The sequence below is a fragment of the Apium graveolens genome, chromosome 10 (genome assembly GCF_009905375.1).
Source record: "Apium graveolens cultivar Ventura chromosome 10, ASM990537v1, whole genome shotgun sequence".
Classification (NCBI taxonomy): domain Eukaryota; kingdom Viridiplantae; phylum Streptophyta; class Magnoliopsida; order Apiales; family Apiaceae; genus Apium; species Apium graveolens.
Genome location: NC_133656.1, coordinates 165,974,895 through 166,119,073, shown reverse-complemented (window position 1 = coordinate 166,119,073; position 144,179 = coordinate 165,974,895).

Here is a 144,179-nt window from a genome sequence, read left to right as displayed (position 1 = left end):
ATATCTCAAAGAAATTGTGATGCGACATGGAGTTCCAGTATCTATCGTGTCTGATCGAGATCCTCGTTTCAACTCAAGATTTTGGAGACAATTTCAAGAATGTCTTGGAAATAAATTGAACATGAGTACCGCTTATCATCCGCAAACCGACGGGCAAAGTGAAAGAACTATCCAAACGATTGAAGACATGCTACAAGTTTGTGCGATCGATTTTGAAGGCAGTTGGGATGAACATCTACCCCTAGTGGAATTTTCTTATAATAACAGTTATCACGCCAGCATTGGAATGCCACCGTATGAAGCATTGTACGGGAGAAAATGCAGATCACCAGTATATTGGGATGAAGTTGGAGAACGTAAAATTTTGGGTCCAGAACTAATTCAACAGATGAAAGAAAAGATTGAACTCATTCGAAAACGACTCGATGCAGCGCAAAACAGGCAACGCAAATATGCAGATCAAGCCAGGAAAGATATGGACTATCAGGAAGGAGAAAACGTACTACTCAAAATATCGCCATGGAAAGGATTAACCAGATTTAGCAATAAGGGTAAATTGAAACCACGATACGTTGGACCGTTTGAAATTTTGAAGAAAGTGGGAAAAGTTGCATACGAATTAGCTTTACCGCCTCATATGCAGCATATTCACAATGTGTTTCACGTGTCCATGCTTAAGCGATATAATCCTGATTCTAGGCATGTAATCGAGTATGAGCCGATAGAAATCCAACCTGATTTGTCTTTTATAGAACAGCTGGTAAGAATTTTAGATCGGCGAGAGAAAGTGTTGAGAAATAAGTCTGTATATTTAGTGCGAGTGTTGTGGAGAAATCCTATGGTTGAAGAATCAACCTGGGAACTCGAAAGTGAATTATTAGAGAAATACCCTCATTTGTTTTCATAGAATATTCTGAGGACATAATCCTTTTAAGGGGGGAAGGATGTAACGACGGGGAACTTTACGTTTATATTATATCATGATTATAATAAAATATGTGAATTAATGTGTCATTTATGTGTGATTATCAGATAAACCCTAACTGTTACGTGATACGTGTATCTCATGTCATTTCTGTATTTTTAAGGTATTTATCAGATATTTTATTATATATTTATAGGTTTTATTTCAAACATTTTACAACCCAAATGATGATTTTAAAGCCAGTATTTCAAATAAAATAATGGGCCTTATTTTTCATCAAATGGCTTTTACAATCGCCTTGTTCTGAACATCTAGATAATTTATAAATTTTCTCGTTTTGTGAAAAATGATTTTTCCGGGCCCCATTGGGTGTCAAAAACCCCACAAAAATCACATTTTTATTTTTATAAAACTATAGGACTTTCATTTATATTATTTCTTTGCATTTTTGCATTATTCACAATTTTTGGGAATTTTTGGCATATATATTGCATATATAAAATATTTATAAATTAAATTTTAATACTCAAAAATTATAAAAATTAGGGCCCAATATTTTTATTTAAAGTATAATTAGCCCCTTAATTTTAATTAGGAGTATTATTTTTACTACTATAAATAGCCTAATTTTTATTTAATTAATTATAATTAATCATTAAAATCTGCAAAATTACCAAAAAAATTCTCTGAAATCGGGTCCGGAAGAACAGGTTCGGGTCGAAGAATCAAGTCGTGATTTCTCACTGATTACAACATCAAATCGTGTGATTCAAGTACTCCAATCGAAGGTTTCGATCCGTTCTTTCTGTTTCTTGCATCAATTTCACATTTTATTGCATCGTTTTTTATTTTTGATTTCTAGGGTTTATGTTCGAATTAGGGCTTTTTGATTCTGGGGTTATTTTGATGTTTTGATGATTGATATAGCTTTGTTAGATGATTTACAGTCGATTCATGGTGTTTAATTGAACAAACGATGCTTGGATAATGATTCACGATTTCTAAGGTTTAGGTCGAATTTTCAAAACACAACTCGATGATTTCTGTGAATATTTGGTTCTTGTAATGTTAGGGCTTTGATTGTATATGTTCTTAGCCTCATTTTGCACTATATAACGTTTGATATTATGTATAAATGAGTGATTTGGATTTTTGGCCGGAGTTCTTGATGATTTTGATCGGAGAATGATATCCAGGGATGTTTTTGGTCGATTTTGGCCTGAAACAGATTGGGGAAGTAGTTTGGGATGTTTTGGGATCAAAAACGGAACCAAACGGTGTCCGTTTGGCCAGGAATTGGACTCGTCGGAGTCCGGTGAAGTCGCCGGATTCTGGGTTTAAACCCAGATTCCGGTGGTGTTCTTCACAGACCCGGAATCCAACCCGGTTGACCCGTTTCCAGAACCCAGTTTTGATCCACCTTGTCAGATGTCTGTTTTCTGACATATGTTTCTGGAAATTATTTTTACTTTTTATTTTTATTAATTTTAAAAATCAGTTTTATTTATTTTGTAAATTGATTACTTAATTATTTAATTAATTAATTTATATTATAAATAATTCTGAATTATTTTATAAAAATCAGATTGAATTATTTTCTTAATTATTTATAATGATTAATAAATGGAATTATCAGTATTTAATTAATAATAATTCAACCGTTAGTCCGTTTTACGTGAAACGAAAGCCTGTTAACTCAGAAAAATGAATCCTTTTCATTAAAAATAATATCAAAGCTTAATTTCTTTTAGAAGTTATGATTTTGTAACTTGTTTGATTATCAATCAAGTTACGTGCCGAGACGAGTCCGAAAAATTCCGGAAAAATGGGAAACGAGTCAGATAACGATCAGTTGAGCGATCAGCGAGTCGATTTTGGTTTTAAAATTTTATTTTAACCATAAAAATGATTATGTGCTTATGTGCTTATGTGTATTACGTGGTTAATCGAGTCTTACTTGCTTATATGTAATACATGAGTCAGTCATAAGCGCATGGGTAGATGTTAGGATCGGTTTGAAGTCGATTCAAGATGCAAATGAAGTACGACGTGACTTAACCAGTCTGTTTTGCCAAAAGAAGCTAAGCCAGCCAGGCCAGTTGAGTCGGTAATAGTCCAAGGTGATAGACATAAGTGATTCAATTGTAGTAAGTCGCGCAGAAGGCAAGTTTTTCCTCTATTCTACTTTCAGAATAGTGATATTGATTCAAATATTTATCACATTTATATTCTCTTGATTATTGTTCTTGATCACTAATATACAATCCCTATTCCTTTGTTCATATTTCATTTCAATTCTTGATTTCTCCGTTTCTTTGGATTCTTGATTCATATTCTGTTGGTAACACATGGAGATTGATATATTCTAGTGTTTGGAATATATCAAAGCATACCGATTGTCCTGGTTGCTAAGCGATGGACTGGATAATGATATTTTGGGATTGAGTGTGTCTTAATCCTGAGGACCGGGATGACTGGTGCCTCGACGTGGGCCGTAGTGCCTGGGTACCCGACTGGATCTATATATTGAGATATGGATCTGCATTATATTCTGACTGATCAGCAGAATATAGATGCGAACTTGTGTCCAGTTTAGTTTATTTGTACTCGCCAGTAATGGCCTTCTTTCTATTCTCGTGAGGTTATATCTTGGCAGATATACCTGGGATGGCGGATTCATTTAAAATGCTTTAACACTATTTACATGTTTGTGGACTTGTTGAGTAACTTTTGGCTCACCCCTTTTGTTGTTATTCACCTTATTGTTTTCAGTTAAGAAGGAATATGAAACCAATCAGGACTCGAGTGGTAAAGAAGCGAGTCAAGCCTCGGGATCCTCTTATACCCAAGGTGTTGATCCCAATCCAGGAAGAAAGCTTTGAGTTGCACGAGCAGGTGGAGTGTTGATAGATAGTATGTGTGTGTGTTTGAATAAAAGTTGAACTTAGTTTAAAATGAATTAGACAATGGTTTGTAATAAAGAGAGTTTGCGAGACTTTGAATGTTGGTTTGTAATAAAAGTTGTTAGTGGTTCTTGTTTTCATACTTCAACCTAAAAAGATCCTGGTTAGTGTTAAAGGGGTTTAATTTCCTTTCTTTATTAATTGTTAATCAGATTGTACAGGTTTGGTGATTAGCTAGTAACCCCCAGACTTATACCCCGGGTCTGGAGGGCGTTACAACCCTGCTCACAGAGTTCAAGGAGAGAGCTGACCCTAGCATAACCTTTGGAGATAACAGCAAAGGGTTCACTATGGGATATGGCTTGATTTCAAAAGAAAATGTCATCATTGATGAAGTTGCATTAGTTGATGGTCTCAAACACAATCTATTGAGCATCAGTCAACTATGTGACAGAGGGAATACTGTTTCCTTCAACTCTGAAGCCTGTGTTGTCACAAGTAAGAAGGATAACAAAGTGGTTCTAACTGGAGTTAGAAAAGGGAATGTGTACTTGGCTGACTTCAACTCTACAGATGTAGAATCAATTACTTGTCTTCTCAGCAAAGCAAGTCCAGATGAAAGTTGGCTATGGCACAAGAAGCTGTCTCATTTGAATTTCAAGATAATGAATGATCTAGTCAAAAAACACTTAGTTAGAGGAATGCCTCTAGTGGAATTCTCAAGGGATGGACTGTGTGATGCCTGTCAAAAAGGAAAGCAAAAGAGAGCATCATTCAGCAAGAAGCTTGAATCAGCAATTGATGAACCATTACAACTGCTACACATGGATCTTTTTGGACCAGTCAATGTTTTGTCAATTTCAAGAAAAAGATATTTCCTAGTGATTGTAGATGATTTCTCAAAGTTTTCATGGACCTACTTTCTTGGATCAAAGGACGAAGCTAGTGAAATCATCATCAATCATATCAAGCAAGTCAACAATCATCAAGATTTCAAAGTAAGGAATATCAGGAGTGACAATGGAACTGAGTTCAGGAATTCTACCATGAGGTTGTTCTGTGAAGAAAATGGGATCATGCATGAGTTCTCAGCTCCAAGGACTCCACAACAGAATGGTGTGGTGGAAAGGAAGAACATATCACTAATTGAAGCTGCAAGAACTATGCTTGAAGAGTCAAAACTCCCAACATACTTTTGGGCTAAGGCTGTTAACTGTGCATGTTACACTCAAAATATTTCTCTAATCAATTAGGCAAAAGGCATGACTCCCTATCAATTGTTCAAGAGAAGAAAACCAACTTTAAACTTTCTTCATGTCTTTGGTTGCAAATGCTACATTTTAAGGAATCAACCTGATCACAAAGGGAAGTTTGATGCAAAGGCTGATGAAGGAATATTTGTTGGTTGTTCTGCTGGAAAATCATATAGGGTCTACAATCTAAGAACCAACATTGTCATGGAATCTGTGCATGTTGTATTTGATGATAAAAAGATTGATGGACTAACAGATGAGGGACATCATGAAGGACTCAAATTTGATAACATTGAGATATATTGTGATGATAGTGAAGATGAGAATGATGGAGAAGACACCTCGAAAAGAATTCAAAATTTGCCTTTGGATAATGCACAAAATGCTGCATCAGTTGAAAGTCATAATTCAGCATCCGTTGAAAGACAAAGTGCATCATCCGTTGAAGTACATAATGAAGCATCCGTTGATCACAGTCTATTAACGGATAATCAATTTACCTCATCAGTTGATAGGACTCCCAGTTCCTTTCAAAGGATCAGTAACTCAGGGGGATTTTCAACCAATCAACACTCTATCTCACATCATGACAATACTGAGGCAACCTCATCTAGAGCTAATCTACCACCTCAAATGAAATGGACCAAGAATCACCCTTTTGAATTGATCATTGGTGATGCTACATCTAAAGTACAAACTAGAAAGGCTACTCAAGATGAATGTCTATATAATAGTTTTCTATCACAGGAGGAACCTAAGAGAGTGAAAGAAGCTCTATTGGATCCAGATTGGATTTTAGCAATGCAAGAGGAGCTAAACCAATTTGAGAGGAATAAGGTATGGAAGCTGGTATCCAAGCTAAAGAACAAGAGCTCTATTGATACAAAATGGGTATTCAGAAACAAGATAGATGAAAATGGCATTGTCATAAGGAATAAAGCTGTAACACCCTCCAAACCCGGGGTATAAGTCTGGGGGTTACGAGCTAATTACTAAACCTGTACAAGCTTATAAATAAATAATAAAGAAATGAAACTAAACCCCTTTAACACTAACCAGGACCTTTTTAGGTTGAAGTATGAAAACAAGAACCACTAACTACTTTTATTACAACTAAAATTTAAAAATCTCACAAACTCTCTTTATTACAAACCATTGTCTAATTTATTTTAAACTAAGTTCAGCTTTTATTCAAACACGCACACTATCTATCAACACTCCACCTGCTCGGGCAACTCAAAGCTTTCTTCCTGGATTGGGATCAACACCTTGGATATGAGAGGATCCTGAGGCTTGACCCGCTTCTTTACCACTCGTGTCCTAATGGGTTTCATATTCCTTCTTAACTGAAAACAATAAGGTGAATAACAACAAAAGGGGTGAGCCAAAAATTGCTCAACAAGTCTACAAAATATAAACAGTGTTAAAGCAATATAAGTGAATCCGTAACCCAGGTATATCTGCAAAGATATAACCTCTTGAGAATAGAAAGAAGGCCATTACTGGCGAATACAAACGAACTAAACTGGACTCAATGTAATAACCCCAATTTTTGGAAAATTTTTGAAACCCTTATGAATAGTGTTTTTGCTGAATGAGAAAACTTTTCATGCCACACTATGTAGGGGTTCTGATATGGATATTCTGAGATTTTATTAGTACTTTATATGGGATATAAGTGTATGTAAAGATCGTCAGAATCCAAATCCGAACACTTTGATTTTTCCCGAAAATCCACTAGATACGGAGAGAATTGAGTATAAGGTAACAGGATAAAAAGGATTTAAATTAAAGGATTATAGGAGAGGATCATAAAAGGAATATAATATATTGAGAAAGGTTAAGGGAACCTAAGTAATAAGATCCCGGGTATGATCCCTCAAACGATAAACGAAAACGAAAGTTAAGCGAACCGTATAACAGATCAGCGGTCATTAGGCAAACAATTAGGAAGTTAAGCAAAGGGATTAGAGGAAGTGATGTCACCCAACCAATGAGAAGAGGACAAGGAAGGGAGGATGACATAGCAATGTGATGTAAGCATGACATAGGGAAGGAGGAGGTGTGGTTGGTTTATAACCACACAAATATAAGGTTATTAAGGTAATTAACCAAAAACAAAACAAAAAACAACCAAGCTAAGCCAAACAAATCAAAAAACACAAAATCATTTCATTCTCATCATCTTGCTCTCGGCTTTTCATCTTTTTCAAGGGCAAGAATTTCAAAAATCAAGTTCCAAGCATTGTTAAATCACAAGGTAATTATCTAAGCTTCCTTGTACATAGATATGGATATGCTATAAGTTTAAGCTCCTAATTCCTTCACAATCTCTTCCAATAAATCAAGGAAGAAGATGGTGAATAGTAACCTTCAAGAAATAACTTTAGTTTTCTTGAATTTTTATGAAAGATTAAGGTTATACAAGCAAGGATCAAGGTTCTTTTAGGCATTCAAAGCTCTTGGGTTGTGTTAGGAAGCTTCAAGGAGGTATAAACAACTTTCACCTTTAACTTATAGTTTGAACTTTGAGTTTTGATGAGTTCATGGATGGATTAATGTATATATAGAAATATCCATGTATGTATAGCAAGATCCATGTATGTTAGATAGTTTGGTTGGATTTGTGGTGATTTTGGATATGAATCTTGGTTAATGGTTAATGAATCTTAAGTTATGGTTAGTAGATCATGTTTGCGGTTGAATAAGTTGGAAAACCTTGAGATTATGGACTGACTTTGCCTTGATATAAGTTGTGTTTGATGTATTGATGATGGTTGGGTGGTTTGTAGTGAATTGGTAAAGAATTGGAGTGGTATAAATATTGGTAATCGCGTAAATATAGCCGTCGTAACGTCCGATTTTCTTTAGACTGTTTTGTGCATAACATTAGGACCCGAGGACCCCCTGCTAGATTATGACCACTGCCATGTTTAGATAGCTCATGTTACGAGCTTCGTTTTGATATGTAGTTCGTTCGATTCCGATGCACGGTTTAGGAGAAACGACCGTTTCAAGTAACGGCATTTCACGAACGAAACTTTTTCGCTCGCCTTACTTTGAAACATAGGTTAAAGACCAAAAAGGGTTAATTAATGTATGAAACATTTATGGTAAGTGTGTTAGGCAGTTGGTAAGACACTCGCGAAGGAATCGCTTTAAAACTCGTAAAGGTTAAATTATTAAAAATGGTGGAGCCGAGGGTACCCGAGTGACTTAAGCGAATCAGTGAGCGCAAAACGAGCGTTAGAGTCTAAGTTAGTTAAAGTATAGATTTACAAGTGACTTTGGTTTAATTCCAACTTACTTGTTGCTTATAGGTTACCAGACTCGTCCCGAGCCATTCGTAACCCCCAGTCGCTCAGGCAAGTTTTCTACCTGTTATACTGTTGCTGTGATGTAAATATATGTATATGCATTATCTTGTGATATTGCATGATTGTTATTAGCAAATTTTGCGATATATTGGAGCATGCTAATATGGTATATATGCATGTCTGTTTCGTAATCTGGTTATCTATCTGTTGATTTCAATGCTTATAGTTGCATAATACCTATGCTAGAAATAAGCAAGTAGTTGCGTATACCCTTAGTATAGGGGATAAAAGGTGAACATATTTCTAAACCGGGAGTCGATGTTCCCGAGTATATTATATATATATATATATTTATTTATATATATATATATGGATATAGTTTTTAAAACTATTAATCGAATAAGGTTTATTCGATAACTTTAACTTTATTTTATTATTGAATATTATTTTGAATATTCATTCGAGGACTTATTACTCCTTTTACTTTATTAATGAATATTATTTTGAATATTATTCGAAGGCGTATGACTCCTTTTATTTATTTATCTGAATATTATTTGAATATTCATTCGAAGGCTTATGACTCAGTTTATATTATTTAATGAATATTATTTGAATATTCATTTGAGGATCTATGACTCCGATTATTTGCTGAAATATATTCTTTATTTTATTAAAGAATAAGGTGTTAATAATCAAACATATTTTCGATTATTCAAATAAAGATAATACTTTCATATAAGTATATCTTTGGTTATTTAATACTCGTTTCAAGTATAAGTTTTAAAACTTCTACTTCAATTATTTTTATAAAAGATTATTCTTTATGGGAATATTATTTAAATAATAATATTCAGTCATTTTCTAAATATTCTGGGGACTGATTTACTTCATTAAATCAGCTTTACTCCAAACACTCTTTAAAGTGTTTTCGAGTCTTCAAAATGATTTTTAAAAGTTAGAGCGGATCCCAAAACTCATTTTTATATTTAAGATCTTCCTTTTAAAGGGGATTTAAATACTCGTTCAAAACCTGGGGAATCCGGCTCTGTGGTGTATTTTATATTCGCAACAAGGTTGCAGTTTTGGTAAATGAATTGATTACTTACCCAACGTTCGGGAAGTAAGTCCATCTATTGAGTCGGCATAAGCAACATGGGCTCAGTGGGCGTCCATGATAGTGTAAGTGGCTCAGTGGGAGTCCATCAAATGCATAAGTGGCTGAGTGGCAGTCCAGCATAGGTCCTAATGCGGCCAGGGTGATGACCAGTGGGGAATTCGTCCATCTACTAGTAGAAAAGGTTACTTATGGGTATCCTTGCCTGATCAGCAAGATATCTGGTTTATGCCAAAATTCTTTTCCTTTCCAAAATTCATTGGATGTTTCAAACTCTGTTCATACTTTACATAACAGAGGTTCCAGGAAATGTTTAAGAGATATATATATGTGGATATATATATATCGGGACTAAATAAAGTATCTCGTAACTTTATTTCATTCAATAATATTTCAAAGATTGAATCTATTCAAATCTTGTCTTGTAGTCTCATCTATGTGATGAACTTTTGAAACTGATTATAACTTGAACGGTGGTAGTTCAAGTAGTATTGGGAAAGATATAAGTATATTGGGGTATTTGGTAACCTCATCTTTTAAACTTATATCTAATTAATAATTGTCTTAGGAATGACAAAGATTTTCAGAAAAACGTTGAAACAAGGTTAGATATATGAGATCACCTTGCAACGATATTTTTTTTTATACAGTTATACACTGGGACTTTGTGTATATTATGCATGGAAGAGGACTTCCAATATTTTGAAAAGTATATATGTATATATATATATACTGAATATTTTGCGACTTCATCGCATTAAGATATCAAACTTGGTTCATTTCTTTTGACCAAGACTTTCATGAGTATTATGAGTAGGCTCATATATTGTAAATCATTATACATATTATTTTGGTGGGCTTGCTGCTCACCCTTGCTTTATTTCTTCATCACACAACAACAGTTAGGAATATTCGATAACTTTATTTTTATTAATGAATATTATTTTGAATATTCATTCAAGGGCTTATGACTCCGTTTATTCATATTAATGGATATTATTTTGAATATTCATTCGAGGACATATGACTCCGTTTATTTTATTTAATGAATATTATTATTGAATATTCATTCGAGGACTTATGACTCCGCTTATTTACTAAATACTATTCTTTATTTTATTAAAGAATAATGTTTCGATAATCAAACTTATTTTCGATTATTCAAATAAAGATCATACTTTCGTATAAGTATAGTTTTGGTTATTTATTATTCATTTCAAGTATGAGTTTTAAAACTCCTACCTCGATTATTTTTATAAGGATCACCCTTATGGGAATATTATTTAAATAATAATATTCAGATATTTTCAAATATATCGGGACTGATTTATTTTATTAAATCAGCATTACTCCAAACATTCTTAAAAATGTTTTCGAGTCTTCAAAATGATTTTTAAAAGTTAGGGCGGATCCCAAAACCCATTTTTATATTTAAGATCTTCCTTTCGAAGGGGATTTAAATACTTGTTCAAAACCTGAGGGATCCGACTCTGTGGTGTATTTTATATTTGCAACAAGGTTGCTATTTTGATAAAAGAGTTTTTGATTACTTACCCAACACTCGGGAAGTAAAATTCTTGGAACAAGTTAATCCATTAACAGGCACCGCCTGGGAAATATCGGTGAGTTTTCCTTTCCAACTAGATACGACTTCTTGGTGGAGCCGTATCAACAAGTTTCTACTTGGGGAAAGTGGGGACGAGCTTTACGTTTCAGAGTCATGGATTTCATCTGAACTAGGAGTGGCTTAAGTGGTCGAGTGGCGCCGGCCCAACCTTATTATATTGGCCCAAATGGCCTGGAAGTTCCGCTAAGACGGTCCATTCCTCAGGAGTCCAGTGTTCGGTTGACAAGTAAATCCGACAGGTTCTCCTCTACATGTAGAAAATGGTGGGGTTGCACTACTACGACTGATCATCGTAAGTGGTCTTTCTGGCGCGGCAAACTCCCGTAATAAGTTCATCATCCAGTTGGATATTTCTGCAACACTACCCGGAGCATTTCGGTCGAAAGGCTATGAATGGGTGTTTGCCGAAGCATTGACAGGGTTAAGCAATTATAATGGTGTTTCCATCAAATGAAGTATCTCGTAACTTCATTTCATTCAATAATATTTCAAAGATTGGATCTATTCGAGTCTTAACTTGTGGTCTCATCTATGGGATGAACTTTCGAAACTGTTTATACCTTGAACGGTGGTGGTTCAAGTAGTATTCGGAAAATATATAAGTATATTGGAGTATCTTGTAACTTCATCTTTTCAACTTATATCAAGTTAATGATTATCTTATGAATGACAAAGATTTTCAAAAAAAAATGTTGAGACAAGGTTTGATATATGAGATCACCTTGCAACGATATTTTTATACAGTTATAAACTGGAACTCTGTGTATATTTGTAATAACCCCAATTTTTGAAATTTTGAAACCCTGATGAATAGTAACTTTTGCTGATGATGCTGATTAAGGAAAATTATCAGACCACACTATATAGGAGTACTATTATGGAAATTCTAAGATCGTATTAGTATTCCATAAAGTAAATAAGTGTATGTAAAGATCGTAAGGATCCAAATTCGAACACTTTGATTTGTCCCGAAAATCTACCAAACACCGAAAGAATTGAGTATAAGGTAACATGATAAAAAGAATTTAAATTCAAGGATTTTTAGAGAGGATCATAAAAGGAATATAAAATATTGAGAAAGGTTTAAGGGAACCTAAGTAATGAGATCCCGGGTATGATCCCTCAAATGATAAAAGAGAACGAAAGTTAAGTGAACCGTATAACAGATAAGCGGTTATTAGCCAAGTAATTAGGGGTTAATCAAAGAGGTTAGTGGGTGATGATGTCATCATACCAATAAGAAGAAAACAAGTGTAAGAAGATGACATAAGAAAGATGATATATGCATGGTGACATAAGCATGACAAATAGAAAGGTTAGTTGGTTGATTGTGAGCCATGTAATTTTTACCATGGTAAATTTAATTAGAAAACAAGAGAAGCAACCAAGCCAAAAGAAATCATAACACAAAAATTGAGAAGTTGACTTTGTTTTTCCACAAGAAGCTATCGGCCAAAACCAGAGCACCAACTTCAAACTACCATATCTCCTTCAATACTCACTCAAATAGTATGTTCTATAGCTCTTAGGAAAGGTATTGAGATGGCCTACAACTCTTGTTCACAAGTCTCCTCCAAATAATCAAGGTAAGACCCTCGTTTTTACAGTTTTTTCAATCTGACATTTAGAAACTTCAAAACCTAACTTTGTGTTCTTGATTTCTTTGGAAAGATCAAGCTTGTAGGAGGCTCCCTAAGACTTCCTAGCTACTCTAATCACTCCATGGAAGGTATAACACCTCCAAACCCTAACTTTACTTTGAGTATTAAGATGGTTTTGATGGTTATAGTAAATGAGAAGCATGATGCTTGTGTGTTTAGAGTTTGGATTGGATTTGTAGTGATTTGGATGTTGAAATCTTGTTTATAGTTAATGAAACTTAAGTATAGCTAGTAGTTCATGTGTGGGGTTGTATAAATTGGAAAATCTTGAGGTTTGGGGACTGATGTAGTAAGGTTTGGATGAGGGTTGGTTGTATTGTTGGTTGTGAGTTGAATGGTGGTTGTTTGGAGTGGTTTAAAGCTTGGTAATCGCGTAAACATAGTCGTCGTAATGCCCAAATTCATACAACTGATTGTTCTTAGTGTTCGGGACAGAGAGCTAACTATTGAATCTGTGACTTTTCCATGTTTAGTTAGATTATGTCGTAAGCTTCGTTTTGATATGTGGTTTGCTTGAATCCGATGTACGGTTTAGGAGAAACGACCGTTTTAAGTAACGGCGTTTCGCGAACGAACCATTACCCCTCGCCTTACTTTGAGACCTTGGTTAAGGCCCTTAAATGACTAACTGGAGTATGAATCAATTATGTAAAGTGGATTAGGCAGTTGGTAGGGTACTCACGAAAGAATTGCCTTAAAATTCTTAATGGTTAATTTATCAAAAATGGTGGAGCCGAGGGTACTCGAGCGACTTAAGTGAATCGCTAAGCGCAAAAGCGAACGTTAGGGTTTAATTGGTTAAAGTCTAGTTTCTTAAGCGACCGGGGTTTAATTCCGACTTATGTTATTGTTCATAGGTTATCGGACCCACTCTAAGCTTAAGTCTATCCGGGAGCACTCAGGCAAGTTTTCTACCCGTTATACTGTTGTTGTGATGTATATATGTATATGCATTATCTTTTGATAAGTGCATGATTATTATTAGCAAAGTCTTGCGATATATTGGAGCATCTGATATGATATTTATATGCATGCCTGTTTCATAATCTTGATATCTAATTGTTGATTCAAATGCTTATAAGTTGCATAATACCTATGCTAGAGATAAGCAGTAGTTGCGTATACCCTTAATATAGGGGACCCAAAGGTGAACATTTTCTAAACCGGGAGTCGATGTTCCCGAGTATAATATATATATATATTTATATTTATATATATATATAGATATAGTTTTCAAAATTATTAATCGCATAAGGTTTATTCGATGACTTTATTTTATTTAATGAATATTATTTTGAATATTCATTCGAGGACTTATGACTCCGCTTATTTTATTTAATGAATATTATTTTGAATATTCATTCGATGACTTATGACTCTGCTTATTTACTAAATAATATTCTTTATTTTATTAAAGAATAATGTGTCGATAATCAAACTTATTTTCGATTATTCAAATAAAGATCATACTTTCGTATAAGTATATATTTGGTTATTTATTATTCATTTCAAGTATGAGTTTTAAAAACTCCTACCTCGATTATTTTTATAAGGATCGTCCCTATGGGAGTATTATTTAAATAATAATATTCAGATACTTTCTAACATATCAAGACTGATTTATTTTATTAAATCAGCGTTCCTCTAAACATTCTTTAAAATATTTTCGAGTCTTCAAAATGATTTTAAAAGTTAGGGCGGATCCCAAAACTCATTTTTATATTTAAGATCCTCCTTTGGAAGGGGATTTAAATACTCGCTCAAAACCTGAGGGATCCGGCTCTGTGGTGTGTTTTATATTCGCAACAAGGTTGTTATTTTGATAAAAGAGTTTTTGATTACTTACCCAACACTCGGGAAGTAAAATTCTTATAACAAGTTAATCCATTAACAGGCACCGCCTGGGGAATATCGGTGAGTTTTCCTTTCCAACTAGATACGACTTCTTGGTGGAGCCGTATCAACAAGTTTCTACTTGGGGAAAGGGGGGACAAGCTTTACGTTTCAGAGTCATGGATTTCATCTGAACTATGAGTGGCGTAAGTGGTCGAGTGGCGCCGGCCCAGCCTTATTATATTGGCCCAAATGGCCTGGAAGTTCCGCTAAGACGGTCCATTCCTTAGGAGTCCAGTGTTCGGTTGACAAATAAATCCGACAGGTTCTCCTCTACATGTAGAAAATGGTGGGGTTGCACTACTGCGATTGATCATCGTAAGTGGTCTTCCTGGCGCGGAAAATTCCCGTAATAAGTTCATCATCTAGTTTGGATATTCCTGCAACACTACCCGGATCATTCGATCGAAAGGCTACGGATGGGTGATTGCTGAGGCATTGACAGGGTCAAACGGTTATAATGATGTTTCCCTCAAATGAAGTATCTCGTAACTTCATTTCTTTTAAACAACATTTCAAGGATTGAATCTATTCAAGTCTTATCTTGTAGTCTCATCTATGTGATGAACTTTCGAAACTGTTTATACCTTGAACGGTGGTGGTTCAAGTAGTATTCGGAAAAGATATAAGTATATTGGAGTATCTTGTAACTTCATCTTTTCAACTTATATCCAGTTAATGATTATCTTATTAATGACAAAGATTTTCAGAAAAACGTTGAGACAAGGTTAGATATATGAGATCACCTTGTAACGATATTTTTATACAGTTATAAACTGGAACTCTATGTATATTATACATGTCAGAGGATTTCAAAGATTGTGAAAAGTATATATGTATATATATACTGAATATTTTGCGACTTGGTCGCGTTAAGATATCAGCTTGGTTCATTTCTTCTTGACCAAGACTTTCATGAGTACTATGAGAATGCTCATATATTGTTAATTATTTTACATATTATTTCGGTGGGCTTGTTGCTCACCCTTGCTTTCTTCTTTCATCATACAACAACAAATAGAAAAGATGAACAAGACCAAGCTTCCAATTCGCAAGCGGTTAGGAAACGTTCCGCAGTATTCTGGAAGCGTTGATGCCGCCGTAGCTGAGGTAGGAACTACCAATAGGCTAGGCTTTCAACTATTGATGAACCAGACTTATGTATATTATGAATTGTAATAATGGAAAAGAATATGTAAATTATTCAGAAACCCTTTTGAGGTGAAATGGTTTATAATTGTGGAGTAAAATGACTTGTGTTATTTTTGGTATTCATCTCTGAGACTATAACTTGTGGTGTCTGTGTGTATATTATGGGGTCACAGTACGCAGCAGTTGGTTGATTGTTAAGGTTAAGTATTATTATTGGGAAATGGAACTCGTGACAACCCGAATCCCCGACCCCGGATTTGGGGGTGTTACAATATTATACATGTCAAAGGATTTCAAAGATTGTGAAAAGTATATATGTATATATATACTGAATATTTTGCGACTTGGTCGCGTTAAGATATCAACTTGGTTCATTTCTTCTTAACCAAGACTTTCATGAGTACTATGAGAATGCTCATATATTGTTAATTATTATGCATATTATTTCGGTGGGCTTGTTGCTCACCCTTGCTTTCTTCTTTCATCACACAACAACAAATAGAAAGGATGAACAGGACCAAGCTCCCAATTCGCAAGCGGTTAGGAAACGTTCCGTAGTTTTCTGGAAGCGTTGATGCCTCCGTAGCTGAGGTAAGAGCTACCAGTAGGCGAGGTTTTCAACTATTGATGAACCAGACTTATGTATAATATGAATTGTAATAATGGCAAGGAATATGTAAATTTATTCAAAACCCTTTTAAGGTGTAATGGCTTTCAATTGTGGAATAAAATGACTTGTGTTATTTTTGGTATTCATCTCTGGGACTATAACTTGTGGTGTGTGTGTGTGTATATTGTGGGGTCACAGTATGCAGCAGTTGGTTGATTGTTAAGATTAAGTATTATTAAGGGAAATGGAACTCGTGACAACCCGAATCCCCGACCCCGGATTTGGGGGTGTTACAGAAATGGTATCAGAGCTAAGCGTTATAAACCTCAGAGATGATGTGACGTTAAGATAATAAGTTCACTAAGATAATAAGAACTCTTGCCAAGTTTATAGTCGGGCTACCTAATGTAGTATTGACAGTTAAAACCCTTACGGGAACCCTTATAAATATTATGATAGTAACATAGTTCGTTCTCGTATAGGGCAGCGGGGCACCGAACCCTGAGGTTCAGGAGCATCAGCATGAGGATGTTTTATTACATGTTGGAGATCAAATTGTGAATCCGATATAGTACCCTAACGAGGGACCGGATGAGATTCATGTTGAGAATGTTACGGTTGAGGATGTTATCCCCTAAAGGATTGTTGCTGAGGAGGATCTCGTGGAGGATCATGACGAGAATGAAGAGAGGACCACTGATGAATTGATGACCGTAGTCAGGGCGACTACCAGAGCAAGAATGGCCGCGAGGGTGGCACTATAGGATGAAGAGTTACCAAAGGCACAAAGGTTAATGAGGGTAGAAGGAGTGGGGCCTTCCACGACACCAATTATACCAGTATCAGACCCTCTTCCAGAGGTTCCTGAAGACATCCATGAGGTTCCACCAATTCCTGTTCCCTCCCCTGTACAGAGCCCAGCACCTATTGAGAAAATGCCACATTTCTCTCCTGCACCATTATCACCTGATACCGTGCGTGGTTATCCATTTGGATCTCCTGGGTCTGCACCACCTGCACCCCATGGACTGCTAGATGCTACCACTCAGGCTTCTCTTATCACCAATTATCATATGACTTGGGGTGGCCTGTCTGAGGCCCGTAATGTTAGAAGTGATCTATTGGACCGACTTACTACACCAAGAATTGAGGGCGGGGTACTTCCGGCAGGATTAGCTTATAGCATGGAAAGGATTGAGGCTACCACCCGAATTACAGCTAGAGGCCATCTTGAGGGTCAGATTGATCCAGCTCTACTTGTAACTATCTTAGACCTCATCACTGCCTTAATGGAGCAGGTTAGGGATGTCGTGCGTGCCCGCATTTCTTGATCCATAATAGTGTGCAGGGTCTGGGCACTCAGACAAGGATTACATGCAGCACCACTTTTGGAGGATTAGCCTAAGTTATAAATGAATAGTTTTAATGACTAGATGATTATCTATGGTAGTACTTTTGGGATAGAAGCGATCAGATCAAATGATGTAATTCTCTTTAATGTGTTCAGTTGTTGTACCTCGAACAAATGGTTATGTATATATTCGTTAATTTCAGTTCAGATCAGTTTGTTTGTGATAAGTTCATATTGTTAATTGCACTATTAACACTTAAGAGAGTGTCATGAAGTTTATAGAACTTGAGAATTCATAAGTTGCAATCATGCAAAGATTGAACGAGGAAAAGACTTAAGCAAAGTAAGTAAGACAAATATCCAGAGATTCTCAAAAAATTTCTAAGCATTATGTAAGTCATATGTCATAGGCCTATTTGTATATTCGAGGATTTAACTCAACTCAAATAAGAATGTAATAAGTAAATAGTGGATCTACCGTCAGAGAGGTCTCACCAAGTAACATTTGTCAGAGGATTCAGAAACAAGGTTCATCTACAGACTTGAGGAGTTAATTCACTGGAAGAAGTTCAAGAAATTGATCAAGCCTCAGTGATGCAAATCAAAATTGTGGATTTAATCAGGTGACAGAGATCTCGTCAGGGTATCAGATAATTACAAGGATTTAATCTGAATTTAATCTGAAATCAATGTAAAGACATGAAGAAACGTCACGGAAGTTAGTCACTCATGAACCAGACAGTACATCGAGTGTCAACATTGAAGTGGTGGAATTGATTCATAATTTTTAGTGATTTTCAGAAGATATTCAGAAGAATGGTTGCTGCTCAAGGTTAGTATTAATTCTCTATTAATTAATTAAGTCATAGAATTTAATTAAGAAAATAAATTATATCTGCAAAGATTAATTTATTGATTAATTAAATTAATTGATTAATTAATTCAGAATTAATATTAAGGATTTTCAGAATTTAAATTGGATTAAAATTCATTTAAATTCAGCAAGACAAATCTGATTATACTAATATGACAATCGGTATGACAATCAATAGTCATACCGAAAGTCATGCTAGTACAAATAATTGTCTTGCCGAAAGTTACACTGGAAGAGGATTGTCTTGCTAGTTCAATCAGATTTTCTTGCTAGTACAAACAATAGTCATACCGAAAGTCTCTCCAGTTCAACATATTGTCTTGCTAGTACAATTGGATTATCTCACCGATTATCACTCCAGTTCATTCAAGTTTGTTGTTTGATTAAAAGAAGCAGAAGCAGAACACATTCATTATCCAGAACACAGAAGTCAAGAACAAAGCAGAAAAGAAAAACAAGCAGCAATATTTCATCTTTTCATCTGCATATTTCAAGATCATATTTCTAGTTTTTATTGTTAAATCCAAACCACTATAAATCTTTATCTTGCTCTTGTGTAACAATCTAGCCGATCAAAATCCCTAGAACTTAATCTCAAATCGCGTTTAACATTTGAATCTTTTTATTGCAAAAATAGAAAAAGTTCATGTTGAATTTATTCTAGATTTGTGATAATTAATTTGAGATTAATTCCTTGTAATCGATACAGTTGTTGTAACACCTTTCAATTTTAATAATATTCTTATTTAACTTGAATTTTGTTTCACATTTTTATTCCGTATTTAATTTGATTATTCGGTACTGTTTGTATTCAACCCCCCTTCTACAAACACATTGGGACCTAACAATTGGTATCAGAGCCTCCTGATTAACGAACAAATCAAGATCCTAGACTTTTGTGATTTTTCAACTCCTTGAATTTTTATTTATTCAAAAATTCATAATGACTTCACAAAAAGTTGGAACCGTTAAAATTCCACTATTTGATAAAGAAAATTACATCATGTGGAAGAAGAAGATGCTATTATTTTTACAAGTTGCAAATCCCAAATATCTGAACTTGTTAAAGAAGGGTCCAAAAACTCCGATGGTTATTGAACCAGAGGTGATAGAAGATGATGTTGTGATTACCAAAGCTAGAACCTATCCAAAAGAGCCTGAAGATTTTACTCCTGCTGAAAAGGAAGAAGCCTCCTTGGATGTCAGCCTTCAATTAATATTAATTGATTCCCTTGATCCCTTGATGAACAGACATGTGATGAACTGTAAAAATTCCAAACACATGTGGGAAACTATTGAGGTGATTAATGAAGGCACAGAGGAAGTTAGGGAGAACAAGTTAGAGATCCTAACCTCTGAGTATGAACATTTTAAATCAAATCCAGGAGAAGGAATTTCTGAAGTGTTTGAGAGGTATAATGCATTGATCAATAACCTGAACATAAATGGAAAATATTATTCAATCAGGGAGGTCAACAAAAAGTTCCTTTTAACACTGCCAACTCATCTTGAACATAGAATCACTGCCATTAGAGAAGCTAGAGATCTGAGTGAGATTTCTTTGGATAGACTCTATGGTGTGTTGAAAACCTATGAGTTGGAGCAGATTCAGCAGAAGGAAGTCTACGGGAAAGATAGAATGGTCAGCACATCTACTGCTCTTGTAGCTGAAGGTCAACAACAACAACAATCTCAACAGTCGGAGAAAATGGTACAGTTTTCCAAGGCTGAGGAAAATGTGATAGTAGCAGAATATGATCCTACTACTACAAATCAATCCAGTGATGATTTTTATTCCTTGGAAGAGCTGGAGCAATTGGAAGATGAGTCAATGGCCCAAATTGTCAAGAAATTCTCCAATGTCAGATTCAAGAGAAATCCCAAGTTCAAGTACAAGTCCAACTACAACAGATTCCAAACAGGTGGATCTTCATCCTCTAACACCAGTAGTGGTGGATACAAAACAGGGATGGTTGATCAGAGCACCATTAGATGCTATAACTGCAATGAGTTGGGACACTTTGCCACAGAATGCAGGAAGCCAAAGCAAGTAAAGAAGAACTCTTATGATTCAAATCAGAAGAGTAACTCTGAAAGGGCTTACATGGCAAAGGGAAGAAGCTGGGATGATATTGATAGTGAAGATGAAGAAGATGAGAATCTTGCTCTTATGGCTATTGATGGAAAAGCTTCATCGTCAAGAAAAGAGGTAAAATTTACTGATGCTGAATTAGTTTATCATCTAGGAGGTTCCTTAGATTGTGCTCGTCATGATAATGAACTGTTAAGTCAGCAGATCAAAGACCTTGAGAAAGAGGTCAATGAATTAAGACTTGTGCACATTAATCAAGACAAGTTAAAAGAACAAGTATCTTTTCTAGAGAATAGAGTTGATTGTTATAGACAACTCGAAACTGTTCTCAAAGACAAGATCACCGGTCTTGAGACTAAGGTTAGAGCCTACTTCAATTCTTGTTCGAAGGCTAAAGAGTTCTACATTAAGCAAGCTGTTAATCAAACATCTGGAATAGGTTATGATTACAATGCTGCTATTGGAGAATTAGGCATAAACTCCCCTCCTCATGTATGTGCTAAAGGTAGGGAAGTACCACATGTGCTTAAGGGTGTTGATGAACCCCTCTATAAAGCATCAATTGCTGAACCATTTGATGCGACCTCTTCTGTTATTCAAGAAGAAATACGTGCTGAAGATCATGCTAATGAGAAGGTTGTTTCCAAGTCAAGTGTGTCAAAAGTTCCAGTCAAAGTTGTGAAAGCAACTGAAACTAACTCAGACACACATGAGTTGGATAACAAAAATGCCATGTCTACCATGCATAAATTGTCTGCTGTTAATCACTCTCATAAAGCATGTGTTGTTTCTAATTGTATGTCTTGTACTTTTAATATGATGTATGCTTATTTTAATGGTAAGCATGTTTCTAATGATAAGACTACTCCTCGTCAGCATGTGAATAACAAGAAGCATGATAGGTCTAAGACTGCTAGTCCTTCTAAGGCTAGAAAGGAGACATTTGTGCCTAAGCTTAAACAGAAATTTGTTAAGGCTGTCTACAAGGTCAAATGTTCAGTCATTGAGAAAGTTGAGACCATTAAAGTTAAAAATGTTGTTTTGCCTGACAAAGGACAATTCTACAAGTATGTTGGGCCCAACCAAGTTTGGGTTCCGAAGAAGGTCTAATCCATTTGTAGTGCAGGGCATTAAACAGGTGTAACCGGTAGTGTGGATTCTTGACAGTGGATCGTCAAGACATATGACCGGAGATAGAGCTCTGCTATCAAATGTGGTTGAGAAAGCTGGCCCCCTGGTTACCTTTGGAGATAACAGCAAAGGTTTATCTGAGGGATATGGCTGTTTGCAATCTGGATATGTTATCAGTGAAATTTTGTATAGTGTGCTAGGTTATTATCAGGAAGCAGTATCTAACATATAGCACCAGTGACGAGACTTGAGAATATTACGACATATCAGGCACCTGATGCACATTACACTTGGAATTGGACTCTAGTAAGATGTGTACAAGTGTACTCCTGGTTGGTGAGTCAAAAGAGGAAGTCAATGCACCTCAGTTCATGGACTTTGCAGTTGCAGATCTATTGGACTATGCAATCTCTTCTTCACAATCTCACTTCAGGTTAGTATGACCTAGTGTACTGCTCAAGCAATCGTCATAATTATAACTATCTAATCACTAGGCACAATCATAGTATTTTATATGTGCAGTGAGTTTTAGGAGTAAATCAAACTTCTTTCTACATTAGTGATTTCTTATTTCATGTAAAATCTTTTGAAATCACTATAGTACATCATTACTCTCAAAAGATTAAATGTATAATTTTCATTCATTATAGATCTTAAGTACATTTTATCTCTCTATATTGCCCTATGTTCTGTGATACAGGTTCAGTCTCCAATAACTTTCTTTCATTGACAGTCATGAGGTTGAAAACCCACAACATCTATCCCAGACTGTAAAGACAAACACAGAAACAGAACCAACCAACACTCTCTTACCACTAAATATAGTATGAATGAGCGTGAGGGAGATAGTGCCTTAGTGCACCACATAAGGAAGGTTCTGAAGTCAACCCAGTAGCTCTGTCTCCTACATAGATGAGTAGTATTTAAAACGAGACAACTGCTAGCCCCCATACATCTTCTCAAAAAAGATGTAATGGCTGAAAAGGCACAAAAACAGTTACTAGAGTCATTCTCTCAACAGGGTGTGTCTATTGAATTTTGCCTGTCGGCCAAGGCATCCGATGTAGTGTCACCACTTCAAATATAAACAATTCTTGATGCACAAGGAAAGGTTACCACACACAAAGGATGAGTTGACGAAAACAAGAGTTTCAACCATTTTAAGGTCAGATTCGATTGTTTAAGGTTCGTTAATGGACCAATTGCCTTTACAGGTGTTAGGAGAGGATACTGATCCAAAAGCCATATGTCAGTGGTCAGTGTCTACCTTGTTAGGTCACACACACTGTAGAGGGGGTGAATACAGTGTATAATACAATCAAATCGAACTTTAATATCTTAAGTAACAGAAAACAAACTTTATTGAAACAATAAACTCTGTTACAGTATGGAACTGTTACCTCTCAGTGATGAACAAATATCACGAGAGCTGCTAGGGTTACAATGAATAATATTCTTGAATATTATAACACTTATAGTATAAACCCTATGTCTGTGTTTATATACTACACAGTTACAAGATAAACGCTAATTGATATGGAATATAATTCTGCTTCCTAAAATATATCAATCAGATATCTTTTCTTCCAAGTATTCCATTCTTCACGGAACTCCTTCTTCATGCATATCTCTTCTTATGTTTATCTCGATCTTCTTTCCTTTAATCAGCTACTGTCCTTATCTGAATGTCCTTCAGCACTTAAGTTCTGATATTTAACTTCTAATGATTATCTCCTGATAATATAAGTACTGATATCCTTAAGTCCTGACTTCCAGTATAAGTACTGATTAATAGTTAAGTACTGATTTGTCCTGTTAAGTAAGATCTGAAATCTAAACATAAATCATATTAGCCATGACATTATCAAATATATCTAACAATCTCCCCCAACTTGTAAATTAGCATAATATACAAGTTTAACAGATATTTGATGATGTCAAAAACATTAAGTACAAATGCATGAGAATTAGACTAGATAACTACAACTTACAGTCCTTAAAGCTTTACCAATATTTAACTTCTAATAACAACTTCAGTCTGTACATATATCAGAATTTAAGCAGTTGTAGATCTTTGACTTGGCTTCATTATCTGATCTCTCTGATGTCAGGATTTGTTCTGAGATAGTTCTTCAACAAACATCTCTCAGCATATTTAAGTTCATCAATCATTCTCCTTTTGGCATCTTTAAGCTCTGCAGTATCTTCACCAATTTGAAAGATTGCAGCTCTGAGATCATTGATCTTTGCTTTTTTTATATCCTGATCCAGTCTGATCAAATAAGCTTTATCAGACTCAAGATTGAATTCCACAGCCCTGTACCCTAGAAAGGTAGTTATAATTTGAGCAGAATTGGGCTTCATTTCAACTATATCACCCTTGTGATCTCTGTACTTTGGAACGTATGTGCTGTCAGACCTAACAGAATAAAACCTTTTCTGTCTCTGAATCTGATCCTTCAAATAGTTTGCAACAGTCCCTGTCAATCTGTCATCCACTTGAAGTAAGAATAGTACATGCTCCAATTCTTCAAAATACTTCAATGGAATGGCATTTTGTCTTATATGATAAACCCTACCATTTGTCATGAAATACAACAAGATGTATTCTTTCAAGTAGGTATGGTAAACCATTTGTACAGATTCTAGTTGATTCAATCTCTCAGGAGTTGCTCCAATACCTGGTTCACTCAAGGAAGTTGGATCATTAGTAGTGTTATGTATTCTTCTTTCATTAGCACTTCCCAATCCAGTTTTATCTCTTGCTTCCTTTCCAGTAACTACTCTAGCTTCAAAACCACTTGTAGTAGTCTTCAAAGGTTGAGTCTGTTTTGCTTTAGTGAATCCTGGTAGGAGTGTCTTTGGTCTATCTTCTGATATCAAGTTAACTTGAGCTATGTCAGAGGTTACTTGCTTCTTCTGAATATCAGAACTTACAATTTCTTGACTCTGAACAACTTGAGCCATGTCAGAGATTTTTTTAAGAACTTTTCTTGAAGTCAGAGCAAGATCATCCTTTTCATCAGTAATTTTTTCATTCTCAGGAGGCACATAAACCTTGATAGGTTCACCAACCTTTTCTTTACCCTTGGATCTTGGATCTATCTGCGGTTGTGATTTAGCCAATATTGCTTCAGTATGTGTCCTTTCTTTGATCACAATGCCTTTGAGTTTTGGAAGTGGCTTTTTACCAGAAGCTTCAGATTTAGACACAACTTTCTATGATTTAAGTCTGGCTTCTTCTTCCATTAAACTCTCCAAGTCCATTCCTGGATTTTCCTGAAGAAATAACTATCTTGACATTTCCTCATCAAGATCTAAAAGTTCATCAGAACTTATCCTTTTACCAGTAGCAGAACTTATTCTTTTCCCAGTATCAGAACTTGTCCTGTGACTTGCGATTTCAGCTTGTCTTGATGTGAATCTTCTACCTTGACTATGACCTCTACCCATTCCAGAGCTTCCTTGATCATCTTTTCCATCATCCTTCCCTTTCAGTGTCTTGTCAGTCTTGTATTTGGACTTAATTACTTTCTCCCCCTTTTTGGCATCAGCAGGTAATAGAAGAGAGACAAGCAATTCCACTGAAGATTGGATTTCATTAAGTTGTGAGTGCTGAGAAGCTTGATTTTTCAGAATATCACCAATCTGAGCTTGTTGATGATCTTGAGTCTTCTCAATAGAAGCAATCCTATCAAAGGTAGGTTGGAAGAACTTTTTCTTATCAATTTTCCAAACTTCTCTTTGCTTAATAAATTCTTCCTGAATCTTGTGTAGCTCTGCACGAGTAGTTGAATGAAGACCTTGTAGATGCTTAGTACTCAATGCAGTGACTCTAAGCTGGGTTTTGAAATCATCAGAATTTAACATTTCATCAGCTTTAGTCAAATGCTCAGCAAGATGAATATCATTTGGAACACATAAAACTGAGTTCCATTCCTTAGTCCACTCCCGTCCTGCAGGAGTTTCACTCCAAGGCACTAGTGCTTCTCGGGTAACAAACTTCTTAATAAGTTCAGACTTAAGAATAGTTTGTTGAGGAGCATGTCCTGAAGGACCTACTTCATCAGCATCTGCAGTTGGACCAGCATCACCAATATCTCCAGCATTTACAGCATCAGAACTTAAAGAATCAGTATCTTCTGATAAGACAACAGTGTGTGTAGCAATGGAGGCTTCAGCATCCTCTAATTGCTGATCTGGTTCTAAGTTCTGAAACAGTTCCATTAATCAAGGTGAAACAGTTTTAATTCAAAATTGAAACCGTTCCCACTTAGTTAATTAATTTTCACTGCAACATTAATATTCTGAAAAGAAATCAAGTGAAAATGACCAAGATAAATCATATGAGTAAGTACTGATAAAGGAAAATCAGAACTTAAATTAAAACAGAATTTATATGGTCATCAGAATATGAATATCTATCAGGATTTATCAATGCATTACAAAGTATCTCAGAGACAAAATCTTGAAACAAAAACAAATTTCATTAATATATCAATTGAATACATTCATGAAATTGAAATTACATCAGCACTTGTACAAGATTTTCCTAAGCTACTAAACCTAACGTCAACAGCCTTTGTCCTAGCTCAAGAAGCAGGGCAAGGCTGATGATGAAGAAAAACAGGAAGAAGAAAATAAATCATTTCTTCTTCCTACTCTCGACAAACAGAATGGCGAGTCGGATGATTCGCTCTTGCTGGCGGAGAGCTTTCAGCCTTTCCTCCTCCAATCGCTCCAGATGGCGATGGTAATCCATATAGAAGAACAGGAGGTGGGTCAGTACCTCCTATGGGACAGAGTCCCATATCTCCTCAGAAATGGCCGTGATGTGCCATTCCTGCTGCCATTCAGCACAGCTTAGCTCCATATTAAATATTTGGTAATTCAAAAACATGTTGTATCTGACCATTGTGTTTTTGAAATAAAAAGTATGAAGGTAAGTTTGTGAGAAAGAATTTGATGGGAAGGCTGATGTGAAGTGGTTGCTTATATAGGCAAGTGAATGCCAGGAGACGCAAAGGAATTTAATGCTGACCAGGTAGAATTAATTCTACCTCGTCTCCCCAGACTTGGAAAAAGAATAACATTCATTCGAAAGAGAAAACATGGTTTAATGCGCACAAGAAAAAAGTAAAAGTGGACTGTTCAAGTACGAATACCATTAACCCTAACCATAGTGACTATTAATCTTCCACTTCAACATATTCTAGTTTGAACCGAGACTGTTATCAAATTTTATCCACAGACAAGTCAAGTAAAGAATTTAGACTCTAGTATCAGAACTTAGACTTATATCAGAACTTAACAGTCATCAGAACATAATTTCTTAACTCGAAAAAGGAATGCCTATCTGAGTAAATCCTCATACAAGTTCTGAGTTATACTCTTCAGAACTTAATCTTCAGAATATGCAACCAGAACTTGTCCTCAGAATTAGTGCAAAATGACACAATGACTGTTTATCTAAAACAACATAGACCACCACAGTAATTTTCATCATTCAGATGGAGTGATTAGTGTGTACATCAAGCTAAATAGTAGACAAAGAGTAAAGTCTGATTCACTTTAGTACATCTTAGAAATAAGGCATAACTAAAATTTTGCTAAAGAGCTGTCATTATCCTGAAACCTACTGATGAATGAGTTCATGCTTGAGTCCACCTCAATTGTTTTGTGCTAATTTTATGCATCTTTTTAAATTCTATTTTACAGTGGCTTCTCAGTGTAAGTGAGTCACGACTGCTTATCAGAATTTATGCTATTATCAGAGTATTTCTCCAGTAACCATAGAGTGTGAAAAGTCACCAAGAAAATATTTTGCTTTTCTAATGCATATTTACTTAATACCAGCAATGCACTTGGGTCGTCCCTTCCACATTTTTACTCTAGATCTCAAAGGAGTACCTGATTTTATTCTTTGATCCTTTTGCTTTTTCTTTTGATAAGTGGGGTTTATCAGCACTTAGTACATTCAGCAGTTTTACTAGTATCAGAACTTAACAGATGAGTAGCATTATTCTAATTTGTGACTTAGTAATAAGATAAACAAAGTAAACTCAACTAAGCTCAATTATCAGAATTTGCTTGTGTCATAAGATTTCCATAGAAATAATTACTTCTTACATGGGATCATTTGTTTATTGAAGACTACTAGGTCAGTATCTAGCACAGTTATCCTCATAGGATTGAATAGTTACTTAAACAGACATATCACTTATCAGAGTTTAGAAACATATATCAGACAACAATCAGTACTTAAACGCATATTTCAATTAATCACAGAATACACAAAGAGATTACATTCTGTAAAAACTGATCATAAAGTCTGATGCATCAGAACAAAACTAGGCAGATTTAGAAAAAGAACCTGAAACCATTCCAAGTTCATTTACCAATCTTGTAAAAGTGGCTTCACACAATGGTTTTGTGAAGATATCTGCTAGTTGTTGATCTGTTGGAACAAAGTGCAATTCCACTGTACCTTCATCCACATGTTCCCTTATGAAGTGGTACCTGATGCTGATGTGCTTTGTCATAGAGTGTTGAACTGGATTACCTGTCATAGCAATAGCACTTTGATTATCACAGTAAATAGGGATTTTGAAATATGTTAACCCATAATCCAGTAACTGATTCTTCATCCAAAGAATCTGTGCACAACAGCTTCCTGCAGCAATATACTCTGCTTCTGCAGTTGATGTGGAAATTGACTTTTGTTTCTTGCTGAACCAAGAAACCAATCTGCCTCCAAGGAATTGGCAGCTTCCACTTGTGCTTTTCCTGTCAATTTTGCAACCTGCAAAATCTGTATCTGAGTAACCTATTAGTTTAAAATCTGATTCTCTAGGATACCACAATCCCAGATCAGCTGTTCCTTTAAGATACTTAAAAATTCTTTTCACAGCTGTTAAGTGAGGTTCTCTTGGATCCGCTTGAAATCTTGCACAAAGACAGGTAGCATACATGATATCAGGTCTACTAGCAGTTAGATAGAGTAGAGAGCCAATCATACCTTTGTAATCAGTAATATCTACTGATTTACCAGTATCCTTATCCAGTTTTGTTGCAGTGGCTATGGGAGTGGATGCACTTGAACAATCTTGCATTCCAAATTTCTTCAGCAAGTTTCTGGTGTACTTAGTTTGACAAATAAAAGTGCCTTCTTCATTCTGCTTGACTTGAAGGCCCAGAAAATAGCTAAGTTCCCCCATCATACTCATCTGATATCTTGACTGCATCAGTTTGGCAAACTTCTTGCAAAGTCTGTCATTTGTAGACCCAAAAATGATATCATCAACATAAATCTGGACCAGAAGTGAGTCATTTCCATGGTTGAGGTAGAACAGTGTTTTGTCTATTGTTCCTCTGTTGAATCCACTTTCCAGAAGAAACTGATCTAAAGTTTCATACCATGCTCTAGGAGCTTGCTTAAGTCCATAAAGTGCTTTATCAAGCCTGTAGACATAATCTGGATGTTTGGAATCTACAAAGCCTGGAGGTTGTTCAACATATACTTCCTCCTCCAATTCTCCATTGAGAAAAGAACTTTTCACATCCATTTGAAAGACAGTAAACTTTTTGTGAGCAGCATAAGCCAAAAATATCCTTATGGCTTCTAACCTAGCAACTGGTGCAAATGTTTCATCATAATCAATTCCCTCCTGTTGAGAATATCCTTTTGCAACCAGCCTTGCCTTATTCCTTGTAATTATGCCATCACTGTCAGTTTTGTTTCTGAATACCCACTTTGTACCAACAACAGATCTATTCTTTGGTCTTGGCACTAGGGTCCAGACATTGTTTCTTTCAAATTCATTTAACTCTTCCTGCATTGCTTGCACCCAATCAACATCTTGAAGAGCTTCTTCCACTTTCTTTGGCTCAGTCTGAGAGAGAAAAGAATTGTAAAGTCATTCATTTGAAGTACCTGTTCTAGTTCTGACACCTGCATCAGGATTTCCAATTATCAAATCAGGTGTATGTGATTTTGTCCACTTCCTTGCAGATGGAAGGTTTTCTCTAGAACTGGATGCTCCCCCATGATCCATGCTGTCTTTATTTTCATTTTCTGATGCTCCCCCTGAAACTATGCTCTCTGAGTTGGATTCTTCAGAATTTAGATTTTCAGCACTATCAGAACTTGGCTTATCAGAACTTCACGAATCAGAACTTGAAGAGCCAGATGTATGTTCTGATGTTTCTTGAGATGTGGTAAGATCTTGAGTATGCTCCCCCTGCATAGGTGCATCTTCCTTTGACGTAGTCACCACAGTTTCAATAACATCAGAGTTTAATCCATCAGAGTTTACAGTATCAGGACTTAGACTGTCAGGATTTTCAGTATCAGAATTTGAGTCTTCATTTTCAAATCTCAGCTGATCATGGTCAATGAAATCTTCAAGACCAGTAATCTTCTTGTCATCAAAAGAGACATTGATAGATTCCATGACCACTTTTGTTCTCAAATTATAGACTCTGAAGGCTTTTGTGGAAAGTGGATATCCAATAAAGATTCCTTCATCAGCTTTTAGATCAAACTTGGATAGTTGTTCAGGATGAGTCTTGAGAACAAAACACTTGCATCCAAATACATGAAAGTACTTCAGATTTGGCTTCTTTTTCTTCACCATCTCATATGGTGTTTTTCCATGCTTGTTAATGAGTGTTGTATTTTGAGTAAAACAAGTAGTCTGCACAGCTTCAGCCCAGAAATAGGTTGGAAGCTTTGCTTCTTCAAGCATAGTACGTGCAGCTTCAATGAGAGTTCTATTCTTCCTTTCAACAACTCCATTTTGCTGTGGAGTTCCTGGAGCAGAAAATTCCTGCTTTATTCCATGGTTTTTGCAGAACTCTTCCATTATCAAATTCTTGAACTCAGTGCCATTATCACTCCTTAAGATTTTCACAGAATCTTTGACCAATTTATACAGATATTTGACATGATCAATCAAGATAGATGCAGTTTCACTTTTTGTGTACAAGAAATACACCCATGTGTATCTGGTGAACTCATCCACTATGACTAACGCATATTTCTTCTTTACAATAGACATGACATTCACTGGACCAAATAGATCAACATGTAGTAGATGATAAGGCTCAAGAATTGATGATTCAGTCTTGCTCTTAAATGAAGATTTTCTTTGTTTGGCTTTCTGACAAGAATCACAAAGGCCATCAGGAGCAAATACTGACTTTGGCAGTCCTCTCACAAGATCTTTTCTTGACCAGTTCATTTATATTGTTGAAATTTAAATGAGAGAGTTTCTTGTGCCAATTCCAGCTTTCTTCAATTGATGCTCTACTCATCAGACAAATTGCAGAACCATCAGTACTTGTTGAAAGCTTAGCTTCATAAATGTTACCACGCCTGTATCCTTTCAAAACAACTTTGCCTTTAGATTTACTCACAATTTCACAGTGTTCTTCAAAGAAATCAACATGATAACCTCTGTCACAGATTTGACTTATACTCAGCCGATTGTGTTTAAGTCCTGAGACCAGAGCTACTTCTTTAATTATGACATTCCCAAGATTGATATTGCCATATCCCAATGTTTTTCCAATGTTTCCATCTCCATAAGAAATACTTGGGCCAGCTTTCTCCATTAAGTCTGATAGCAGGGCTTTATTTCCAGTCATATGTCCTGAACATCCACTGTCCAGAACTAGAATATTTTTCCTGTTGCCCTGCAATCACAAAGACCACTAATTATTAGTTTTAAGGACCCAGACTTGCTTGGATCCTTTGGCCTTATTAAGTTTGTTAACATTTGCAGCGGATTTAGCATCAGAGTTTATGTTAACATTTTTCTTATCAGAACTTACACTATCAGACTTTGAATCAGAATTTACACTAGAAGGAACAATGGAAACTTTCTTCAAAGAAGGTTTTATTTGATAATAATCATAGTACAAACTATGATATTCCTTACAAGTATAAATGGAATGCCATAAACTACCACAATAAAAACAAGGATTTTGTGGTTTGTATCTAACAGACTGACTCTTAACTCCTGATTTTGAAGGTAAGGAGTTAATATTCTTATTCTTCCTACAAAAAGAAGCCAGATGGTTAGAACTTCCACAGTTATGACATGTTTTCCTAGGAGCATCAGGAACAGGTTTATAATCATTGCTTTTATTCACACCTTCCTTTCCATTCCTATTTTTCCTAGGTGATTTTACCTTGTTTGCATTCTTAACATCTTTCAGCTTATGCTTAAGCTGCTTCTTTGTCATTAAGCCTATGTTTACTTCAGCTGTCTTTTCCTGTTTTAGTTTGTCAGAAGTTAATTCCTCTTTAACTTCTGATTTCTCATTTTTAGACTTTACAGTTACAAACTAAACAGGTTTTAACTTTGGCTTTTGCTTAACAACAAGCTTAATTTCTTCAGTTCCTTTATCATTCTTATCCTCTCCATAACCTAAGCCCTCTTTCCAGTTTCCACTACTTAGCAAATTTTGAGTTTTTTTGCCAGAGTTAGTCCAAGTCCTGATAATCTCTCTTTCCTTTTCTAACTCAGTTTTTAGAGATTCATTCATTTTTAGCACTTCATCCCTAACATAAAAAGCACCATCTCTATCCTTCTGAGTTTGATGGAACATGACTAACTCTTTTTCTAAGAAATCATTTCTTTTCTTAAAAGCAAGATTTTCAGAAGTTGATCTTTCACATGTTAAAGTTTGATCTCTATAACTAACAAACATGGTTTTAAGATATCTTCTCAACTCATTAATATCATCAGTATGAAAAGTATAAGTAGTCTGAGGTACCTTTGTTTCAGCAGCTTCAGAACTGCTCTCAGCACTTTCTTTATCAGCATTTGCCATCAATGCATAGTTCTCCTCACTTTCAGAGTCTGAGGTGTCTGTCCAGCTTTTCTGCTTTGTGACAAGAGCCTTGCCTTTGTCACCCTTTACCTTCTTGCAATCAGGAGATATGTGACCTTTCTCACCACAGTTATAGCATTTAACATTGGTATAATCTCCTCTGTCAGACTTTCCTCCTCTGCCTTCAGATCTTCTGAAATTCTTCTTATCAGAATTTATGCCTTTCCTGGAAAACTTCTTTCCCTTCCTGAACTTCCTGTATGCAATCTTTGTGATTCCTTTCACCATAAGAGCACACAGCTTCATCATCTCCTCATCAGCATCAGTCTCAGGCACAAAAACAGTTACTAGAGTCATTCTCTCAACAGGGTGTGTCTATTGAATTTTGCCTGTCGGCCAAGGCATCCGATGTAGTGTCACCACTTCAAATATAAACAATTCTTGATGCACAAGGAAAGGTTACACACACAAAGGATGAGTTGACGAAAACAAGAGTTTCAACCATTTTAAGGTCAGATTCGATTGTTTAAGGTTCGTTAATGGACCAATTGCCTTTACAGGTGTTAGGAGAGGATACTGATCCAAAAGCCATATGTCAGTGGTCAGTGTCTACCTTGTTAGGTCACACACACTATAGAGGGGGTGAATACAGTGTATAATACAATCAAATCGAACTTTAATATCTTAAGTAACAGAAAACAAACTTTATTGAAACAATAAACTCTGTTACAGTATGGAACTGTTACCTCTCAGTGATGAACAAATATCACGAGAGCTGCTAGGGTTACAATGAATAATCTTCTTGAATATTACAACACTTATAGTGTAAACCCTATGTCTGTGTTTATATACTACACAATTACAAGATAAACCCTAATTGATATGGAATATAATTCTGCTTCCTAAAATATATCAATCAGATATCTTTTCTTCCAAGTATTCCATTCTTCACAGAACTCCTTCTTCATGCATATATCTTCTTATGTTTATCTCGATCTTCTTTCCTTTAATCAGCTACTGTCCTTATCTGAACGTCCTTCAGCACTTAAGTTCTGATATCTAACTTCTGATGATTATCTCCTGATAATATAAGTACTGATATCCTTAAGTCCTGACTTCCAGTATAAGTACTGATTAATGGTTAAGTACTGACTTGTCCTGTTAAGTAAGATCTGAAATCTAAACATAAATCATATTAGCCATGACATTATCAAATATATCTAACATACCTCCCCAGGCTTAAATCCCCTGGATGCATCTGCGGATAGTGGATCTGACAAAGGTGCAGATCGGAAAATTGTTGACAATGATTCAGATATTACCTGATGAGTCAAAAGGAAATGTCTTCACAGACATTAGAAGGGAACTTTGATCTTTATGCTAAATTCGTTGGATCATTGTTTACCTTCCCAGAATTCAAATCTGGAACCCTAAAAGGGAAACTAGCAACTTGTAGATTATGACTCAGATTCATCTGACGAGTTTAACAAGGATGGGGATTTGTGAACTCCCATTGCACCACCTGTGACCTCCTTAAGGATGGCTAAGGTGATTTTCCTTGCAGGTACAGCTGGATTATGGAGCTATGAGAGAAGAGTGATACACTTGTGAGAATGAGTATAAACACGAGTGGAGAGAAGAGTGAAACACATGTGAGGTACACTAAACAGAATCACACACTCACAGTGAGGAAGAAAGAGAAACTACTTGTTATTTCTTTTCCAGCCAAGTGAAATATGAGAACTCCTTCAGACAACGGCATACATTCCTTCTTTAAGGGGGAGATAAAAGCTTAAGTAATGGTTTGGAGGATTCCTCAACTAAGGGGGAGAAATAGCAGGGAGGAAGAAAAAGATCCTACACATGTACACTACACCACACTATTGTTGTTTGTAACTACAGATCCTATTGTACGGGAGAGGTGGTAAACACAAGGTGATTTTCTAGTAAGGGAAGAAGCTGTTTTCAAAAGGGGAGTACCATTGGTTTTTATCTATGAATCCTATTGTACGGGAGAGGTGGTAAACGAAGGTGATCTTCTTTAATCAGTTGATTCTCATAGGGGGAGAAGCAAGAGAGATATGTACTTCTCAACAGGAAATGTGGTTGTACAGAAGAAAATGGAACTACTTGAAGATATGTTCAGTCTAGAGGAACATCTTATTTGGAATCTGGAAAATGTTATATTTATTCCAGAAACTTTTCTGCTATTTACTTTGCATTTCAGTTTATATCTTTTTCTTATTTGTTAGTTGAGTTATCCTCTAGGTATTTGTGTGTTATTGTCTAACAAACAAATAGGGGGAGATTGTAAGTCATATATCATAGGCCTATTTGTATATTCGAGGATTTAACTCAACTCAAATAAGAATGTAATAAGTAAATAGTGGATCTACCGTCAGAGAGGTCTCGCCAAGTAACGTCTGTCAGAGGATTCAAAAACAAGGTTCATCTACAGACTTGAGGAGTTAATTTACTGGAAGAAGTTCAAGAAATTGATCAAGCCTCAATGATGCAAATCAAGATTGTGGATTTAATCAAGTGACAGAGATCTCGTCAGGGTATCAGATAATTACAAGGATTTAATCTGAATTTAATCTGAAATCAAAGTCAAGACATGAAGAAACATCACGGAAGTTAGTCACTCATGAACCAGACAGTACATCGAGTGTCAACATTGAAGTGGTGGAATTGATTCATAATTTTCAATGATTTTCAGAAGATATTCAGAAGAATGGTTGCTGCTCAAGGTTAGTATTAATTCTCTATTAATTAATTAAGTCATAGAATTTAATTAAGAAAATAAATTATATCTGCAAAGATTAATTTATTGATTAATTAAATTAATTGATTAATTAATTCAGAATTAATATTAAGGATTTTCAGAATTTAAATTGGATTAAAATTCATTTAAATTCAGCAAGACAAATCTGATTGTACTAATATGACAATCAATAGTCATACCGAAAGTCATGCTAGTATAAATAATTGTCTTGCCGAAAGTTACACTGGAAGAGGATTGTCTTGCTAGTTCAATCAGATTGTCTTGCTAGTACAAACAATAGTCATACCGAAAGTCTCTCCAGTTCAACATATTGTCTTGCTATTATAATTGGATTGTCTCACCGATTATCACTCCAGTTCATTCAAGTCTGTTGTTTGATTAAAAGAAGCAGAAGCATAACACATTCATTATCTAGAACACAGAAGTCAAGAACAAAGCAGAAAAGAAAAACAAGCAGCAATATTTCATCTTTTCATCTGCATATTTCAAGATCATATTTCTAGTTTTTATTGTTAAATCCAAACCACTAGAAATCTTTATCTTGCTCTTGTGTAACAATCTAGCGGATCAAAATCCCTAGAACTTAATCTCAAATCGCGTTTAGCATTTGAATCTTTTTATTGCAAAAATAGAAAAAGTTCATGTCGAATTTATTCTAGATTTGTGATAATTAATTTGAGATTAATTCCTTGTAATCGATACAGTTGTTGTAACACCTTTCAAGTTTAATAATATTCTTATTTAACTTGAATTTTGTTTCATATTTTTATTCCGCATTTAATTCGATTATTCGGTACTGTTTGTATTCAACCCCCCTCTACAAACACATTGGGACCTAACACATTATGCCCCCACGTGGAATAAGATTAGGGGCAAACCTTGAATGTGATAATCAGGGAGGTCGCAATTAAGATATAAGGAACCCAGAATATAATAAAGTGGAAAACAAGGATTTTAACGTATAAGATAACTCCAACTATGGGAAGTAGGAAGAAATATTTAGACTGAGAAAACAGAAGTCGAGCAAGATAGGAAGAACCAGGATGGTACTCCTATTGGGCAATCCATGGACCTGCCTAAAACAAAACTTATACTTTTACCCCTAACCACCACCTTGAGGAAACAATGTGGTTTGAAATTCTTTCAGGACCTTTAAGTCGCTAAGCTCTCAGAGTTCCAAGAAAATAGCTGACCAAGTCGAGGCAAGAGCCTGGCTAAAGGAAATACATGAATCACTTGAGATTCTAAATGATTGACGAATCACAAAAGACTGTTTCTGTCACATACCCTCCTAAGAGAGAGACCACCCGCTGGTGAAAGACCAAGAAAGGCACGGAGCAAAAGGTTATGATAACCTGATTAAAGTTCAATAAATTGTTTTCGAGAAAGTAAATCCCAAGATTATGGAAATAGTGTAAAAGCTTTAAGAGCCAGAACAAAGGCAGATGAATATGATGAATTATGAATCTAAGATTGTAAAAGTTGTTAAGATTCGTCTAGAGGACAAGAATCCCAGAACGACGTGATGTTTGAAGTCAATGATTAGTGGGTTCGTGAAATGATTGTAAGAGAAAGGAAAAAAAAAAGAAACTGAAGTGGAAAGGAATATAAAGGCAATAGAGTTGGAGGAATGATAAGGGAGTTAGATACGAGGAAACCCTAAAGACTCGTAGCAATAGAAATAGAAAAGTATGTAATCATCAGGATGAGAATGATTCACCATGAGTTAAAGCTGATGGATGAAGGCATGAAAGATATATATATTTTATCCCCTTTAAGTTGGGAGGATTCGAGGAAACCTTGAGATAGTCCGAAGGATAAACAAGGAGACACGGATAGACTGAGGAGACAAGAAAGTAAGAAATCCGGAAAATTTGATGAAGGAAGTGACCTTCAAAAATGTGAAGTGAAAGACCGGTGGCTTGATACCCATAAAGGGAGACGCCAGGTATGAAAGATATCCCAACATTGAGATGACTGTTGAGATAAACAACAAAAGAAAATGAGGATTTATTAAGAAGATGTTCATGTTGAACACGACCAATATCTTCCAGAACATCCATGTTATCATTACCAAATCAGGAAAGAAAAGCGGATAACCATTGTTATCTTTTGGAGGCCACATGGATTGACCTCAATTTGAATAAGGATGCTATTATGAAATTAGGTATAGACTATCGAGGTGGGAATGATGAATAAGATAATCTATCAAGGATATATTGTGGCGCCCTCCAAACCCGGGTCAGAAGTTTGGGGGTCCACAACATATACACAAAATATAAACCTGTATATAAAATATTATTTGCAAGGACCCTGCTTTACTTAACCACGGATCGCAACAGGTTAAAGTATGAAAACAAGCCACAATCTTAACTTTTATTACAACGTACCAAATCCCAACTAATTTAATTTATAACTGATATGAAATTATTCTTATAACCTTACTATCTCACTACTGGATTAAGCTCCAGCTAGCTCGATCAATCATAATCTGGAATCCTAGCTCGAATATTGAACTGGGAAACCTCACTATCAACCATATCCTTCTTAACTGTAGAATACATAAAAAGATTCGCAAGAGTGAGCTAACTTGCTCAGCAAGTCATATTATCAATAACTGAGGTTAAACAATAATAAACGAGGTGATTCAAAGGAAACAAATTTCCTGTTAAACAGTCAATAGAATTGGATATTCATTTTAAGTTTTTAAAACCAAGGTTAGGCTGCTGATCAGTCACGCACTAACCCCGAGCAAAGCACACAGCACTGCTCTAACTACTGGATCCAAGGCACACATTGGCCTAACTTGACCATCGATATGGTCTAACCACGAATTTGGTCCACACAAAGAAAACTATCTAATTCTAAAGCATTTTAATATGATAAACAATAGAGTTCAATAAAACCAGATCATAATCAATAACCATAAAACATTTGTAAAATAGCATGGTAAAAATTCATAGTTACCAAAAAGGGTATGTCAAAATACATAAAAGAAGTGGCCTCTAGCCGGTAGGATAATCGGATATTAGATGAATAGTGTTTTTACAAGGTTTTAGTACTTTGATATCACAAGGTATGGTTGAGTATAAAAGTTTCTGTATGTGTAAACAATTCTGTTCCAGTGTTTGGTATATATGATGGATATATATTTGTGGAGTAGTATCTTATTTGTGTGGTTTAGTATCTGGTAAATCCACAAGAAATGGTTTACAAAGAATAAGGCTTACGGCTCAAAGATCAAATGTTGTGGCTCAGGTTCAAGGCTGAAGGATTCAAAATATGTACAGTATAAAACAGAACTATTTTGGGTATTAACAATATATCACAAGAGAATTTAGAAATATTTGCACTGTATCTTGAGAAAGGTTTAGAAATACTTGCCTTATCATAATCGATTTCAACTTCACTTGTACTTGTCTAATGACCCCATTCAACAATTACTCGTCTGCTTCCTCTATGCCTCGCTTCTATCCTCTAATCACTTGCTGTATTTTCTACATGTAAATTCTATTTTCTGATCACCTACTTTTCTTTATTACGCCTTTCTTACTCTGCTAGGCATCATAAGTATCTATTAATATTTAACTCATACCATTCTATTCGACATACACTTCTATCTACCCTTCGTTTTACCCAAATCCGATTAATGGATTGAAAGTTACGCTATAAACAAGTAATCACTGAACATATAGACCGATAGTCAACCAACAAGTCACATATAACACATAACACGTCAAATAATCAATGACATCTCATTTATAAAGAAGTCTCGGGTCATAAACACGCTTTCGGGTATTTAAAATGATTTTTAAAACATTTTTCGGAATTAAAACGGGTCGTTGGATCAATTTCAGAGTAATAAACAAGGTTCGGTTGGCCAATTCTGGCTTTGTAACAATTTTATAATAATTATCGAGCCTTGGAAATAATTTAAAATAATATTTTAAAGCTTGAAACTATTTTTCGGAATTTTTAAATCATTTTTAAATAATTAACTCTAATTAAATAATTAATTAAAATCAATTAATAATTAATTAAATCAATTAATCAATTAATTTTCGAATTAATTGACTAATTAATCAATTAAAATTTAACTGAAATTAAATAAATAATTAATTCAGATTTATTTTTGAATTAAAAATAATTTTTGGAATTAAAATAATGATTTTTGAAATTAAAATAATCATTTTCGGATTTTTCTGAAATTAAAAATAATTTTAAAAATAATTTATAAAAAGAAATCCGAAATTTGAAGGAATTCAAAACAGGAATTCAGAATTTTTAAAGTTCTGGAAACTTCAGGTACTAACTTGCAAAAATGCTAAAAACACTTCTGATTTAGGGAACTTTTGGATCAAAACCGGGTCAAACCGGGCCGGAATTCCGGGTCACCAAGAACAGAAACGGGTTCTTCATGAACCCAGATTCCGGTGACCGGAATACGGCTCCGGTGAGCCCCGATTCAGGCGAAAACAGGATGGTTTAACACGATTCAAGTGGGGTTTTCATTCTAAATCACTTCAGGAGTTCAAATCAATTAACAAATGGACCAAACGACATCTGGAAATAAAAATCCGGCCCAAAATTTCAAGAACACCGGCGAAAACTTCAAATCATAACTCACTCCTCTATAGGCCTCGTCGATTCACAAAACTTATATGGATCGATTGCAAATTGCATAAGGAACACAACCCACCCCTTTATAACATCTAATAATTCCGAAATAAGAAACCCCCAAATCGAATTGAAAACATTCTAAGTAATATAAACCCTAATTTCTAAATTCCGAGAATCAAACCCAAAATTAAACATGTTATTGAACTCCAAATTTGAAGTATAATATACCAAAATGATTAGGAAAACAAGCTCTACAACATACAATCATCAAATCATTCAAACAATCATCCGTACAAAAATTCATAATTTAAATACCAAGAAATTCGAATATAAATAATTAAATAGGAAATCACCTGATGTTTCTGGGTTGAAATTGATGGAAGATTTGGATTCTAGATTTCAGTAGCTTTGTTTTGAATATATGTACGCCAAAATCGGACATCAATAACGCCTTCGAATTTGTGTTTAATTACGAAGAACAAAATATAATTATAGTATTTTCTCTGTAAAAACTCTGTAAATACTGTTTGCAATTGATTTCCGGTACAAAATAAAATACGGTAGAGGCTATTTATAATTACGGAAAATTAGTATCCCGTTGGATCATTCCAGATATAAAACGGTACGTTTATTTATAAAAACTGATCCAAACGGTATCGGTTTTCGTGATAATTATTCAAATCAGTACAATTTGTACCGCGGTCTTGGTCTCAGCGCCTGGTTACACGTACTACGAGGTGATAATTGTGATAGTTTAATAAAAAGCTCCCGTTTATCGAAAATACGAGTTTTATTGATTTACCGAAACGAATATTGTATCGAAAATGTTGCACTGGGACCCGCGCAGGACACACCGTACGCCGGATCGAAAAAGTCAAAACACGGAATATGCTCGGAATATTACAATTAGGTTAGGAAGGAGTTCTCGGAAGAGTTTGGGTTCTAAAAACGTAAGATCGGATGACGTCGGTTGGTTCCCGTTTTTATAAAATAGATTTTAAATACCCGGAAAAAGATTTTATAAAATTCATATGATTCCTATATATTCATAAATCAACATAAAAATAATTAGGAAGATATGACAATTATCTATATTTTATTTGGAACATATAAAAATTGAAATACTTAATTAATAACATTTTTAAACATTTAAACACATTTAACACTTAAATAATTCATAGAATAGATACTGAATACATATAATAATTATCTATTAGCAAAAATAATTGCACGATATATCTCGGATATTACATCCTTCCCCCCTTAAAAGGATTATGTCCTCAGAATCTCCTAAGAAAACAAATGAGGACACTTTGCTCTTATATCACTTTCTAACTCCCAGGTTGACTCTTCAACCTTTGGGTTTCTCTACAATACTCTTACTAACTTTACCACTTTATTTCTTAATACTTTCTCTCTTTCCTCTAGAATCTCTATCAGACTCTCTACATATGACAAATCTGCCTGAAGCTCTATCGGCACATATTCTATTACATACCTGAAGTCTGGATTATACTTCTTAAGCATCGATACATGAAAAATATTATGAATGTGCACCATGTACGGAGGTAACGTTAACTCGAAAGCTATTTTGCCAACGTGCTTTAAAATTTAAAAAGGTCCGACATATCTTAGGCATGGTTTTTCTTTCTTTCCAAACCTCGTTAATCCCTTCCACGGCGATACTTTCAGTAGTACTAAGGTTCCTTCTTCGAATTCCATGTCTTTCCTTGATTGATCTGTTTATTTCCTTTGACGGTCTGGTACGACTATCAATCTCTCCTGGATAACTTCGACAACTTTCTTTGTCTGCTGTACTAATTCAGGTCCAAGTATTTTGCGCTCTACTACTCCGTCTTAATGCACTAGAGATCTGTATTGGCGTTCATAAAGGGCTTCTTAGGGTGACATCCTGAAACTAGCTGATAACTATTGTTGCAAGCAAATTCTATCAGAGGTAAATGCTCGCCCCAATTTCCTTTGAAATCAATAGCACAAACACGTAACATATCCTCGATTGTCTGGATCGTTCTTTCACTCCAGCTGTCCGTCTGTGGATGGTAAGCCGTACTCATATTCAATCTTGTTCCTAAACATTCTTGAAAACTCTTCCAAAATCTCGAATTAAATCTTGGATCTCGATCAGATACGATAGACAAAGGGATTTCATGACGAACTACACTTTTCTTCAGGCACCTATGGATCAACTTATCGAGCAAAAATCTTTCGTTTATAGGCAGAAAATGAGCTGACTTAGTAAATCTATCCACTATAAGCCAAATGGCATCATGATTAGTTTTTGTGCTTGGTAACCCCAACTATGAAATCCATGGTGATATGCTCCCACTTCCACTCTGGAACTTTCAATGACTGTAGCAATCCACTTGATCTCTGATGCTCTACTTTAACTCTGTTGACATATATAACATCTGCTAATTCATTCTGCAATTCCCCGCTTCATATCTAACCACCTATAATTTCCTTTAAATCTCTATACATCTTGGTACTCCCTAAATGGATTGAATACCTCGAATTATGAGCTGCCTGTAAAATTTCATCCTTCAGTTCCATCACTGGTGGAATCCAAATTCTAGAAGAAAACCTATGAATACCTCAATTGTCCTTTTTGCGTGCACAGTTTTTCACCTACTAAATGATTTATATTCTTATCCATTACCTCTTCCTGACACTTTTTTATCTTCTCTAACAATTCTGACTGAAAAGTTATACTTATACACTCTTACTCCTTTTTGGATCATGAACCCTGACTTCCAATTCTAACTTCTAGAATTCCATAGATAATTCTTCTTGTACAGTCTCTATGTTCATTCTCTCTCCTTCTTACTCATCTCTTACCACTACATTTGCTTTTCCTCGGGAGTTCATACTTCAATTCTTATGGTCTGTATATATCTCACATCTTTCTCTATACTTATAATATTTCCCAATCTTTCAAAACGGATATTATTGTTGCTTTTAATTCCCAGTTATGAGTAAGGTACTTCTGCTCATAAGGTTTCGGTTGTCTGGATGCATATGCAATAACTTTATTATTTTGCGTCAACACACATCCTATTCCCTTACGAGAAGTATCACTATAAGCTACCAAATCTCCCTAATACTTTCAAAGTGATAAAATAGGTGTTGTAACCATTCTTTCATTTAACTCCGCAAAACTTTCTTCACCCTTCTCCATTTCATATAACCTTCTTGCTTTTCCTAGTTAGCTTCATCCAAAATATTGCAACTTTCGAAAAATCTTGCACAAATTGCCGATAGTAACTGGCCCATGATAAAACTTCTTACTTTTGTTGGTGCCTCTTGTCTTTCTTTATTCATACCATCTTTAAAGTTTTCTGCTGAATCCCCTTTTGTCTCCTTCTTACTGACTGTCCATACTAAGAATTATACTTCCTGCCATTAAAGTTTTCACCTGGTAAACTTTTTATACCGCTTCTTTCTTCTTTGATTCCTCAGCTATCATTGTATAGGTTGCATGGTTCTTTTTAAGTAACACAAGTATATCTTATCCAGATTCCTCTTTCAAGATTCTACTCATCAAATTTAAATATTACTGGTATATCAGTTCATCCAACTAACATTTCTACAATTTTATAACAACAGTACTGAGTTCTGAAAATTATCTTTGATATATCCATAAGTTCAATCTTCACTTGGTAATATACTCAGTCTTAAATCAATCTTATAAAAATACCTTGCTTCGTTCATTTAATTAAACAAATCATTGGTTCGAGGTAACAGATATCTGCTCTTGAGAGTAAATTTGTTGAGCTTTCGCTAACACATAATCTCACACTTCCATCTTTCTTATTAACACATCGTGCCGGTGCACTTTAGGGGGTACGCTAGGTCCAGTTGCCTTTTCTTCTAATTATCTCCTACGTTTGCTCTGATAACTCCTTTATTTTATCTGGTGCCATTCTGTACGGGGCTTTGGACATTGGCTTCATTTCAAGTGCTACATCAATCATAAACGCATTTTCTTTATCTAAAGGAAATATTGGTAACTCATCTGGAAACATATCTTGAGATTGTAAAATCTTCAAGTTCGGTTTGCTCCTGACTCTTATTTATAATCGCCATAGCACGTATATTTCGGTTACTGTAATCCTAAATCATTCTTAACAAGTTCTTTACTTTCCTTTGTCCTTTAAACTTCTTCATGTTCTCATTTGGCATCTTCAAAACTATCTTCCATCACGACAGTCTACCTGGGCATCACACTTGAATAGTTAATCCACTCCTTAGAATAATGTCAAATCCTCTTATCTCAAATGATATTAATTCTTTGCAACTTATTGCCAGAAATATCGATTCCGCCATTGGTACTTACTTATTCAATAACTGCACGTTCTTAACTTGCTAGTCCTTTGGTCATAAACTTATTGATTCAACAAGATAATTCATCTGATTAATAAAACCTTGAGAGATATACGATCAAGTTGCTCCCACATCCTTCAATACTTTAACGCATAAGGTATTCGTATTAATCTTCCACGTCATCACATCCATATTCTAAATATCGTATCGCAAATTCTCATTTTTTGAAGACGTATCTCTTATTGAAGTAGATTCCTTTGACTGTTAATGCATCCCTGGCTAGGGCCAGTGATTTACAATTCTCACCATATTCCCTTGTTTCTTTTCCATGCATGAGAGATAAATGAGACTTTGCCCACTGGGTGTATAATACGTTGACTTCTGTTTGAAATGCGCTCGCAAAGAGCAACGGTATAACGAAACTACTAGAAGGATTCACAATTTTTATAAACTTAGAGTTAAAAAGAAAGAAGAAGTAATGATTTGAATATGAATGAGACAACCACATAGTATTTAAGATGGCCAGTCTTTCATACCGTATGGCATACAGCACATGATTAGGTGGCATCCCACCCGACTCTTTGTCATTCCGACAAGTGTCTCATCATAACACTGTTTGTCTCAATCAGAAAACAACACTCAAGGGGAACAATTAAGTTTGAAAGGAATGCAAAATCCTCCGTTTTGATATCATCAAAAAAAAATTTATTAAGAAAAGGAGTTCATACATTTTTAGGAATTAAAAAGGAATATACGCTGTAATGTTAAGGACAAGAATGATACTGTTAGTCACCATCCACATTTCACTTGTATTCATCTTTCGAGTTTGATCGATCATATCCCAATTGTATCATATAACAACTTTAAAAATATGCTAAAATACCTTCGCAACTAAGCATTATGGTAGATTCGTACTTGTTAAGTCTCGCGTCTATAACGTCGCACCTACACGTATAATACTTTAACAATTTGATCATAATGGTGTTCTTATCAGATAACCTTGAGTTTCCTCTTTTTAATTTGGAATAACCATGAATCATTCAACATAGAGATCTTTTTATTAATAATACTCTTCTTTTAGAAAAGTCTGGAAATTTTTCCAATCTTTTTCGGTCATGCTCAGGCTTCCATTTAATTAATGAATTCTTTGAACTCTAATAATCCCAGTAATTGGATGAATAGTTACTCCGTACACTGGTTTTGTTGTTAATCCTATCAGACAATACTTGCACCCACTTCTTCATAATCACAGGTTACCCCGTTCTCCAAATTAACAATACTGAGTCTGAAACAACATCCTTCCAGATAATCCGGGTCTTTTAACAAACAAGAAACTCAAGTAGTAATTTGATAACCAAGGTTTAAAACTTATTTTATTCAAAAAGGCTTTTAGAAATTTTGTGAGGAAAAATCTTTTTTTTTCGAAAACTTGTTAAAAATTTTAAAAATCACACCTCCGGTTGTCCTTACTGTATGAGTTGGTTGTTGTCCTTCTTATGACCAGATACCAAGTTAAAGAAACGATCACTCAAGGGTCCATTCACTTCCATTTATCTCCTCTCCTTCATTGGGTCTATTACTTTCCTTAATCAATAAAAACTTCCGTTGTCGTTACACGTTATCTTATTCGTAGCTTCACAGTAAGGCTCCCATACTGGTAGTACTCTCGTTAACCACTTTACAATCATTAAGTGGAACAGACTATCCAATAGTCAACAAGTCAGCTAATGTCACATCATCTTATTAAAATATATATCACATCATTACAATACCATTTTCTAATTTCAAGAAATCTTCAGATCCCTAATCTCCTCTAACTCTCTCTCTTCAACACTTATCTACTCCATTCCACAAGCTAGTCATTAGGGGCCTAATTACTAATAGCTTATTGTAACCTGATAACAGCCATCCTCCGGAACACTTAAATCTTCTTTCTAAACTCCTTCTCACCTTAATTTGTATCTCAATACTCACCATTTACTGCAGCTATCGTGTCCCTTCTCGCAAATGCTGTTGTTTCATTGGAAATGTTTTTAAACTGAGGATATAAAATATGGTGTATAGTAAACAGAAAAGATACATCCATAGTTGAATGTTCAAAAGAATAAGAATAAGCAAATGAAGGTTCTTGAATAGGTAGTCTCATATCAAAAGATGATAGAATAGCGCTGAAAACATGGAGAGGCGCAACTGTCATAATAGAAGGTAATACCATTAATACTGATGGAAGAACAAGGCGTAAATCGAATCTGGGAGAAGATGACGATCGTTAAACAGAAAGCTCCAAACGATCAGTTGATGCAAGGAAATCAGGATCTGCCATTGCCGTTGACTGGATATCACGTCGCGAGTTAAGAATCCCGAATCGCAACACGAACCGTGTCGGAGTCCTACTATACAGTCGCACTCAACCTCACGATGGCTTATCTTTTTATTTCCTATTCCTAATCCTAACCCTCTACCCGATCCCGACAATCTAGGCTTGTTTCAGTTACTTATAACCTGTAGCTCTGATACCAACCTGTGGCGTCCTCCAAACCCGGGTCAGAAGTTTGGGGGTCCACAACACATACACAAAATATAAACCTGTATATAAAATATTATTTGCAAGGACCCTGCTTTACTTAACCACGGATCGCAACAGGTTAAAGTATGAAAACAAGCCACAACCTTAACTTTTATTACAATGTACCAAATCCCAACTAATTTAATTTACAACTGATATGAAATTATTTTTACAACCTTACTATCTCACTACTGCATTAAGCTCCTGCTAGCTCGATCAATCATAATCTGGAATCCTAGCTCGAACATTAAACTGGGAAACCTCGCTATCAACCGTATCCTTCTTAATTGTAGAATACATAAAAAGATTCGCAAGAGTGAGCTAACTTGCTCAGCAAGTCATATTATCAATAACTGAGGTTAAACAATAATAAACGAGGTGATTCAAAGGAATCAAATTTCCTGTTAAACAGTCAATAGAATTGGATATTCATTTTAAGTTTTTAAAACCAAGGTTAGGCTGCTGATCAGTCACGCAGTAACCCCGAGCAAAGCACACAGCACTGCTCTAACTACTGGATCCAAGGCACACATTGGCCTAACTTGACCATCGATATGGTCTGACCACGAATCTGGTCCACACAAAGAAAACTATCTAATTCTAAAGCATTTCAATATGATAAACAATAGAGTTCAATAAAATCAGATCATAATCAATAACCATAAAACATTTGTAAAATAGCATGGTAAAAATTCATAGTTACCAAAAAGGGTATGTCAAAATACATAAAAGAAGTGGCCTCCAGCCGGTAGGATAATCGGATATTAGATGAATAGTGTTTTTACAAGGTTTTAGTACTTTGATATCACAAGGTATGGTTGAGTATAAAAGTTTCTGTATGTGTAAACAATTTTGTTTCAGTGTTTGGTATATATGATGGATATATATTTGTGGAGTAGTATCTTATTTGTGTGGTTTAGTATCTGGTAAATCCACAAGAAATGGTTTACAAAGAATAAGGCTTACGGCTCAAAGATCAAATGTTGTGGCTCAGGTTCAAGGCTGAAGGATTCAAAATATGTACAGCATAAAATAGAACTATTTTGGGTATTAACAAAATATCACAAGAGAATTTAGAAATATTTGCACTGTATCTTGAGAAAAGTTTAGAAATACTTGCCTTATCATAATCGATTTCAACTTCACTTGTACTTGTCTAATGACCCCATTCAACAATTACTCGTCTGCTTCCTCTATGCCTCGCTTCTATCCTCTAATCACTTGCTGTATTTTCTACATGTAAATTCTATTTTCTGATCACCTGCTTTTCTTTATTATGCCTTTCTTACTCTGCTAGGCATCATAAGTATCTATTAATATTTAACTCATACCATTCTATTCGACATACACTTCTATCTACCCTTCGTTTTACCCAAATCCGATTAACGGATTGAAAGTTACGCTATAAACAAGTAATCACCGAACATATAGACCGACAGTCAACCAACAAGTCACATATAACACATAACACGTCAAATAATCAATGACATCTCATTTATAAAGAAGTCTCGGGTCATAAACAGGCTTTAGGGTATTTAAAATGATTTTTAAAACAATTTTCGGAATTAAAACGGGTCGTTGGATCAATTTCAGAGTAATAAACAAGGTTCGGTTGGCCAATTCTGGCTTTGAAACAATTTTATAATAATTATTGAGCCTTGGAAATAATTTAAAATAATATTTTAAAGCTCGAAACTATTTTTCGGAATTTTTAAATCATTTTTAAATAATTAACTCTAATTAAATAATTAATTAAAATCAATTAATAATTAATTAAATCAATTAATTTTCGAATTAATTGACTAATTAATCAATTAAATTTTAACTGAAATTAATTAAATAATTAATTCAGATTTATTTTTGAATTAAAAATAATTTTTGGAATTAAAATAATGAATTTTGAAATTAAAATAATCATTTTCGGATTTTTCTGAAATTAAAAATAATTTTAAAAATAATTTATAAAAAGAAATCCGAAATTTGAAAAGTTCTGGAAACTTCAGGTACTAACTTGCAAAAATGCCAAAAACACTTCTGATTTAGGGAACTTTTTGTAATATCCGGGATATAACGTGTAATTATTTTTTTACTATTAAATAATTAATATGTGTGTTCAGTATCTATTCTGTGAGTTAATTGTTAAGTGATATATGTACTTGAATATTCAAAAATAATATTAATTGAGTATTTTAATTTTTATATGTCCAAAATAAAATATAGATAATTGTTATATCTTCCTAATTATTTTTATGTTGATTTATAGATTTATAAGAATCATATGAAATTTTTAAAATCTTTTTCTGGGTAATTAAAATCTATTTTATAAAAACGGGAACCAACCGACGTCAATCGTTTTTACGTTTTTGGAACCCGAAACTCTTCCGAGAACTCCTTCCTAACCTAATTGTAATATTCCGAGCATTTTCCATGTTTCGACTTTTTCGATCCGGCGTACGGTTTGTCCTGCGCGGGTCCCGGCACAACATTTTCGATATTCGTTTCGGTAAATTAATAAAACCCGTATTTTCGATAAACGGGAGCTTTTTATTAAACTATCCCAATTATCACTTCGTAGTACGTGTAACTGGGTGCTGAGACCAAGACCGCAGTACAAGTTGTACTGATTTGGATAATTATCCCGAAAACCGATACCGTTTGGATCAGTTTTTATAAATAAACGTACCATTTTATATCCGGAATGATCCAACGGGATACTAATTTTCCGTAATTATAAATAGTCTTTTACCGTATTTTATTTCGTATCAAAATCATTTGCAGACAGATAAATATATAATTTTACAGAGAAAAATCATATATTCATAAACCTTTCTGAGAATCAAACCACAAATTCAAGGCGTTAGTGAAATCCGTTTGAAAAGTTGGAGTAACCGATTTGAAGGTTTCAAGGAGTACTATCAGATTCTAAGCTTTGTTTCACTGCAGAATCAAAGGTTGAATTTCTAAAAATTTAATTATTTTCGAATTTATTTTATTAAAAATATGAATTTTTGTTCGGATGATTGTTTGTATGATTTGATGATTGCATGTTGTAGAGCTTGTTTTCCTGATGATTTTCATATGTCATACGTCTGATTTGGAGTTCAATAACATGTTCAAATTTGAGTTTGATTTTCGAATTTTAAAATTAGGGTTTATAACCCGTATGAATGTTCTTAATTGAAATTTGGGGGTTTCTTATTCTGTGATAGATTGATGTTGTGATATAGTGGGTTGTGTTCTCTGTGAAATTAGCAATCCAGTCGTATAAGTTTCATGAACCAATGAGGTCTGTAGAGAAGGGAGTTGTGTTTTGAAGTTTTCCGATGTTCGCCGGAAACTGGAAAATTTCACGGCCAAATTCCGGCCAACTCAGGGATTGTTAGGTTGTTTTGATTGCATGGTTGTGTTCCTGGTGTTGTGTAGATGTGATCTGGAGCTTGTGGCAAGGTGAGGAGGCCGGAATCGTGTTCTCCGGCCACCCCTGTGTTTTCCGGCGACTGGACTATAAAAATTGCAGTTTGGTCCCTGAAGTTTTGGGGACGATGCAGTTTGGTCCCTGTAGTTTCCAGACTTTGCAAAAATAGGATTCATGTTTTAAAAATGTTTAAAAATCATATTTCTCATTTATTTTTATTATAAAAATTCGTTTTTAATTTCTGAAAATTCTAAAAATTATTATTTTAATTCCGAAAATTATTTTTAATTCACAAATAAATCTGAATTAATTATTTAATTAATTTCAGTTAATTTTTAATTGACTAATTAGTCAATTAATTCGAAAATTAATTGATTAATTGATTTAATTAATTATTAATTGATTTTTAATTAATTATTTAATTAGATTTAATTATTAAAAATGATTTAAAGATTCTGAAAAATAGTTTCGAGCTTTAAAATATTATTCTAAATTATTTTCAAGGCTCGATAATTATTCTAAAATTGTTTCGGAGCCAGAATTGGCCAACCGAACCCTGTTTATTAAACCGAAATTGATCCAACGACCCATTTTAATTCCGAAAAATGTTTTAAAAATTATTTTAAATACCCGAAAGCACATTTATGACCTAAGACTTCTTTATAAATGATATGTCATTGATTACGTGATGTATTAAGTGTTATACGTGACATGTTGTTTGACTATCGGTCTATATATGCGGTGTTTACTTCGTTATTGCGTAGATTTCAATCCGTTAATCGGATTTGGGTAAAACGAAGGGTAGATAGAAGTGTGCGTTGAATAGAATCTTGTGAGTTGATGATTGATAGATGCTTATGATATGTGAGCAGAAGAGGCAAGGCGTAGGAAAGGGAAACAGATAGTTGAGGAATAAGACGATTGTGATTGGAAGCGAGTACAGAGTAGTGAGCTAATACCAGGCAAGTGTTCTGAACTTTCTCGAGATATTGAAATTCTTGATAGTCTTGTTGACATTGCAAGTGCTTTGAAGCACGGAAACCTAAACCCTGATTTCAGTTATTGTTCTTGAGCCATGAACCATATTCTTTCTAAGCCATTGATTATTGTAAACCCAAACTCGAACCTCAAATATACGATACTATTCCATAAATACATGCAAACAAAATCCCAAACACTGAACTGAATTACTTGTACATTCAACCATTGTATCCTATTCTTTGAGAGCTCAAATCTTTGAAACCCTGAAATATTGATTCTTTTGTTATCCAATTCTTTCATTACCCAGCATTCAAGCTTTTAAACTACTTTATTGATCCTTACAAAGATTGAAACCCTTTCATTGTTAAACACTCATTGTTGTTAATGATTCTGGTTATTGTTTATTATTGCATATTCTGTTATTATGTTAGAATTGGATTGTTTTTATAAAATTGTGGACCAGATTCGTGGTCAGACCATATAATGGTCAAGTTAGGCCAATGTGTGCCTTGGATCCAGTAGTTAGAGCAATGTTGTGTGCCTTGCTCGGGGTTAGTGCGTGACTGATCAGCAGCCTAACCTTGGTTTTAAAATTAAAAGTATATTATCCAATTCTGAATCATAATCCAATGTTCACTTGATATCATAATCATAGTCACCTGTTGATCATTATTCTCAGTTTTGTTATTGTGACTTGCTGAGCTAGTTAGCTCATTTGTGCGATGTTGTTTATATTCTTTCCAGTTAAAAAGGAACCAGTTGGTAGCGAGGATCCCCAGTCCAGCGCGAGAGCTAGGGGTTCAGGTTGAGGAAGTTGAACTAGTAGGCTTCTTTTGGGATAATTTAAGTTTGTAAAAGTTTGTAATAATGTTTGATACTCAGTGTGAGTTTGAAATAGTTGGGATTTGAACGGTTTGTAATATATTAGTGTGTTGGCTTGTGTGCATACTTTAACCTGTTGCGGTCCGTGGTGGTTGATAAGTAGGGTCACTGCATATATTATTATTATCTTTATCTTGGATATAAGCAGGTTATAATTAAGGTGTGTGTGTGGACCCCAAACTTCTGACCCGGGTTTGGAGGGCGCCACAGGTTGGTATCAGAGCTACAGGTTATAAGTCACTGACACAAGCCTAGGTTAACGGGAATGGGTAGAGGGTTAAGATTAGAAGTAAGGCATAGGATGAGAGAACGTTGAGAGGGTGAGTGCTTCTGTATATCAGGTATTAGTATAGTTTGCGAGATTCTTATATTGCGATATGATTTCAGATAGCAGAGATGGCCGACTCTTTTATTCCTGTATCAGCTGATCATTCAGAGCCTTCAGTTGGAGTGCCGTTTTCGGATCCACGTCCTGTTGTTCCACTAGCATTGGCTATTCTACCTCCACCGGTGTTGCAGCCCGTACCACTGCAGGTTATTCCACCTCCAGGCATGAGGCCACCTGTTAGAGGACCCCCACCAGCTGATTCAGATTCCACTGGCCATTCAGTGGCGAGTGCCCCATTCCAGTCTACATTGCCCCCAGTTCCTTATTACCGGTATGAGGCTCTTCTGTTGGAGCGTGATTCCTTGTTGGCTCAGATTAGAAAGTTACAGCATATCATCAGGACTACAGATGTTGATCGTGGTGTGAGGGAGCTTCAAGAGGAGATTCATGTGACACGGAGGGTTCTTGAGGCTAGGCTACATGGAGCTACACTACCTGGCAGAGGCCCTGATGCACTGATGGGTTGGGCTACTGAGGTGATGGAGGACTTTGAGAGGCTGGCAGGACCAGAGTTTCCTTGGAGCTGAGTCAGAGATTCAGAGATGGAGATGCTGAGAAGTGTTGTTATGGTTATGTAGTATGTACAGTAGCGTGTAGTGTGTATCAGTAGACTTTTGAGTTATATTTATAGACTAGCTATGCTGACTAGTGAGTAGGTTGTTGTACCCTTTTTGCTTTTACCTTCGAAGCGTCTTTACGCTTGTACTACCCTAAAACCTTTGATCTATATATATCAGTACCTTTTTCCTTTCCAGCACTGTCATTTATTTTATTGTACCTGTTTTACTTTACCTTATTTATTGCACCAGTTATACCCTGTGATACCATGTACCCTGTTTTCCATAACTGTTTATATTCTGTAAAGAAGCATGCAATTTACTTAGTTACAACTGTTTTCAAAAAGAGATATTCCTGTTTTACAAAACTTTTCTTTTATGCAAATATTTGATTTAAAAGCTAAATAAATTGATTGATTCTTTACAGAAAATGCCTCCTAAAAGAAATACCCGCACCAACACCAGAAATGAAGAAACCAACAACAACAACAATCAAGATGATACAAACCCGAATGTGAACCCAGGACCTATGGACCCAGCAGTAGCCCAGATTCTTCAAATCTTGGCTCAACAAACAGTTCACCTAGCACAACAACAACAAAGACAGACCAATCCCCAGGTAACCTTCAAAACTTTTCAGGCAATAAACCCACCAGAATTCAAGGGTTCCTTAGAGCCAATTGAAGCAAATATTTGGTTAAAGGAAATAGAGAAGGCATTTGCCTTAGTGAAAGTGAAGGAGGAACAGAAGGTTGAGTTTGCAAGTTATTATCTGAAGAATGAAGCCACCTATTGGTGGGAGATGGTGAAGACATTGGAAGGTACGGATGTTATTACTTGGGAAAGGTTCAAGGAATTGTTTCTAGAAAAGTATTTTCCTCAATTTGTTCAGGATCAAATGGAGCTGAAGTTTTTAGAGTTAAAGCAAAGGAATATGTCGGTAACAGATTATGAGGGGAAGTTTGAGGAATTGTCAAGGTATGTGCCGTCGTATGTTGATACTGATAGAAAGAAAGCTAAGAGATTCCAGCAAGGCTTGAAGCCATGGATCAGAGGGAAGGTAGCTATTTTTGAATTGGAGACTTATGCAGGAGTAGTACAGAAGGCTATGATCGCAGAGATAGAGAGTGAGATGTTCCAGAAAGATAAGGAAAGCAAGAAAAGGAAAGTTGAAGGAAGTGAGGGTCAGTCACAAACAGGGAAGTTTCCAAACTTCAAGAAGGGCAAGTTCCAGCCAGGAAGAAATTTTAATTTCAGAAGACAAAATGCAGGAGACGGAGGACAGGGCAATCGTCCAGCTAATGTAAATCAGCCGAATCAGTTGAGATTAACTTTTCCAGATTGTCAAATTTGTGGAAAGAAGCATGGAGGAGTTTGTAACAAGTTGAATGTGGTATGTTTTAAATGCAACCAGAAATGGCACTATTCAAGGGAGTGCCGAAATCAGCCAGCAAATAAGGATCAGCCTATCCGGAATCCAGCAGTGAAGGTTCCAGCCATTGGATTTACATGCTTTAAATGTGGGAAGCCAGGACATATGGCCAGGGATTGCAAGACACCAGCCCCAGTCAGTAATGCATTGAGGATTATGGGATCTACCCCAACCGTGAATGAGACTCCAAGGGCTAGAGTTTTTGACATGTCAGTGAAGGATGCTATCCAGGATACGGATGTCGTGGCAGGTACGCTTAATGTGAATTCTTTATGTGCCAAAGTGTTAATAGATTCGGGAGCAACTCGATCGTTTGTTTCACAAGACTTTGTTAGTAAATTAAATTATCCAGTTGAATGCTTAAATGAAATAATGACTGTGGAATTAGCAAATCAAGAACGTGTAACTGTGAACCAAGTTTGTGGAAATTGTGAGGTTGAGATTTCTGGTAATAAGTTTTGTGTAGATTTGATACCATTTAAGTTAGGAGAATTTGATGTAATATTAGGGATGGATTGGTTATCTAAGCATGATGCTCAGATAGATTGTCGGAATAAGAAAGTAATGGTGAAAACACCACACGAAAGAATAGTAACGTTCAAAAGTCAGAAACAAGTAAAGAAGTTCTTAACAATGATTCAAGCCAAGAAATTATTACGGCAAGGATGTGAGCATTTCGTAGCATATGTAATCGACAGGAGTCAGGAGCCAGCAAAACTTGAAGATATTCCAGTAGTGAATGAATTTCCAGACGTATTTCCCGACGAATTACCAGGACTTCCTCCAGATAGAGAAATTGAATTTGCGATCGACTTAGAACCTGGAACAGAACCGGTGTCCAAAGCCCCGTACAGAATGGCGCCTGTTGAGATGAAGGAGCTAGCAAGGCAATTGCAAGAATTGTTAGAAAAAGGAGTAATTAGACCCAGCGTATCCCCGTGGGGAGCCCCGGTATTATTTGTCAAGAAGAAAGATGGAAGCATGAGACTGTGCATTGACTATAGGGAGCTCAATAAGCTAACAATCAAAAACAAGTATCCGTTACCCAGAATCGATGATTTGTTTGACCAATTGAAGGGAGCCAAGTATTTCTCCAAAATTGATTTAAGATCGGGATATCATCAACTAAAGATCAAGCCAGAGGATATACCAAAGACAGCTTTCAGAACAAGGTATGGGCATTATGAATTTCTAGTGATGTCTTTTGGATTGACCAACGCCCCAGCAGCGTTTATGGACCTGATGAATAGAATTTTCAAAGAGTATTTGGATAAGTTTGTTATTGTGTTTATAGACGATATTTTAATCTATTCCAAAACGAAAGAGGATCATGCGGAACATGTGAGAACGGCTTTGGAGATTTTAAGGAAGAAGAAGTTATATGCTAAACTGTCGAAGTGTGAGTTTTGGCTACAGGAAGTTCAGTTCTTAGGACACATAGTCAGTAATGAAGGGATCAAAGTGGACCCGGCAAAGATCGAAGCAATTACAAATTGAGAGAGACCGAGAACACCCACTGAGGTAAGAAGTTTCCTAGGATTGGCGGGATATTATCGTCGATTTGTTCAGAATTTCTCAAGGATTGCCACATCATTAACAAAGCTTACACGAAAGAATGAAAAGTTTATATGGAACGACAAGTGCGAAGAAAGTTTTCAAGAATTGAAGCAGAGATTAATCACGGCACATGTTTTGTCACTTCCAGACGATCAAGGGAATTTCGTAATTTATAGCGATGCTTCTCATAAAGGACTAGGATGTGTTCTTATACAGCACGACAAGGTGATTGCTTATGCGTCAAGACAATTGAAACCACACGAACAGAAATACCCTACTCATGATTTGGAGCTAGCAGCCATAGTTTTTGCTTTGAAGATTTGGAGACATTATTTGTATGGAGAAAAGTGTGAGATTTTCACGGATCACAAAAGTTTGAAATATATATTTACCCAGAAGGAACTTAATATGAGGCAAAGGAGATGGTTAGAATTGATCAAGGATTATGATTGCTCGATTAATTATCATTCCGGTAAGGCGAACGTTGTAGCAGATGCGTTAAGTCGGAAGGAAAGGTTAAATGTGTTATCTGTACCTGAAGAAATATATAAAGAATTTCAGAAATTAGAATTGGAGGTTAGAATTTGCAAGCCTGAGGAAGCAAAAGTATACAGTATGATTTTCCACCCGGAGTTATTGGAGAAAATAAAGAAATGCCAGAAAGAGGTAATGGATCAAGATATAAATAGTTTGATAGGTGAGGAATTATGCACACAACAAGATGATCAAGGTATTCTTAGGTTTTCTTCAAGAGTTTGGATTCCACCAGTGACGGAGTTAAAGAATGAAATTTTACAAGAGGCACATAGTTCAAGATATTCCATCCATCCAGGGAGTACCAAAATGTACAGAGATTTAAAGAAGAATTATTGGTGGCCAAATATGAAGAGGGAAATTGTGGAATGGGTTAGCAAATGTTATACCTGTCAGAGAGTTAAAGCAGAGCATCAGAGACCAAGCGGATTGCTACAGCCATTGGAGATTCCAGAATGGAAGTGGGAACATATTACCATGGATTTCATAGTTGGATTACCAAGGACAAGGGCTAATAATGATGCCATTTGGGTTATAGTGGATAGACTTACCAAGTCAGCTCATTTTCTGCCTATAAATAAAAGATTTTCGCTCGACAAGTTAGTCCATATGTACCTAAAAGAAATTGTAGTTCGTCATGGAGTTCCAGTGTCTATCGTATCTGATCGAGATCCAAGGTTTAATTCAAGATTTTGGAAGAGTTTTCAAGAATGTTTGGGAACAAAATTGAATATGAGTACGGCCTATCACCCGCAGACGGACGACCAAAGTGAAAGAACAATCCAGACAATCGAGGACATGCTACGTGTTTGTGCTATTGATTTCAAAGGAAGTTGGGACGAGCATTTACCCCTGGTAGAATTTGCTTATAACAACAGTTACCACGCCAGCATTGGGATGCCACCTTATGAAGCCCTTTATGGACGCAAATGTAGATCTCCATTATATTGGGACGAAGTAGGAGAACGCAAAATACTCGGACCTGAATTGGTACAGCAGACAAAGGAAGTTGTTGAACTTATCCAGAAAAGATTAATAGCCGCATAAAATCGTCAGAGGAAATATGCAGACCAGTCAAGGAAAGACATGGAATTTGAAGAAGGGAGCTTAGTATTATTGAAAGTATCACCGTGGAAAGGACTAACGAGGTTTGGGAAGAAAGGGAAGCTAAGCCCAAGATATGTCGGACCTTTTGAGATCCTAAAGAGCGTTGGCAAAGTCGCTTACGAATTGGCGTTACCTCCGCACATGGAGCACATTCACAATGTTTTTCATGTATCGATGCTCAAGAAATATAATCCAGACTCCAGGCATGTAATAGAATATGAGCCAATAGAGCTTCAGACAGATTTATCATATGTAGAGAATCCAATAAGGATTTTAGTGAAAAGAGAGAAAGTATTAAGGAATAAAGTGATAAAGTTAGTAAGAGTATTGTGGAGAAACCCAAAGGTTGAAGAGTCAACCTGGGAGTTAGAAAGTGATATGAGAGAAAAGTACCCTCATTTGTTTTCTTAGGAGATTCTGAGGACAGAATCCTTTTAAGGGGGGAAGGATGTAATATCCGGGATATAACGTGTAATTATTTTTTTACTATTAAATAATTAATATGTGTGTTCAGTATCTATTCTGTGAGTTAATTGTTAAGTGATATATGTACTTGAATATTCAAAAATAATATTAATTGAGTATTTTAATTTTTATATGTCCAAAATAAAATATAGATAATTGTTATATCTTCCTAATTATTTTTATGTTGATTTATAGATTTATAAGAATCATATGAAATTTTTAAAATCTTTTTTCGGGTAATTAAAATCTATTTTATAAAAACGGGAACCAACCGACGTCAATCGTTTTTACGTTTTTGGAACCCGAAACTCTTCCAAGAACTCCTTCCTAACCTAATTGTAATATTCCGAGCAATTTCCATGTTTCGACTTTTTCGATCCGGCGTACGGTTTGTCCTGCGCGGGTCCCGGCATAACATTTTCGATACAATATTCGTTTCGGTAAATTAATAAAACCCGTATTTTCGATAAACGGGAGCTTTTTATTAAACTATCCCAATTATCACTTCGTAGTACGTGTAACTGGGTGCTGAGACCAAGACCGCAGTACAAGTTGTACTGATTTGGATAATTATCCCGAAAACCGATACCGTTTGGATCAGTTTTTATAAATAAACGTACCATTTTATATCCGGAATGATCCAACGGGATACTAATTTTCCGTAATTATAAATAGCCTTTTACCGTATTTTATTTCGTATCAAAATCATTTGCAGACAGATAAATATATAATTTTACAGAGAAAAATCATATATTCATAAACCTTTCTGAGAATCAAACCACAAATTCAAGGCGTTAGTGAAATCCGTTTGAAAAGTTGGAGTAACCGATTTGAAGGTTTCAAGGAGTACTATCAGATTCTAAGCTTTGTTTCACTGCAGAATCAAAGGTTGAATTTCTAAAAATTTAATTATTTTCGAATTTATTTTATTAAAAATATGAATTTTTGTTCGGATGATTGTTTGTATGATTTGATGATTGCATGTTGTAGAGCTTGTTTTCCTGATGATTTTCATATGTCATACGTCTGATTTGGAGTTCAATAACATGTTCAAATTTGAGTTTGATTTTCGAATTTTAAAATTAGGGTTTATAACCCGTATGAATGTTCTTAATTGAACTTTGGGGGTTTCTTATTCTGTGATAGATTGATGTTGTGATATAGTGGGTTCTGTTCTCTGTGAAATTAGCAATCCAGTCGTATAAGTTTCATGAACCAACGAGGTCTGTAGAGAAGGGAGTTGTGTTTTGAAGTTTTCCGATGTTCGCCGGAAACTGGAAAATTTCACGGCCAAATTCCGGCCAACTCAGGGATTGTTAGGTTGTTTTGATTGCATGGTTGTGTTCCTGGTATTGTGTAGATGTGATCTGGAGCTTGTGGCAAGGTGAGGAGGCCGGAATCGTGTTCTCCGGCCACCCCTGTGTTTTCCGGCGACTGGACTGTAAAAATTGTAGTTTGGTCCCTGAAGTTTTGGGGACGATGCAGTTTGGTCCCTGTAGTTTCCAGACTTTGCAAAAATAGGATTCCTGTTTTAAAAATGTTTAAAAATCATATTTCTCATTTATTTTTATTATAAAAATTCGTTTTTAATTTCTGAAAATTCTAAAAATTATTATTTTAATTCCGAAAATTATTTTTAATTCACAAATAAATCTGAATTAATTATTTAATTAATTTCAGTTAATTTTTAATTGACTAATTAGTCAATTAATTCGAAAATTAATTGATTAATTGATTTAATTAATTATTAATTGATTTTTATTTAATTATTTAATTAGATTTAATTATTAAAAATGATTTAAAAATTCTGAAAAATAGTTTCGAGCTTTAAAATATTATTCTAAATTATTTTCAAGGCTCGATAATTATTCTAAAATTGTTTCGGAGCCAGAATTGGCCAACCGAACCCTGTTTATTAAACCGAAATTGATCCAACGACCCATTTTAATTCCGAAAAATGTTTTAAAAATTATTTTAAATACCCGAAAGCACATTTATGACCTAAGACTTCTTTATAAATGATATGTCATTGATTACGTGATGTATTAAGTGTTATACGTGATATGTTGTTTGACTATCGGTCTATATATGCGGTGTTTACTTCGTTATTGCGTAGATTTCAATCCGTTAATCGGATTTGGGTAAAACGAAGGGTAGATAGAAGTGTGCGTTGAATAGAATCTTGTGAGTTGATGATTGATAGATGCTTATGATATGTGAGCAGAAGAGGCAAGGCGTAGGAAAGGGAAACAGATAGTTGAGGAATAAGACGATTGTGATTGGAAGCGAGTACAGAGTAGTGAGCTAATACCAGGCAAGTGTTCTGAACTTTCTCGAGATATTGAAATTCTTGATAGTCTTGTTGACATTGCAAGTGCTTTGAAGCACGGAAACCTAAACCCTGATTTCAGTTATTGTTCTTGAGCCATGAACCATATTCTTTCTAAGCCATTGATTATTGTAAACCCAAACTCGAACCTCAAATATACGATACTATTCCATAAATACATGCAAACAAAATCCCAAACACTGAACTGAATTACTTGTACATTCAACCATTGTATCCTATGCTTTGAGAGCTCAAATCTTTGAAACCCTGAAATATTGATTCTTTTGTTATCCAATTCTTTCATTACCCAGCATTCAAGCCTTTAAACTACTTTATTGATCCTTACAAAGATTGAAACCCTTTCATTGTTAAACACTCATTGTTGTTAATGATTCTGGTTATTGTTTATTATTGCATATTCTGTTATTATGTTAGAATTGGATTTTTTTTATAAAATTGTGGACCAGATTCGTGGTCAGACCATATAATGGTCAAGTTAGGCCAATGTGTGCCTTGGATCCAGTAGTTAGAGCAATGCTGTGTGCCTTGCTCGGGGTTAGTGCGTGACTGATCAGCAGCCTAACCTTGGTTTTTAAATTAAAAGTATATTATCCAATTCTGAATCATAATCCAATGTTCACTTGATATCATAATCATAGTCACCTGATGATCATTATTCTCAGTTTTGTTATTGTGACTTGCTGAGCTAGTTAGCTCATTTGTGCGATGTTGTTTATATTCTTTCCAGTTAAAAAGGAACCAGTTGGTAGCGAGGATCCCCAGTCCAGCGCGAGAGCTAGGGGTTCAGGTTGAGGAAGTTGAACTAGTAGGCTTCTTTTGGGATAATTTAAGTTTGTAAAAGTTTGTAATAATGTTTGATACTCAGTGTGAGTTTGAAATAGTTGGGATTTGAACGGTTTGTAATATATTAGTGTGTTGGCTTTGTGCATACTTTAACCTATTGCGGTCCATGGTGGTTGATAAGTAGGGTCACTGCATATATTATTATTATCTTTATCTTGGATATAAGCAGGTTATAATTAAGGTGTGTGTGTGGACCCCAAACTTCTGACCCGGGTTTGGAGAACGCCACACTTTTGGATCAAAACCGGGTCAAACCGGGTCAGAATTCCGGGTCACCAAGAACAGAAACGGGTTCTTCACGAACCCAGATTCCGGTGACCGGAATACGGCTCCGGTGAGCCCCGATTCAGGCGAAAATTGGATGGTTTAACACGATTCAAGTGGAGTTTTCATTCTAAATCACTTCAGGAGTTCAAATCGATTAACAAATGGACCAAACGACATTTGGAAATAAAAATTCGGCCAAAAACTTCAAGAACACTGGCGAAAACTTCAAATCATAACTCACTCCTCTACAGGCCTCGTCGATTCACAAAACTTATATGGATCGATTGCAAATTGCCTAAGGAACACAACCCACCCCTTTAGAACATCTAATAATTCTGAAATAAGAAACCCCCAAATCGAATTGAAAACATTCAAAGTAATATAAACCCTAATTTCTAAATTCCGAGAATCAAACCCAAAATTAAACATGTTATTGAACTCCAAATTTGATGTATAATATACCAAAATGATCAGGAAAACAAGCTCTATAACATACAATCATCAAATCATTCAAACAATCATCCGTACAAAAATTCATAATTTAAATACCAAGAAATTCGAATAGAAATAATTAAATAGGAAATCACCTGATGTTTCTGGGTTGAAATTGATGGAAGATTTGGATTCTAGATTTCAGTAGCTTCGTTGTGAATATATGTACGCCAAAATCGGACATCAATAACGCCTTCGAATTTGTGTTTGATTACGAAGAACAAAATATAATTATAGTATTTTCTCTGTAAAAACTCTGTAAATACTGTTTGCAATTGATTTCCGGTACAAAATAAAATACGGTAGAGGCTATTTATAATTACGGAAAATTAGTATTCCGTTGGATCATTCCAGATATAAAACGGTACGTTTATTTATAAAAACTGATCCAAACAATATCAGTTTTCGTGATAATTATCCAAATCAGTACAATTTGTACCGCGGTCTTGGTACTATGAGGTGATAATTGTGACAGTTTAATAAAAAGCTCCCGTTTATCGAAAATACGAGTTTTATTGATTTACCGAAACGAATATTGTATCTAAAATATTGCACCGGGACCCGCGCAGGACAAACCGTACGCCGGATCGAAAAAGTCAAAACACGGAATATGCTCGGAATATTACAATTAGGTTAGGAAGGAGTTCTCGGAAGAGTTTCGGGTTCTAAAAATGTAACAACGGATGACGTCGGTTGGTTCCCGTTTTTATAAAATAGATTTTAAATACCCGGAAAAAGATTTTATAAAATTCATATGATTCCTATATATTCATAAATCAACATAAAAATAATTAGGAAGATATGACAATTATCTATATTTTATTTGGAACATATAAAAATTGAAATACTTAATTAATAACATTTTTAAATATTCAAACATATTTAACACTTAAATAATTCACAGAATAGATACTGAATACATATAATAATTATCTATTAGCAAAAATAATTGCACGATATATCCCGGATATTACATATATGACTTGATTTATCCATGGAAGGATACAAGTACCTTTTTAAAGGTGGAATTAAGGATATAACTTCGATAACTTGAGATGAATCCTAGGGGAATGAATAAAGGTTGGCATTCCACCCTTAATAGGGACAGCATGAGTTTTGACAGTATGAATTGGAAAGGATCAAGGTAGCAACAACCTTTATAGATCAGTAAAGAAATTTTTCAGAAGTACATAGACAATGGTTCTAGTATTAGTAAATGGTATTTTCATATGCCCTGTACCTAAGGTGTACATGATGAAGGATTTAAGGATAACCTTAGAGGTTTTACAAGGAGAAAGGTAATATTCAAAATTCTCAAGAATAGAAGTTTTGATAAAGGAAATATGACGTAATAAAAATAATGCCAAGTGGGGCACATGTTAAACCATGAGAAAGTATAGATTGAACCCAACGAAGGTCAAGAATGGTGAAAACAAGAAGGACCCAAGATAAGAGACGTCCTAAGTATGATCGAGAGTCAGTCGTGACAATGATTAACCTCTAAAGACTGAGGCAATAACTTATGGAAAAATGGTGGTTTTTTTTTACTCATCAGATTTTAAGGAAAACATCTTCACACAAGCAGTGATTGGAAATGAGGTAGAAAATTTAGTTGGAGATCGTTTAAACGATATTGATTGTAAGGAAATTTTACTATCAGGAAATGCCAAAGAGGTGGCCGACACTTTAAGTGTAAGAGAGAAATTATAGGCGCTCGTGCCAGAGGAATACAGTGATGATGGTTGAACCCGTAAAGGTTGTATTATGGTTTGGAAGATTGACATTCCTTCTGATGACTGTGCAATACCCAACCGTAATAGTAGTTTGGTAAAGGTTTAATTCGTATAATCGCCATGAGCGGGCTATCTATCTTAGAAGGTACTATCTTGAGATAAGCCAGGACCATGTTACGAAATGACTAAATGAACCTTTGAGATGCATGTCTCCTAATAAAGACATATGATTAAGAATGGTATTAACATACTATCGTTGCCTTCATTGAAACTCTTCTGTAATTTTATCTGCTTCATGTCATATGTACGTCAAGTTCAGGAGTGTTCTTCATGAATCATGAACGGTGATCATGTTACCTCCTTAGAAGAATTCGATACGATATGTATGGACTCCGTATGGTTAGCTATTAAGACTTCATGGAGAACGAATGACTACAGTAGGTCAATGGTGGACCACAGTAATGCAGGAATGATTCTACGAGTAATGAGCCGATTACTTACAACCGTGAGAGTTGTATTGGAATGGATGTTGAGATTGAGTACCACTAATCGGGTCGTGGTAGTGTATAAGTTATCATTGATAGACTAATTAAGTAGAGTATCTACCTATTGAATATTTATTCCCTCTTATGAAAAGAGAGTCGTATTACTATATGAGGAAGGTTGCGGTGCAAGCATAGAATTCTAGTAACGATGATGTCTAGAATGAAATCCCAGATTCGATTTTCGATGTCGAGGGAGTTTCAAAGGTGATTGTGTATAAGCTCGAGCAATAGCATGGGTCCATAGAATAATGGACAGAATATCAAAAATATTTAGGCATGTGAAATACGATGTTATAATATCTGATGTTGATATATATACGTATATGTTATGTTCTCCTATGATAAACCTCTATAGTTCAGAGGTAGATTCCAAGCCAGATATTTTGTGGCAGTATATTTTATATATATACAATTCTCTTCAATTCGTTCTTTTCTCTCCTTTTCATTTCATATAAGCTGAGAAGAACAACCCTTCCAGAAGGGGAGGTATTGCCGAATGACTATCTATCTGTGTGATAGAAGCCTAGTAGGATACCACATGTTGTTTAATTGCTTGTCAAGTACTAAAGACTGGCCACCTTCTGTACTAACTATGCAATAGAACAAGTGTTCATGATCATAGTGATCTCTCAACAAATTCCTTTACTTCTATATGATGGATCAAGCTTTCGAAGATGGAGGCAGCTAGAGATGAAGTGGTACCAAGTAAGGTGGTATTCCGATTCTAACGCGTCCGTGATACTAAGGTTGACGCGATTATTAAGAGGTTATAAAACTCTAGCGAGTAAAGGTATATCTAGAATAGTATCCGGTACGGAAGATAGTAACGATTACGAACTGGAAAAGAATGGGTATTGAGAAGCAAAAGCTATAATGCTAGAAGCTATGATGAGAGTCTGTACAATAGACTTGAAAGAATTTGAAATGGTCAATTAACACGGATTGAGTTTTCTTACGACAATAGATCATATGTCATTATCGAGATGTTGCCTTATAAGATCCTTGAGGGAAGACAATGTCGATCTCCCTTATGATATAATGATTGAAAGGCATATGTCATAGCCTATTTGTTTATTCGAGGATTTAACTCAACTCAAATAAGAATGTAATAAGTAAATAGTGGATCTATCGGCAGAGAGATCTCACAGAGTAACATCTGTCAAAGGGTTAAGAAACATTATTCATCTACAGACTTGAAGACTTAATTCACTGGAAGAAGCTCAAGAAATTGATCAAGTCTCAGTGATATAAATCAAGATTGTGGATTTAATCAAGTGACAGAGATCTCGTCAGGGTATCAATTAATTACAAGGATTTAGTCTGAAGAAAATCAAGAGTATCAAGGTCAAGGCTTGAAGAAACGTCACAAAAGTTAGTCACTCATGAACCAGACAGTACATCGAGTGTCAACATTGAAGTGGTGGAATTGATTCATAATTGACAGTAATTTTCAGAAGATTTTCAGAAGAATGGTTGCTGCTCAAGATTAGTATTAATTCTCTATTAATTAATTAAGTCAAATAATTTAATTAAGAAAATAAATTATATCTGCGAAGATTAATTTATTGATTAATTGAATTAATTGATTAATTAATTCAGAATTAATATTAAGGATTTTCAGAATTGTTATTAGATTAAAATCTATTAATAATTCAGTAAGACAATATGATTTGAACTACTATGACAATCGGTATGACAATTGATAGTCATACCGAAAGTCTTGCTAGTTCATTCTGATTGTCTTACTAGCTATTGGGATTGTCTTGCTAGTTCAAAAGGATAGTCTCACCGAAAGTCCTACCAGTTCAAATGGATTATCATGCCAGTTCATTTGATTGTCTTGCCGAAAGTCTTGCTGATTCAACTGGATTTGTTTTGTTTACTTAAACAACAGAAAGCAGAAGACATTATTCATTCAATCAAACAGAACACATAAGTCAAGAACACAGCAGAAACAAAAGCAAATTATTTCATTTTTCATCTGCTTTATTCAAGATCAAAATTCTAGATTGTAAAGTTAAATCCAAACCACTAGAATTATTTATCTTGTTCTTGTGTAACAATCTAGCGGATTAAAATCCCTAGAACTTAATCTCAAATCGCTTTTAGCATTTGATCTTTTCATTGCAAAAATAGAAAAAGTTCATGTCGAATTTATTCTAGATTTGTAATAATTGATTTGAGATTAATCCCTTGTAACCGATACCGTTGTTGTAACACCTTTCAAGTTTAATAAAAGTTTATTTAACTTGAATTTTGTTTCACCTTTTTATTCCGCATTTTATTCGATTAAACGGTATTGTTTGCATTCAACCCCCCTTCTACAAACAAATTGGGACCTAACAATTGGTATCAGAGCCTTCTGATTAACGTACAAATCAAGATCCTAGACTTTTGTGTTTCTTTCACTCCTTGAATTTTTTATTCACTCAAAAAATTCATAATGACTACACAAAAAGTTAGAACCGTTAAAATTCCACTATTCGATAAAGAAAATTATGTTATGTGGAAGAAGAAGATGCTATTGTTTTTACAAGTTGCTAATCCCAAATATCTGCAAGTGTTAAAGAAGGGTCCAAAAATTCCAATGGTTATTGAACCAGAGGTAATAGAAAATGATGTGGTGATCACCAAAGCTAGAACTTATGTGAAAGATCCTGAGGATTTCTCTCCTGCTGAAATAGAAGAAGCCTCCCTGGATGCTAGCCTTCAATTAATTTTAGTAGATTCCCTTGATCCCTTGATGAATAGACATGTGATGAATTGTAAAGATTCCAAACATATCTGGGAAACTATTGAGGTTATTAATGAAGGCACAGAGGAAGTTAGGGAGAACAAGTTAGAAATCCTAACCTCTGAGTATGAATACTTTAAATCCAATCCAGGAGAAGGAATCACTGAAGTGTTTGAGAGGTACAATGCATTGATCAACAACCTGAACATTAATGGTAAATACTATTCCATCAGGGAGGTCAACAAAAAGTTCCTTTTAACACTGCCAACTCATCTTGAACATAGAATCACTGCCATAAGAGAAGCAAGAGATCTGAGTGAGATTTCTTTGGAAAGGCTCTATGGTGTGTTAAAGACTTATGAGTTGGAGCAGATTCAGCAGAAGGAAGTTTACGGGAAAGGAAGAGTGGTCAACACGTCTACTGCTCTAGTAGCTGATGAACAACAACAACAACCACAATATCAACAACAATCTCATCGTCAAGAAAAGAGAGCATTAAACAGGTACAACCGGTAGTGTGGATTCTTGACAGCGGATCGTCAAGACATATGACCGGAGATAGAGCCCTACTATCAAATGTGGTTGAGAAAGCTGGCCCAGTGGTTACCTTTGGAGATAACAGCAAAGGTTTAACGGAGGGATATGGCTGTTTGCTAGCTGGAAATGTTATCATTGAAAATGTGTATGTTGTGCAAGGACTTGAACATAATCTGCTTAGCATTAGTCAGTTCTGTGACAACGGCTACAATGTTTTATTCAACAAGCTGAAGTGTCAGATTCTGCACAAGAAAAGTGAAAAACCCTCCTTGATGGGAATCCGGAAAGGAAATTTGTTCGTAGCTGACATGAACTCTGGAAGCAATCCTAAAGTCAATTGTTTCTATGCAAAGGCATCGTCAGATGAGAGTTGGCTATGGTACAAGAGACTTTCTCATCTCAATTTCAAAATAATGAATTCTCTTGTCAAAAGAGAATTGGTCAGAGGTCTGCCTCAGCTGGAATTCTCCCCAGAAGGACTATGTGAGGCTTGCCAGAAAGGAAAGTCAAAGAAAGCAAGTCACAGAGGCACTGACACATCTTCCATAACTGGTGTTCTGGAATTATTGCACATGGATTTATTTGGACCAGTTAATGTCCTTTCGATGTCAAAGAAGTGTTACTGTCTTGTGATAGTTGATGACTATTCCAAGTATACGTGGGTTTTATTTCTTCACTCTAAGGATGAAACACCACAAGTTGTGATTGATCATATCAAGATGATTGAGTTAGATTCTAATGTCCCTGTTAGAGCAATAAGGTCGGATAATGGAACAGAATTCAAGAATTCACTTCTCAATGGATTCTGTACAGACAAAGGGATTACCAGACAATTTTCAGCTCCTAGAACCCCTCAGCAAAATAGAGTGGTAGAAAGGAAGAATCATACATTGATTGAAGCTGCAAGAACGATGTTAAGTGAATCAGGTCTTCCAATGTACTTTTGGGCTGAAGCTGTCAATACTGCATGTTATACTCAAAATCGAACTCTAATCAACAAAGACTTCATGAAAACTCCTTATGAGATTTTGAATGAACAGAAACCTTCTATCAAATACTTTCATGTATTTGGTACCAGATGCTTCGTGCTCAAGGATGGAGATGATCGTCGTGGTAAATTCGAGGCAAAGGCATATGAGGGTATTTTTGTTGGATATGGAAGAAGATCATACAGAGTATATATCATTGATCAACACAAAGTAACTGAAAGTGTCAATGTTACATTTGATGACACTAAACTCCCTAGTATCCAAACTGAAGATCCCTCTGAGAAACTGAAGTTTGATGATATGTCAGATTCAGAATCAGAACATGGTCAAGAACCTGAGGTTGTTGCTGGTGAAGAACCTGTTAATCATGATGATACTCAAGGTAATAGTGATGGAAACTTTGGCAACAATGGAGATACCACTGCTACTGACGGAGAATCTTCAAGTCAACATGGCAACAACTCAGGTGGAGATGCTGAAGGATCATCTAGTAGGACACAACATCCCAATGAATTTCAAGGCGAATCATCAAGATCAAATCTTCCAAGACAGACTGTCTGGAATAAAGCTCATCCCTTTGAGTTGATTATTGGTGATCCAGATGTTGGAGTCAGAACTAGATGTGCTACTCAAAATGAGTGTCTGTTCTCAGGATTTCTTTCTGAGATGGAACCTAAGAAGATTGAGGAAGCACTGACTGATCCAGATTGGGTGATTGTTATGCAAGATAAACTCAATCAGTTTGAAAGTTAACAAGTCTGGAAACTGGTACCTAGACCTACACACAAGAAAGCTGTTGGTACTAGGTGGGTATTCAGGAATAAACTAGATGAAGATGGTGTGGTTACAAGAAATAAGGCAAGACCGGTAGCAAAAGGGTATTCACGAGCTGAAGGCATTGATTATGATGAAACCTATGCTCTAGTGGCTAGACTAGAGGCCATCAAGATATTTTTGGCATTTGCAGCATTCTCTAACTTTAAAGTTTATCAAATGGATGTCAAGAGCGCCTTTCTGAATGGAAAGCTGGACGAAGAGGTATATGTAGAGCAACCTCCTAGTTTTGAAGATCCAGATCATTTGGATTTTGTCTTCTTTCTTTTCAAGGCTATCTATGGGCTCAAACAGTCTCCAAGAAAATGTAAATCAAAGGTTAGATGGAACATTTATTTGTCAATCCAAGTATCTCAAGGAACTCCTCAAAAAGTACAATCTAGAGGATTCTGCATTAGAACGGACTCCATCAACTACAGTTGTCAAGCTTGGACCATGTGAAAACTCCATTAAGGTAGATGTCACAAGCTACAGAGGTATGATTGGCTCGTTACTCTATCTTACTGCAAGTAGACCAGATATTATGTATGCTACATGCTTATGTGCAAGGTTCCAAGCGGATCCTAAAGATATTCATCTCGTTGCTGTTAAACGAATCTTAAGATATCTTAAGGGAACACCAAATCTAGGTATTTGGTACCCTAAAGAATCTGGTTTTAACCTTGTAGGATATACAGATTCAGATTATGCAGGAAGTGTTGTTGATAGGAAAAGCACCTCAGGGAGTTGTCAATTCCTAGGTAGCAGACTAGTCTCGTGGTACAGCAAGAAACAGCAAACAGTTTCCAACTCAATGGCCGAGGCTGAATATATTGCTGCTGGAAGCTGCTATGCTCAGATCTTGTGGATTAGGAACCAGCTACGAGACTATGGCTCTGTATTGAACAAAATTCCTATTTTATGTGACAATACAAGTGCAATAGCCATCACCAACAACCCTGTGCAGCACTCGAGGACAAAGCACATTGACATCAGGTATCATTTTATTAGAGAGCACGTCATGAATGGTACTGTTGAACTATTTTTTGTTCCAACAGAAGAACAAATAGCAGATATTTTCACTAAACCACTTGATGAATCCACATTTACCAGATTAGTTGGTAAATTGGGTATGTTGAATAGTTTTAGTGATTAATCTAGTTAATATCTGAGATCTGTTCTTGAATGAATTTACAAATGAATTTTTCATAAATGAAAAATTCATTTGCAAATTTATTTTATCATTTTATCATATTTCTTGCTTATTTCTATATAATTTTTATTATCTTATCTTATTTATTTACTCAACTTGTTAATTTTAATGTCTCAGAATATTTTATTTTCTCTAAAAATATTTTTCTATGAATTTAATTTGTTAAAATTCAAAAGAAAACTATTTTTGGACTGAAAATATTATTATCTCTGAAATATTTTAATTATTTTAATTATGTTAATATTTTCTGCAATATTCATTTCAGTTTTCTGAAATTGAAATATTTTATATATTCTGTTTTTTTATATATGTGTTTTTAACAGTTTTTATGTTAATTATTCAGTATATTTAAATACTTAATTTATGTTATACTAGAATGACAATCGGCAAGACAATTGAAATTGTCTTGCTGAAAGTCATTCCAGTACTAATACTTGTTTATTTTTAAATCAGATTAATTTTATAACTGACAAGACAATCGGTATGACTATTGATTGTCATGCCAGTAATAAAATTAATATCAGACTTTTTATGTTTTATTTTGTACTGGTATGACAATCGGTATGACTATCAGATTGTCATACCAGTTATATATTATTATTTGTTTTGTTTTTTGTTTTTTTTCTTATCTTTAAGCTGGTGTGACAATCGGTATGACAATCGGTATGACAATCCGATTGTCATACCAGTTATACTACTTAATCGTTTTTGTGTGTGTTTTAATTTTCATCAGTTCAGTTTTTTTTTTGTTTTTCAAAAATTTCATCAGTTATCTCTCTCTCTCTCTCTTCGACCAAACACCAATTCCATCGTCATTATCTTCCTTGCTCGAGTTTTTACTCTGCAATCTAAATCATCACTCCTGTGATATATACATACAAGTATATACATACAAAAGTGCTATTGAATTTTTGTTAAAAAAATCAGTTTGTGTTTGTTGATTTTGGGTATTTTTAATTTTAATTTCTGTTTTGTGTCTTTTGGCTTTTCAAATCTGCGTTTGTGAGTTAAGAATTTTAACGAGATACATTTCTGTCTAAATTTTTCGATTATAATTAATTTAATTCGAATTATTAAATTAATTTAATTAATTCGAATTTTCTTAATATTATTCTTAAAATTCTGAAAGTGTGTGTCTTATTATTATTTTAAATGGCTCTCAATTTCCAAATTGTTGCGCATAATCAGGTTGGTTATTTTAATCTAGAAAAATGTGATGTGGAAAAATTTAAGCCTTGGATTAGATTTTTAAATGACCATTCGATTGTTAGCTCTGCTATTAAATCAAATGTGATTTTAAATGTCGATCTGCTTAGACTGATTTGCACAACCTCTATTGTGGCCGATGATTCAAAATCTTTTTCATTCACCGTGGCAAACACATAGTATGTAGTTGATGAAACAGTCATCAATCGAGCGTTAAATTTTCCATTGGACAATTTCTGTAATTTACCCTTTGAAAATGATATCACAAACTTTTTCTATGCTATTCACTATCAGGGGGTGATCAATTTAACCAAACTTTGAAAATCCAATTTGGTGTCTGAATGGGACATTTTCTTCGATACACTTTCTAAAGTGTTTGCCAACTGCACTAAATCCAACTTTCACAACATCACTTCCACTCTGCAGTATATTGGTCTTGCGGTTGTTTTCAATCAAAGGATCAATTTTGGCAAAGTACTTTTTCCCATTCTCTTGAGACGTCTCACTACTGCTTTACGTGATCATTCTACAAATCGTAGGGTCTCGTATTACTATCCTCGTTTTCTCATGCTTATAGCAGATCATCTTCTCACACCTGAGCACAAAGCCCTTTTTGCTAACTCGGCAGTAACCGAACCCCCTCCTGTAAGCAAAAAGATTTACACCCGCCAAGACACAACCTTCAAATTCATACAAGTTCCAGTACTTGTATCTGCTTTCATGGCCACTTATATTCCCTTACCTATTTTCAATCTTCCCGGTCATGAACAGCAACCTCAACCTCCAGTGGTTCAAGCCACCCAGGCTCCTCCAACATCAGATGCTCTTCCATTACAGGTAGTAATTCCTCACTCTCACTCCATTCCTACTTCTGTTGAAAGACCCCCAGTGGTCGATAGGACTGACCATGAAGTTGTAGAACCACAACATCAATCCCAGGTCATAGAGCCAAACACTGAGTCACAACCTATCTCAACCTCTCCCCCACTGTCTAAAATGTTACCCAGAAGGTTAATAGGAAGTAGTGTATTGTTGAATGTGAGTGAACCCTCAGCTCTGCCTCCTCCCAAGAAAAGAAGAACATATACTGAGGCATCTGAAAGCCCATCCTTGTCCTCCCAACAGGACATGGACTTTGAAATGGCCAATGAACAGTTACTAGAGACATTCTCTCAACAGGATGAATCTATTGAAATTCACCATAGGGCCATGGCATCCGGTACTGAGTCAAGCACAATTCCATTACTCACAATGGAACCATACATACCAGTAGATTATACTCAGGACACGGAGCGAGGAGTGCACATAGAGTCTGTTACAGTGCCTGCCATAGTTACGATAGAAGAGCAGTCACATGCTTCTGAGGGAAAACCTGACTCTCAGCCACCTTTAATAGAGTCATTTTCTCCCCTCCCAGATCCAACACCTCTGGCTCCCTCACGGGATTCTCCACTCGCAGATTTATCTGGAGAAAGTGGAGGGCAACTCGGTCAATCTATCCCTGAAGCAATTCAGACATCTATTTCACATGAAATGATAGGTTTGACTGAGGATCGGGACTCGCGAATTCCCATTGCACCACCACTAACCTCTCTTGACAGAAGAACAGCAACAGGAAGACTCCTCACGAGCAATTATATTGAGAGAAACACAAGCACGAGAGGTGAGTGAACCAAACACGAGTGAAATTCATGTGAGAGCACACACAGACACTGAAAACCTGTTAGCTCAAATTGCTGCTTTAAAAGAAGAACTTGCTAAAAGCCAAGCTGAAGCTAAATCATTCAAAGCACAAGTGGTTGAACGGTCTTCTTCTTCCACCTCTGTCAACAATCAGCTGGCACTCATTAGGAATGATATCTCAGATCTCAAGACCACTGTCATACCAAAGCTCAATTCCATTCAGGAAACTCCAACTTTATCAGCTGATGACATTTCTAACTTCTGCTCTCTACATACAAGAATGACTTCTCTTGAAGACCTGGTTGAAATGAATCATGCACTGGACTCCTCCAGATTTCTAAAGATAGAAACGGGCATGGAACATCTTAATGAAGGAATGAAACACTTGTATTTCATGATCAAGTATTCTCACTGCCCTAATGAAGAACAAAGAACTTACTTTGAAGGGCCGTCTGGTGGAGGCTCAGGCTCTGGAGGTGATGGAGGTCATGGAGGGTCTAAAGGAAAGTCAGTAGAGGATCCCTCAACTAAGGGGGAGAAGAAAGGGAGTAGTGGAAAGGGAAAAGAAAAAGATACCTCTGCTGGAGACAAAGGAAAGGCTGATGATGTCTACTACAGTGGAGAACAGGATGACTTTGATATTTTTGACATTCCCACTGAACCAGTCTTGGAAGATAAAGATGGTTTATTTGAAGCTGAAGAGGACAGTGATTTTGGATAATGGGAAGAGGAAGCTACAGTGGATCCTATCTTTGAGAAAGAGTTTCAGCAGCAGCAGTCAGAGATGAAAAGAAAAGAAGCTGAACTCAAAAAGGTCTCCCAGATCATTGACATGAGAAAAGACATACAAAGAACAGAAACTCTTCAAAAGCAACGTCTTCATGACATTAAGGCTCAAGAAAGGAGAAGAGATGTCAGACTGAAGATTGGTGAAAAATGGGATGAAGCTAGGAGAGTACTTGATATGCCTCAGCTGAGCACTAACAATGATAGGCAGTTCCTACATCTTCTTGACAAGCTGGAAATCTCAAATCCTAACAATGACATGTACATGAATGCTATCAAGACTGAAGTCTCAAGGATCACAGCTGCTTTTGACAGATCCCTAAATGAGATGAGCATTTTTGTATATTGTCAGAGTGAAGGATCTTTCAAGGTGTCACTTCATCTGTTTGAGAATCGTTCTTTGTCAGAGATTTGGGTTCTTCTCAACAAAGTAAAAAGAAGCTCAGAATTGAATGAAGTTCTTCGAGAAAGGCTTAAAGAGTTTGCCAGCAGGGCTAGTCCTCAAGTGGTCAACAATCCTCATCAGGTGATATTTTTTAAGTTTGATTGTCTTCAAATCTGTCAGCTAGATGTACAATCTCTTAAAGACTACTCAGCTAAGCATCTGGTTTGGATGGAACATCATTTAAGAACTGCTGGATACTCATCCATGTTGAAGACTCAAGCTGCTGATTTGATTCAAGCTTATTGTGAAAAGAATATTAAAAGGTACAATCAGTTCAAGAATAGGCTGAAGTCAGTTGGAGTTCAACCAGTCAGACCAGCAAGCTTCACTTCAGAAAAGGATCGTGTCTTTGACAAGGAGTTGCTTCAAGATTTAGAAGAAGGTGAAGTCAGAAGAGAAGACAACTGAAGTCAATTAGCTCAAAAACTCAACGTAATATGATTAGAGCTTTATGAATCAAGATAGTCTAATGTAGTTATATGTTCAGGCTAGAGGAACATCTATATTGTATTCACTTGTAAATTTCTTTTGGAATCTGGAAAATGTTAAATATAATCCAGAACTTTTCTGCTATTTACTTTGCATTACTGTTTATATCTTTTTCTTATTTGTTAGTTGAGTTATCCTCTAGGTATTTGTTGTTATTGTCTAACAAGCAAATAGGGGGAGATTGAAAGGCATATGTCATAGCCTATTTGTTTATTCGAGGATTTAACTCAACTCAAATAAGAATGTAATAAGTAAATAGTGGATCTATCGTCAGAGAGATCTCACAGAGTAACATCTGTCAAAGGGTTAAGAAACATTATTCATCTACAGACTTGAAGACTTAATTCACTGGAAGAAACTCAAGAAATTGATCAAGCCTCAATGATATAAATCAAGATTGTGGATTTAATCAAATGACAGAGATCTCGTCAGGGTATCAATTAATTACAAGGATTTAGTCTGAAGAAAATCAAGAGTATCAAGGTCAAGGCTTGAAGAAACGTCACGGAAGTTAGTCACTCATGAACCAGACAGTGCATCGAGTGTCAACATTGAAGTGGTGGAATTGATTCATAATTGACAGTAATTTTCAGAAGATTTTCAGAAGAATGGTTGCTGCTCAAGATTAGTATTAATTCTCTATTAATTAATTAAGTCAAATAATTTAATTAAGAAAATAAATTATATCTGCGAAGATTAATTTATTGATTAATTGAATTAATTGATTAATTAATTCAGAATTAATATTAAGGATTTTCAGAATTGTTATTAGATTAAAATCTATTAATAATTCAGTAAGACAATATGATTTGAACTACTATGACAATCGGTATGACAATTGATAGTCATACCGAAAGTCTTGCTAGTTCATTCTGATTGTCTTGCTAGCTATTGGGATTGTCTTGCTAGTTCAAAAGGATAGTCTCACCGAAAGTCCTACCAGTTCAAATGGATTGTCATGCCAGTTCATTTGATTGTCTTGCCGAAAATCTTGCTGATTCAACTGGATTTGTTTTGTTTACTTAAACAACAGAAAGCAGAAGACATTATTCATTCAATCAAACAGAACACACAAGTCAAGAACACAGCAGAAACAAAAGCAAATTATTTCATTTTTCATCTGCTTTATTCAAGATCAAAATTCTAGATTGTAAAGTTAAATCCAAACCACTAGAATTATTTATCTTGTTCTTGTGTTACAATCTAGCGGATTAAAATCCCTAGAACTTAATCTCAAATCGCTTTTAGCATTTGATCTTTTCATTGCAAAAATAGAAAAAGTTCATGTCGAATTTATTCTAGATTTGTAATAATTGATTTGAGATTAATCCCTTGTAACTGATACCGTTGTTGTAACACCTTTCAAGTTTAATAAAAGTTTTATTTAACTTGAATTTTGTTTCACCTTTTTATTCCACATTTTATTCGATTAAACAGTATTGTTTGCATTCAACCCCCCCCTTCTACAAACAAATTGGGACCTAACAATGATGTTGCAGAGCGCAAGATGTTTAGACCAGCAGTGGTCCAAAGGACCAAGGATATAATAGATTTAATCAGAGGATGGATGGTAGTAGCCCAAGATGGACACACGAAGTATGTTGATTTGACACGAAATGACAAGGATTAGGAATGAGGGAACTTAGTGCTGTTATATGTATTTCCTTGGAAATGATGGATGAGGTTCGGAAAGAAAGGAAAGCTAAGCCCACGAATTGTTGGACCCTTTGAGGTATTAAGACGTATTGGGAAGTTAGCATATGAGCTAGCCCTACCCCTGAACCTGTAGCAAATTCATAACGTGTTCCACGTATCAATGTTAAGGAAGTATAATTTGGATGCCAGACAAATAGGGGCATATGAGCGCATAGACATGCAACCAAACGTAACTTATATGGATCAACCAGGAAGGGTTATAGATTGAAAAGGGACAAGTGCTTGGGAGAAGGGCTATCAAACTAGTCAGAGTTTGATGGTAGAACCACAATGTGGGAAGATTGACTTGAAAGTTAGAAAGTGCAATGCTAAGAAAGTATCCCTATTCACTTTTCCTGATTCCGGGACGGAATCCTTTTAAAGAGGGGAGACTGTAATAACCCCAAAATTTTTGAACTTTTAGTAACCCTTATGAATAGTGTTTTGCTGATTATGCTGAATAAGAAAACTTTACATGCCACACAATGTAGGGGTTCTTCTATTGTTATTCTGAGATCTTATTAGTACTTTATATGGGATATAAGTGTATGTAAAGATCGTCAAAAGCCAAATTCGAACACTTTGATTTTTCCCGAAAATCCACCAGATATCGAAAGAATTGAGTATAAGGGAACAGGATAAAAAGGATTTAAATTCAAGGATTATAAGAGGGGATCATAAAAGGAATATAATGTATTGAGAAAGGTTAAGGGAACCCAAGTAATAAGATCCCGGGTATGATCCCTCAAACGATAAACGAAAATGAAAGTTAAGCGAACCGTATAACAGATCAGCGATCATTAGCCAAGTAATTAGGAGCTAATCAAAGAGGTTAGTGAGGATGATGTCATCAAACCAATAAGAAGAGGACAAGCATGGGAAGATGACATAAGAATGATGACCTAAGCATGACCAAAAAGGAAGGAAGGTTGGTTGATTATAAACCACACAAAATTCACCATGGTTAAAAGGTAATAAATCAAAACAAAAGTGGATCAACCAAGCCAAACAAATCAAAAAACACAAAAACAAAGTTGACTCTCATTATTCAAGAGAAGCTCTCGGCTTTTCTTGTTTTTCAAAGAGAAAAATTTCAAAATCCAAGATCCAACCATTGTTAAATTGCAAGGTAATTATCCAAGGTTCCTTATGATTAGTTATGGCTATCCTAGGAGTTTAATCTCCAAATTCCTTCACAATATCTTTCAATAAATCATTTAAGAAGAGAGTGAATAGTGTTTTCAAGAAATTTAAATTGTTTGATCTTGTGTTTTTGGTTAGATTAAGCTTTGGTAAGGACTTTCAAGGGTGATTCCAAGCTCCTTAGTTACTCTTACTCACCAAGGAAGGTATAATCTCTTAACCTAGCATTGTTATTGTAACGACTGACAATTTTGTGTCATAATTAAGAAAATAAAGTATGTGTTATGTGATGAGATTATAATTATGTGACTAAGTGATGATTATTTGTCTTATCTGTATACTAGAGTTTAGAAGCGTGAATAAAAATGTTCCAATTTAAAGAGTCAGCTTAAAAATTAAGCTTGGTGTCGGGCCGTCAGGTAGAACGGAACCCGTCCTAATATGGAAATTAAATAATATAAAATGAGAGTTATATGTGAAGTGAATGAATAAAGTATTTCGTCTTAAGAGACGTGTTGATTGGCAAAGATAATGAGAAGCGTAATCGAAACGCTGAGCGTCGGGCCGTCAGGCTGAACGTGACCCGGTACGCGTAAAAGAGGATAAGGATTAAAGAGGGATAGATTTTATGATCAGACCTGAGTCGTTATGTGACTATATGTGTGTGATTGCTTGACTGTATGCATGATTATGTGTTCTGTGTCAGTTTTGTGAATTTTAAAGGAATTACGTGATTTAAGTAAAGGTTTAATTAACCTTCGCGCATTTTTATAAAATCATTCGAGAAGGATAAAAATATGGGATTTATTTTGTTACCTTCGTAATGATCCTAGAGACTTTTTAAAAATAATAAGTGAATTTGATTGTTGATCTTTGCATTTTTTAAATCAATTTTATGTGGAAATTGTATTTATTAAAGCAAGTTTGCGAAATTCATATAAAATCAACCGTTCGCTCAAATTCTTATTATGAGTAATGGATAAAAAGCTAATTTCGAGACCTACGTGTTAAAATTGTCATTTTCAATAATCCTCGACTTTCCGAGAGAGAAATATTTTTATATTGAATTTCGTTGTATTTGAGTAAAAAGAGAAAGAAAGTGCAAATTAAAAAGGGAGTTATTAGTTTACCATTTTACCCTTGTGTAGGGGGAGTATAAATTACTCCTTCCTCCCCATTTTCTTCTTTCTTTTCTGTGCACACACTCTTTTCTCTCCTTTTTTTCTTTCACTCTCTCTCTCACTCGAACAACTCTCTCTCGGCTCTCTCTTCAATCTCTCTCGATATACCTCCTTTTTCCTTGATCAAACTCATCAATCATCCCTAATTCTTCTTGCTAAACACTTATGTATAGGTAGAAGTATGTGCATGTGTGTGATTAGGCTTGCATTCCGAAGTGTGTGTGTATGTTTTTGGGTTCGGTTTTGAGCCAAGAACTGAGGGCTTGCTTGATTAGTTTGTATCCTATGATTATTGTGCTGAAATCAATTTGCATGTGGTGTTGATGTATTTCTTTTGAGAAATCGGGGGTTTCGTGGTTGGACACCCTCGAATGAGGGCACCACCGTGAAGCCACCGCCACCGGTGATGAACTCCGGTGAACCGGTGGTGAGCTATGATGTTAAAAACTGAGTGAGCTCTAGAACCTTAAGATCACCTATTTATGTTTGCATGTGGTGTTTTGATTAAAAGGCCGAATGGCCCTTACTATTTTAAGGAAATCAAGTTGATTATATTGAAATGCATGAGTCATTGATTTGATATTGAAATATAGGTGGATTTGTGATTCAAGGATTAAGAATATCAAGTTGCATGATTGTTTTTGAAAAAGGCCGAATGGTTTTAATCTTTAAAGTTGTTTGATTTGAATTAACTTGTTTAAAATGATGATGGATTGTTATTAGATTAAAAAGGAATGAAATTATTGTTGCATGCTAAGTTTAGGTTCGAATTTTTGTGTTAATAAGAAAGGAAATTGATTTTTGTGCGATAATCTTGGTAAACACTAAGTATAAATGGCCTAAAAGTGATTGCATGCTAGTTTTAAAGAGGATCAAGATGTGCATGTCATTGATTTGTCCTTGAGAAGTAAAATTGAGTTTTGCCGAATTAAATTAAGTTAAAAAGGGACTAATTTGATGAATGAATGGATGCATGTTGTGATTTAGGTGAAAATCGATTGTGTTAAGAAACTTAGTTGGCTTACTTGATAAAGATAAAGTGTTTGATATCATGATAAGTTAAAATTAAATTGCATGCGCGCAAGTATGTATGATTTGGCTCGAATTTTTATGATTAAAATGAAGAAGGATGATACTTTAATAGCTCTGAATGAGTTGTGTGTATGTATGTGAGTTAAAGTGAGAATTTGGTTAATTTTGTGTGATAAGGCCGAATAGGCCATAAGGAATGAAAGTCAAATTACTTGGTTTTTATGATTAAAAGGATGATTGAAAGTAAATATTTAGGAATTTGTTGCTTGATTATAGTATGTGGCTCGAATTAAGGAGCAAAAGAAAAGTCATTACGAATAATTATTACGATATTATACGAATAATTAACTATCGTCTGAATAATAATAATAATAATAATAATAATATCGAACTTATCGCTCAATTACTCGTAAAACTACGAGTTAATCGTTTATTTCCCTAATTATCGAATCTTTTCTCGTATTATTCGATAAATTTTAATCTTTAATTATTAATTATTAACTATTAAATAATAACTAAATAAATAGATAAATGATTAAATAAATAATTACATACTTAATTAAATCACTAAATTCGAATTTATAAATTAAGAAAATAATTTAGGAATTATTAATAATAATTTTTAGAACTTAAATCTAATTTTATTATTAGATTTATAGAATTTATAAAACTGATTTTATAATTAAAATAAAAATAAAATAAAATAAATTGCAGAAACATTTGTCATAAACCAGAATCTGACAGAAACGGATCAAAATCGGGTCAACCACACGGGTCAACCGGGTCACAAAGAACACAACCGGTTTCTGGAAATTTTCCAGATTCCGACAGCCCTCGGTCGGACTCCGGCAAGGTCCGTTCATGGCCAAAAACACATCGTTTGGTTCGTTTTTAAGCTGGGATCAATTCCAAATCGTTCTGGCAATCTAATTCTGGCAACAACATCACGGAATAATCCTCAGGTCATCTTCTCCGATCAAAATCAACTCAACTCCGGCCAAAAATCCAAATCATTCATTTGTACATAAAACTTAACGTTTAATAATGCAAATCAAAGCTAAGAACATATACAATCAAAGCCCTAACATTACAAAAACCAAATATTCATAGAAATCATCGAGTTGTGTTTTGAAAATTCGGTATAAACCCTAGAAATCGTACTTTGCTATCTAGGTATCGTTTCATCAATTAAACACCATGAATCAACTGTAAATCACATAACCCAGCTATATCAATAATCAAAACATCAAAATAACCCTGAAATCAAAAAGCCCTAATTCGAACATAAACCCTAGAAATCAAAAATCAAAAGCTACGAATTAAAACTTGAAATTGATGCTAGAATTGGAAAGAACAGATCGAAACCTTCAATTTGGGTACATGAATCCCTTGTTTTGGTGCTGTAATCTGCTCAAAACACGGCTTGAATTCTCGACCCGACCCTGTTCTTCCCGACCCGAAGTTTAGAGAATTTTTGTATTTTTCTGAATTTAACTGATTTATTAATTATAATTAATTAATAATTAGGCTATTTATAGTAGTAAAATTAATACTCCTAATTAAAATTAAGGCCCTAATTCTACATTTTTTAAAATTAATAGGCCCCTAATTTTATAATTTTTGAGTATTAAAAATTAATTTATAAATATTTTATATATGCAATATATATGCCAAAATTTCCCAAAAATTGTGAATATTGCAAAAATACAAAGAAATGGTATAAATAAAAGTCCTAAAATTTTATAAAAATAAAAATGTGATTTTTGTGGGGTTTTTAACACCCAATGGGGCCCGGAAAAGTCATTTTTCGTAAAACGAGAAAATTTATAAAATATCTAGATGTTCAGAATAATGCGATTGTAAAAGCCGTTTGATGAAAAATAAGGCCCATTATTTTATTTGAAATACTGGCTTTAAAATCATTGTTTGGGTCGTAAAACGTTTGAAATGAAGGTTATGAATGTGAAATAAAATATTTGAAAAATACCTTAAAAATACAGAAATGACACGACATACACATAACACATAACAAACAGGGTTTAACAGATAATCACACACATAAATGACATATTAACACATATATTTTATTATAAATATGATATAATACAACGTAAATTTCCCGGTCGTTACAAAAGCCAGATTGGTTGCCAAGGGCTACTCTCGACAAGAAGGAATAGATTTTGATGAGACATTTGCTCCAGTTGCAAGACTTGAAGCCATCAGAATCTTTCTAGCCTATGCAGCCCATGCCAATTTCAAAGTCTATCAAATGGATGTCAAGAGTGCATTTCTGAATGGAGAATTGGAGGAAGAAGTTTATGTAATCCAACCTCCAGGATTTGAAGATCCAAATTTTCCAGACTATGTGTATTATCTGTTGAAAGCACTCTATGGACTAAAGCAAGCACCTAGAGCCTGGTATGAGACTTTGTCAAAATTTCTTCTAGATAATCACTTCACAAGAGGTACTGTTGACAAAACTCTTTTCTTTAGAAATTTTAATGGCTCTACAATACTTGTTCAAATCTATGTAGATGATATTATATTTGGTTCTACAGATGATAAGCTTTGTAAAAAGTTTGCTAAGTTAATGTAAAGTAAATATAAAATAAGCATGATGGGAGAGCTAACTTATTTTCTTGGTTTACAAGTTAAACAAGTTAGTGGTGGAATTTTCACTAGTCAAACTAAATATATTTATGATCTTTTAAAGAAGTCTGACTTAATGGATTGTTCATCTGCAAAAACTCCCATGGCCACTGCCACCAAGCTTGAATTAAACAAGGCTGAAAAGTCTGTGGATATTACAAGTTATAGAGGCATGGTTGGCTCACTTCTATATTTAACTGCTAGTAGACCTGATATAATGTTTTCTACATGTCTTTGTGCTAGATTTCAAGCTGACCCTAAAGAATCTCACTTAGTGGCTATTAAAAGAATATTCAGATATCTCAAAGGGACTCCAAATCTAGGAATTTGGTATCCTAGAGAGTCTGGTTTTGATCTAATTGGTTACTCAGATGCAGATTATGCAGGTTGCAAAATAGACAGGAAAAGTACAACTGGCACCTGTCAATTTCTAGGGAATAAGCTTGTGTCATGGTTCAGCAAGAAGCAAAATTATGTTTCTACATCAACAGCTGAAGCTGAGTACATTGTTGCTGGTAGTTGATGTGCACAGATACTGTGGATGAGGAATCAACTATTTGACTATGGGATAACTGTTGACAAAATTCCAATATTCTGTGACAACACAAGTGCCATTGATTGACATTACTGAGAATCCAGTGCAGCACTCAAGAACCAAGCACAATGACATCAAGTACCACTTCATAAGGGAACATGTGATGAATGGTACAGTGGAACTTCATTTTGTTCCAAGTGAAAAGCAGATTGCAGACATATTTACCAAGCCACTTGATGAATCAACATTCACAAGATTAGTAAGTGAGCTAGGTATGCTTAATTATTCATAAATTCATGTCCTTATTATAATCTGTTTTGAAGCCTGAAATGAATTTGCTGCAAGAACAAAGTTGGCTTTTAGTAAAGATTATTCTATCAATGGATATTCCCTATCCGTTGAAAGCCAAAACTGTTCTATCAACGGATGTTCATTATCCGTTGAAAGACAAATACATTTCTGGTAATTTTATCCTTCAACGGATAAATCTGTGTTAATCTTCAACGGATAACTATTTACCTCATCCGTTAAAGTGTCACATCAGTTGTTTTAAGTAAGTCACAACCGTTGATTCTTTTACTTAACCGTTGATACATATATATATACACAGTTGTATGTATTTGTATTAAAGGCAGTTTTTAAAATACATACAGTTTTCTTTATTCTCAAATGACTGTAATTTATTTAAAAGTATTATTTAATCATTCTTCTTACGTTTTTATTCTAGAAAGTATTAAAGCCTTTTGAATTCTTATTTTCACTTTACGCTTTCTTACAATCTTTCAAAAGCTTTTACTCTCTTTCTCTCCCAAAACTCCCAACTTTTCTCTGCAACCTCTACTCACTACAATGGCACCAGTAGTAAAGATAATGTCCCAGTCTGAATTTGTCTATGAGAAGAACAATTTTGTAGCTTTGGTGGAAAAGAATGAAGCCCACTCAGATTATCACAAGATGATGGACTTCATCAAAAACTGCAAATTAAGCTATGCAATGCTGGAAGCCCCAACTATTTACTATGAGGTAATTGAGGAGATTTGGACAACTGCAGAGTTCAATCCCACAGATATGACCATCACTTTCTCTCTCAAAGGTAAGGATTACTGTATTAACTGTGATGATATACAGCCTTGTTTTAAGCTACCTGAGAACAATGCCATGACACCACACACTGATAATGATGTATCTGGTATGTTAGATTCCATAGGCTATTCTTTTGATTCTGCTAGTTTAGGCAGCATTAGAAGAAAAGGCCTTAGGAAAGAATGGAGTTTTCTTGGTGATGCCTTTATCAAGGTTTTCTCTGGGAAAATTAGTAATTTTGAAGCCATAACTTCATCTCTTGTTAATATGCTCTATATGCTAGTTTCTGATAGGTACTTTAATTTTAGCAACTATGTCATGCTAGAATTAGGTTCCAGGTTAGGTAACAAAGCTAATAGACCTCATAACATCTATTATGCTAGATTTTTTATGTTATTGGCTAACCATGTTGCTGAAGGATTGGTCATAACCAATGAGAGTAACAAACTCAAATGTTGGGCACAAGAGAAAAGGGTTCTTGCAGACCTTTTGAGAATTAACCTCAACAATCAGGTGTCATTGGTATATTTGCCAATAATGAATGCACCTCAGGTAAGTGAGGTAAATACTTCTTCAACTCCTACTACTTCCAACCCCATTATTTCTTTGCCTTCAAGCATGGCCATGGAATCTGTGTCTTTGTCCCAATAGATTCCTTTCAAAGCCACCAAACCTAAAGTTTTAAGAACAAAGTCAAAGAAAGCCGCCTCTGTTGTTTCTCAAAAGACAACAGTTGTAACAACTACTATAAACCCTGAGGGGAGTGAACAGGGTGTGAGTGGTGAGGGAGGGTGAACATCAAGAAACCCCCCAGGAAAGGTAGGAGAGGTGAGTGGTACCTCAGCTAGCCAAGCCACAGTTTCTCAAAAGACTGTGGTGGTTGAAAAGGATTCAAACTCATCCCTAGTTGCATCCTCCCAAAAGGGTGCAGCTATTGAAAATAGTCCCTAACCAGGGACACAGAACAAAAGAGGGAGGGACACTGAAGCCACACACTCACCTGTAAAAGCCTTTACAAGAAGAAAGAAGGTTAAAACCTTAGTTTTCACACAGGGTGCACACACTGCACAGATACACCCACCTGTATCTATGCCTTCTCAAATTCAGCTTGATGTGACTCCAACAAATGTAGAGTCACAGCCCCATTCTCTCAAAATTGACACACATCAATCACCAAATTCTCCATCATCATCTCTGGATGTGGACATGATATTCACATCAATTCCTGATTCTCCCTCTTTACAACTCAGGGAGGAGCCCCACTCAAATACTGGTGATCATCATCTTTTAGATGATTTGTTAGATCATCAGCCAATTCTTTCAGATTTGGTTATAGAATCTGTGTCCCCTAAATTAAAATCAATCCACACAAATTCAACAATCATGTCACTATCAATTTCTACTTCTTTTCCTTCTTCAACGGATATTTCTTATCCGTTGACAAGTGGTTGTTCTTCGACGGATAAGCTTAACAGTAGTTATCCGTTGATACCATCAGTTCCCACTTCAACGGATACTCCCTATCCGTTGATAGTCTCTACATAAATAACTGAATCAATTCCATGTGTAGAAGACATGGTTACTGTACAATCACTTCTAGGATTGAGGGAAGGGAGTGAAAATTTGAGTGAGAGGCTGGGTTGCTCCCAGGCAAAAGGAGAGCTTGAGAGTCTAAATATGCATGCTATTTCTTTCAGCATGGCAAAAGAAAGTGAGAGGAGTGCCACCTTAGTAGGTGAGGGTGAGGGTGTGAGGTGTGTGAGCCAGGGGGAGCCCCTGATGCAAGAATATAGAGAAATTGAGAGAAAAGCAGGTACAGAAGGTATAAGGGTGGATCCAGCCATTGCTAGTGAGTCAATGACTGTGGATGATGCTGAAAAGGAAAGACAATTTCAGCAACATTACAAAGCTGTAATTGATAACATTTCCTTGGATGCTGACACTTTTACTCATCCTGTGTCAGCCTATCAACTGCTGGCTGCTCAGGGCAATGTGGAGGCAGAACAGACTTTGAACCTAGTACACACTTCAGAATCTCTACAAAGGGATAAAGCTGCTGTCAATAAGATGCCTTCTCAAGCTGGTGAGCCATCTGAAGAATTTGGAGTAAATTCTAATGATGATGACTCTGTCTCATTTGATGGAAGCATGAACTTAGGGGGAGATGCAGGCCCTAGTTCAGTTCCAAATTTACCTGAATGGGCCTTGACTAAGGAATCTACACCAGGACAGTTCAGTGTATCCTTGGTCAAACAGGTTATGGCTATTCAAAAGGCCCTTCAGGAAACTTCAGATGCTGGTACCAAGGTTATTCTTCAAGCCCACCTAGATTCTCTACATCTCATGAAGCTACAGCAACTAAGACAAAATCTGAGTGTGGATGAACTCAAGAAGGATATAGCTGATGTGAAGTTCTATAATTCTGAGAAGCTGGATTCAGTCATGCCCTATGGTACCATGCAGGACTTGTTACTGAGATTGAGAAGAGAATCAGATGCTGAAAAGAGGCAGGCCAAGTTGGAAGACAGAGTTCAAGTCATTGACAACTCCGTGGTCACTGTTGGATTTTTAATCGCAGCGGGGTCATGGCAAAACATTTTTACACATACAAAATCCAAATAAAAGCATATAAATCGTGAATAAAAATTCGAGGGATCGAATCTGACCTTTTAAAATAATTCGGAGACAACGATCAAAGATCCTTAGCAGTTGCTCCTCAAGTGTGAAGCACTCCACCGGTATCCACCAAGAAAACGATGTTAAGGAGGAGGAAGGAGGTGGAGAGAATTGGGTTTTCCAAACTTTTTGGGTTTTCGGGTTCAATGTGGGTTGGAATAAAATAGGGTCTATAATAGTGTATTTATAGGCAAAATTTTCAGCTGAAATTTTCCCATAAATTATATTATTATTATCCCATTTATTATTCTCATTAATAATTAAAACACCTTTTAATTATTAATCCTTTTTCTAAACACTTTAGAAATAATTCTCTCTCTTGATTTAATTTCCAAAAATTAAATCCTTTAATTAATAATATTAAGAACTTTTCTTAATTAATTTATAATCAATTAAATCTCATTTAATCAATTATTAAATTTGCCAATTAATTATTTATTTCACAAATAAATAATTATTAGCCATTATTAATTAATTTCTCCACCATTAAATCATTCTCTTTTTATGGTGTGACCCTGTAGGTTCAATATTAAGCCGGTAGTAGAAATAAATAATAATAAAACTATTTTATCAATATTTATATAAATTCTCTAATTTATTAAATATGATTAATTAATTAATCACATTTATTCTACATCGTGAGTGATGCTTCTCAACATATCGCGACTATCCGGATAATATGAATTCACTGCTTAGAATACCAAGAACCTGTCAGTGAATAGTTACCGTACAATAAACTCCTTCTACCCTACAATGTCCCGATTAAATACAAGGCATGGATCTCGTGTCAAGCCTATCTAATTCAATCACTTTGCTTACCATTTACTATGCGTAGTTCTATGCAAATTAGAAACTCCTTTCTAATTTCATTTACTCTGGCCAGAGATTCCTGAACTAGCATAAGTGGATCAGCCTTGAACATTCGCTTCCTTCACTGGAAGGGGTAGATCCTTTATTGATCATACACTATCTTCGTGTACAAATTCCTATACCCAGAAGAGCCCTAATAATTGTCCCTGGAGACTAAGAACTAAACCAAAGCATAGTTCAGTGTACACAAGATGACTATGATGACCTCAAGTCTAAGGATACTTGTACAACTATCACTATGTGAACAACTGCTGACACGTGAGTGAACTCCATCAGTTGTTCAGCTGTGCGAGTCATGTTCAGTGAACTTATTCTATAATAAGCACCTACATACTAGCTATAGTGTCACCACACAAATGTCTATGAGAACAGACATCCTTCTTAATGAAGCAAGCATAGTATGTACCGATCTTTGCGGATTATTAATTACCAGTTAGTAATCCTATGACCAGGAACTATTTAAGTTTAGAGTTATCATCTTTTTTGGTCTCACTATTATGATCTCATCATAATCCATAAAAAGCTTTACTCTAAACTATGGTATATCTTATTTAAACACTTAAATAGATAAAGCCCGTAATAAAAACAAAACAAGTCTTTTATTAATATCAATGAAATCAAAACATATTACATAAAAATTATTCCTAAATCCTCATACATGATTGGACTTAGGACATATTCCTTTCAGTCACCATTCTTCAGAATCAACAGTCTCAAACAATTCTACTCATGCAGCTGGCAAAAGCACAAGGCTTGACCCCTCTCCTTGATGATAACAAAAAGGGGGAGAATAAAGGGGAAGGGGAAGGAGAGCCATCTACAAAAATCCAAATATCCAAAGTGCTAGTTCCTGCCATCACAACTTCTCCAACACTTAGAATCAAAGGAAAGCTTGATGGAATTGATCTAATCCAGCTAGCAGCAGCTGAGATGAAGGTGAAGGAGCAGAGGAGAAAAATTGATGAAAGGATGCAACAGGTGTTTGGCTCTACAACTTCAAAATCATTATCTGTGAAACATAGCACAAAGGTTGAGCCAATCATTATGGAGCACAAGCCAGTAAGGAGGAATAAGGTTGGAGAGACTTCCTTAAGGAATTTGAAACCCATGGTACTCAAGTTATCCACTAGACTCAACAGGGACTCTACAAAGAACCCTCTAAACTTTAGTCAGTCAAAAGAAGTAGATTTTCCTCCTCCAAAACCTGATGAAGATAAAGTTTTGGGTGGCAGCATCATAAAGCACAAAGAGACCAATGATGTAGTGGAAAGAATGAATATGGCTATCATTTATAGAGAGGGAAAGAGTATCTGTGTGATGCAAGGACATCCCAAATTCTCTAAAGCCAAGAGGGAAGAAACCATGAGGTTAAAGGAAGAAGGTAAAAAGCTGAAGGCTGACAAAAGAGCACAAGCAAAGCTTGAAAAACAGCTAGAGTCAAGTCAGACTGAAGAAAGGGAGAAGATTGAAGACAAGAGTGAAGAAAACAAGATTGAAAGCAAAAATGTGGATATGGGAAATGTGGTAGGTGAGAGTGTAGAGGAAAGAAAGGAATGGCAGAAAGGGAACAGAAAGAAGGCCAATGCAAAAAGGAAGAGTGGAGACGACACTGAAGAAACCCAATCTAAATCTAAACCACTACCTTCTATTCCTGAACCCATTGTGCATGATCCCTATTTAAATATCCATGGTGAAACAATCATTCCTAAGGAGGAACCCATTGATTGGGACACCATCAAATTGTCCACCTTCTTAAATACTTCTCCACCACCAAAGAAACAGAAAAGAAAAACCAAATCAACACCTCCCCTAACCTCAAGAAAATTCACTCAGAAACTTAAGCCTAAGCCACAAGCCTCAAAGGATGATTATGTTCACATTTGTGACATAAAGGAACAGACAGACATTGAACTCTTCCTGGATGAGCTGGAGGAAGTAAGGGGAATAGATGCCTACAGACAACTACCAGAAAGATTAGTGTTCAAGTACAAAGGAATGGGGAAAGGACTTGGCCCCTTTACAGAATTCTGGATGAAGGCTATTCTACCTTGATTAGAGTCTACTCAGCTATAAAAAAGGATTCTGGCTTTACCAGGACTGCCAAAACTGAGATTCTCAACAAGATTGCCAGCAGGAAAACTTGGTTGGAGCCCAATTCCTTGCCTAAAACATTAATCATCCCTGAGCATGGAATTACAATTCATAAATCACCTCATTGGCTGATGGAGTTCAGAGACAATAAAGGAGTCAGAAGATTCTTCAGACTTGAAGACCAACTTAAAATTGCCAGTAATGAAACTCTCAAGGACATGCAATCTAAGTTGGACATCAGTGAAGAAGATGAAGCTGAATTCTACAGACAACTCCAACTCCAAGTAGAGGAAAATGACAAGAGGCTAGGGAAGAAAACAAGGGATCAAAGGAAAAGAAAATAATTTGCTCAGCCTAAAGGAGCATCCTTGGAAATAATGTAATCCTTCAATTCTATCTCAGTACATACACTTTTGCAGCACTTTTGAATTTCTACTTGATTTCAATTCATATATTTGTTAGTTAAACCCAAATTTATGCCTACAATTCTAGTAGACATAAATAGGGGGTGATTGTTAGGAATATGTGTATTAGTTTGATGATAAGTTAAACAAAACACTTAAGTAGGAATCCAGTGTCTGTAGCCTCAACGGATAAGACCATTCTGGCTATCCGTTGATGGAGTGGCTTTACTTAGAAATAAGTTTAGTATTGTAACACATTTTAGTTTTTGTATTCAAGTTATGATTCTTAGATATTGTGGGAAATTATAAGTCATGTTGACTACTAGTGGATATGCAAATAGGAGGGCTAACTGTAAATATTTCATGCCTTGTAATTTTGTATAAGTGAAGTAGTATCAACTGATAAGTTAAAGGCCTTCAACGGATAAGAAACAAAGCTTCAACGGATGTCTCTAAAGCTTCAACGGATAACATCCATCAACGGATGAGTGCATCAACGGATAAAGCTTCAACAGCTAATGCATCAACGGATAAAGCCATCAACGGATGAAAGCTTCAACGGATGCTAAGTTCAATAGCAGTTGACAGTGACAATTCATAAGCTGACAGAGGCACATGGGTTGATAGAGACAATTGGAATGTGGCAGCCTCTTGGAGGAATCAAGAAAATGCAGCATTTCCATTCTGGTGCAAACAAGGAAGTATTCAAAGATTCACAGATTATCCTAGATTGCATTGGATAGAAAAATGAAGAAGAAACATGTGAAGAATCTTTTCAATTGTATTTTATATTTTTTGTCTTCACTTGTAAACTTGGTGATATATAAACCAAGTTGCAGCTAGTAATTAGAGTGTGAATTTTCCAGAGCTGTTTAGAAAATATTGAGAGAAAATCATCTAGTTTGTACTAGGAAGCAGCTGTGATCAATTTCTTGAATCACAGATTTTCTGAAATAACACATCTCTGGTGGAACAACAAATCCACCAGAAAAGTTTTTAAGTCTTTTGTGTTCTTTACATTTTTGTTTGAATATATATCTGTCTGCACCGGCTCAAAGCAATTCACACACACTTGTTTATCAAAACACATAGCCTTTGAAACTGCTCAAAACTTGAAAAAGTTTTAAGATTTACATTCAACCCCCCTTCTGTAAATCTCATTGTTTGTTCCTTGGGAATAACACTCTGAAAGCTGGAATAGAATCATCTAAATTGTCTAATTTTAGCTCATCATCTGGTCATGCTCATGTTCTTGATGCTCACAGAACTCATGAATGGAATCATTCTTGGAGGTTACCAACTGAGAAGATTTCTTTGGAAGTTGCATAGTCAATAGTTGATCATACTATTCACTTGGTTTCTAATCTTGACATTAAAGCCTCTATCAACACCACTACAGTATTAGTCAAAGGCCTGCATTTTGTGTCTCGGCACTCAAGCAAGATAATGTTGATCTTAGATAAGATCTTGCTGACCTTTCTGTGACTATTAATAGTACATACAAGCACAATGGCTTGATAAAGAGGATATTTAGCATGGAAGCTAAACAAGATCAAATGTCAGAGAAACTGACAGCTTTGGAAGCTGGTCAGAATGCTACAAATTATAAATTGGATGCTATTTTATCTCTTCTACAAAGTCTAGATTCCAATAGGGGGAGATAGTAGTACCAAAGACAAAATGTCAACCTGAATTAGTTTTGAGGAACAATGCCAATCCTGATAATGATGGTGATAAGCAAGTTAAGAAGACCTCTGATGCTATGGTAGTTCCAACTAGATCTGGAATTCAAAATCAAACTACACAGTCAACTCAAGTCTCCAAGGATGGATCTAAGATAAAAGCTGCTCTTGTTACTCCAAGTTTAATTCCTGACAATAAAGATACAAGTTCTGATTCTGCTCCTGATACTGATAGAATGATAATTATCCATGAGTCTGTTAAAACTGAAGAAGAAGAAATTCTATTTCGGATGAATATACAGATTTGCATATGTTGAAGCTATTAATGCTGAAAATTTCAAGAAAGAAGAAAGGGCTCAGGAAGGAAAAATCAGGATTGTTGTTGACAAAGCAAATCAAGCATATAGAAACATGCTTAGAAAATCTGAAAGGAATAGATGGAGGAGTACATATATGAAGATGTTATATGAAAGAGCAAATAGGAAAGCTCAAGTGTTTCCAAAGATCAAGAACAAATACAAATGGAGAAACGTTGAGGATCTTATTTGTAATGATGAAATGAGCTTTATTACTGGAGGTATAAGGGTGGATGATTTACCTGGTTCTAATATCATGGGAGATAAAAAGTCTTGGTTAGTACAAGTAAATAATCTCGAGTTGAATGAACCATTTACAAGAGCTAGAATAGGACATCATGAAGCTCAACTTGTCAATTTAAAGTTGTTGAACTTCACTTTTGCTGATAGTCCTGGTCAGGAAGTTACTGCTGATCACTTAGACAAACTTGAAGCTGTGAAGATTATACTTGAAAAACATGATGGTACTGAATCCAAGAAGGAAAATCTTACTCTTATTGCAAAACGATCAAGTCCAAGTTCTCTCACTTGATGAACTATTGATCACGTCAACAAAGGAACTGTTAGGTAATGAATACAACACAGAGGGGGGTGAATGTGTTTTAGACAATTTTAATGGCCTTTTGAACTGTTATGAATGGTAAACAAAGTAACATGTCTTATAGAGATAATATGTTTTAATAGGAATAATAAAACATGCACATGAACACACTATCTTTCAGAACTCACTTAATTTTATATAAAATCAAGCTAGTGGTTTGCTACAAATTTCTGGGTTCTTAGTAAGTTAAGAACTCAGCTTCTCTCTTGAGAGTTACAAGATTTTTAGATCTATTTGTTACATCTAAAACAGAGCATCCGGTGTTTACTTTATAGAACAGTAAACACAGGTTTTATACAGCATGCAATATCATGTACTAAACCCTACTTTAAGTTAACTAAAACTTTCCAATTCTGTCTTAGTGTATCTTTGCAAATTGTGCATGTCTGTGACTTTACTTTGTCAGTTAATCTTGGCCTTTGATCTTATACTCTTCAAGCTGCTTTTTGTAGACTTTTTAAATCAGTGATTGATTTGTTTGTTGATTGATAATCTTGGATATTTAACTGATCTACATTCTGTACTTGAGTTTTACATCGAGATCTCCAGTTTGTTATGTATAGAACTCGACATCTCGATAAGTATAATGGATTATCGAGATCTCTTATTACTCTATAGTTGTTTTGACTTATCGAAGTCTCTGAGTTCTCTATAAGAGAATTAGACTTTTCGAGGTCTCCAATCTTTATGTCCTCATTTTAGCTTATCGATATCTATGAGTTCTCTAGTGAAGATATGACTTATCGATATCTCAGAGTTCTCTAGTGATATTTTGACTTATCGATATCTCAGATATCTCTAGTGATATTTTGACTTGTCGATATCTCAAAGTTCTCTAGCGGAGAAATGACTTGTCGATATCTCAGAATTCTCTAGTGAAGAAATGACTTATCGATATCTCCAATCTTCATGTCTTCAAATTGGCTTGTCGATATCTCTAAGACTTCTCTATAAGCTTTTTTTGACTTCTCGATAAGTCATTCTGGAGTTCTCGAATGACTTCTCTATAACACTTAATCTGTGACTTTTAGATTTCTTGACTTAGAATGTTTTTCCCAAAACAGATTTATTCAACTCCAAGTTTCATCATACTTTCTCTGAGGCATGATCTTCTTCCAGAGTTTATTCTTAGGCTTGAGACTGTTTACAGAAAAATACTCCCGTCGAATCTATTTAAATTTTTACAGACTTAAGTGATAAAATATAGAATGTAAACTTAGATTATCATACAACTTACTTAGGGCTGTCAATTTGACTTAGTCTTGTTATGGCACAAGCATGTCTTGTACAACAGGAACATAAATATATTCAATATTTGCTAAAAGTTGAAGATGAAGCTTCAAGAGAATGGTCAAATATGATTCTTGCTAATATCAGAAAAATGATACTGGATAATGATTGACATTACTTTTGATCATACATTCCTACATACATAAATTTCAAAGGGCAAGAAGTCAACATGAAGAAGGGAGAAGCTGTTATTAAAAATAGTCTTACTCAGAGGCATATAACCATGAATCGTGATGGTAAAAGAACTTGTTATGTGTCACTAGAATAAATGATGACAGAAAGAACTCCAATCAGAAATCTAAGAGCTACTAGCTACCAGTTGTCTGTTGAAATTGAGTATGAAAAGAATTTGAAGATCAAGCTAGAAGAGATTCTGTTGAAAAAGATTGATGACAGGGTTAAAGCTTTTATTCAGAGATATTGCAGATTTTATCAAGAAATATAAAGATCAAAGTCTGAAACCAAGTATGCTTTATACTCTACATTTTGTCTCTCTGATTTTTGGAAATAGACAATTCGATTAGAATTTATGCTTATTCTGCAAATCATAAACTGGGGGATATTGTTGGGAATTGGTTACGTCAAGAATCAGGATCTATATGACAATCAGGATATGATCAACCTTCAGGATATGATTATTCGTTAAAAGCTTCATTATTATCCATTGACAATCTATTTAGTCATCCGTTGATGTTTATATATGAATATCCATTGAAGCTCTAACATATATCCATTGATCAATTTATCCGCTGAAGATGTCTTGATTGACAAGTCAGGGCTACGAGATAAATCAGATGTGCTGATTTATAGGATCCTAGTTGATTTAAATATGTATAGAAAGTAGATGAGTTATACAGTAACATATCCTGTAATTGATATATTTTGATTGTAGTTGTGTAGTATATAAACACAGAATAGGTTATCACTTTGAAGTGTGCACAACTCGAGTATTCTATAACCTAGCAGCTCTTAAGAATATTGTTCTTAAAAGAGTTTTGTAACAATTTATTAAAGATCAATATAACCTGTTATTTGATTCATCTGTGCTTACTTTAATTCTGTGATAAATCGATTTATTTAGTAATTGTATCCAACCCCCCTTAAATAATTACTTTACCGGGCAACAAGTTACTTATATTAAAGTGAAGAGGACGGAGTATAATTTTAGATCACCGTGGAGGAGAGAGGAATTTTGGACATGATACATGTGTACATTTGTTTGAATTTCAGAAAAGGATGTTAACACATGATACCGCTCACCCCTCTTTAGTCTCTCCAAGGACTATCAGTCGAGCAAAATTCGATCCGACGTGATTCGAGAATATTTTAGCGAATATAGATTTAGTTACAAGAAATATGATCAGGAATTTGATTCGATAAAAAAAATCCAATAATAGATAGAGTGAATATGAATTTAGACTGATCCGATCTGTTAGATATATTTGTGATGTCATGTCTAATAATGATTTGTGTTTAGTTTTCAGATTTTTACTAACAGGACAAATCCGGACTTAACTGGAAATCAGTACTTATACTGAAGTCAGAACTTAAGATATCAGAACTTAAGTTATCGGAACTTAAGTTATCAGAAGATATTTATCAGGAGATAATATTAGGACTTAAGAAGACTTTCAGATGAGGAAGACGACTGATTGAAGGAAAGAAGATTAAGGCAAACACAAGAAGAGATATGCATGGAGAAGAATTCTATGAAGAATAGAATACTTTGAAGAAAAGATAATTAGTTGATATGTTTTAGGATGCAGACTTATGTTCGATATCAATTAGAAGTTTATCTTGTAACTGTGTGTCTATATAAACACAACATAGGGTTTACACTATAAGTGTTATCTTAATCGAGGATATTATTCATTGTAACCCTAGCAGCTCTCGTGATATTTGTTCACCACTGAGAGAGAACGGTTCCATTGTAATACTGTCTCATTAACAATATTATTATGTGTTTCATACTTGTGTTCTTAATTCAATTTGATTGTACTAGACACTGTATTCAAACCCCTTCTACAGTGTGTGTGACCTAACAAGTGGTATCAGAGCAGTTTGTTAACACATATACAGTAAAGATCCAAAACAATCATGTCTGAAGAAGAGAAAACTCCAACCAAGCCCACCAAAACTGAAGAAACTCCAAAGGCTCTCATCACAAAGTCTGATTCAGATTCCTCAAGTTCTGATGATGATGAGGATTCAGAAACTGAAAGTCTATCTGAGATGGATGCTGATGAAGAGATGATGAGATTGTGTGCTCTTATGATGAAGGGCATCACAAAGATAGCCTACAGGAAATTCAGAAGGGGAAAGAAGTTTTCCAGGAAAAGTGGAAGTTCTGATAAGAAGGGATTCAGAAAATCTGAAGGCAATGCTGGAAAGTCTGACAGAGGAGATTACTCAAATGTTAAATGCTACAATTTTGGTGAGAAAGGCCACATATCTCCTGATTGCAAGAAAGGAAAAAGTGACAAAGGCAAGACACTTGTCACAAAGAAGAAAAGCTGGACAGACACTTCAGATTCTGAATATGAGGAGAACTATGCCTTGATGGCAAATGCTGATAGCAGTTTTGAAGCTGTTGAGTTAAAGGTACCTCAAACAACTTCTGCTTTTCATACTGATGATATTACTGAGTTGAGATCTTATCTTAAAACCATATTCATTAGTTATAGAGATCAGACTTTAACTTGTGATAGATTAACTTCTGAAAATCTGGCTTTTAAGAAAAGGAATGACTAATTAGAAAAAGAGTTAGTTATGTTCCATCAAACTCAGAAAGAAAGAGATGATGCTTTTTTATGTTAAAGATGAAGTGTTAAAATTGAATCAATCTCTAAAAACTGAGTTAGAAAAGGAAAGAGAGATTATCAGGACTTGGACTAACTCTGGCAGAACAAATCAGAATCTATTAAGTAGTAGAAACTGGAAAGAGGGCTTAGGTTATGGAGATGATAAAAGTGAAACAGGAACTGAACAAGTTAAGCCAATTATTTTTAAACAGACTACTAAGCCAAAGTTAAATCATGTTAATTTTGTAGCTAAATCTGTAAAGTCTGATTCTGAAAAGATGAAAGATACTGAGAAAGAAGTTAAGGCAGAGTCAACTTCTGACAAATTGAAACAGGATAAGACAATTGAAGTTAACATAGGCTTAATGACGAAGAAGCAGCTTAAGTATAAGCTGAAAGAGATTAAGAATGTAAATAAGGTAAAGCCACCTAGGAAAAATAGGAATGGAAAGGAAGGTGTGAATAAAAGCAATAATTATATGCCTGTTCCTAATGCTCCTAGAAAGAAATGCTATAACTGTGGAAATTCTAACCATCTGGCTTCTTTTTACAGGAAGAATAAGAATATAAACTCCTTACCTTCTAAGTCAGGAGTTAAGAGTCAGTATGTTAGGTTTAAGCCAAAATATCCTTGTTTTCATTGTGGTAGTTTATGGCATTCCATTTACACTTGTAAGGAATATCATAGTTTGTACTATGATTATTATCAAATAAAACCTTCTTTAAAGAAAGTTAGCATTATTCCTTCCAGTGTAAGTTCTGATGCAAAGTCTGATACTGTAAATTCTGATAAGAAAAATGTTAATATAAACTCTGATGTTAAATCCGCTGTAAATGTTAACAAACTTAATAAGGCCAAAGGATCCAAGCAAGCCTGGGTCCTTAAAACTAATCATTAGTGGTCTTTGTGATTGCAGGGCAACAGGAAAAACATCCTAGTTATGGACAGTGGATGTTTAGAACTTATGACTGGAAATAAAGCCCTGCTATCAGACTTTATGGAGAAAGCTGGCCCAGGTGTTTCTTATGGAGATGGCAACATGGGAAAAACTCTGGGATATGGCAATATCAATCATGGGAATGTCATCATTGAAAAAGTAGCTCTAGTCTCAGGACTTAAACACAATCTGCTGAGTGTTAATCAAATCTGTGACAGAGGTTATCATGTGGATTTCTTTGAAGAACACTGTAAAGTTGTAAGCAAATCTACATGCAAAGTTGTTCTGAAAGGATACAGGCATGGTAACATTTAATGAAGCTAAGCTTTCGACAAATTCTGATGGTTCTACAATCTGTCTGTTAAGTAGAGCATCAATTGAAGAAAGCTGGGATTGGCACAAGAAACTCTCTCATTTAAATTTCAGCAATATAAATGAACTAGTCAAGAAAGATCTTGTGAGAGGACTGCCAAAATAAGTATTTGCTCCTGATGGCCTTTGTGATTCATGTCAAAAGGCAAAACAAAGAAAATCTTCATTCAAGAGCAAGACTGAATCTTCAATTCTTGAGCCTTATCACCTACTACATGTTGATCTATTTGGTCCAGTGAATGTCATGTCTATTGCAAAGAAGAAATATGCTATGGTCATAGTAGATGAGTTTACCAGATACACATGGGTGTATTTCTTGCACACAAAAAGTGAAACTGCATCTAACTTGATTGATCATGTCAAACAACTGGATAAGTTGGTCAAAGACTCTGTGAGAATTATAAGAAGTGATAATGGCACTGAGTTCAAGAATATGATTATGGAAGAGTTCTGCAAACACCATGGAATAAAGTAGAAATTCTCTGCTCCTGGAACTCCATAGCAAAATGGAGTTGTTGAAAGAAAGAATAGAACTCTTATTGAAGCTGCACGAACTATGCTTGATGAAGCAAAGTTACCAACCTACTTTTGGGCTGAAGCTGTGCAGACTGCTTGTTTTACTCAGAATACAACATTTATCAACAAGCATGAAAAGACACCATATGAGATGGTGAAGAAAAAGAAGCCAAATCTGAAGTACTTTCATGTATTTGGATGCAAGTGTTTTGTTCTTAAGACTCATCCTGAACAGCTATCCAAATTTGATCTAAAAGCTGATGAAGGAATTTTTGTTGGATATCCACTTTCCACAAAAGCCTTCAGAGTCTACAATTTAAGAACAAGGGTTGTCATGGAATCTATCAATGTCTCTTTTGATGATAAGAAGATTACTGGACTTGAAGATTTCAATGATCATGATCAGCTGAGATTTGAGAATGAAGTTTTAAATTCTGATTCTGTAAATTCTGATAGTCTAAATCCGGATACTGCAAACTCTGATGGGTTAAACTCTGATGTTATTGAAACTGTGGTAACTACGCCAAAGGAAAATGCACCTGTACAGGGGGGGCATATTGAAGATCCAACTACATCTCAAGAAGCATCAGAACCTAGAACAGGCTCTTCAAGTTCTGATTCATCAAGTTCTGATAGGCCAAGTTCTGATAATTCTGGAAATTCGAATTCTGATTCATCAAGTTCTGATGGGCCAAATTCTGATAATTCTGGAAACTCAAATTCTGAAGGATCCAACTCAGAGAGCATAATTTCAGGGGGAGCATCAGAAAATGTTTTGGAGACAACATGGATCATGGGGGAGCATCCAGTTCTAGAGATAATCTTCCATCTGCAAGGAAGTGGACTAAATCACATACACCTGACTTGATTATTGGAGATCCTGAAGCAGGTATAAGAACTAGAACAGCAACATCAAATGAATGTCTCTATCACTCTTTTCTTTCTCAGGCTGAACCAAAGAAAGTGGAAGAAGCTCTTCAAGATGCTAATTGGGTGCAAGCAATGCAGGAAGAGTTAAATGAATATGAAAGAAATAAAGTCTGGACCCCAGTGCCAAGACCAAAGAACATATCTGTTGTTGGTATAAAATGGGTGTTCAAAAACAAAACTGATAGTGATGGCATAATTACAAGGAATAAAGCTAGGCTGGTTGCAAAAGGATATTCTCAACAAGAGGGAATTGATTATGATGAAACATTTGCACCAGTTGCTAGATTGGAAGCCATAAGGATATTTTTGGCTTATGCTGCTCACAAAAAGTTTACAGTCTTTCAAATGGATGTAAAAAGTGCTTTTCTTAATGGAGTATTGGAAGAAGAAGTATATGTTGAACAACCTCCAGGTTTTGTAGATTCAAAATTTTCTAATCATGTCTACAGACTTGATAAAGCACTTTATGGCCTTAAGCAAGCTCCAAGAGCATGGTATGAGACATTAGCTCAGTTTCTTCTGGAAAGTGGATTTAACAGAGGGACTATTGACAAAACTTTATTCTATCTCAACCATGGAAATGACTTACTTTTGGTGCAGATATATGTTGATGATGTCATTTTTGGTTCTACAAATGACAGACTTTGTGAAAGGTTTGCCAAGCTAATGCAGTCAAGATATCAAATGAGTATGATGGGAGAACTTAGCTATTTTCTGGGCCTTCAAGTCAAGCAGAATGAAGAAGGAACTTTTATTTTTCAATCTAAGTACACCAGAAATTTGTTGAAGAAATTTAGAATGCAAGACTGTTCAAGTGCATCCACTCCTATGGCCACTGCAATAAAATTGGATAAGGATACTGGTACATCTGTAGATATTACTGATTACAGAGGTATGATTGGCTCACTACTCTATCTAACTGCAAGTAGACCTGATATCATGTATGCTACCTGTCTTTGTGCAAGATTTCAAGCAGACCCAAGAGAACCTCACTTAACAGCTGTGAAAAGAATTTTCAAGTGCCTTAAGGGTACAGCTGATTTGGGATTGTGGTATCCTAGGGAATCAGACTTTAAGCTAATAGGTTACTCAGATGCAGATTTTGCAGGGTGCAAAATTGACAGGAAAAGCACAAGTGGAAGCTGCCAATTTCTTGGAGGCAGATTAGTTTCTTGGTTTAGTAAGAAACAAAAGTCAATTTCCATATCAACTGTAGAAGCAGAGTACATCATTATAGGAAGCTGTTGTGCACAGATTCTTTCGATGAAGAATCAGCTACTGGATTATGGGTTAGAATTTTCTAAAATCCCTATTTACTGTGATAATCAAAGTGCTATTGCTATGACAGGTAATCCAGTTCAATACTCAATGACAAAACACATCAGCATTAGGTTCCACTTCATAAGGGAACATGTGATGGAGGGTACAGTGGAATTGCATTTTGTTCCAACAGATCAACAACTAGCAGATATCTTCACAAAACCACTCTGTGAAGCTACTTTTACAAGATTGGTAAATGAACTTGGAATGGTTTCAGGTTCTTTCTCTAAATCTGCTTAGTTTATGTTCTGATACATCAGACTTTATGATAAGTTTTTACAGATATTACTATATTTATGTAGTTTGTGCTTAAATTGAAAGTTCCTTAAGTGCTGATTGTTGTCTGATGTGAATTTCTAAACTCTAATGGTGATATGAATGTTTCTGTGACTATTCAATCCAATGAGGATAATTGTGCTAGATGCTGACCTAGTAGTCTTTAATATACTAAAGATCCCATGTTTAAAGTAATTGTTTATGTGGAAATCTCTTAACACAAGCAAATTCTGATATTGAGCTTAATTAAGTTTACTTTGTGTATCTTATTACTAAGTCAAAAACTAGAATAGTGCTTCTTATCTGTTAAGTTCTAATGTTGGTAAATATTTTGGATGTACTAAGTGCTGATAAGCCTCACTTATCAAAAGAAAAAGAAAAAAAAAAGAAATAAATATCAGGTACTCCTTTGAGATCTAGAGAAAAATGTATGTGGAAGGGAAGACCCAAGTGCATTGTTGGTATTAAGTAATATGCATTAGAAAAGCAAAATAAAATTTTCTTGGTGACTTTTCACATTCTCTGATTACTGGAAAAATACTCTGATAATAGCATAAATTCTGATAAGCAGTCGTGACTCACTTACACTGAGAAGCCACTATAAAAAGGAATTTCAAAAGATGCATAAAATGAGCACAAAACAGTTGAGGTGGACTCATGCATGAACTCATTCTATAGTAGACTTCAGACTAATGACATATTTTGATCAAAGTTCTTAGTTATGCCTTATTTCTAAGATGTACTGATGTGAATCATACTTTACTCTTTGTCTAATATTTAGCTTAAAGCACACACTTACACTCCATATGAATGATGAAAATTACTGTGGTGATCAATGTTGTTTTAGATGAACAGTTTAAGTGTCAGTTGCATAAATTCTGAGGACAAGTTCTGATGATTAAGTTCTGAGGAAACCATATCAGTATTTGTGTGAAGAATTACAGAAATAAACATACACTTTTTGAGTTAAGAAGCCATATTCTGATGACTTTTAAATTCTGATAATAATTAAGTTCCGATGCTTACATGGCAGTATTTATTTACTTGATTTATTTTTAAGTCAATACTTGAACGGTTATATTTAATCAGAATATTGGATTACGTGAGATAAAGCAGTCATAATCATTTGTTTCGTGGGAACAGTTTTCTTTTGAAAAACTGAATGTGCATAGTAATCATTACTTATTTCTCGTGCCCATTAACTTTTGTTTTAACTGCTGCATGCCTGATAGGTGTACCGTCTGTTCCACTTCTCCATAACTATTATCACGTGGGGTGTCTAAGTAAAAGAGATAAAAGATTTTCAAATCTTTTATTTACATTTCAATTGTACTTACTCTCTCTTTTTCTTATTCTCTCATATTTTCTGACGGTTTACTATACAGACATTATATCAAACACTTTTCAGGCATTCTAAATTCTCACTCGTTTTCAATGGCACCCAATGATATAATCTTTGGTGGAGCAAAGTTCGTCCCCAACAACTATGCTGCCATTCTCACTAAGAGTGAAGCTCCTTTGGAACTTCATTTTATACAGGATTTCTTAGGTAATAGTGAGATTGGGTATGCTCTGACTCAACCTCAATCTATTTCTGGCAAGCAAGTGCTGACGTTCTGGAGAACTGGGTTATATGATGATGGGGGTGCTGCTGGTTCTCCAAGCATAATTTTCACATCAGGCGATGTCGAGTATGTGGTTACTAAATCGACTGTTCGTAAAGCTCTCCATTTACCTGAAAACTGTACATTCTCAACAGTGGAGGAGCCTGTTTTACAGCAGCTTATGGCCAATTTGGGCTATGAGCAAAGCTTGGGAAAGCTGGGTCAATTGAAAAGATCATATATCAGAAAGGAATGGAGTTATTTCTTTGACTGCATCACCAAGACATTCGCAAATAAATGCTCCAACTTTGATGTTATTCCCATTCTGAGTCAGCAAATCGGGTATGCTCTTATAAATCAAACTCATTTTGATTATGCAAGTGTTGTGCTAGGTTTTATAGGGGATAGGATGACAGAAAATAGGAATGTAGTATATTTTTCTAGATTCTATTAGCTTATATATAGTTACTGTTGTGCTGAAGAACCCCAACTATTCAGTGACTTAATTTCACCCTTTAAGCTTGCAAAAAGGGCTTTTAATGATCTGTTAAACTCTGATACTGAGAAGAGAGTTTTGAGACCTTTACAAATCCCTCAATCGGTGAAGCAAGCTCTGGTAAATGCAGATGATGCTACCTATTCATTGTTATATCCTGATGTCCAACCCACCAACACACAATAGCCACCAGAACCAACCATCACTCAACCACAAACATCAGCACATACCACTTCACCATCAGCACCTACAGTGAAGACTTCTTCTTCTAAATCAAAGAGGACAAAGACTGTACCTCAGACACGACAGAAAAGAAAGAGGATAATTCTAAGAGATGAATCAGAAGATGAGGAACAGGTTCAAACATCAGAACCTGTTGCAAAAGTAGCTGAGAAGGTCTCTTCTCAGAAATTTCAAGAAAATGGGAGTTCTAGGCCACTCAAAAGGCTTAGAAAGATAAATTCTGATGATAAAGCTCCCAAAGTCTCTCCACTCTTGAAGAGATGGAAGAAACAAAAAGCTAACAGGGACACAGATGAGTCAGATTCAGAGGATGTGGAAGCAGCAGCTAAGGAAGGGGATCATGAATCTCTGATCTCAAAGGAGCCAATTGTGATTGAATCCCTTCCTTCTACAATCAAAATTTGCTGAAGCCACTGAATCTTCACCACCACTGTCACCAATTCAAGCTGAAGATACTGCTCAAGACCAGTGTTGTAAAAAGCGCATTAAGCGGGGCTTAAGCGGAATCGGAGGTCAAAGCGCTTGGATTAGTGCAAAATAGGATATTTAAGCGTTTAATAAAATTTAAGTGGCTCTAAGCGGCTCTAAGCGGAATTAAGCGGATTTTGACCGATTAAGCGGTTTTTGACTAATTAAAAGGGGAATTAAATATAATTAGAAAAAAATAAATTTTATTTTTAAAAAAGGTATAATTTGATATTTTTAAATGTTACTTGTATTTTTTAAGTTGATTATGACTTTGTGCATGATTATTTTATTGATTTATTATAATACGTGAATGTTATCTCTTTATTCAAAAATATATTCATTACTTTTAATATATACATATTTATTTTTTTATTTATAATCAGATTAAGCGTCCGCTTTTAAAACCGCTTAAGCGCCCGCTTTAGCGCTTAAGCGCTAGAAGGTGACATCACCGCTTAGGTCCGATTTGCGCTTTTTACAACACTGCTCAAGACAGAGTCCCTATACCTTCTGTGTCTCCTATCATTGAACAAGTACATACTGAAGACCCAGGTACAAGTGCTGAAATAGATATTCATAACTTGGTTGTGTCGGAGGTTCTGTACTTAGAAGCTCCAACCATTCCTCAAAAAACACCACCAACAACACCAATTTTAGATGCTGATATCAATACAGATATTCTAACAACACCTCTTCTGAATCCAGATGATGAAGATCAGATATTAGGTGAGCATCAGAATTTGGATGTTGATCGGAACTTAGAGGATGATTTTGAAACCTCTATAGCCTCACACACTATCATTTTATCAGAGGAAGCTGATTTTGAAGGCTCTGTAAGTTCTGATGCTGCAAATATTGACACTACTGGTGAAGCTGCTATAAATGAAAATGCTGATGCAGCTGGTCCTTCAGGACATGCACCTCTACCAGCAGTTAATAAAGCTGATTTGATTAAAAAGTTTGTGAGAGGGGATGCAACAGTACCTTGGAGTGAAACTACAAGAGAAAAAGAATGGATAAAAGAGTGGAACAAAGTTGATTTTGTTCCTACTGAAAAACTTCTTGCTCAGCACCTGGCTAAAGCTGATGAGATGCTGGTGAATGAGGATTTCAAAGCACAGCTCAGAGTTACTGCATTGAGTACAAGGCACCTTCAAGGTCAACACTCAGTAACTCAAGCCAAGGTGAACAAAATTCAAGAAACTCTGATTCAGCAAGACATGAATGTCAAATTAGACAAGAACAGGTTTTTTAAACCAACCTTTGACCGCATTGGGTATATTGAGAAAGCTGAGGAGAAACAACAAGCTCAGATTGATGAAGTACTGAAGAATCAATCTTCTCAACAAGTTCAACTAAATGAAATCTAATCTTCAGTGGAATTAATTCTCTCTCTCCTATTACCTAATGATGCCAAAAAGGGGGAGAAAGTGATTAAGTCCAAATGCAAATCTGATTTAGCATTGAAGAAAAAGGATGATGGAAATGATTACCAGGGAAACTCTGAAAGGGGTAAAGGTCATGGTAAAGGCTCTTCATTCAGGAAAGCAGGAACTTCTACACAGAAACCAAGTTCTGATGCTGATAGAAGAATAAGTTCCGATAAGCAAGTTCTGACTAAGCCTGATGTTCTGATACATGGTGAAAGTCAAGAATCATAGAAGTTTATGCAGACACTGAAGCTTAAGGGGAATGAAACATCAGTATACTTGTTGTGTATATGTTGTGAACTTGATGATTTCATTAACAAAACACCTTCGTAGATTTTACTTAGTGAAAAATGTAGCACTCGACGGATAAGGATTATAGTCCCGACGGATGACTCAATATAGTCCCGATGGATGATGATTTATTATCCATCGAGTGAGTAGCTTATGTAACAATAAGTCTGTAGCACATTTCTACATACACCTTTGTATAGATTATGTAGTAGCATATAAGTCATGATTGACTTTAACTAGATATGCAGAATAGGTTGATTAACTGTACATAGATGATGTCTTGTAATTCTGCATAAATGAAATGAAGTCAAGTGCCAAATAGCTACCAACGGATGATTAACAAAGCTATCGACGGATGATCAATATAGTTGTCGACGGATGATCAACAAAGCTGTCGACGGATGATCAACAAAGCTGTCGACGGATGATCAACAAAGCCATCGAAGGATGATCATGTAATCAACGGATAATCAATTCAAACATCCGTTGACAGTGACAACACAGTCACATGCGTCGAGTGTATGCAAATGGAATGTGGTAGCCTATTCAACTGGGTTTTCGAGAACAAAAAAGCATTGCCATTTCCATGCTATTATGAAGATATTCAAAGATGCTGGAATAGAGTAATGAAGTAGCATAGTATTAGACTTGATAGTTTTTATTTTATTATCTTGTCTTATTACTTTGTAATCTTGGTGTTATATAAACCAAGAAGTAGCAAATAGAATAATAACTGAGATTCAAGGAGAGAAATATTTGTAAGCTGAATTCTTAGCATTTCTCTGCATTCTTAGTTGTTCAACACTTGTAAGCAGCTGTTAGTTTTTTGCTACACAGAGTTCTCTCAATATATATTATATATCTCTGGTGGATACATTCAAATCCACCAGAAAGGTTTTAAAGACTTGTGTTTTTATTTACTTGTGTTTTGATTCATTTGAAGTTATTATTCCACACTCTGCAAATTAATTCAAACTGGTATATATATTTAAGTTAGAACAATTTTATTTAAGAAAAAGTTTCAAGAATTCCATTCAACCCCCCTTCTGTAATTTTTGTTGAATTTTTAAGGGACTAACAATTGGTATCAGAGCAAGCTCTTGATAAACAAAGAGTTTAAAGATCAACAAAATAGCAAGATGAACAAGAAGGATGTTGGAGTCAAGATTCCTTTTCTGGATAAAGATAATTACCATCACTGGAAGGTAAAGATGCATCTTCATTTACTTTCTCAAGATGAGGCCTATGTAGATTGCATAGAAAGAGGTCCTCATGTACCAATGAGAGCTGCAACTGGAAATGAGCCATATGTCCCCAAGCCAAGGCATGAATGGTCTGATCCTGATATTGAATAAGTCAGGAAAGATAAGATGGCCATGAATATCATGTTCAATGGAGTTGATGGTGATATATTTGACAACATCATCAATTGCAAAACTGCCAAGGATGTTTGGGATACAATACAGATTATTTGTGATGGCACTGAGCAAGTTAGAGAAAAAAAGATGCAGCTACTGATTCAGTAATATGAGCATTTTCATAGTGAAGAAAGTGAGTCTCTCACTGACATCTTTAGTAGGTTTCAAAAACTACTAAATGCTCTGAAGTTGCATGGAAGGGTCTATCAGACAAAAGACTCCAATCTGAAATTCCTTAGATCTCTTTCAAAGGAATGGAAACCAATGACAGTCTCATTAAGAAACTCTCAAGATTATAAGGAGTTTACTTTGGAGAGATTGTATGGCATCTTGAAGACTTATGAGCTTGAAATAGAGCAAGATGAGAGGATGGAGAGAGGAAAGAAGAAAGGAGGATCCATTGCACTAGTTGCTGAGTTGGAAAAAGAGAAGGAGATGAAGATGGAAGTTGTTGAATCAACTTCAAAGGTCAGTGAAAATAAGGGCAAGGGGCTGGTAGTAAATAATGAAGATTCTTTGAGCCAAGATGACATGGAAGATATTGATGAACATCTAGCATTTCTTTCCAGAAGATTTGCCAAGCTCAAGTTCAAGAAGAACTTTAGAGCAGCCAATTCAAATAGAAACATGGTGGATAAATCAAAATTCAAGTGTTTCAAATGTGGCTTGGCAGGGCATTTTGCCAGTGAGTGTAGAAAGTCAGATTCCAACAAAAAGAAGTTTGAGCCTGTGGATTATAAATAGAAATACTTTGAGTTGCTCAAACAAAAGGAAAGGGCTTTCATTACACAGGAAAATGACTGGGCAGCAGATGGTCTGGATGAAGATGAAGATGTCAGCTATGTCAATCTAGCCCTAATGGCCAAGTCTGATGAAACAGAGACAAGTTCTTCAAGTAATCAGGTAATCACCACTAACCTTGCATATTTATCTAAAGCTGAGTGTAATGATGCTATAAATGACATTATTACAGAATTATACCATTTGCGTGTTACACTTAAGTCTCTCACTAAAGCAAATGCTAAAATCAAAGAAAACAATTTATTTTTAAGTGAGAGGAATAATGTGCTAGAGTCTCAGTTTATTGAATTTGAAAAATTAAGAATCGAGTGCAAAATTGCTAAGGATGAATAAACTGAGTCTTTGAAGAAAGAAGAAATTTTGAAGAAGCAACTTGAACGTGAACAAGAGGTGATTAAGACATGGAAAACATCTAGAGATGTTCATGCTCAAATCACCAAAGTTCAAGGGATCGAGTCCTTTTGTGATGCAGCCTGGAAGAAGAAGAAGGAGAAACTAGAACCAAATTTGGTGGAAGGAGTGCTAATAGATGTAGACTCGACGGATGATGAGGGTCATCCGTCGGATAACAAAAAGGGTTATCCGTCGAGTGATGTAAATCCTCATCCGTCGACTGTGAGCAAGCCTATTAGTAAAGCCAAACTTGTTAAGTTAAATGAGAGATATGGATCAGTTTCCAAGAATTTTGTTCCAGGAGAATCTAGTCAAGTGAAGAAGGAAAAGAAGGTTAATGTTGGCCATATGAATGTCAAACAATTGAGTGACAGGCTTGAAAAGATTGAGGTTAAAACAAAGACTAAAAAGAAAAATAATAGAAATGGTAAAGTAGGGATTAACAAGCACAATAACTACACACCTGATAAATGTGCTCCTAGAAAAATCTGTGTCAAGTGTGGTAGTGTAAATCATTTGTCTGTTAATTGCAAATCTGCCATGCCTACTTCCATATCTGTGCCACCTCACTTTCCCAACATGAATACCATGCCTCCTATGCCTATGAATGCTATGTCTACACAGAATATGAATGCACAGTTTGTTAACATGCCAATTGCACCTAATCCTTATTATGCTATATTTAGTATGCCACAAATGTCATTTAGCATGCCTTACTGGAATAACATGTTCACTAATAACATGCCATTCCCTGTTAATCATAATATGCATGATAATTCTGCTGTAATGAATGGTTTCAAAGGTTCAACTCAAATAACTAAGGGTGAATCTGAAATCCCCAAGTCAAATGAGATCAAACCTAAGAAACAGAAAAAGAAAGTTAACAAGGCAGGACCCAAGGAAACTTGGTACCAAAATCAACTTGATTTGGTTTTGATATGTGCAGGGAAATAGAAAGAATCTATGGTACTTGGATAGTGGTTGTTCAAGACACATGACTGGTGATTCTACCCTGCTCATAGAGTTCAAGGAGAGAGCTGGCCCTAGTATTACTTTTGGAGATGACAATAAGGGTTATACTGTGGGATATGGCTTGATTTCAAAAGACAATGTCATCATTGAGGAAGTTGCCTTAGTGGATGCTCTCAAGCATAATTTGCTGAGTATCAGCCAGCTTTGTGATAAAAGCAATTCAGTAACCTTCAACTCAGAAGCCTGTGTTGTTACTAACAAAAGAAGCAACAAAGTGGTTCTCACTGGTGTGAGAAAAGGAAATGTGTACCTAGCTGACTTCAACTCATCAAATGCGGAACCTATTACTTGTCTTCTCAGCAAAGCGAGTCAGGATGAAAGTTGGTTATGGCACAAGAAACTATCCCATTTAAACTTCAAGACCATGAATGAGCTAGTAAAGAAAGAACTGGTTAGAGGCATTCCTCTAGTGGAGTTTTCTAAGGATGGATTGTGTGATGCCTGCCAAAAGGGAAAGCAGATTAAAGCATCATTCAGAAAGAAACTTGATTCAACAATTAAAGAACCTTTGCAACTGCTACACATGGATTTATTTGGACCAGTCAATGTGTTATCCATTTCAAGGAAAAGATATTTCCTAGTAATTGTAGATGATTTCTCAAAGTTCTCTTGGACATATTTCCTAAAGTCTAAAGATGAGGCTAGTGAAATCATCATCAATCACATAAGGCAAGTCAATAATCATCCTGATTTCAAAGTGAGAAGAATCAGGAGTGACAATGAAACTGAGTTCAAGATTTATGTCATGAAAGCATTTTGTGAAGAAAATGGAATTTTACATGAATTTTCAGCAGCAAGAACTCCACAACAAAATGGAGTAGTGGAAAGGAAGAACATATCACTTATTGAAGCTGCCAGGACAATGCTTGAAGAATCTAAATTGCCAACATATTTCTGGGTTGAAGCTGTAAATACTGCATGCTACACTCAGAATATTTCCCTGATCAATAGCGCAAAATGCATGACTCCCTATCAATTGTTCAAGAACAAGAAGCCAACTCTAAATTTTCTTCATGTCTTTGGCTGAAAATGTTATATCTTGAGAAATCAAACTGATCAGAATGGGAAGTTTGATGCTAAAGCAGATGAAGGAATTTTTGTTGGATATGCTGTTGGTAAATCATATAGAGTCTACAATCTAAGAACCAACATTATTGTGGAATCAATACATGTTGTGTTTGGTGATAAAAAGATTGAAGGACTGCAAGATGGAGACTACCATGAGAGCCTCAAATTTGACAATGTAGAGATAGTTAGTGATGACACTGATGATGAAAGTGATCAAGAAACAGTCTCAAAAGATAATGCAGAAAAATCCACTACCAATGAAGCACAAAATTCAATATCTGTCAAGTTACATAATGCTTCATCCATTGGGAGGCAATCTGCGTTATCCGTCGGATTGGATTTTAGCTATGCAGGAGGAGCTAAACCAATTTGAGAGGAATAATGTATGGAAGCTGGTGCCCAAGCCCAAAGGAAAGAATCCAATAGACACCAAATGGGTATTCAGAAACAAGATGGATGAAAATGGCATAGTAGTCAGGAAAAAAGCTAGATTGGTTGCTAAGGGCTATTGTCAACAAGAAGGAATAGATTTTGATGAAACTTTTGCTCCTGTTGCAAGACTTGAAGCCATCAGAATCTTCTTATCCTATGCAGCCCATGCCAATTTCAAGGTCTATCAAATGGATGTCAAAAGTGCCTATCTGAATGGAGATTTGGAGGAGGAAGTATATGTCAGTCAACCTCCTGGTTTTGAAGATCCAAATTTTCCAGAACATGTCTATTATCTTTTGAAAGCACTTTATGGACTAAAGCAAGTACCTAGAGCCTGGTATGACACTTTATCAAAGTTCATTTTGGAAAATCACTTCACAAGAGGTACTGTAGATAAAACTTTATTCTTTAGAAATGTTAATGGCTCTAGTATACTTGTTTAAATTTATGTAGATGATATTATTTTTGGCTCTACAGATGAGAAACTTTGCAAAAAGTTTGCCAAATTAATGCAAAGTAAGTATGAAATGAGTATGATGGGAGAACTAACTTACTTTCTTGGTTTGCAAGTTAAGCAAGTTAGTGATGGAATATTCATTAGTCAAACTAAATACATTTTTGATCTTTTAAAGAAGTTTGATCTAATGGATTGCACATCTGCAAAAACTCCCATGACAACTGCAACTAAGCTTGAATTAAACACTACTGAAAAATCTATGGATATTTCAAGTTATATGGGCATGGTTGGCTCACTTCTGTACTTAACAGCAAGTAGACCAGATATAATGTTTGCTACATGTTTGTGTGCTAGATTTCAGGCTGACCCTAGAGAATCTCACTTAGTAGCTATTAAGAGAATTTTCAGATATCTCAAGGGAACACCAAAACTTGGCATTTGGTACCCTAGAGATTCTGGTTTTGATCTAACTGGTTACTCAGATGCAGACTATGCAGGTTATAGAATTGATAGAAAAAGTACAACAGGAACCTATCAATTTCTAGGAAATAAGCTTGTGTCCTGGTTCAGTAAAAAGCAAAATTCAGTTTCTACTTCTACAGCTGAAGCTGAATATATTGCTGCTGGCAGTTGCTGTGCACAGATTTTGTGGATGAAAAATCAATTGCTAGACTATGGTTTACAAGTTGAAAGGATTCCTATTCTTTGTGATAACACAAGTGCAATTGCCATCACTGAAAATCCAGTACAACATTCAAGGACAAATCACAAAGACATCAAGTACCACTTCATAAGGGAACATGTAATGAATGGTACTGTCGAACTACATTTTGTTCCAAGTGAGAAGTAGCTTGCAGATATTTTTACCAAGCCACTGGATGAATCCACCTTCTCAAGGTTGGTAAGTGAGTTAGGTATGCTTAATTATTCCTAAATCCTTATGAAATAATTTGCAAGTTGTAATTCAGCCAGAAATTTAAACTGATTTTTCAGTCATGGATGAAATTTTGGCTAAGTCAAAATTTACACCTCGACGGATGATCTTTATCCATCGAGTTTGATCATCTGTCGGAATACTATTTGCTAATAAAAATCAATTATTTTTCTGGAATATTTTATAACTCGACGGATAACAATTTATCCTCATCCATCGAATTGTCTTAATCTTAGCCGTTAATTTCCAGAACATTATCCATCGAGTATACTTACAGTTTGTAAGCATAACACGACGGATAATTGATGGAATTTTTACAGTTTATTTTTAAACGACTATTTTAGGCAATTTTAATTGGCTACTTTATTTTACTTTATTATTTTTGGCAGTTATTTTTGAGATAGTATAAAATCCTATTTCATTTCCATTGCTTTTCTTTTATCATTCTCAAATTATCTGCTCTAATTTCTTTCTCTTTCAAAACACTTACTCTCTCCCTGCAAGCTCTTATGCTCTAACAATGGCGCCTGTTGTCAAGATTATGTCTCAAACTTGGTTTATTTATGAGAAGAATAACTTCACAGCCTTAGTGAACAAGGGGATTCAGCATTCTGGTGACTACCACAAAATGATGGATTTTGTGAAGAACTGCAAGCTTAACTATGCCATGCTGGAATCACCCACCATCTTTTGTGAAGTTGTTGAAGAGATGTGGACCACTATCAAAGGTAATGAATTTTGTATTAATAGTGATGTTATTAAAGCATGTTTCAAGATTCCTGATAATAATGTGACCTCACCACACACAGACACTGATATAGTTAATATGCTTAATTCCATGAACTATGCTCTTTCTACTTCTAAGTTGAGTGACATTAGGAGATTGGGTCTTAGGAAGGAATGGAGTTTCATGTGTGATATAGTGACCAAGGTCATTTATGGTAAAATCAGTAATTTTGATTCTGTTAATATTTCCATGCTTAACATGCTCTACATGCTAGTTACAGATAAGTACTTTAATTTTAGTGTCCTTGTTCTGTTTGAGTTGGGTTTTAAATTAGGAGAGTTAAACAAGAGGGGTAAAAGTGTTTATTATGCTAGATTTTTCATGATGTTAGCTAACCACCTATCTGAGGAAATTGTGCTTGAGAACCCAAACAACAAATTAAATTGTTGGGTTCAAGAGAGAAAGATTATTGCAGATTTGAACAGGGCAAATCATCACAAGGAGGTGCAACTTTTCTATTTCCCTATAATGGAAGCACCTTGGGTAAGTGAGGTAAGGTCATCTATCCATACTATTCCAACCTCACAAATTTCTTTGAATACTAGTGTAGCAATGACAACTGTGTCAATGACCCAACAGTTACCTACCCTAGCTACCAAACCAAAAAAAATTCAAAATCCAAATCAAAGAAAGCCCCCTCTGGTATCTCTCGGAAGATGCCAGTTGCAAAATTCACCAAAACCAAATAGCAGAGTGTGAAGGTGGGAAAGGTAGGTGAGGGACATGGTGAACATAAAAGAAACCCTAGGGATAAGGATGGAGAGTTCAGTGGTTCCCAGCCTAGCCACACTGCAGTTTCCCAACAAACTGCAATGTTTAAAAAGGATAAAAGCTCATTTCTAGTTGCATCCTCCCAACAGGATGTAACTATTGAACAAAGCTCTCAACCAAGAGCACAGGCCAAGAGGGTAAGGGACACAAGCTCAACCCAAACTTATGCCAGAAAGAAGAAATCCAAAACCCTTGGGGATGCACAGGGTACACACACTGTGCAAACTGGTGCTAAAGACACAGTCACTGCACCTTCACAAATTCAGCTTCATGTGGCTCCAATAAATGTGGAGTCACAGCCAAAATATCTAGTGATAGAAGCACCTCAAACACCAAATTCTCCTACAAATTCTCTGGATGTGGATATGATCAACACATCAATTCCTAATTCCTCTTCTTTAACTTTGTTGGGGAAGCCAAAATCTAATGCAAGTGAGCATCATCTTTTAGATGATTTGTTGGCTCACTTCCCAATTCTTTCAGGAACTATTGAATCATCTGTGCCCAAAATATCATCAATCAGCACAGATTCCACAATAGTTTCTATTCGAAGTTCATTCATTTCTACTCTCTCGATGGATATTGCTCATCCGTCGAGTAGTGATTGTATCCCGACGGATAAGCTTAACAGCAGTTATCTGTCAGATAGCAAAACCACTAACCTGATGGATATTACTCATCCGTCGAGTGTCTCTGCAAAGCTTCAAACTTCATTTATTTCTAGTGCAGAAGAATTAGTGATTGTACAGTCACTCTTAGGATTGAGGGCAGAGAGTGCTATGAGTGAGAGTCTGGGTTGCTCCCAGGAAAAAGGAGAGGAAAAGAGTGAAACTATGCAATCCATTTCTTCAGGATTGGCAAAAGAGGGTGAGAGGAGTCCCACCTTAGATGGTGAAGGTGAGGGTGTGAGGGTGGGGAGCCAGGGTGAGACCCTGATGCAACAAAGGAGAGAACAAGAGACAAATGCAGGTACATGAGCAATAAGGATGGATGTCATTGCTAATGAGTTAATGAATGTCCAGGATGCAGAAAGGGAGGGACTATCTAGGCAACCTCAAGTTGTTATAGATTCCACCTCCCTTGATGCTGATGCATTTACTCACCCTGTTCCAGCTTATCAACTTTTAGCTGAACAGGGCAATGACAATGCAGAAAGGATGCTCAACTTGGTGCATACCACTCGGTCAATGCTAAGAGCTAAGGATGCCATCACAGCTTTGCCTTCTACAGCTGGTGATGTGGATTATGAGACTGGTGGTTTAGCAGATTTCTTTGGTGATGAAGGTGGAGATAGTGAAGAAGAGGCATTGGACATAGGGGGAGAAGTAGGTTCAATTTCAAGATCAGGAATGCCATCATGGGCATTTTCAAAGCACTGTGATGAGCACTACTTCAAGATAACCCTGATTCAACTAATCAATTAGACAAATACTGCTCTTCAAACCACTACAAATGCCAACACCAAGAAGCTCTTTCAAGCACATCTTGCTTCTCTGCAACTACAACAGATTCAAGGCTTCTAACATGCTAGAGATGTTAACACCATCAAGGGTGATATTGATGAGATGAAGAAGGCCATTTCAGACAAAATAGAGTCTAAACTTCCAGAAGCCACAATGTTTGACATCAAGAGGCAGCTCAAAAAAAAATTCTGATCTTGCCACCAAGATAGATGCCAAGCATCTCTAACTGCCATTCATCTGCATCAAGCTCAACAGACAGATTTACTTCAGAAACTGGTGGATGCTCAAACCTCCTCCTCTACTCAACTTGATGATAACAAAAAGGGGGAGAAAGGATCAAGTGAGGGGGAGAAGCTTCAAATTTAAATCAGTAAAGTAATTGTGCCCACAATTACTTTCACCAAGCCACTAGTAACAAATAGTATAGATATGATCAATGCAGCAGCAGCCAATTTAAGAAAAGCTGAAAAGGAGCAGTTGAAGCCAATCAACTGGGAGAAAATTGATGAGGATATACAAAGGAAGTTTGGGCTAGTAAAGGAGCCAGTAAAGTCAGCCATTCATCACACTGAAGTCAAACAGATCTCTGTGAATGAAATGAGCATGAACAATCTGGAAAGAGGACAGCCATCCTGCATCAAATTTCCAAAGGCTGAAATTATTCTGAAGCCAAGGGTGAACTATCCAAAATCATCATTAAAGAACCCTTTGGATACAGTGTATGAGACACCTAAACCTGATGAGAAGAAGCTTCTGTCAAGATCAATTGCCTTCTACAAGGATCCAGCTGATTCAGCTTTAAAGAGAAGAACTGTTAAAGTTTTCAGGAATGGGAAAGAAATTTGTGTCGTGGCTGGACATCCTCAATTTGCTCAAGCAAAGAGAGAAGAAAAGGCAAGTTTGAAGTAGGAAAAGAAGCAAGCTATTCCAAATGCTAAAAAGGTTAAGCAAAAGAAAGAGCAAGCTGCTATCTTGGCCAAGCTATAAGCTGTGAAACCAACACAACAGATTCCTTCTCAGCCATCTGGAATAACTGAATCTCAAGATCCAAAGAAGCAAGTTGAATCAGAACAGAAGAAATATCCAAGATACAAGGAATTGGCCAAAAGAACCAAAAGGAAACTGGATTTTGTTGATAAGGAATTGGAGGATCAGTTTTCTAAGGAATCCACATCAACTACGACTCAAGCATCAAAACCCTCTGTGGTATTTGAAGACATCAAGGTGGTGGATCCTTACAGGAACATTCATGGTGAATCTATTGTGCCTAAGGATGAACCCATAGAATGGGAGAGCCTACCAATTCCTGACTTCAATTTGCCAATCCTTAGCAAACCAAAAAGAACAAAGTCAAGAGCAGTCAAGAAAGTGAAGTTGTCACCTCTCAAATCCAAATCTCTAGTCAAAGCTCAATCTAAAGTCAATAAGGGAGATTACATGTACTTATGTGACATCAAGGAATTCTCTGATCTAAATCTCTATCTAGATGAACTAGAAGAAGTGAGAGGGATTGATGCATACAGAAACCTACCTAAAAGGTTAGTTTTCAAGTACAAGGGAGGAAAGGAGATTCAATGGCTACTTCACAGGATCCTTCAAGAAAGTCAAGCTGTACTGATTAAGGTTTATTCATCTTTCAAGAAGAACTTTGGGTTCAATGTAACTGCAAGAAGATTGGTTCTAAAGAAGATTGAAGAACTGAGGAGTTTTAGAGCTAAAGATGCACTCCCAAAGACTCTAATTATCCCTTACACGGGGAGAAGAGTGCATCTAAGGCCCTACTGACTGATGGAGTTCATGGATGACAAAGGAGTGAGAAGATTTTTCAGATTAGAAGACCAATTGAGCATCTCTAGCAATGAGACTCTCTTGGAGATGCAAGAAAAGCTAAATCTCTCAGAATCTGATGAACTGGAATTCCACAGACAGGTCCAAAATCAAATAGAAGAAAACAACAGAAAGCTTAGAAAGAGATCTTGACCTTCAAGGATCTAGATAAATTTGCTCAGGCTACAGGAGCACCTTGAAAATGACTGTGAGCTAAACTTTGTACATTCTGATAATTGAAACACTTTACAGAATTATCTACTTTCTTTTAAAGTTGTATTTTTAGGGTGTTTTGTTATCATCAAGTTTCTCTTAATTTATGGCTACAATTCCAGTAGACATAAATTGGGCGAGATTGTTGTGTATACTTTGTGAACTTGATTCATTAACAAAACACCTCGGTAGATTTTACATAGTGAAAAATATAGCACTCGACGGATAAGGATTATAGTCCCGACGGATGATGATTTATTATCCATCGAGTGAGTAGCTTATGTAACAATAAGTCTGTAGCACATTTCTGCATACACCTTTGTATAGATTTTGTAGTAGCATATAAGTCATGATTGACTTTAACTAGATATGCAGAATAGGTTGATTAACTGTACATAGATGATGTCTTGTAATTCTGCATAAATAAAATGAAGTCAAGTGCCAAATAGCTACCAACAGATGATTAACAAAGCTATCGACGGATGATCAATATAGCTGTCGACGGATGATCAACAAAGTTGTCGACAGATGATCAACAAAGCTATCGACGGATGATCAACAAGGCTGTCGACGGATGATCAACAAAGCCATCGACGAATGATCATGTAATCAACGGATAATCAATTCAAACATTCGTTGACAGTGACAACACAGTCACATGTGTCGAGTGTATGCAAATGGAATATGGTAGCCTATTCAACTGGGTTTTCGAGAACAAAGAAGCATTGCCAGTTTCATGCTATTATGAAGATATTCAAAGATGCTGGAATAGAGTAATGAAGTAGCATAGTATTAGACTTGATAGTTTTTGTTTTATTATCTTGTCTTATTACTTTGTAATCTTGGTGTTATATAAACCAAGAAATAGCAAATAGAATAATAACTGAGATTCAAGGAGAGAAACATTTGTAAGCTGAATTCTTAGCATTTCTCTGCATTCTTAGTTGTTAGACACTTGTAAGCAGCTGTGAGATTTTTGCTACACAGAGTTCTCTCGATATATATTATATATCTCTGGTGGATACATTCAAATCCACCAGAAAGTTTTTAAAGACTTGTGTTTTTAATTACTTGTGTTTTGATTCATTTGAAGTTATTATTCCGCACTCTGCAAATCAATTCACACTGATATATATATTTAAGTTAGAACAATTTTATTTAAGAAAAAGTTTCAAGAATTCCATTCAACCCCCCTTCTGTAATTCTTATTGAATTGTTAAGGGACTAACAATACTATCAATACCCCAAGTTACAGAAGCTGGATGAAGAAATTTCAAAAAGACTATTTCTCAAAGACAATCTAGGAATGGACTTTGAAAGTATGAAGCAAGAAGAAGCTAGACTTAAAGCAGAAAATGTCAAGTCAAAGTCTAAAGCTCAAGTTATTGCAAAGAAAATTCCAAAGCCTAAGGGCATTGTGATTAAAGAGAAGACAAACTCTGAGGCAACCAAATCTGAATCCAAAGCCAAATCACAAGTGGAAGTTGATCCTAAATCCAAGGGCAAAGCTAAAGTTGATGAACCTGTAAAGGTATATATGTCAATCATGGATCTGGAAGCAAGATCTGATGAAGATACTAGTCTAATTTTGAAGAAGAAAAATATTCAAACAACCTCTGACAGAGCTCATGTTGTTCAAGATCAGGATTTAGTAAATTCTGATATTACAATGAAGCAAGCAACCTCTGACAGAGCTCAAGTTGGCTTGATATCAGAAGATAAAAGAAAGGAAACTTCTGACATTGCTCATGTTAAACCTTCAAAAATTCTACTACCTGGGTTTACTAAAGCTCAACAATCTACTCAACTTTTGAAGACTACATCAAGTGGTTTTGAAGCAAGAGTTATTAGAGGAAAGGAAGCTAGAGACAAATCAGGATTGGGTAGTTTAAAAGAAAAGAGAGTAAATAATACTACCTCTGATCCAACTTCCTTGAGTGAACCAGGAATAGGAACAACTCCTGAAAGATTGAATCAACTGGAGTCTGTACAAATAGTTTATCACTCTGTATTGAAAGAAGATATCATGTTATATTTCATGACAGATGGGAGGGTATTCCAAATTAGAAAGAATGCTATTCGCTTGAAGTACTTTGAAGAATTGCAACATGTGCTATCTACTTCAAGTGAAAAACAGGTCAACAGATGGTGCTGCCAGTTACTTAAAATTTGATATTGAAAGGCAAAAGAAACTTTACTCTGTAAAGTCTGACAGGCCATACTATCCTAAGTACAGAGCTCATAATGGTGATATAGTTGAGATGAAGCCTAATACCGCTAAAATTATCACTACATTTCTTGGTATTAAAGGTCTTGAATTCAATCTAGAGTCTGATAAAGCCTATGTCATCAGACTGGATCGGGATATAAGGAAAGCAAAAATAAATGATCTCAGGGTTGCTATCTTCCAAACAGGTGAAGATACAGTTGAACTTAAAGATGCAAAAAGGAGGATGAAGAATGAACTTGAATATACCTAGAGAAGTCTTTTGAAGAACTATCTCAGAACAACTCCTGACATTAAAGAGATTACACACTGAAGCCAAGTCAAGAACTACAACTATTAAATTCTGAAGGTTATACAGGTTAAAGCTGATATCAGACTTTAAGGATGGTAAAAGCTATAAAGACTGTGAGTTGTAGTTACTTAGTCAAATTCTCATATGCATTTGTACTTAATGTTTTTGACATCATCAAATATCTACTGAACTTGTATATTATGCTATTTTACAAGTTGGGGGAGATTGTTAGATATATTTGTGATGTCATGCCTAATAATGATTTGTGTTTAGTTTTTAGATCTTAACTAACAGGACAAATCATGACTTAACTGGAAATCAGTACTTATACTGAAGTCATAACTTAAGATATCAGAACTTAAGTTATCAGAACTTAAGATATCAGAAGATATTTATCAGGAGATAATATCAGGACTTAAGAAGACTTTCAGATGAGGAAGAGGACTGATTGAAGGAAAGAAGGTTAAGGCAAACACAAGAAGAGATATGCATGGAGAAGAATGCTATGAAGAATAGAATACATGGAAGAAAAGACAACTAGTTGATATGTTTTAGGATGCAGACTTATGTTCGATATCAATTAGAAGTTTATCTTGTAACTGTGTGTCTATATAAACACATCATAGGGTTTACACTATAAGTGTTATCTTAATCGAGGATATTATTCATTGTAACTGTTATAGATAAAAAACCAAGGTTATTACTTGCTGTATTTAATACTAAGATTCGGGAGCTCAAGGCCTTTAATGGCTGCTCTCGTGTTTCGTGACTCAATCTGCCTTTACGAGATGCCTACGTATCTCTGTGAATTAGAGAATCAAGCCAAAAAACGTAGTTCTGATTGGTGGGGGTGAGACCCCTTATATAGATGTTGGGAGTCCTTGAATTGGACTTGGTATAGGAGACTTGGTGGGCAAGTCTCATAATTAGAATGGACTTTGGAGTCCTAGATAGTAGGAAACTGATTCCTTATCCTTTTAGGTCCCCTTGAGGATAATCTCCAAGGATTTATATCCTTATCGGGACTCTTTTCAACATCTGATTTGTCCCTTATTAATTAATTACGAAATTAATTAATAATCAGGGCTTTTGGGCCTTTTTTATTCCATCAGGCCTGATCTGGTCCATCAGGCTTAACCTTTCTGGTCTGAGTATCATATATCTTTTTATTGGGCCTGGCAGCCCACAGTTTGTACAATTAATGCAGTATTTAATTATACAAACATAATTTATTTATCTCTATCATTTGCCCCCCAACTTTTGGGAAACATTGATTAGGTTTCGCAGAAGTTAAGTCTATTTGTTCCCTTACAGGGTTTCGTTTTTCCGTAAAGTGTGGAGCGACCTACACATTTACAACGAATTTTTCCTTTTATCAGGAATTATCTTAATTTCCAGGAATTTTTCCCTTATTTCCGGGATTTTTCCCTTATTTTCTGGAATTTTTCCCTAATTTTCTGGGATTTTCCCTAATTTTCTGGGATTTTCCCTAATTTTCTGGGATTTTTCCCTAAATTTCTGGAATTTTCTGAGATTTTTCCTTATTTTCTGGAATTTTCCCTAATTTCCTGGAATTTTCTGGAATTTTCCCTAATTTTCTGCCCTTTTTTCGACCAGGATCCAGGTCGAAATTTCGACCAGGATCCTAGTCCAAAAATGGGGCCAGCCTTGTCATCCTGGTCGAAGGATTTCGACTAGGATCCACGACCTGGAATTCGACCAGGATCCTAGTCGAAATTTCGACCTGGATCTAGGACTTGGAATTCGACCAGGATCCTAGTCGAAAATTCGACCTGGATCGAGGTCGAAAATTCAACCCCCCTTTTTTTTTATTTTTTTTATTTTTTTATTTTTTTTTTTTATAAGCCTATCGACTAGGATATTGACTAGGATTCTAGTCGATATTTCGACCTGAATCCTATTCGAAAATTCTTTGGTTTTCTTGCTTCCTAGTCGAAGGATTTCGACTAGGATCCACGACCTGGAATTCGACCAGGATCCTAGTCGAACTTCGACCTGGGTTTTTAATCCCTATTTTTTGAAAGATACTTGGTTTTATTCGACCTCATTCCTGGTCGAAACTTCGACCTCAATTCAGTTCCTTTATTCCAGCTATTTTCGGGTGTCTGCTCGAAAGATTTCGGGCAGGATTCACGACCTGGAATTCGACCTGGATTCTGGTCTTTTTTACCCGCTATTTTCGGGTGTCTGCTCGAAAGATTTCGGGCAGGATCCACGACCTGGATTTCGACCTGGATTCTGGTCTTTTTTACCCGCTATTTTCGGGTGTCTGCTCGAAAAATTTCGGGCAGGATTCACGACCTGGATTTCGACCTGGATTCTGGTCTTTTTTACCCGCTATTTTCGGGTGTCTGCTCGAAAGATTTCGGGCAGGATTCACGACCTGGATTTCGACCTGGTTCCTGGTCTTCCACTAGCCTTCTTTATTTAGCTTTAATTTAGGGTATTGTATTTTCCAAATCCTAATTGGATTTGGGCCTAGCCTTTTTTGTTGGGCCTTATTAAATTTTTCTGAGCCTCTATTATTGGGCTTTTCCAAATCTTATTGGGCCTCTTTTATTGGGCCTTTTCAAATCTTATTGGGCCTCTTTTTATTGATCTGGGCTTAATACACCCTGTTAAGAATGCTCTAGAATTCCTTGGAATATTCTGGAATATTCTTTTTTCTGGGCTTTTTCTTATGGGCTTTTGTCCTCAATGGGCTTTTCGTCCCTTCAACTTCCTTTTCCTCTTATATAAAGGAATGAGGAAAGGCTATTACTCCTCACTTTCTCATTTCTTAGTTTTCTTCTTCATCTTCCTGCTAAGATTCTCAGAGGAATAACAGCAAGTCGGAGCTCAAAGCCTTTTTTCAGGAGCGCTTCTTCAGGTAAGATTCCTCCCTTTGCTTTTCATTATTTTTCCATTGTGTGCCATTTTAAGATAGCCTATTTACGTGCCTCATACTTTTTTTTTTAGATGGCTGACAAAAGAATGACTCGTTTGGCCAAGATGAACGTGGCTAGAAAGTCCAATGATTTTCCTATTCGATCGAGGTATACTTCCTTAATCGACATGATCAACACTCGAGGGGACGAGTATCCGTCTGATGCGCATCTGGACGCGCACGATCATATCAGTGCTTTACGGGATCCCAAGGAGCTGGAAAAGTTGAGCAGCTGCTTCAAAATCAAGGAGCCTTTTAAGCTGGTTCTTGCGGGTCCGGCCGACAGGGCCTGTCAGTGGAAGAAGGACGCGCTATGCGTCTATAGGGATACTCTGAGGGCAGGTATTAGACTCCCTTTTCATCCATTCATTCCTTTGCTACTGGCTGATGTGGGCATCAGCCCTTGCCAACTTCCCCCTAATTCCTGGAGGTTGATTCTGTGTTATCTGTCGCAATGCGCCAAGCACAACGTCCCCACATCTGTTGCTGTCTTCAGGAAGATTTTTCAGTTTAAAAATAGCCCTGATAAAAGTCCGGGTTGGGTTTCTATCAACCAGCGCCCCACTATCCCCCATATCGTAAATGGGAAGTCCATCCCTGACAACAACTTGGGGTGGAAGAAAGATTTTTTGTTTGTTATTTGGGAAGGTGGAGATTGGGGCTCCCTGTTTCGATCATCCTTTGGGCTGGCCGTAGACGGGAGCCCGAATGACATAACTTTGTCTGAGGAGGAAGCTAGAGGTTTCAACCTCCTTACGCAAGACAACGGCACTTCCCATTGTTGGGACCTTATCCAGGAGACCGTCCTGGTAGAACGCGGCCTTTCGCCCGTTAATAAGAAAAGTAAGTTCCCTTTCTTATCTCCTTTATTTCCTGCACTTTTATTTCATTGATTTTCAACTGACTTTGTTTGTTGCAGTGGCTGAGAAGATTGAGGAGGCTACCAAGCCGAAGGACCTGGAGACAACCAGGATGAAGAGGGCCGGGAAGATCTTTAAGGACCCTCGACTGGGTGATCGCTTCCCGGAGTTCCTTCTTCAGGCGACGGAGCCAGATGAGGAAGGCCCCAGCCAAGTTCTGCGCACCAAGCAGAGGCCAGGTGCCTACTTTCAACCTGCTTGGGGGATCCGGGGCAAGGACTCAATTGTGGGCAGCACGGCCCTGTCCAAGGAATGGTCTAAGCATTCCATTTCCCCGGTGGATTATCAAGATTTTGTCCTTTAACAGGACTTGGAGGGGAATGAGCTGTTTGGAGCCCAAGCTCTGGCGACGGTATATACTTTACTTATGCTTTTTACAATTCTCTTTTCTTTCTTTTCTAAACCTTTGCTGTTTTCTCCTGCAGGCTAACGCCCATTTTCAAGGGGCTATTCACCAAGCCAAGGCTTGGAAGGTTGGCCTGGAAGATGCCAACAAGAAGTTGGAGGAGGCCAATCAAAAAATTGAGGCCCTTAAAGCTCAATTGGCCTCTTCCACTTCTGATCTGGAAACGGCCCGGGCTGAAAATGTCATCTTGAAGGCGCAGAAGGAAAAAGCCTTTGATGGCTGGATGGACACTCAAGAATTCAAAGACTTGATGGTGGAGCATGACGCCCTTCTTCATCCTGTTAGCTATAAAGAAGGCTGGGACGCTGCTGTGGAGGCCATCCAGGATGAGTTTCCCGAGGTCCTTGAGCAGTTGCCCTTTCCTTGCCCAGTGCGGGTTCCAGAGCTTGGAGGTGTTTCTGAAAAGCTTGCTGGTATGATCAAGGATGGAGAGGAGGAAGATTCCCCCGAGGAGGAATTTGAGCCTGTTGCTAAGAAGGCCAGGGTGGAAGAATCTCCCAAAGCAGTGCCTCAACAGCCATCATCTTCTGCCGAAGGAACTTCTACAGGGACTTCGGAGGGGATGACCGAGACGTCCGAAGAAACGACTGAAACTTCCGAAGAGACTTCGGATAGTGGTTCTGAGGAATCTCATCCTTCCAAGGCCTAGCTTTTTGTATATCTTCTTTTTGAACTTTATTTGTATCAGAACTTGTTACCCTTCGGGGTTATGTTTTATACGTTGCTTTTCTTGCCTTTTTCTATTTTATCTTTACAATCTTAATATGCATTTGAACCTTAAACATCCTTAGATAGAAATAATTTCAAACTCTTTAATATGAAGTCTGGTTTTCCAAAACCTTACATAGCATGGGTTCGACCCTAATCAACAATAACTAGACAATGTAAATTCTACTGGAATATAAAATCCTATGCAAGCAAAGCTTCAAGGTGCTTTTAAACCTACTTGTCAATGACAAGTGAGAATCGTACTTCTCCTATCTTACACATAGTAAACCTTCAGGTTTTGTGCGTGCCAGGTCCTCGGGACTTCAAAACCTTCCATAGTTTCCAGCTTGTAGGTTCCTCTACCCTGAACGCTCTTGACTCTGTACGGCCCTTCCCAATTTGGGGCAAGCTTTCCTTTCTGTCCAACACCAGAAGCCTCTATTTTTCTCAAGACTAGATCTCCTTGTTTAAAAAATCTCTCTTTAACCCTTAGGTTGTAATAGAATGAAGCCTTTTTCTGATATTCTACTATCTTTGCATGTGCCTCATCTCGCACTTCATCAATTAGATCCAGGGCTAACCTCTGCCCTTCCTCATTTTCTACAGCATTGAAAGTCTGAATCCTTGGAGAGGAATGCGATATCTCCACGGGAACTACTGCTTCTGCCCCATATGCCAACATGAAAGGAGTTGCTCCTGTCGTGACTCTACAGGTAGTCCTATAGGCCCATAATATTGGAAGTATCTCATCCACCCAATTATTTCTTGACTTCTCGATCCTCTTTTTTAGTCCATCCAGGATTATCCGATTTGCTACCTCTGCTTGCCCATTGGCTTGCGAGTGAGCCACAGAGGTGAATCGTAACTCAATTTCATTTTCTTCACAATACTTCTTGAATTCCTCATTGTTGAATTGTGTACCATTGTCAGTGACGAGGATACGGGGAATTCCATATCGGCACATAATGTTTTCCCACAGGAATTGTGCAACCTGCTTAGTTGTGATTTTGGCCAAGGGTTTGGCTTCGATCCACTTGGTGAAATAATCAATGGCTACAATCAGAAATTTCCTTTGTGCCGTGGCCATAGGAAAAGGCCCTAGAATATCCATCCCCCACATGGCAAAGGGAATAGGCGAGTTGATAGAGGTCAGCATCTCGGGGGGTTGTCTAACAACTGGTGCATGCTTCTGACAGCGATCACACTTCTTCACATATTCTTTGGCATCAGCCATCATTTCTGGCCAATAGAAGCCTAAACGGGTTATTTTATGAGCCAAGGCCCTGCCCCCCAGGTGTTGTCCACAAATACCTTCATGCACTTCTTCAAGAGCCAAGCGTGCCTCATCGGGCCTGAGACACCTCAGGTAAGGAACCACGAAAGATCTTTTATATAGAATCCCATCTATCAAAGAGTACCTTAGTGCTCGAACAGTTAACTTCCGTGCCTCAATTGCATCGCTTGGCAACCAACCGGTCTGAATGTGAGCCTTGATGGGATCAATCCATGACGTCCCCAAGCCTACGGGAGCCACAAGCTTAACATCTATACTTCGTGTCTTCAAAACACGGAAGTACACACTTCCTGAACTTTCTTCAATCTCAGATGAAGCAAACTTTGATAGCGCATCTGCTTTAGCATTTTCTTCCCTTGGAATGTGTTCAACATGGCATTCATTAAATTGGGTCATCACAGCCCTTACTAGGCGAACATACTTAGCCATCGTATCATCCCTTGCCTCAAATTCTCCCTTTACCTGGGATATGATCAGCTTCGAGTCTCCACGGACCTTTAAGTTTTTGACTCTAAGTGTCCCAGCTAGACCAAGGCCAGCAATCAGGGCTTCATACTCTGCCTCATTGTTTGTTGTTGGGAAGTCTAGCTTCATGGCATACTCAATTAAGAATCCATCAGGGCTTTGCAAAACCAACCCTGCTCCACTGGAATTTGTTTTTGATGCTCCATCAAAATAGAGAACCCAATATTCTTTCTCCTTGTCCCCATTGTCGACTCCCTTGTCTTGAGGTATGGTATCTTCCTGCCCCCCGACTTCTTGGTTGGGTATGGTACATTCCACCAGGAAGTCAGCTAGTGCCTGGGCTTTTATGGCCGTACGTGGCTTATACTTGAGATCGAACTCTCCCAACTCTATTGCCCACTTAATCAGTCTCCCACTTGCCTTGGGACTGTGAATGATATTTCTCAGTGGCTGATTTGTTAGCACTTCAATTTGGTGAGCTTGAAAATAAGGACGCAGCTTTCTTGAAGCCATTACCAAGGCTAAAGCGAATTTCTCAATGGCTGAATAATTCAACTCAGCACCATGCAAAATTTTGCTGACATAGTATACGGGTTTCTGGACTTTCAGTTCCTCCTTAACCAACACGGCGCTCAAGGCGCTCTCTGAAACAGCCAAGTACAAGAATAAAACTTCATTCAGAACTGGCTTGGCCAACAACGGGGCCTGGCCCATATACTTCTTTAACTCTTCAAATGCCTTCTGATTTTCCTCACTCCATACAAAGTCTTTGATGTTCTTCAGTGACTTGAAAAATGACAAGCACTTGTCTCCTAACTTGGAGATGAATCGTCCTAACGCAGCAACCCTTCCTGTGAGCTTCTGAACATCCTTGACAGTTTTGGGGGGTTCCATGTCCAGGATTGCCTTTATTTTATCGGGATTTGCCTCAATTCCCCTCTTCGAGACCATCAATCCCAAGAATTTTCCAGATCCTACTCCGAAAGCACACTTCGTCGGATTCAACATCATCTTGTGGTACCTCAGGACCTCAAAAGCTTCCCTTAAATGGGCTATATGATCAGTCTTTACTAGACTCTTGACTAACATGTCATCAACATAGACTTCCATAGTCTTACCAATAAGATCCTTAAAAATTCTATTCACCAACCTTTGATAGGTGGCTCCTGCATTCTTGAGACCAAACGCCATAACAAGATAACAATAAACACCAAAATCAGTGATAAATGATACCTTTGGAATGTCATCCTTATGCATTTTGATCTGGTTGTATCCGCTAAACCCATCCATGAAAATCAGCATCTCATGTCCAGCGGTGGCATCAATCAAAGTATCAATTCTAGGCAGCGGAAAACAGTCTTTGGGGCATGCATCATTCAGATCGGTGAAGTCTATACACATCCTCCACTTTCCATTAGCCTTCTTCACCATTACAGGGTTTGCTAACCACTCCGGAAATTGAATCTCCTCAATGAATCCAGCCTCTAAGAGCTTTTCCACTTCCTGCTTTATAGCCTCTTGTCTTTCCGGGGCAAAATTTCTTTTCTTTTGTTTCACTGTCTTCCGGCTTGGATCTACATTTAGCTTGTGAGTAATTAACTCTGGGTCTATGCCTGGCATATCAGCTGCTGACCATGCAAACACATCACTATTTTCTTGCAAAAATTTCACTAACTTCTCTTTAAGGGGCTCCTCTAATGTGGCTCCAATGAAAGTCGTCCTCTCAGGATTCTCGGGGTATAAAGGAACCAAGACCAATTCTTCTGCTGGCCTTCCTCTATTCTCATCATTTTCTCGAACATCCATATCTTCAATAGGAAGAACCTACCCCCCGACTCTATCTGCCCTCAAAGAGGCCACATAACAGCTTCTAGCCATTTTTTGATCTCCTCTCTCTTCTCCAATCCCGTTTCGGGTGGGAAACTTCATGACTGAATGGTAGGAAGAGGGGACTGCCTTGAAGGCATGTATCCCTGTTCTCCCCATGATAGCATTATAAGTTGAACTAGCCTTTACCACCACGAAATCCAGCATCTGCGTTGCTTGCCTTGGCTCCGTACCTATGGTGGTTGGCAACTTGATTATCCCTTCCACAGGACATTCTACTCCAGCAAATCCATATATCGGCATGTCGGTTGGTGTTAACTGGGAGTCGTTATACCCCATCCTTAGAAAGGTGTCGTGGAGCAAGATATCCACAGAAGCACCATTATCCACAAGGACCCTCTTAACCGGACTATTTCCTATTATTGGTGTTATGACCAGCGGGTCGTCATGGGGAAACTTCACACCCTCTAGGTCGGAATCATCGAAAGCCAATGTTACTTCTGTCCTGGCCCTCTTCGGGGCTTCTCCAACAATATGCATAACCTCTCTAGTATATGCCTTTCTGGAATTTTTGGACAATCCAGCAGCAGTTGGACCTCCAAAGATCGTGTTTATCACAGGCCCTCGAGGTCTCGGCCCTCCATAAATGGTGTTTATAACTGGTCCTCTAGGCTGGGGGTTTCGCCCCTGATCGTCTTGGTCCCTCCTACGATCTTCAAAGTTCTTCCTTCCATTATTATTTCTGTCCCCTCCATCTCCAGTATACTTGTTCAATCTTCCTTTTCGAATCAAAAACTCAATTTCATCTTTCAATTGCCTACACTCATCGGTGTCATGGCCAACATCTTTGTGAAACCTGCAATACTTGCCCTTATCTAGCTTGGCGGGATCAGCCTTCAAGGGCTTAGGCCAGCGAATATCTCTGTCTTTCTCAATCTCCATCAAAATCTGACTTCTGGGAGCATTCAACTTAGCGTATTCAGTGAACTTTTGCCCAGGTCCTCCCTTCTTGGGGGTTGAATCAGGGTTTTGTTCGGTTCTAGGATATTTGTCCTTAGCGATATACTCCAAATCAGTTTTTCGTTTCTTGCCTCCAGTGGGCTCATTACTTACTACGGTCTTCCTCATACTTTCTTCAACCTTGATATACTTCCCTGCCCTCTCTTGGAGCTGCAACATGCTCTCAGGGGGTCGTTTGGCCAAAGACATCTTGAAAAACTCATCCCTAGTTCCTTGTTGCAGTGCTATCATGGCTACCTTATCATCAAGGTCTGGGACTTTTAAAGCCTCCTTTGTAAAACGATTCAGGTAATCTCTTAAGGATTCCTTAGCTCCCTGCACAAGACTCATAAGAGATGCTGAACTTTTCTCATGGACTCTTCCACTGATGAATTGCTTAATAAAAGCCTGACTTAATTCTCTGAATGATCCAATAGAATTTGGGGGTAGGCGACTGTACCATCTTTGAGCCATACCCGACAGGGTTTGAGGAAAGGCCCGACATTTTATAGCATCGTTCACGGGTTGCAGCAGCAGTGCATTAGAGAATGTCCTAACATGATTAGCGGGGTCTCCCGTGCCATCATAGGCTTTGATAGTGGGCATCTTGAATTTCCTTGAGATATGGGCATTCATTATCTCTTCTGTGAAGGGTGGAGTTGGATCATCAGGATCTCCAAGGGGAAGGAGATTGCTTGGATCAGTTCTTGGGACAGAAGCCCTTCTTCTTACCGGACCATCCAGGTCTATGATAGGAGGAGGATTTCTCCCCCTAGGAGGTATGTGGGTTCTGGTGGCTTGGTGAGCCTCCAAGTCACGCCTCAGCCTTTGGATTTCAGCCTCATGAGCCCTGATCTTTTCCTGCACTTCTTGGGGATTCGCCCCTGGGGTGCTTTGGGGGCGTTGCCTTCCATCGGCCATTGGCTCTTTTCCAGGACGCCTCCTTCTCGGGGCCACTTCATCATCCGAAGATTCGGAGTCTCTCTCAGTGTATGGACCAGAAAATTCCCGATCCTCAGGGATAGGATCCAAACCTCGTATATAGGGGGGCGACCGCCCTCGTGCTTCGCTTCGCCCAGCATATCCGCTTCCTCCAACCTCAGGATGAAGGGGCATCCCATAAGGGGGGTTAGTAGTAACAATAGTTGAATATTCATACCCGACGGGTCGAGAATTCACAGGTATATGTATTTGTTGACCTTGAGGATTCGTACCTTGAATAGTCGGGGGAGTTGTCCCTTGTGGCTGAGGATGAGTTGCCCCTGTCTGGGCTTCCCCCTGAGTAGATGCATAAGTTGAATGGGGAGGAACCTCCACGGTTGATGAAATCACATGGGTTGCCTCTAATGGTGTTCCTTCCTCTAGAGCTCCAATTGTTCTCCGTGTTCTCGCCATGGTTGTTGTTGTGTTTCCCACAGACGGCGCCAAATGTTATAGATAAAAAACCAAGGTTATTACTTGCTGTATTTAATACTAAGATTCAGGAGCTCAAGGCCTTTAATGGCTGCTCTCGTGTTTCGTGACTCAATCTGCCTTTACGAGATGCCTACGTATCTCTGTGAATTAGAGAATCAAGCCAAAAAATGTAGTTCTGATTGGTGGGGGTGAGACCCCTTATATAGATGTTGGGAGTCCTTGAATTGGACTTGGTATAGGAGACTTGGTGGGCAAGTCTCATAATTAGAATGGACTTTGGAGTCCTAGATAGTAGGAAACTGATTCCTTATCCTTTTAGGTCCCCTTGAGGATAATCTCCAAGGATTTATATCCTTATCGGGACTCTTTTCAACATCTGATTTGTCCCTTATTAATTAATTACGAAATTAATTAATAATCAGGGCTTTTGGGCCTTTTTTATTCCATCAGGCCTGATCTGGTCCATCAGGCTTAACCTTTCTGGTCTGAGTATCATATATCTTTTTATTGGGCCTGGCAGCCCACAGTTTGTACAATTAATACAGTATTTAATTATACAAACATAATTTATTTATCCCTATCAGTAACCCTAGTAGCTCTCGCGATATTTGTTCATCACTGAGAGAGAACGGTTCCATTGTAATACTGTTTCATTAACAATATTATTTTGTGTTTCATACTTGTGTTCTTAATTCGATTTGATTGTATTAGACACTGTATTCAACCCCCTTCTACAGTGTGTGTGACCACGGTCAATGACCCGATCCAATTTATAAATATGATGGTCAAAGAGAAACTAGAACTCTCTATTTTACACTATCCACCCACCCTACTCTCGTTTTAACCTACACATAACCCTCATTCAACCCTGTTCCGCCCACATGTTTAAATGTTTTTATATTTTATTCACATATATCTCATCCCCTTATTTTACCGTAATGTTCAAAATTCCACCCACTAACACCCCTGTATCTTGAATACATGGATGTCCGTCATTTCTGGAGACTTCAACATCCTCACATCTCCCTTCCCTCTCTAATCCTCCGATTTTCTCATCATTTTTTCATTTATAATAGAAAATAAAATTCAAAAAATCATGTTAATCAACCTAGAAAACACCAATTACCATATCTTAATGGCTTATAATCAACCATCAAATCGATATTTTCCTCGACAATTGTAGGAAAAGTAAGTTTGGTATAATTATGTCTCGTGTCGTGTGTAATATAGTGATTTCAGTAATACTAGGTAGTGAATTCTGTGATATGAATTAATGATTCATATTATACAAATTAGTGATTTAAGTAATATAAAATAGTGTTTGAAGATTTAATCTAGTTAAATCTGAATATAATCAAATTTACAAGGTAAAGATAACTAAAGATCGAGGAAAGAAGAAGCCGTTAGAATTCATGAAGGTGATGAAGTCTGAAGAGATTCAGAAGTTTCAGTGTTAGGTGATGGTGGCGGACAGAGGTAGAGCGGAGATGATGGCGGAGGTAGATTCAAGATGGTGAGGTTGATTGACTAGTTGTAATGGAAGATGAATATGTCGATTATAGATGGAGCATGGTTTTTGTTGGTGAGATGTAATGTTGTGTGTATATATATCAAGTGTGAGTCTATTCTTTTAATATGTAATTGGGTATAATGTAATGGGATGGGTCATTCTAATTTAAATGAGTTAGTCTAGTACTATTATAAGCCTATTTCTATTTGATTAGGATATATATATATATAACCTATATCACATCACGCACCTCCTAGATCACATAACCTATCTGGGACCTACTTTTAGCCCCCAAAATCCATACCGGGCCCACTAGGCCTCTCCAAGGCTCGAATCATAATCCTAGGTAGGCCACAAACATGCAAAATAGACCCCGATAAGCCCTAATAGGCCCCAGTAGGCCCCACCCTGGCCCACTAGGCCCTAACCCGGCCTCAACCTAACCCTGTCAACGCCCACCCTTGGGGCCCACCCTCGGGCCCGACTATCAAACCTATCATCCTAAAAATTAAGTTTCCATTTAGTTTATATTTTAATGGTTTCTATTAGAGTAGCACCTTATATATATTGTTAACAGAGGAATTTGGTTAACAAAGATTTGAGGTTCGAGGTCGGAATCAAAATCTGCAGCGGTGGTCGCTGATCAAGGAAATCACCGGAGTGCATTGATTTGTGCTTAAACAAATGGCTGAGATTTATAGGGTTTTATTTTTTATTTCTCAGAGCTCTCAAACATGTACACTCACAATGTGCCTAAGTACGTCCTTTTATAGAGGATCAAGCCGGACGTAGTTGTTGGGGAACAAGAAACCTAGATGGACTTGGCTTCTCATTTCACGGTCCAATAGGAGTTGTCGAACCAACTTCCTATTATAACTTGAACATGGATTACTTTAAGAGTGCTCGCTGATGCGGCCTAGTCACAAAGGCCCAAGGCTAGGTTACAACTTCACAACTTCACGGATAAGAAAACTCATCGGTCGGTGGATATCCCATCTCCTACTACTATCTTCGCCAATCGTAATCGCATGTATAGCCATGACTTACCGCAAATGCTCAAGCGCATCCTTTCCCCGTGAGGATGACCCTCCAGATTACAAGATAAGTGATCCTAAGTGTATAAGTGCAAAGTACGAGATAACCGCAAAGTCTCATGGCGAGGACAACCCAACGAATGCAGAGACATGGCTCCAAAAGCACACACTAAGTATTTATGACCATTTTCCTATGAGGATAACTCACAAGACTATAGAACGACTCCATCAATATGTTTTCCAGAATAACGGGATCCAAGAGGCCCCTTTTTCTTCTTCGGGCGCACCCTGAGAAAGTTAGAGTCCTCCGGAGGCTCTCTGTATGCTTAGGGCGCACCCTAGGCATGGGAGGTCCCTCCAGGACTCCTTCTATTCACTTGTACTCTTTTAATGTTTAATTTAATTCCCTGTTTAGTTGTGGGAGCAATCTCCTAGCTAATCCTTCCTAGTCATTTCACTTGCATTGCGGAGCGGCTATCCCGTGCGGCCATATAGCACGGGGCGCGCCCTAGGAGGGTCCGGGGACATTTCCCCGGATCCTGGATCATTCTTTATTCCTTGATTGTCTTACTCTTTCTCCCTTGGCTTAAAATCATCGTTATAGTTATCAATACTTGTTCTTCATCGTCGTGTTATACTATAACGACCATCGTAGCATCGTCAAAGCAGCTGTCGTTGCATCATCGTCATAGCGGCCATTGCACGCCTCCATCACTATGGTTGTTGTAATCTCCCATTGTGATGGTCATCGTAAACCTTCATATAAAAATCAGGACCGAACTGAACCGAACTAGCACGGTTTGGTTCGGTTTTTCGGTTTTGCTCAGCCCTAATAACAACTACCCCCCAATTTTCTAGTTTGTTAAAAATTATATGGAAAATATTCTCTGCTTCCTTGAATATTTCGTGAGTAATTCTATCTTTATTTTCTGTAATTTCTTTACTTTTCCTTTTACTAATAAGTTTTACTCTGCAAATATGTATAAACCCGTCTCTCCGAAGAAAAATATCTTAGTTGATGAGATTTGCCGTAAAATTTTCTTTCGAATTTTTATGACAAGCACTTCGACATATATTCCATAAAATATTTTGTTAATATTTTCGGAAAATATTTTTTACAAATATCTTCCACAAAATCTATCCCGTAAAATTTATTTTTCTCCATCATCGGGAACGCACGGAGCGCGCCCTACCCCCGGGAATCTATTCCGGGTTTTAAATCTAAAGAAATTTTAATTTTTTCTTTTATAAACTCTCCTTCTTGTTCATCTTATCTTTATCTTCTTCCTATCAACGATATCCAAAACAAAACTTTTCATTTCCAAAGATTTTCAAGAAGCTTGAATTTGGCTTGTTCTCGGCTTTCTCTTCACTTTTGCTTTAATTCCTTCATTGCTCTTGTTCTAAGGTTTTTAGTCATGTTCTTTTTTCTAATTTCCACCATGTAAATTTTTAGGTCCATGACATATAAGCTTCTTGAACTTCCATGTCCTTTCCATGTATTTTTGCGTGTATATGTAGGTATAGGTTGTATATGTTATCCTTTGATCTTGTTGAATCTTCAATTTAGTCACCAATTGTGTTTGTAAGTATTTTTCATTTGAAAATTACGGCAAGTCGTTGACCCATTTTTGTTCACGGGGCGCGTCCAAGGCACGTCATAGGGCCTTCGGGTTGCGTCTCCCTATTTTCTCTTCACGGGGCGCGCCCGAAGCCTATTCGAAGCGCGAGTCACAACCTCATTTCCATTTTTATATGTCATATTTTTCTTGTATGAACCATGTTAATTTGTTTTTTATGGTTCTTTCAGGTATGGCTCCTCGGATCCCTAAATGTTTCAGGTCTTGTATGGCTCCTGAGAAGACGGTGCCCGAGAGGGATGTTACTAAGCCTTTTTCACCGTATGGCGCGCGTCCTAGTTCTACTCCCATAGAAGTTATTCAGGAGCTTCTCGTTCATTTACTGGGGCGTACTAGAGCTAGCGTGAGAGTTGGTACTTCGAAGAAGGTGAATGCTTCTTCTTCTTTTTCCCAAGTGGAATCTCACTTGGGTCCTTTGGATGTATCTCTTCTCGGGGCTGAGGAGTTAACTTCTTGGAAGAATTTGTCATCAACTAAAAAAGATTACGCAAGAGTCATAGCTGATGCGCAGTTGCTATTCCTTTCTTTGGAGGATGCTTTCAGAGCTCCTAAGGATAGGGCTCATCTTGATAGTCTTGATGCAGAGCGAGAGAAACTGATTTCTTGTGCCACTAATGCAGAAGAAGAATTGAGGAAAAATAGCAAGGATAAGGATGTTACCATTGCTGAACATGCGCATGAGCTAAAGCAGCAGGGTCAGATTATTTATGATTTGTATGATTCCTAGGATGTAGCCCTTAGAGATGAGTAAGCTTTGAACTCAGGTTACCAAGCTCCGAGAGGATCAGCAGAACGGATGGAAGAATGAGAAGGGGGAGATTTACGATACAGGTATTTAGAAAGGCTTTGCTATGCTTCTCACAGGGTTCTTGGCCAATGATCCTACTTATGACTATAGTTCATTTGATGCGGAGACATTGTCATTCTTTTGCGTGAAATACGAATGTGCAAGTATACACAATCGCAAACAAGTAATATAGTAGTATATACCAGATTTCGTTCCAAAAGAACTGTAAGTTTGTATAAATCGCAAATAATATCCAAGAATTGGGTTTTAGATTACAAGAATGAGTTTCTGATTTATCTAATTAAACTAAATAATTAACTAATTATATAATAATAAAGATATTTGGATATATTTCATATACGAAAAGTGAGTCAAAATAATTATTTTCCCCTAATATATTCATGTCGGTTATAAAGCACTGTAATACTACAACAAGATCACAGTTCACTAAAGAAGTTATTACCACCGCCTCCCTCCTTTCCTCCCCTCTTCTAGGGTTTGTCCATTTTCAAGTAAATCGAGGGGCTTCCACTGGTTTTCTCCGATGGAAAGCCCCAACCCCTTCATTCTCTTTTATTTTCGTTAATTTTCTTTCAATAAGACCTTTTTTTTTGTGTTTGTGTCTCTCCTCTTGGAGTGCGTGTTTTGTCTCTCTTTTTGGAGTGTTTGTTATGTTTTTGTTTAGTCATGCTTGGGTTTATCAGGTGTTGGATATGTTGAGTACGAATTTATTGATATTTTTGATGATCTGCAAAGCCTGCATCAAATCCGGGACGATGGTGATTAGTGCAAGAGCTCACCTTTCACAACCAAAGATTGTTCATCTTTCATGGGTTTACACTTTCGGCATGTCTATAACTGGTATCCGACATGTAGATAGCTGGGGTGCCTTCGGCATGTCTATAGCTGGTGCCCGGCATGTAGATAGCTGGGGTGCCGCTTCTTCAATCTCATTTTATGCGATTGGTGTTTCTGAACATTGGGTTAACCATGGTTTTTATGTGATATGGTCAATTGCGATGTTGTTATTTTCAGCGATGCTTGTGCAATTTAGATCGCTTGGTGTAATATCCGGGATATCGCATGTAATTATTTTATCAATAAATGATTTTTATATGATTATTATGTGATTTTTGATGAATTATCTGTTAATTGATATTTATAAATAGATGTATATATGTGATTAAATGTGAGTATGTTAATTATATTATGTCTAAAATAAAATATAGATGACTGTGATATTTTTCTGGTACTTTTTGGATCTTTTTTGTTTTTATATTGATTTACAGAGTTAATAATTATTTTCTGTATAATCATCAAAACTATTTTATAAAACCGGGAATCGTCCAACCTCAACCATTTTTATGTTTTTACAACCCGAAACTCTTCTGAAAATTCCTTCCTAACCTAATCTAGTAATTCCGGACATTTACCGTGTTTTAACTTTTTCAATATGGATTACGGTTTGACCCATACGCGTCCCGGCGTACAATTTTCGATACGATAATCATTTCGATATATCAACAAAACCCGTATTCTCAAAAGACGGAATATTATTACATTATTTTCATATAAAGTGCTTTATAAGAAGACCGGTTTGGATAATTATCCAATACGGGTATCAAAACAGATCATTTTTGTAGTTGCTTAGCGGCTAAGCAACTAATTTAATGATCCAATATGATCCAACACGATCCAAAATTCTATAAATATAAATAGCCCTTTTATTATTTCATTTTAGTCGTATAATCACAATCAGTCAGTCAAAACTATTGAATTACAGAGAAAAACCCTAAAAATGTTATGTTCTTCATAATCAAACCCACGAACGAAGACGTTATCGAACTCCGATTCAAGCGTGCAATGTATCAAATCGAAGCTCTCGATAAACTCTTTCTGAATCCACAATCTATTCAAGTGCAGAAATCAAGATTTTCTTCTTATTTATTTATTTTAATTCGAATTAATGTAAATTGATGATTGTTGATATGAATTGATATGAATTGATGATTCCATCGTGTAAATATTTTTCTGGTCATTTTGATATATTATACTTCAAATTTGGAGTTCAATAACATATAGAAATTGATGTTTGATTCTGGAAACTGGAAATTATGGTTTTGAAGGGTATGATTGGCTAGTGCTAACTTGTAGATCATGTCATGAGCAGTCCAATTATGCAAACAAATCAGAAAAAGGAGGTCGGCATCAGATGGCCGGAAAACCTTCGAACTAGCCGGCGTTAGTGGCAAGTTCGTCGGGGAATTCGATCTAGGGGATATAAACACTAAATAAACTCGTCCCTGTGTTTCTGGAATAAATTAGAATGGTTTCCCTCAAGACACCTGATCAAATAGCGTATAAATCAGTCGATTGAAGCTCGCCGGAAACTTCCCCGGCCACCAGATTCTGGAACTGGTCGGCTGTTCTTACACGACCCGGTCGGGTCGATTTCGACCCGGGATACAACCCGGTTTCAATCCTCTTTTACCCTAATTCAAAATCAGAAACTGTTTCTGATTTCTTTTATTTTAAAAATTATTTTTAAATTCTGTTTTAATTCTAAAAATTCATTTTAAATTATAAAAATCTATATTTAATTCTGGAAAATTATTTTTAATTCAGAAAATTATTTTTAATTATTTATTTACTTAAAAATAAATCTGATTTATTTTATTAATTAATTTTAATTAGTTTTTAATTACTTTAATTAATCGATTAATTGAATATTAATTGAATAATTAATTTAATTAACTATTAATTAATTCTAATTGATTTAATAATTAGATTTAATTTTTTTAAATTGATTTAAAAATACTGAAAAATAGTTTCGAGTTTTAAAATATTATTTAAAATTATTTTCAAAACTTGATAATTAGTATTAAATCATTTTAAAGTCCGATTCGGGTATTCGAACCTTGTTATTTAATTATAAAATGATTCGGAGTCCCGTTTAAATTTCGAAAAATGTTCAAAAATTTGTATTAAATACCTGAAAAATCAATTTAACCCCGAATCTTCTTTAAATAATTATTTTAATTGAATATCTTACGTGCTATGTGTTATATGTGATCCGATTGTTGTATAATATGACTGTATGTGCATTGTTTGACGGTTTTATTCATAACTTTCAATCTGTACGTCGGATTTGGGTGAAACGAAGGGTAGTTAGAAGGTTGTAATGAATAGAACGAAATAAGAATGAGTATTGATAAGTACATGTGATGTTTAGCAGATGAAGCGAGACATAGAAAGGGAAATCAGGTAGTCAGTGAGTGGGAACCAATTGACAAGTTCTAGTAAAGTGAAAGCGAATTATTAAGGCAAGTGTCCCTAAACTTTCTCGTATTATATTGCAAATACTTTTGAACTCTCTTCGCTATGTTGCAAATATTCCAAACAATTCTCTATATTGCACGTACTTTGAAGTACTTAACCCTAAACCCTGATTCTTATTGATCTTGAGCCATAAGCCTTGTTCTTTGTGAACCATTGATTGTTGAATTCTCAGATACGAACCATACATATACAATACTACTCCACAAATACATATATACCACATACTGATTCTTGATACTGAATTTCTTGATATACCAACTCTTTTGCTTTATTTAACAGAAGACCAATCCTTGTAACCCTTGAAACCCTGGTCTTCTACTTGCTGATTTTTTCTTTGATTGAAAGCCAATTCTTATGATTACATTATTATACCTTCTTGGAATCATGAATCACTCTATGCTTTGAGATATATGTTGTTTATGATTCAGTTTATTGATTTATATTGTTTATAATATTATTATTATGGAATTGGATTATTTTTAAATATGGACCAGATTCGTGGTCGGACCAGATTCGTGGTCATAATAGGCCAATATGTGCCTTGCATCCAGTATATAGAGCAAAGCTGGGAGCCTTGCTCGGGGTTAGTGTGTGACTGATCAGCAGCATAACCTTGGTTTTTAAAATAAAAGTGAATATCCAATTCTAATCATTGTTTAACAGTAAACTTGATTCCTTATATTATTTCAATTGATCATTGTTTAATCTCAGTGTTGTCATTGTGACTTGCTGAGCTAGTTAGCTCACTCTTGTAAAGCTGTTTATATTATTTTCCAATGAAAAAGGAAACTGGTGGTAGCGAGGATCCCCAGACAAGTGTGCAAGCTAGGTATCTAGGTTGAAATGGAATAGACTAGCAGAGGTTGTTTGGCTTGGTTGTGTTGATAGTTTGTAATAAAGTTTAAGCTTCAGTTGTAAGATAAATAAACCGGGATTTGGTACGATTGTAATATAAATAAGGTTGTGGCTTGTGGACATACTTTAAACTGCGTCGATCCGTACATTATGGTAAGTAGGGTCATTTCATATATATTATTATATTCATAAACAGGTTTAAATATGGTGTGTGTGTGTGTTGTGGACCCCAAACTTCTGACCCGTATTTGGAGGACGCCACACTTGGGATGTCTTTGATTTTATTTTTAGTTTTAAGAATTTTTAAATTCTATATGTTAAATGATCTGGGAAACAAATTATCTAATTTTTTTTAGTGTTATTTGTTTTACCACCTGGTTGTATCGACAGTTGGGGATTTATCTCGGCTGTACTATATTCAATTTAATGAAAACTTTCTGCATTTGTCAAAAAAAAATCACAGTTCACTAGCTAGAATTCAATGGTCATAGATTACTCTCGGAATCACTACGGTATAATTTTTATAAAATAAACTAGCATATATCTATGCCAAATTTACTCTTTAGAATTTAGTGAAGCACCAATTCACAAATATATGCATGGTCACAATATATGTTTATACCGTAACAATATTATAATCAAAAGACATAAGTATGCACCATTCAAGTTTTATATCAATTAAATATAACCCTATCAGTATTATAATTAACTCGTTAACCTACTAAATTTGATCAGACGATAGCAAGTATTAGCATGAAAAACACTTGAACGAATAAACCGCAAACTATATACAGTACTTCTTATCAAAACACCAACAATCACATACTAGGGTTCCATAAAAATCCTAAATTATATAATTTAGTTCATAATTAAGGTATCAAAACAATCCTAAGATAACCAACACATGTTCATAAGAAGAGATAAATAAAAGATAAGAAAAAACGAAGTCAATCGAATATCTTCAGTGGCTGAATTCTTCTCCGTTGATGGCTTCTTCTCCTCCTCCCTTGTGTGGCTACTTGTCTCTTACCTCCCTTCCTCTGTATTAGGTCTGGTATAATCTAATAATATCTAATAAAAGTCTCCTTTTTAATAAATTAAAGCAAATACCGGGAGATTTCCCTATTAGAATTGAATTCCAAGAAAGTGGAAATTCGTAGTTGACTTTTGGGCTCTGATTCTGGGCTGATTTGTCTGAACTTTGAATTCAAGACCACTTCTGAAATAAATCTCTTCTCGTAAACTTTCTGTGTGCTATTGAATCATCATAATCGGACTTCTAGAACTCCAGATATGGCCCAAACAGTGTAGACTGCGCAGGTGGCCCATAAAATATAATTTAAATCAAATTAAACTCCAAATCTAATTTTGTAAACTCCAAGCCTTCCTTTATTATAAATCCTTGATATATACAATAAGATATTAATATTTATTAATTAAAAATCCATATCAATAAAATATAAATAAGATATAGGGATAATATTAAGATAAAGTACATGATCATCACATCCCCACACTTCGCATCTTGCACGTCCACGGGAAAAAAATAAAAGAAAAAGTTTAAGTCATAAACTATACCACTGCTGTAGATGATCACGGTTGCATTTGGCATATGCAACAAGCCCTTTAAATCCCAAGGTAGCCCTAGTGGACGAGTAAGGTCTCATGAGGGCCTATAGTGAATGTACCCACAAAATTCCAATTTTTTTATGACTACCAAGTCTCAAACATGAAATATATCATAGCACTACACACATGCAAATTAATGATCTAATAGCTCATATGTGCCATATAATGCGGTTCTTTAATTTTACACACCAACACAATAATTCAAGCACGCAGATATAGTCTCGAAAGACTAAAATAATTATGAATAACATCAAAGTCTCAATCAACAAGAAAATATCATGCTTTGGATAGAAAACAACCTCACAAACACTCAAATCACACAAGTGTTTAGGTGCAACTGTATCACTCAAATTCGGTCAAATGCACATGTTCTACAATAAGCTTGCGTGTCTACCAAAATTTCTAGACTTTGCGCATGTATAAATTAAAAGGTCTTTGTCAAGGGTTGTAACGAGGCTTAGGTGAAGGGTAGGATATCAAGAAATAAGCTAACAAGTGGCTAAACTTGATAACTAAGCACCCAATATAAAAAGTAGACCACGTACCTTCCTACTTCCACTGTTACAAACCAATGAACACAAACTCTACTCGATCTTTTTCTTGCTCCAATTTTTTTTTCTTCTGTTTTATTTTTGTAAAGTCAGGTCACTCTCTAAAAATCAAGGGATTAAAAAGTCACCAAGATATTGTACTTAATACCAGCATATGTACATGGATCGTTCCTTTTATATGACACTGCAGTTGCCACCCATTGATCTCAAAGAAGTACTTGATACTTTGTTGCAATGCATAATTTTTTTAGAAGATCAAGTAATTGATTCCCACCAAAATATCCCACTTGAACAAAGAAATCCCCTTACTTAAAATTTTACTGTAACACCCCCAGATCCGGGGTCGGGGATCCGGGTCGTCACGGTCTTTCTTTCCATAATATCACTTCACTTAATTAATAATAAATAACCTTATGCTGTGACCCCACACTAACACACACCACAAACCGTTATAGTCTCAGAATTGAAATTTAAATAAGTACAAGTCTTTGAATCCACAATTTAAAAGTTATTACAACCCAAAATGATTACTTGATAAATTTACAGTTAATTGCCATTATCTACCACAAGTTATAATTATACATAATTAATTCTCAAAAGTAGATGGTCTGATCTACAATAGATCTACCTCTGCAGCTATAGTAGCTACAACATCAACAGGAAGACGCGGGACGCTTCCCACGCGCTTGCGCTGGGTCTGCTGGAGTCTGGCCATCTTTCCTAACTGTTGTTGTGTGATGAAGAAATAAAGCAAGGGTGAGCAGCAAGCCCACCAAAATAATATGTATAATGATTAACAATATATGAGCCTTCTCATAGCACTCATGAAAGTCTTGGTCAAAAGAAATGAACCAAGTTGATATCTTAATGCGATGAAGTCGCAAAATATTCAGTATATATATATATATATATATATATATATATACTTTTCAAAATATGAGAAGTCCTCTTCCATGCCTAATACACACAGAGTTCCAGTTTATAACTGTATATATAAAAATATCGTTGCAAGGTGATCTCATATATCTAACCTTGTCTCAACGTTTTTCCGAAAATCTTTGTCATTCATAAGACAATCATTAACTAGATATAAGTTTAAAAGATGAAGTTACAAGATACCCCAAAATACTTATATCTTTCCCAAATACTACTTGAACTACCCCCGTTCAAGTTATAACCAGTTTCAAAGGTTCATCACATAGATGAGACTACAAGACAAGATTTGAATAGATTCAATCTTTGAATATCATTATAAATAATGAAG